The sequence below is a fragment of the Myotis nattereri genome, assembly GCF_964212035.1.
Source record: "Myotis nattereri genome assembly, chromosome: 18".
NCBI classification, from domain to species: Eukaryota; Metazoa; Chordata; class Mammalia; order Chiroptera; family Vespertilionidae; genus Myotis; species Myotis nattereri.
The window spans coordinates 25070543-25214721 of record NC_138093.1 but is presented as its reverse complement, the minus strand read 5'-3'; the positions used below and the strand labels follow the sequence as shown (position 1 = coordinate 25214721).

The 144179-nt window shown below is 43.0% G+C and overlaps 2 protein-coding genes across 4 annotated transcripts; one reads left to right on the top strand and one right to left on the bottom strand.

Annotated features, from left to right (window-relative positions):
• Positions 1-47409: 47409 nt before the first annotated feature.
• On the bottom strand, positions 47410-61821 carry TSEN15 (tRNA splicing endonuclease subunit 15). Of its 3 annotated transcripts, none has more exons than XM_081112130.1 (5): positions 61652-61796; positions 58169-58250; positions 57722-57857; positions 49658-49799; positions 47410-49148 (listed from the first exon to the last, which is right to left on the bottom strand). In XM_081112130.1, exons 1-5 carry the CDS (start codon positions 61772-61774, stop codon positions 49128-49130), a joined length of 504 nt encoding a protein of 167 aa, XP_080968256.1. In that variant the 5' UTR covers positions 61775-61796; the 3' UTR covers positions 47410-49127. The 3 variants fall into 3 exon arrangements, with proteins under 3 accessions (XP_080968256.1, XP_080968257.1, XP_080968255.1); XM_081112131.1 differs by lacking the exon at positions 47410-49148 and adding an exon at positions 52142-52272 and having other exon boundaries at positions 49341-49799; positions 61652-61794; XM_081112129.1 differs by lacking the exon at positions 47410-49148 and having other exon boundaries at positions 49341-49799; positions 61652-61821.
• Positions 61822-69231: 7410 nt separating this feature from the next.
• On the top strand, positions 69232-142841 carry COLGALT2 (collagen beta(1-O)galactosyltransferase 2; the record flags this gene model as incomplete). The annotated part of the gene is made up of 12 exons (XM_081112128.1): positions 69232-69494; positions 110801-110911; positions 113647-113764; positions 114689-114823; positions 118449-118653; positions 123036-123155; positions 130263-130339; positions 133868-133974; positions 135068-135200; positions 136526-136653; positions 138339-138545; positions 140037-142841. The coding sequence occupies 12 exons, from the start codon at positions 69232-69234 to the stop codon at positions 140311-140313; spliced, it is 1881 nt and encodes a 626-aa protein (XP_080968254.1). The 3' UTR covers positions 140314-142841.
• Positions 142842-144179: the final 1338 nt, after the last annotated feature.

Below are 144179 nucleotides of genomic sequence, written 5' to 3'. Positions count from 1 at the left end.
CCCATGAGATCCTTCACAAAAGTCTATGACAGCACATGTCCTCCTGTTACTCTTATGGCTGTTTCATTGTTAGACTATATAGTCCTTGAATGTTGAATTCACTTGGGTCTTCCCAGCATCCAGGCATGGTATAAAGTAGTTCACAGTAAATAAATTCATTATTTTGATAAGAAAACTAATGTTCAAAGGAGTGTTGAGCTTACTCAAGGTCACAAGCTATTTATTACTAGGGTCAGACAGGCGTGTGCTGTTTTTCTAGTTAAGATATTAATCTTCTCTTCTTAAAAAAGACACTAACTCTATAGTCATGAAGGAAATGTTTGTCTATGTGACAAAAGATACCATAGAGTTAATACAGATGTGATGCATTGAGAGAAAAATATTTGCAACACATATAATAGGCGCATCTCTCTATATAAATGTATAGAAATGGGACTCATAACAATTATTATCCTTGAGACTGGGAGTGGGATGGAGGACTGGTGGTGAAAGGAGCTTTCATTTTTACTTAATTTCAATCATTTGAATCTCTTTCAATGAGGAAGTATATATGAATTATTTGTGTGATCTTTAAAAACTATGGCAATCAACACTCAGATTCATTTGACCAGTGGTCGGCAAACTCATTAGTCAACAGAGCCAAATATCAACAGTACAACGATTGAAATTTCTTTTGAGAGCCAAATTTTTTAAACTTAAACTATATAGGTAGGTATATTGTTATTAACTTAATTAGGGTACTCCTAAGGCTTAGGAAGAGCCACACTCAAGGGGCCAAAGAGCCACATGTGGCTTGTGAGTCGCAGTTTGCTGACCACGGCATTTGACCATATTCAGAGAAATTTCCCCAACTAACCAAGTGTAAAAGAAACTAGCTTAAAAGCTGCCATATTAGCATATGCATTTATAAGGAGGAAGGGTTCTTTCTAGAGACTGGAATACCCAGACCCACTCTCAAGAGAATATTTCCCTAATAAAAAAATATGTAAGAAACCAAATTAGTGAACAGAAGAGGTGTGTTAAGCATGAAATCAGAGCACAGGAAGTCAGATGTCCTTGAGCGATGTTTTATCTGAGCTGAGGTTTTAACTCCAATGAATTATCCACTTGACCCCACCACTTGGGCCTCGAGGCACAGGCTCTCTTTCTGATAATAGCTGTCTCTCTCTGCTCAAGAGTCACTTGAGAATAACGAGCAAATTCTCCCTCTGCCACTGTACTTCTAAGTTAGATTTCCTATTTGCACACTGCCCCGTGTCCACTCTCTTTTTTAATGGACTCTATCAGACTATCCTCCTTCTCTTGGTGTTTTTAGTTTCCTGGCAGTGGACAGAGCTCCCTACATTCCCCTAGTAAACAAAGAATAGAGTGGGTAACGTGAGGCAATTTCTGCTAAACAATTGAATCCATTCATGCTAGGGCTTTTTCTCAGTCTCCTCAACCTTGTCCCTAGATCTAGAATTTCAACTAACTTTGGAGAATTGAACTTCTTCTTTTAAAAAGAAATTTTTAAAATTGATTTCAGAGAGGAAGGAATAGAAACATCAGTGATGAGAAAGAACCATTGATCAGCTGCCTCCTGCACCCCACCCTACTGGGGATAGAGCCCACAACCCAGGCATGTACCCTGACCCAGAGTCAAACCGTGCCCTCCTGGTTCATAGGTCAACGCTCAACCACTGAACAACATGGGCCGGGTGGAACTGAACTTCTGTTGACTATTCTGAATTATCTTCCTGGCTGTGTGACCTTGGGTAATGTTTGTTTCTTTTTACCTAAGACAAATAAGAACTCAACTTCTGCCACCTCACAGGAAATATCTACCCATTTAATAAATGTTTGTTGAGGTCCTTTACTCTGCCCAGACCCATGCTTGTTCTAGAAATACAAAATATATAAGACAGTCCCTGCCTTCATAGCACACCCAGTCTTGTGGGAACAACATACTAATGAATAATTTCAATACAGAATAATAAAGGCTAACATAGGATCTTATGTTACACCCTGATGGGGAATATGAGTAAGCAAGATTTGGGGAGTTAACTCTTGAGCAGAATTTTGAAGAAAGAGCAAGAAATAGGACAAGGTGAGGAAAGGTGTTTAAAACCAAAAAAACAGCATGTGAAATTGCGGCGGGGAGAGGGGAGCAAGGAGAAAACTGCAAGAGTGACCATTGCACATGCATCTTTGCAACTCTGGTCCGGGAATAGAGACAAAATACTAGTAAACGTTAGTGGAATGAGCACATCTGGATGAGAGAGGAGGAAAGTCTGGACAGAAGTGCGCATTCATTTCCTGCGGCCAGATGTGGGAATGGCTGCATGAGACTCTTGTACCTGAAGAGGACATTAAACATACAAAGACTAGCACTCACAGTGGGGGTTCAACTCGGGACCCAAGTGCCTCTCTAGATCTTTTACACCTCCGTCCCCTCCCTAATCATACCACCGCCCATCACTACCACCACCCCAGTCTCATCACTAGCCAGCCATTCTGGAGCGGCATTTACTACACTGGCTAGATATTCGGGGTCACCTGGAGATACTTATTAAAAAAACACACCCTCAGGCTTCTCCACTGAAAATTCTGGGACGGGGCCCAGGAACATCTATTTTTATTAAGAATCCCAGGCGAGTGTATAATTGGGGAAGCTTAAGGACCACATTGGAGCCGTTCTAAAATATTATTTATTAGCATCAGAATAATCTGGGTGCTTATTACAATAAAGATTCCTACCCCCAAACCCACAAAAGATTCTACCTCAAAAGCCTAAAGCTTCAACTTAACCAACACTCCTAAGAGATTCTGAGAGAGGCTATGCTGTAAGAAACATTATTTTAGAGAGAAAATAGCTTCCTATTCTCTGCCTACAGCCAGTAGGATGTGGGAGTAGCCTTTTTTCTACCCATTCTGTGATGGGTAGGCCAGGGAAGGACTTCGGCCCTTGAGGGAGCCCCAGCAGCCTTAAAACCAAAACCACTGGACTGGAGGGGCAAAGAGATAGGAACGGTCACAGCCATAAAGGTAGATCTCTCACTTGAAAAAATGAAACACACTACGTTTAAATAAAATGCAGTAAACCAACCTTTATATATAAACTAGATGCCTGATGCACGAAATTCATACAAGAGTGGGCCTTCCTTTCCCCACCTGCTGGCACCCGCTTCCCTCTGGCACCTGGGACCCGGGTTTCCTTTGCAGCCCCGGCTTCATCTGGAAGGTCATCTGGAAGGACGTCTGGTCTAATTAGCATATTATGCTTTTATTATTATAGATAATAACAAGACAAAGAATTGCTTACTGACATCCTGAGCTCTTACTATGCTCTAAGTGCCTAAATGATGCTATCTCATTTAATCATTGCAAACTTTTCCATTTGTATTTTGGAGAGGATAAGAAACATATCCAGACACATAGAGGGTTAAGTGGCAGAGCCTGGCCTCAAATCTAGGTCTTGGTGAAGTCAAAGAATATAGTTTTAACCACCATGTGTATATGGCTAGAAACATGGATTACTTCTAAAGGCTGGACAAAGAAATCCATAAATGTAATGTTATATACACTAGGAGAATTAAGGACTATTAAAAGTGACGCTGAATTTGATCACAAAATCTCTTTGTTGTAAAAAATAACCCATCCCCATAATTTACTAATTTTGTGAACTCAGATTTTAATAACTTGTGTTTTATTAAAATTAGACACCTGTATGGTCTATGAGGATCCTAGAGCTCCCCAGATGTGCAAATAATCAAAAGACACAGAAATGGTGTAAAAGGAAATCAGCTAAGGATCTGAGACTAAATAATTTCCCATTCCTGTGGAAACAGCTGCCCCTGAAATAAATCAGACAGCTGTTGGCACTGTGACAGTCCTCTGCCTTAGTCAGTGCCATGTTCAAGGAGCCTGCTCGGTCCTTGTTCAGGGTAGCACCTGCTGCATCCACACTGCAGACATGGCCACTCACCCAGGTGTGATTGTCACCCAAAGCTGGCAGGGCTCAGGGCTCTGATCCTCATGCCTTGTCCGGTCCCCAGGCGCTCATTCAGGCATCCATTCGAGCAGGCTGGCCCACTCCATCTGACCTGGCTGCTCCGGTCCCTCTGAGAAGCAAGAAGAGGCGGGCCTGACTGACCTCTCATTTTCTGCAAACATGTGTTGAAAACAAATACCTATAATCAAAATGCTCCCTGGGAACTTTGCAAAGCTTTGGAGGAGGCCTTTACAAAGGCTAAACACATGTTTCCAAGTGCTTGTCTTTGAAGCAGTCCTTTAAGATACTAAAAAATGAAATAAACGAACAAACAAAATGGAAACAAACTCATCGCTACAGAGAACATTTTGACGGTTGCCAGATGGGAGGGAGATTGGGGGCTGGGTGAAAAGGGGGAAAGGGATTAAGAAGTACAAATTGGAAGTTATAAAAACAGTCACGGGGATGTAGAGTACAGCACGGGGAATATAGTCAATGATATTGTTATAACTATGTATGGTGTCAGATGGACACTAGATTTATTGGGGGATCACTTAGTAATCTTATAAATGTCTAACCATTATAGTGTACACCTAAAACTAATATAATACGGTATGTCAAAACTAATTAAAAAAATTTTTCTAACTACTATAAAAAGAAATAGAAACATACAGGGGGCTGTGGTGGGGAATAAACGGGCAAACAGTGTAGCAAAGTGTGGTGGCTGAGGCCTGGGGGAGAACTGAAACATCTCGGTGTGTCTCCAGCCCTGCTCCCTGCTCTGCCGCCCTCCTCCATCACTAGAGAGACCTTCGTTCTGCTTTTGATCTAATCCGATCACAGATAAGAAAGGAGTGTTCTCCGAAGCACTAAGTATGCTTCCCAAAGCTCTTTGGAGATGGATGACATACAAGTAATCCCCAAACCACAGGTGACCTCAAACCTCCCTACTGTCAGGGAGCAGCCTGAATAAGGGGTTCCTGAATATTTGAACTCTCTGATTCTTTCATTAGTCATTTTATTAGCAAGAATTTATAGGTTACCATTTGTAAATCCATCACTGAATTGAGCAAGAGTCAAAAATATAAGGCCTGGGCCTTTGAGCTGACTGCTTAGAGGAGGAGGTCAGATTGGTAACTAGAGGACAATGCAAGGCAGTACGATTCGAGTGCTACCTTGAGAACCAGAGAGATGGGCTTTCCGTTCAGGAAAGAAAAAAAGATTCAGGGGGACCGGATACCAAGGAAAGCTTCCTGGAGGAGGCAGTAAACTTACTGGGCTTTGCAGAGCAAGAGAAAAAAGTGCCTAGGGCATCCCAGCTAGTGGAGAAGATGGTGAGAGGCATCTCTTCTTTCCTTTTCGAAATTTTCTCAGGCCAGCTCAAATCTAGCTTGCCTCTTCAGTCTCCCACCATGAGGACTGTGATTAACACTGGCAGATTCCCGAGTCTTCAGTGAAAACAAGCCTGCTATATGCAGAGTTACATAAAGCATCAATGGATTACATAACATCAATTGCAATTAAAACATTACAGACTTTACTCTGGCCAGGTGGTTCAGTTGGTTGGAACGTTGTCCCATATACCAAAAGGTTGCAGGTTTGATCCCTGGTCAGGGTTCATATACAGGAGACAACTGATTGTTTCTCTTTCATATCACTCATTCTCATATTCTCTCTCTCTCTCTCTCTTTCTCTCTCTCTTTCTCTCTCTCTCTCGTCAATAAACATATCCTTGGGTGAGTATTAAACAAATATATTATGAACTTTTATAAAGGTAACATTCTACATTCTAAACAGCATGAAATTAGAAAACTAACCACCAAATACCTTTCACCTTCTGTTTGCTTGGACACATTAGAGGATAAAATTCATTGGATTGATAAGTGGTGATTTATTTCCTCTGTACTGTATAAACAGAACAGCTGCATTTAAAGCGGATCCCGAGATTCCATTATAATTGAGGCCATTCCTAACCTGCCATTTTTCTGAAACACTGAAACTGTAGTTGAAAAGATAGTTTGCATCATGTTTGATTATGAAGAGGCAGCATTCTGTGATGTTAAGTGAAAGCTATATTGAAACCCTACACCTGCTTGCAAATAGAATTTTAACGGGCAATTTGGCTTCTAGGTAGTGTATTATGACTTATAAAATAAATTAATCTTCTTTCTTTCATAAAGAACACAAGGCCACAATCAGCGCCAAGCCTGCTCCCCAGAACTGCTTGGCCGTGTTCCCAGCTGTTTCAATAGCCTTGTGGCAGAAGCCTGCCAACCTATTTGCTAGGTGGTGCTTTTATGGTTTTTCCAGTTTAAATAGCTTGTAGTATGTTGCCCCATTCTTCCTGGTATCCTTGGACAACAATATTTTAAACTCTCCCTTAATGTCTTATTTTCCCAAACCTGAGATCTTTCTAAGATTCACATTATTTGAGTCTGTTATTCTTTTCAAACCCACATTGTTATATTATTCCCTTAAACAGGCAAATCAAACTCTAGTAGATTCAGATTTGGGTTGAAAGGCGTTCCCCAAACACTCAAACTTCTCAAGGTGTTAATAGATATCCAATGAAATAAAGATTTTGGCCGAAACCAGTTTGGCTCAGTGGATAGAGCGTCGGCCTGCGGACTGAAAGGTCCCAGGTTCGATTCCGGTCAAGGGCATGTACCTGGGTTGCGGGCACATCCCCAGGAAGAGATGTGCAGGAGGCAGCTGATCGATGTTTCTTTCTCATCGATGTTTCTAACTCTCTATCTCTCTCCCTTTCTCTCTGTAAAAAATCAATAAAAAAAAAAGAAAAAAAGATTTTGATGTCAAATAAACAAAGGAAATGCTTAAAACCTTCCACAGTCTCTATTTAGGGATTTATAACTCACATTAGCTGAGAAAAAACTTAGAGAAATCAAGTAGGAAATATGTTTAATTTGGTTAAGTAAAACTGATTTGATTATAGAATCCTTTCCTTCTCTCTTTCTCTTTCTCCTTCTTTTTTCTATAAGGTCCCTGGAATGTAATAATTATCTATATATCTTTATGTATATAAAAGCCCAAGTGACCATTCGACCGTCTGACTGGTAGCTATGATGCACACTGACCACCAGGGGGCAGATGCTCAATACACAGGCATGGAAACATGGAACAGACTGATGAATCTCAGAAGGAAGAGGGGGGAAGGGCGGGAAGAGATTAACCAAAGATCTTATATGCATACTAGAGGCCCAGTAAATGGATTTGTGCACCGGTGGGGTCCCTTGGCCTGGCCTGCAGGGATCGGGCCAAAATGAGCAGTCTGACATCCCCCGAGGGGTGCTGGATTGCGAGAGGTTGCAGGCCAGGCCGAGGGACCTCACGGGTGCACAAATCCATTATTATTAATAATAATAATAATGATAAAAGCTAACATATATAGCTAGTTCTATTCCTTTAATGATCATCTCAGAAATCTTAGAATGCATAATTAAGAATTTAATATTAATAGTTTTACTTCTTCTGAATCATAGAATGTTGGTATGCCAATCATTTCCCTCCCTAAGTTATATGCTATCTTCTCTTGATATGCAGCCTCATACGTTAGACATTAATTTTTCTATTATACAGTCAATATTTATGCTTTCCATTTTTATGTATCACAAATCTTCCTTCTGACATGAAGTTCCTTCATTAGAAGTTCCTTTTGTGAAGATGTGTTGGTGGTAACTTTCTTGGTCTTTATTTTGCCTTTATTTTTGAGAGATTGTCATACTAAGTATAGAATTCTAGGTTGAAAGTTACATTTTCACAGTACTTTGAGAATGTTTTTAAAATTTAATAAATGAAATTCATAATGACTCTTATTTCTTAAAAAGTACCCTATAACAAACACCTAATGTGATAATCATCTAAATGCTAACATTATGTTATTCGTACTGATAATTTATGTCTATATAGTATTTACGTCAACAAAGTAAATGAAGAAATGAGTAGCATTACTTTGGTACTTACTAAGCAAGTAATTTTATTATGATCCAAGTGATGAAATACTTCACCAGCCTCAGCCCTGCCACATCGCTTCATGCAGCTCAGCTGCAAGTTCAGACATGCTGGAGATCCAAGTGCTTGCTTCTAGAGCATGCTTAGCCCCAGTGAGACAGGGCAAAATATGCCCCGATCTCACTTTGTAGTCCCTACAATAGGACTCTGAGAAAAGAACTTCAGTACAAGTAATTTATTTGAGAGGTGAAGTCTAGGAAGGACATTGAAGGAATCAGAAAATAAGACAGAAAAGGGGAAAAGCCAATAAATTGTAAGTTAATGAATTGTGGGTTAATGGGATTTCATACTTCTGGGACATTTTAAGAAAATGGAAGGAATGCACCTGAGAACTGTCCCTCTGAGAAAATAGAAAGCTGAATTTTTTATTCAATATTCCCACCTCCTTGGTAGAGGCCTGCTCTGGGAGCATTGGCTCCAGCATGGTTGGCCTGCTCTACTCCTTAGAGAAGCGGTTCTCAACCTGTGGGTCGCGACCCCTTTGGGGGTTGAATGACCCTCTCACAGGGGTCGCCTTAGACCATCGGAAAACACGTATATGATTACATATTGTTTTTGTGATTAATCACTATGCTTTAATTGTGATCAACTTGTAATAATGAAATTGGGGGTCACCACAACATGAGGAACTGTATTAAAGGGGCGCGGCATTAGGAAGGTTGAGAACCACTACCTTAGAGCATAGGGCGTGTGGCCAGGCTTAGGCCTATAGTTGACTACACCTTCAGGCACAGTCACAGGAATCCGTCAGAGTGTGGGAACCATTGGCAGCTGACCTCCAGGGCAAGTGAGGGGAAATGAGTGGGGCATCAACAGGGGTCCCCCTTTCCCTGGAAACAGGGACTCATTCAAATCTCCTTCTCTGTTTACCCTAATCAAGCCCAAACATCAAAAAAGAAGAAGGGAAATATGTCAGACACTCACTCATGGAACCTGACCCTGTATAATATTGTGGGGTGAGGAGACAGACAAAACAGTTCCGAACAGTTGCTGAATGGGCAAAGGTTAACAAAACAGTCCGTTAGCAAACCAAACCCCTGGCCCCTTCAGCAGATTCCTTCCTTTAACCTTCTGTGCATCTGGCATGAGGCCGGGGGTGCAGCTGGGTCTCCATGGCACTCAGACTCATGGCTGTTGTATTTGTATTAGGAGTTGATACGTGAAGTGCGCTTTGTTAAGGAAGAGACACTGCCCTAAGTCTGTTCCCAGAGGACAGTCATGGCCATTTTACTCTCTATTCTTTCGGTTTTTCTCCAAGGGATGTGAAAGGGGAGGGGCAAGGCTTCTCACAACATACAGGTGGCCACAATGATCAATATTTTAATGCTCCAAGGAACCTTGCTCAAACCAAAGCAACACAGTCACCCTTTTATCATTAACTTTCATCTCTAAGTGAATCCTTAGAGCAGTGGTTCTCAACCTTCCTAATGCCGCGACCCTTTAATACAGTTCCTCATGTTGTGGTGACCCCCAACCATAAAATTATTTTCGTTGCCACTTCATAACTGTAATTTTGCTACTGTTATGAATCGTAATGTAAATATCTGATATGCAGGATGTATTTTCATTGTTACAAACTGAACATCATTAAAGCATAGTGATTAATCACAAAAACAATATGTAATTATATATGTGTTTTCCGATGGTCTTAGGCGACCCCTGTGAAAGGGTAGTTCGACCCCCAAAGGAGCCACAATCCACAGGTTGAGAACCACTGAGTTATTGATTTCTAGTTGAACTCCGCTGTGGTCTGAGAGCATACCCTTTTCTTCTGGCTATGGGGCACAGGGAGGCAGAGAGGCCGGCTGCCAGCTCTCTGACCTTGGGCCCTGTGGCTCAGGACCCTGACTTTGTACCCAGGTCATAAGGCCAGCCCTCTCTTCCACAGGCAGGCCCTAAAAGGCAGAGACAAGTCACCTTTTCCATTCTTTCATCACACACAGGAAGGGAAAACCATTAGCACTAAACACAAGGACCAAGATGAAGGACAAAGCAAAAGAACATAAAGGAAACAGGTAATTCAAGTTAGAGACGAGAACCTTAAGTAATTAAAAGATTGCATCCATAAAGCAAGAAAAGGCTGCTATTTGAGAATATAAGAGAATTTCCAGAAATTAAAAATATCTTTGTCAAAATAAAAAGTTAAATAGAAAGATTGGCATTGAGGATGGCTACAGAGGGTTATTAAATCTCTCACTGTCTTAGAGGGAAATTAAGAGATACGGTTTAATATTTATGGATCAAGAAATGGCAGGTTGAATATATTGTCAAAGCTACAGAAATATCTAACAGAATAATAAAAATAAAATATAATAGGCAGTTGTCAAAAGGAAGTGTATATGAGCCAAGATCCTCATCTTTCATAGGAGGCCCATCACATATACTTTGAAGTTGGTAGTCAAGAATAAAGAGATAATAAGTTATTACTGTGGAGGTTGGCCTCAGGAAGATTAAACACAAACAAATTTTAAGCTGTTACCTCTAGGGAATGCCATGGAGAAAGACCTTTGCATTTTTTTTCTAATTACTCTCCGTTACCACCTGAATTTTTATTGCCATGTGCCCATATTTTAAAAGTGGTATTTTTAATTTAAAAAAATAGTTTCTAGAAAACAGCAGAGTTTTTAGGACAGAAAAAAAAAAAAAAAGTAATCCAACAGTTTGCAATTACATGCTGTCTACCAGCAAGGCCCGTCAAACGTTTTGCAAACATTATCTGATGCTGAGTGTCAGAATCTACATTCGCCAGATGGAGAAATTCAGACAAAGATGGAAGTGACTTGCCCATTTTCAGCGCATCTGTGACCAAGCCAGTGTTGAAACCCAGGCTTCCCGGATTCTGAGTCCAAAGACACATTTGGATTGATTTCTTCTTAGAAAACCACCACATATTGGTATGACGATGGTTACGGCAAAAATCCAAACGAATAGATAGCACGCTCTGTGTTTAGGGCCTGGAAAAACGCCTATATTTTTCCATCCAATAATCTGGTGCCAAAATGCACATCGCCTGTCAAGAAAAAGGCCAGTGCTCCTCTGAAGCACCTGATAGGAATATATATTATTTCAAGGAGTTGTGTCTGCAAAGATTTAAAAAAAAATAGCAATTACTGTAACAACCACGATGAATTTTTAAGTCTTGCTCTATGAGTAAAGGTTTCTGCTATGTTGTGGCCACTTTGGAAACTACATATAGTTAATGAAGTTCATAAGTAATTCTGATTATTCTGCCATATGCCTCTATTATTAATTCAGACTATTGGCACAGGTGGAAAGGAGAAAAAAATTCTCAATCTGGCATTATTTTACTTATTGGTTTCATTCTTAATGTGGACTTTTAAATATATATTTGCCTGACTTCCTGTATTGAAAACTTTGGAGGGAAGAGAAGTGGGAGTCATTAAATGATTATAGAAGATTCTTCTTGTTTTGTCAGTAAAGTTTCCTCTTCCTTCAATCCTAGTCCCCAAACTACACACGAACACTTGGAGACAGGTCAGATTATTGTAGAACAGATAACATACGTCCCCTTGCCCATTCCTCTCCAGCCATCATCACCTTCTGGAAAACCAGTCACACCCCCACTTCAGGGTCTTTGTACCATTATCTGCTGTTCCCTCTAATTAGAATACCCTTCCCTGACCCACTCCACTCCCAATAGTTGTAATGCCTTGATCCCTAAGCTCCTTCAGACCTTTCCTCAAATGCCACCTTCTTAGTGAGATCCTGTCTGGACATATATAACGCAACCCTCTAACATTTCCTCGTCCCCTTTTTCATCTTTATCTTTCTCCCTAGCATTTGTTGCTTTCAATTATTATATATATTTCTTATCTTCTTATTTATTGTTTAACTCCCTTGCAGGCTGCTTGGGAGCAGGGATTTTTGCCTGTTTTATTCACTACTATATTCTCATGCCAAAGTAACACAATACATATTTATCGAATAAGTGAATGAATATAAATTCTTCAAGAATGGTAGAGCTTATGGGAAAATGCTTTCTTAATATTTTAATGGGCAAAGTTAAAACTCCCCAAATAATATTTATTTTATCTAACTTCTCCACAACTAGACTCCTGGTCATAGCCTGAGAGCCTGTCTAGATGACTGCAGTTGCCTCCTAACAAGCATTTCTGCACCTGTCCCTGCTCCTTACAATCCTTTTTGTCCATCACAGCCAGGGTGGACTTTTAAAAAGGAAAACCTCTTTCACCCAGTCCCCCAAGCACCCTCTCCTCTGGATTAAGAAGCACAAAGTGGCAGTTACAAAACAGTCACGGGGATGTAAAGTACAGCATAGGAAATACAGTCAATAGTAAGGCAGTGACTATGTGTGGTGCCAGGTGGGTACTAGAATTACAGGGGGGAACATTTTATAAAGTATATGATTATCTGACTACTATGCTATACACCTGACACCAATACAAAATAATATTTAAAGAAAAACTGTAATGGAAACATTTTTAAAAAATTTAAAGGAAAACCTGATTGCGACCAAAGGCAGCGGTTCTCAACCTGTGGGTCGTGACCATCAGAAAACACATATAGCATATCAGATATTTACATTACGATTCATAACAGTAGCAAAATTATGGTTATGAAGTAGCAACGAAAATAATTTTATGGTTGGGGGTCACCACAACATGAGGAACTGTATTAAAGGGTCGCGGCGTTAGGAAGGTTGACTACCACTGGGACTCTAACAGGACCTGCAGGTCCATCTCCCCACTTCCTCTCCATCGTCACACCCTCATACTGGCCTCCTCATTCTCCTTGCTAGCTCCTCAGTCTTGCATTTCCTTAAATGGCCACGATTCTTCCTGCCTCGGAGCCTTTCACAAACTGTTCCCTTTATCATCTCTTGGCCTTGTCAACTCCTCCTCTTCCTCCTGATCTCATGGCCAGGATCACTTCCTCAGGAAAGCCTTCCCCAAATCCTCGGGCTCAGGTTTCTCTGACATGCAGTGCTTTTCCTTGAAGGCACACAGTACAGTTTATAATCTTATGTTTGCGTACATGGTTGCCTTTCCCAACATTCAGCAGCTTCAGGAAGGACATAAATTTCCTAAAATAACTCAACAGATCACTGGGCTAAGCTTGGCCTCAGGTTCAGATGAGCCCTTTGTGGTTGAGTGGGTTGTAGTGTCAGACAGGAACCCCTGAAGGAAAGGGCTTTGCATAATGAGTTGAGTCTTCCAGGAAAGATGGGTTTCCATAATATTTCTTTGTCTTTCTAAAGCCACAAAGGTCTATAAACCACTCCTCCCTGGTGACCATCACCAGCCCATTAGCTGAAGAGAGAGATTATTCACAGTCTAAGGAGGGTGGATTGAAGAACAGCACTCTTGTTCTTGCATCGTCATGGTTTCTGCAATCAAGCATTGCTTGAGCTGCAGCAATTAGGAACAGAAGTGGACCGGCAAGAACAGAGCAGTGTTGATTAACTCGGGAAGATTAGCCTCCTATCGCTGTGAACAAATGACCACAAACTAAGTGGATTAAAGCAAAACAAATTTGTTAGCTTACGTTTTCCATGGATCAGGAGCCTGAGCACAGCTCGCTGGGTCCCTCTCAGGGTCTGACGAGGCAGCAACCAGGCCATGCTGCATGCCTCATCAGAGGCCGGGGGTCCCTTCCCAGCTCATTCAGGTTGTTGGCAGAATCCAGTCCCTTGTGATCTAGCAGGAATGAGTTTCCCATGTTCTTGCTAGCTGTCAGGTGGGGATCACACTCAGCTCACAGAGGCCACTGGCCTTGCTAACCAGATGGTCCCCATAGGCCACTACAACACGGAGGTCAACTTTTTTCCAGGCCAGCAGGAGTGCACCCCTCTGACTTACCCCCTTAACCAGTGGAGAAAGCTCTCTGCCTTTAAAGGGCTCAGCTAACTAGGTCAGGTCCACCCCAGTAACCTCCCTTTTGCCACATAACGTAACACAGTGTAAGGTAACATAACATATAACATAACCACGGGAGTGATATCACACCCTAGTCACCAGTTCTCTCCGGCATCCCAGCTGCTATTAACAAATATAATTCTGCATTGTAAATGTCATCACAGTACCCCACCTTGTGTTTTGGCAACAGGAGCCCAAATTCACCTAAAAGTGGTACCCCCCCCCTTGTTTGTCTTGAATATGATTCTCAGTGAATGGCTAACTTGGTGCAGAAACAGCCATTAAAAAAGGCATAGTTGACCTTGGCTGGCATAGCTCAGTGGTTGAGCATCGACCTATGAACCAGGAGGTCATGGTTCAATTCCCAGTCAGAGCACATGCCCGAGTTGTCAGCTTGATCCCCTGTGTGGGGTGTGCAAGAGGCAGCCGATGAAATGATTCTCTCTCTCCCTCTCCCTTCCTCTCTGAAATCAATAAAAAAAAAAATTTTTTTAAAGGAATAGTTGTTTCCACTATCCCAAGTCTAACCCCTCTGTCCTGCAACTGTGCTTCAGGCAAGAATCAGAAAACAAAGTTATTAAAAGAGTTTCATTTCATTTGAGTGCCCTGCCTGGTCAAGGTTTGGGTTGTAAATGTGTTCCTCTGTTAGCAGCCACAGCTGCAGCTGACCCAGGCACTGGGCCCCACTCCTTCCTCCTGCCCTTCAGGCTTAGCTCCCACTGCTTCTCCTCCCTGCTTCTACACCATCCCTTGATGGCTCTTGCAGCCTGCCCACACCTCAATGACTAGCTCCCTCATAAAAATATTCTTTGTTACCCTTTAATTAATTAAAGCGCACCATCCATATCCTACCAAGAACCCTGACTGATAATCATTTAAACTCTTAATGGATTAGTGACTTCAACAATGAGTATAAACTGTTGTTAAAAGCATTAGGCATATGGTTGATGGGACACTGGACATTTGTATACTGCCAAAAATAACACCACGCCGTTTACTTTCAGCCACAACAGGGAAAAACATAAGGCTACAACAGGATAAGACTGCTACTTGCTTTCATTAATTGGTCAATGCTAGGATGCCTAATGGTGGGTCAACACACACACACACACACACACACACACACACACACATATACGTATATATAAGGCAAAATGCAATATGAAGTCCTCATCTCCTATCATATAATCTAGCTAACAAGGATTAACTTAAATTCATCATGCTTTTCCATCTTCCATTACTTCCAGTTTGTAAGAAATAACTGGGTTAGTGAAACAAGTTAAATGATATTGCAAAGAAGCAACCAGTCAAATTCAGAAAATGAAATGTTCTCTGGGTAACTGGCCAAATGCATTTAACAAGCATGATGGGATACCTATGCTTGGTAAATAAGCTTAGGAAATACCCATACGATACACATGCCTGAATTGGTCCCTAATTGGACAAACCTGCTAGAAAGGACATTTGGGGGATGATTCAGGTAATCAAATATATGGACTGGGTACTAGATAAGATGTATTGACATGGAAAGTTTCCAATTATTAACTTGAAAAAAAATTACAAAAACAGTATGTAACAATTTACGGAGTAGTATTTTTCTCATTTGGTAGAAAGATACATATACATGCATTAAAATTCTGGAAGGATATGCAACAAGATACTAAGAGTGGTAAGTGGGAACAGTGTATTTTCATTTTCATATTTTTGTTTACCTGTACATATGCTGCTTTGTAATCATAAGAGGTTTTTAATTTAATAAGAAAGTCATCAGAATATAAGTCATAACCAAAGCCATGGGAGTAAATTAGATTGCCCAAGGAAGAGACTCTGGAAGGGGCTGAGGACACAGCCTTCAGGAACACCAAGACTTCGGAGAGAAGAGTGGGCAAGGAGACTGGTCAGGAACTGGGGAGGGGCCCCGAGGGAAGAGAAGTGGGGAAGCCATAGGAGAGTGCCTCCAGGTACAACAAATGCTACCGATGGGCAAGCAGGGTGAGGACTGAAAGGAGGCTACTGATTTGGCAGCAGCAAGTCCATGTGGAGGGGTAAGGAAGAGAGGTGGCGCTTGGAAGAAGTTGGTAATAGAGGGAAGCAGAGGTGCCCATGCTTGTACAAGGAGAAGGGTGAGGTGGAGTTGCTCTCCAGGTTGTGTTCTAGATAAATGAAACTACTCCTTTACCCAGAATATGGTATGTGGGTACCTAAGAGAAGGCTCTGTGAAGCAGGCAGAAGAAAGCACGGTTTCCAAATGGAGAGTTAAACAATTCATAGAAGAACTGGAAAAGTCCAGTGGGAATGGAGAGATTGAAAATCTGAGAGGAAGGAGGACCATTCATGGCACACAACTCACAGGATGCAGAAGTTCACAGAGGAGGGACCGAGGTGGAGAGCAGAGGGGGCTGATCAGCCCTGTGAAGAGGGAGACAGGGTCCTCCGAATCAGCAGGGAAGGAGCCAGGACAACCTTCAGATGAAGTCACCGACCTGGGGATGCATACTTTGAAAACAGGTTTTCAAGTGGCAGTGAATTGGTTTTGGAGTTCTGCAAAGCCACATTGGCAGTCACGAGTTCACCAGGGCCTCACATTATTGGGGCAAGTGACTGCCAACACGATGGTATTTGAGGGGAAGGCAAAAGATGGTCACCCCAGGAATACCTCTGAAAGTCTTTTTATAATGACAGACAGTGCGATAATGTGAATAGACAACGCAAGGTTTTGAGACAACAGATGAATTTGTGGGCCATCCCTTTGGTCACATAGTTTTTGAGAGCTTGTTTGGAGGTTCTAGCAGGGGAGCGCAGCTACTCGTATACCCTTGACCGAAGACCGGTCCTCTCCTCGGGGGGGGGGGGGGGGGTCGTCCTCTTCGACCGAGCGCGCAGCTTCGGGAGGGACGCACATGGATCCATGGATCGGTGAGGGCGGAGGGGGACACCCGCCTAGCCAGCCAGATCAGCCGAATCAACCCTGGTAATCAATGGGGTGACAGATGTCGCAGCCAGATCACCCTCACATCCATAGTTTTTGAACTTCAGTTTGACTTGCTTCAATGAACATTTACTAAATACCCTCATGACAAAAAGTCCACTGTTCTCGGTACAGCTCAGAACATTTCATCTGACGAAGAATCTGCTTGGAGAAGGGGCTGGACTATTCTGGGGCTGTGCCTGCAATGGGAATAGATGACAGTTCTCCATGTGCCTGAACAGAGAGCTGCCACCCTACCAAACATCTGACAGAGCTATGGTCCAGTGCTGACTACGGTCATTTCCTTTCTCTTTCTACACTCTTTCCTTCACCCATCAATGAACCAGAAAGCCCCAATGTCTTCTGGCCTCTTCTGCCCCACGGAGTCCTGCCTGCCTATTGCTACTGACCACACAGCAAACCGTCCTGGGTCAGCAGGTCTCAGATGTACACACAGCACTCCAAGCTAGGGCTTCCAGGAGACCACAGCTGGCTCCCGGGGGAGTCAGCAGCTGCTGCGGGTCAAGCAGCTCAGAGTGCATTAGTCAAAGGTTATTATTCCCAACCGCTCAACTTGCTCTGTCAGACCGATCTGGGACTGGCTCCTGGCTTCGGAGGGGCGGAGGGGGGGCGCAGAGGGGTGTTCTTCCTGGTGCCTGTTTGTAGACACTCATCTTCCCAATGTATCCTTCAAGCAATCCCTTGCAGGAGCAGCAGTATCCCTGATTTCCTGCATGGCTTTAGGATACCAGGGGCTTTGCAGAAATGTGTACAAAATGTGCAGACTGCAGTCCAGAGAAGAGAGTGGGAAGGAGCAGTGCAGTGGGAGGGGCTGGAAGGTGCTGGGCAATTAATTACAGCACAGTGGGGATGGGGAAGGAAACAGCGACTCAGAAGGGAGCTCCTGAGCTAAAGCAAACAGGAAGGTTGAATGAGAAAGTCCCTGAGAGGAAATGACTCAGTGGTTTGGAAAGAGTGGGCTCCAGCAGGGCCCTCTTTGGGAAAGGAGGGGAGCCAGCCAGGGGGCCCACTGGGGAGGTGTAGGACTGTCTCTTTGGTGCCAAGACATGGAGACCAGCCTCATCCTTCACATTTCCCCGGAGTGGGATTGGGGAGGTGATAGAGAAAAGCCTCTTGACTCCCAGGATGGGGGTGGGGAAGTGGGGTGCTGAGACCATGTGGTCAATCATCTGTTTGGCGAAGGTGCTGGACTATTTGGGGCTGTGCCTGCAATGAGGGTTACACAGTGGTCCTTCCAGTGGCCGGAACAGAGAACTTTCTCCCTAAAAATAAATGCTGCTGATGAAAGCACACAGGCGCCGCGATTCCCACGGTCCCTTACAGACTTGGCGTGCACATCAGAAAGGGGGTGTACTTTCTGATTCAAAAATCAGAGCATGGCATCTGACCCAAAAAAGAAAAAGTTCTGGTTTCTGAATTCTGGTACATGAAATGCCTTAAAGTGGTGTGAAATGAAATCATGCTTAGTCATAAATGTAACAAAACTTATGACTGTATTAACAATCAGAGTGTGACATGAAATTGGCAGTGTCTTGGGAAGTCCAACATGAGTGAACACTGTGTTCTGAACTGAAGCACATCTGAGAAGAGAGGGGACAAAACTCTTTACAAATCATGAGTTTGCTCATTTCTTCATGAATCAACAGGGGCAGGGGCAAGGGGGGAGCAGGTTCCCTCTGTGGGGTGGCAGTGGGAGAAGCTGAATTCCCTCCCTAAAGCCGCTGAAGGGACAAGGCTTTGTACGCTGGGACAGGGACCTGCAATTGAGCCCTGGCTCTTCAAGTCCAGGCTGTGACTCAGCAGAGCTGGGTTCCTTGATCTGCAAAGGGAGGTCAGCGCTGAGCCCGCCCGGTGGCTGTGAAGATTCCAGCTGACGCCCATGGGGCACCTCGTCCAATATCCGAAGGGGTGAGTGTGCGTTCACGCCAGTTCTTTCCCCACCTCCCCCAGCTCAGGTATATGCGAGAGAGGCTCAGTCACTGGTAAAAACCTTGCAGATGTCTGGGGACACCTTCAGAAGCACGAGGAGGCCTGTCCCTTCTCTCTCAGGCAAGTGGGCGAGAAGAGAACACCAGCATGTCAGGCTGCCTGCTGCTCAGAGCCCACCGCCGACCAGTATGGCCACCCAGTATGGGCCGGCCCTTCTACTGGCTGGAAAGGGCACTGAGAGGGAGCTGTACTGGGAGGAAAGGGCCTGTCTGGGAGGAAAGAAAGTTTCCCGTCTTCAAATGAGGGGCAAGCAAGAACCTGGCCATTCTGGAAGAGCGAAAGAACGGGACAGTGAGGGGGATGTAAACACAACGAAGTGGAGCCCCCGGTGCATTCTGTCTGACCCAGGAGCAGCGTTGGCAGGGAGACTGCCACTCGCCAACGCCGCCAGGGAAACAGGGAAAATGTGTCTTTTCCACCCAAACCCAGCTTTCAATGCGGTCACTTCATACCCTGGCTTTCTCTAAAAAAGGTCTCTGTCTTTTCAATGTCATCATTTACACCATTTGCTTCAGTGACTCTGAACTTGGCGTGCAGCTCCGTGGCTTGCTGCCCTCCAATCACAGGCTTTGGCCTGTACTGCGTAGTGGGGCTTGGAGTCCTGCTGCAGAAGGAGGTTGCCAAAGCTTCCATCCCCTTACCACAGCTGGCTGGTGGCTTTACTGTCAGAAACACACTCCCTCGCCCAAGGCCTCTTTTCTAACTCTAAATTGGCTGTGAAAATAGTCCTCAGTCTGGGCCATGACCAGCTGAGAGTCAAGTCATTTCAGATGAATACATATTTGGGCACTAACTACGTGTCAGGCAGAAAGAGGATTCCTAGGTGAGGACCCCTCCTTTCTATTCTCCGGGCCTTGCTGTCTATAGGGGAGCACTATTTAGGTCTACAGAGAGTCTAGAGGGGAGACTGGGCTAGAGGTAGACTAGCACAATGGGAACAGTTCACTGTCCTTGTATCATCCTAAAGATATTTATTGAGCACCTAATATGCACTTTTCAATACTCTGGGAACATGATCTGAGGTCAGAGAGAAGTCTGTGGTCAGTCTTCTCAGTCCCAGCTCCAGGCCAGTCCTGCTGGCAATTCCTATTCAATAGCCCTGGTCATCTAGGCAGCCAGGTTCTGTTCATCTCTAGTCAAACTCACCTCGCAGCTAGGGCAACCTCCCATGAGGCTGCTCAAATGCTCCACCCAATAGTTCTTACTCAAGGGTGAAGGGCAAACCTGGGAATCCCACTACCCCAGTGGGCTGTTGCTGAGCCCACTGTGGGAGGTCAACATAGTTATAGTGGGGCTCGATAGTATACCTCTGGTCAGACCCATCAAATGCAGTCAAGCATCAAGTCTGGAAAATAAGCTGGAGATGGAAATATGTGTAAAACATACGCCTATCGTGGGGGAAGAACAGAGACTGGATGGGTAGGGTAGATACAATTGGTCACTATGGTACTGATGGTCAAGTTCATGAGGTCTGGCTGTAGGTGGGCCTGAACCCTGCCTCTGTAAGTCCCCCACCTCTCTCAGCTTCAGTTTCCTTAGCTCTAACATGGAACTCAGAATAGAACCACCTCATAGGGATGTTATATGGACAAAATGAACGGATATGTGTAAATGCCAGCACTGAAAACGGGCACAAGGGAAGCCCTCAGTAAATGGGAGGCCCTGTCTTTTCCTGATATGGATCAAGAAGGAAGTATAGGGGGCTGCTTAAGGCTGGAAACGTCTACATGTGAGGCAGTTGTGAAATGGGCAAGGCATCACATTGCCTCCGGGGTGCTGTGTCAGAGCCCTTTATATTCCTCCTCCCTTTCCCCAGAACCTCAACCGCCTCCTCTGCAGCTACCACCCCTGGATTGTTTTTGAGCCACTGAAAGTGTGGGCCCCTGGGACTAACACCCTGGGAAAACCCTGCCTCCTTCTCCACCATCTCCTTTGAAGGTTGGCTGAAGGGCCAGCTCGCAGCACTTAACATAACAACCAGAAAAGCCACTTAATGCCCTTGGCTTCCCACGAACCAGTGGTGGAGCAGCCGCATTTGCACAAAACGGCATGTACGAAAATAGGCAGTTTGAAATATTCCTGGCAGATGGTGCTAAATATAGCTGCAGTGACAGATCGGCCGGTCAGCACAGCTCTTCGCCTGAGTGTTAAGAACGTGCAGGAGCCAAGAGGCTTCTCTTTGCTGGAAGACCGTGGCAACGGCCCCAGCTCCTCACCATGCCAGTGAGCTGCTAAGACCTAGGGAAGGGAGGCACCTTGGAGAGTGTGCATCATGATAAGAAGCGCCGGAGTTCCACAAGTGCTGGAAAGAAAAAGCCAGTGCAGAGGTGAGGTTCTGATGAACTGGAGTCATCTGTTGAACATCTGAAGGATCAGCCACTCTCCCAAGACGTGTCTTCCATGAGCAAAAATTGGCTGATGGAAGTTGAGGCCGTGTAGTACAATGGTTAGGGTACAGAACTCTGGTTTTGCTGTATGACATCGTTGTTGGCCAAGTTACTTTTGGTGCCTCCGTTTTCTCACCTGCGGAATGGGATGATAATACCTATCTCTTGTGAAGATTAAATAACACAGTATCTAAAGGCCGTGCACCGTGCCTGGTACAGAACTACCGTGGCTTGGATGGCAGCTATTTTATTTCATAAACTAGGGAGGACAGACCGGTACTGAACATGGCTAAAGGGTTTTAAAGCTTGGGGGTAATATTTTGGATAAAAACAAAGCCAAAATTAAAAATAAAGTCAGGTTGCAAATTTTTAAATAGTTTCTATATCCATAGAGTTGTACTTAGAATGGTACAACTCTATGGATATAGAGCTACCCAGTGAAAGGGATTGTGCAGTGGGTAGGGTGTTGGCCTGGGAGAGGGTGGCTGGCTTCAGTGGGCAGGAGAAGACCTTTTGGAGGGGCTCAGTCATCTTAAAGGAGAAGGAAACTTTATCTCTCCATAACTGATAAGGACGGGGACTTTGAACACTGTGAAATTTGCTATCTGACTTCCATACAGTAAAGCATTCCTCCAACCAGGAGGATTGTCTCTTAAATTTTAAAGACAGCCCCTGTCAATCTGTGCCAAATGCAATAAGGGGCCTATGAGGTGGACCTGGGTTCTGGTTCTGTCTGTAGTACAGGCTGTGCTCAGTGTGGCTGTGCCCCTGGTTTCCTTCTACCTGATTCTGCTCTCTCTGAATTTTATGCCCTGTGTGCTGCTAGGACCACGTGCAACAGGCATGTCCCTACAGCCTGAATTTCCTTGTGAATGGCGTGGTGAATGAGTGCCTCCTTTTAAGAAGGAAACACCAATTACTCTTTAAAAGAAAACTTGTTTTCCTCCATATAAAACTCATAGTTTTGCACTGCATCGGTGCTGGGGATTTAGTAGAAACTGCTATGAATACTCCTCCAAAGCTGTCTGAATCTGTTGTATCAACAGGGTGCAAAAGAGTCTCATAGGCAAAGGGTGAAAAAAGGGAAGAACACTTTCACTTATGAGACGCCCAGTCTTGCAATGACCACAGAACAGGCACCCAGTGTTTAAGTAGGAATCACCAGATGCTTTTCTCATTCATACTGACGTGAGCTATATGCATGAACATGATGGTATTTATAAGTTTACAGCATTCTCTTACCTTTGTTATAATTTATAAGGACATTATAAAAATTTCTACACTATTAATGACAGTAAAACATCTTGCTAGGGCTTTAAAGCCCTAACAAAAAATTCCATTATAGTTGAAAATTGCAACAATGCTGTTCTATGTACAGTCTAATGTTATAGTAAGATATGAATGTAACACAATTTAATATACCCTCTACACTGTGCATACTTCTATCTGACATATCTTATAATCTATAACATTTAAATTTTTCAGTAAATGTTTTCACATAGATCAATAGTTCTAATACTTTGTTGTAAATCAAAATCAGACACAGCTTATGAAATATAGTTCCTGGAAACTACCCTGTACCTACTGAATATGAGGGTTGAGACTGGGTTATATGTATTTTTAACAAGTTTTCCGGGCAGTTTTGATGCATACCAAAGTGTGAAAACCATGCCCAATGCGACTTAACACTCACAGTGTTTGGCATACAGTAGGCACTTAATATATAGGGATGGGCAAAAGTAGGTCTACAGTTGTGAGTAGGTGAAACAGAATTTATTCTTGCATTATTTATTTATCATTTGTTCATACAAACAACTGTAAACCTACTTTTGCCCCACCCTTTATATTTGATGGATGAATGAGTGAATGAACCAAATAAAATATATACTCATATAAATAAATCTGTTACTGAGTCTAAAGCAATAAAATAAAAATTCACTGGGAATTTATTGCTACAAACATTAAACACAAAAATAATAAAGAATTTCATTCCCAGGAAAGTAGTTATAATAATTCAACTTGTTTGTATAATGCTTATTATCATGTTTCCCTGACATCAGATATTCAAATTACTACTGGAATGACAAGAAGAGATAGATGGGTATCAGGGGCATCAGGAAAGGGTACATCACACTTAGAGGGGAACGCAAGAATGACAGCATAGCGTCTTAACACAAAAATTCCATCTTCCCAGTGTCCTAGGTACCTCCGGCCGAGAGCTATTTATCTATCCTCAAGCACAATTTCAGGTTCATCCACTTAATGAGCTTTTATAAGTAAAGGACAGGGTCTTGACTAGGAGTTAGACTCCCCCAGAGCACGGTCTGCCCTGAGAACTGCAAGTTTCCAGGAAGCTGGCACATCCCTTCTTGGATGGACTACCCTCCCAGCTTTCCTGCTGCTCTAAAAGAGCAGCTTTTTCTGGCCTTTTCAGACCTATTATCCTCTACTCAGCCACTACAGGTTAAATTCCTCAAAGTTTTGACCTAGGCTCTCTCCTCAGTCTCTAGAGCACATGATCTATCCCTACAGCTTTAATTATATATTTATACATGGTGCCCAAACTGTTGTCTCCAGCCCATACCGCTCCTCTGAGCTCCAATTGGTTGTGCAGACCCTATAGGAAAGTTTCTAAAACTTAGACCTCACTTTAATGAATAAAAGAAAAATATCAGTCAGTGTTTTCTTTTTATAACTGATTAAGCATACAAATAATCAATTTATCTAATATGCTAGATACATGTAAATATCTTGATATCTTATGCCCAGCATTGAATAAATATTACATGCTTTTTTTCTGATATTTTTATATAATATAGCCCTCCAAAGCGGGATAATGATAAATTTTTAAAGCTACCCGTAGCATCAATTATGCTAGGATGGAATGATATTTGGCTGGGATCCTGAACATCCATTCTTAGACCAGCCATCTATGGCTACCTCTCTCTTGGGGTCAGGAGGGAAAATATATATATGCAGGGGAAACTGCTCTGTTTATTACTCTGAAATTTTAACCCCTCATTGCCCGCTCCACTTGGGAATTAACCCCCACTGAGCTGCACAGGGCTGCTTGACGCCACAGGGATTCCTTTGCCTGGAGAAGGCAGCCTAGTAGCCTGGAACAAAATGAAGCACAGTGGCCTATTTCCTCAAACCTACATCCAGTCCTGGTCCTCAAGTGTCTACCACTTTGATGACAAGAAAATGCAAGAAAGATAAACCCAAAGGGAAAACATGAAGGGAAAGGTAGAATTTCTACCTTTGGCCCAAAGCATAGGTAACTTTTATATCTCCCACCCCTGGTATCTAAGTATTTCACCAATATTGACCCATTTCAGATCTCTTCCAGACAATGAAGATGAGGAGTTTTGCCCTCACCTAAGAGAATAGTGGGTGCCATTTGTTTGGCGAAGTATTTGTTCTCTGACAAACATTTGTCAGTGACTAATATGTGTCAGGCACTGTTATGGGTGGCTAGGGACACAGCAGTGATGAAAAATGACAAAAATCCCTGCCATCTTGGGACATATATAGTCTAGTGAATAAGTAAAATATTTGCTGGATCAGATAATGATAAATCTTACGGGAGAATAATAAATAATAAAGCAAGGAAGGTGGACAGGGATGGCAAAGCTATTTCAACAATCTAAGCAAGAGATGACAGGTGTTAAAAATGACAGGTGGAGATTTTAATACTCCAGTCTCAATAACTGATAGAACAAGTAGATAGCAAGCATACAGAAGATTTAAATAACACTTTATCTCACTGATAATAATAATGCATTCCACCCAGTGACAGCAGAATAAACTTAAAAAAAAAATACACATGGATCATTCTCCAGAATAGACCATATGTTAGGCCATAAAACAAGTTTCAATAAATTTAAAAGTTTTGAAATCATACAAAGCATGTTCTCTAACTATAATTTAATTAAATTAGAAATCAACAACAGAAGGAAATTTGGGGAATTACAAAATAGTTGGAAATTTAAAAAACAACAACACTTCTAAATAATGCATTTGTCAAATAAAAACACCAGACGGAAAACTTTTAAATATTCTGAGCTGAGCAAAAAAGAAAATTTAACGTATCCAAATTTATTGAATGCAGCTAAAGCAGTGATTAAAGGGAAATATATAGCCATAAATGCCCACATTAGAACAGAAGAAAGGTCTTAAATCAGTAACTTAAATATCCACCATAAGAAATTAGAATTATAAGAGCTAACTAAATCCAAAGCAAGCAAGAGAAAGAAAATAATATTCAAGTAGAAAACAATGAAGTAGGAAACAGGAGAACAACGGAGAAAAATCAATGAAATCAAAGTTGGTTCCTTGAAAAGATCAGCAAAATTAATAAATCTTTACTGAAACTAACCAAGAAATAAAAAAAGATGACACAAATTACCAAAGTCAGAAAGAGGAGCAATCCTTACATCTTCACAAAAATTAAAAGATTACAAGTGAATATTATTAACCACTTTGTACCAAATCAGACAATTTATATGAATTGAACAAATTTCTAGAAAGACACAAATTACCTAAACAGACTCAAGAAGTATAGAAAATCTGATGGATATAAAATATGTAAAAAAAATTTTTTTTTAATTAGTAACTTAAAATCTTCCAAAAAAATACATGTCAAAATGAATTCACTGCTGATTTCTACCAAATATATTTTTAAAAAACTCTAATTCTTTACAAACACTGAAAGCAGAGGATAAGGAAACACTTTCAAACACATTCCATGAGTCCAGTATCACAGTGATACAAAAATGAAAGATATCTAAGAAAAAAAACCCCACAGGCCAACATCCCTCATTAAAATAGATTAAAAAAAAAAAACTCCTTAAAATTTTAACAAACTGAATTCAGCAACATATAAAAAGAATTATATGTCATCAATAAATGGAATTTATACAAGTTTGGTTTAACGTTCAGAAACCAATTAATGCAATACACCGTATTAATAGATAAAAAGGACAAAACCTACATGATCACCTGAGTAGGCACAGAAAAAGCATTTCACAAAACCCAATAACTCTTCATGGTAAAAATATGAATAAACTACTAATACAAGATTACCTGATAAAAGTAATCTACAAACAATATATAGCTAACATATCTAACGATGAAAGATTAGAAATAAACTACGCTTATTCCTTCTATTAAACACTGTACCAAGTTCCAGTCAGTTTACTAAGTCAAGAAAAAAATAAAGGCATCTCATTCAATTGGAAGAAATAAAACTGCCTTTACTCACAGACAACATGGTCTTGTGTGTAGAAAATCCTAATAATCCACACATAAAAAGACCTATTAGAACTAATAAACAAGTTTAGCAAGATTACAGGATACAGGATCAATGTACACAAATCAATAGTATTTCTACATATTAGCAAGGAACAATTCCAAAATGAAATTACGAAATGAATTCCACTTTCAAAAGCATCAAAAAATAAGCTATTAAGGAATCTATATAACAGCAGAAGTGCAAGACAGGGCTTGTACTCTAAATCCACAAAGCATAGCTAAATAAACAAAGACACATTTTATTTTCATAAATTAGAGACTCAATATTAGTAAGGTAACAATTCTCCCTAGAATGACCTACAGATTCAACACAATTCCTATAAAACTGCCATAAAATTTTTTTATAGAAATTGACAAATTTATTCTAAAATGCATATGAAATACAAAGCACCTAGAATAGCTGAAACAATTTTGAAAAAGAAGAAAAAAAACTTTTATATTATAATACCCAATTTAAAACTCACCATAAAGCCCCAGTAATTGAGACAATGTGGTATTGGTGTAGGATAGCCACATAGATCAATGGAACAGAATTGAGAGGCCAGAATATACTCTTAAAATTTATGGTCAATTGATTTTTGCCAATTGTGCTAAGGGAATTTAATGGGGGAAAGGACAGTCTTTCCAACTAATAGTGCTGAGACAACTGGTATTCACATGCAAAAAAAAAAAAAATTTAAATAAGAACAAAGACACTAACCTCACACTATACACAAAAATTAACTAAAAATGTATCATAGACTTATTGTAGAAGTAAAATTATAAAACTTCTAGAAAAAAACATAGAAAAAAAACATAGTGACATTTGACTAGGCAAAGAGTTCTTATACATGACAGCAAAAGTATGATCTATAAAATAAAAAAATGATAAAATGGACTTTATCAAAATAAAAACTTTTGCTCTCCTAAAGATACCATTAGGAAAATGAAAGGGCAATGCACAAACTGCGAGAAAAGGTTGGTAAATCACATATCTAATAAAGGAATTGTACTCAGAATATATAAATAACTCATACAACTCAATAAGAAGACAAACAATCCAATGTACAAATGGCCAAAAGATTTGGATAGACATTCACCCAAGAAAATATAGGAATAGCTAATGAGCATATGAAAAGATGTTCAACATTGTTAAGTCACTAGGACAGCGATTTTCAACCTTTTTCATCTCATGGCACACATAAACTAATTAATAAAATTCTATGGCACATCAGAACAAATATAAAATTTTTTAATAATCTGACAAAAATAGGTATAATTTTGATTTACAAAAAATAATAATAGTAGTAATTACCTACCCTTTTTGCTAAAAGTGACTTTTTTAAAAAAATCAGATGCCTATACTTGATATAAGGATTTCTGGTACTGAGAATTAACCAGTCATGCAACCCTATTATGCAACATAATCAATAAGATGCAACTCTATTATATGACCTATATAATTATTGTTCAAACAGGGCATTCACATTGGACAGTTAATGTTGTGTTGGCTGTTGTCATTTTTTTTATTTGCGGGTCTAAGGGAAAAGAGGTCAGATATTGCAGGTTTTAAATATTATTGCAGCACACCCGTTGAAAATCACTGCAGTAGGGAGATGCAATTTAAAACCAAAAGGATATACTGGTTGACTATGATCACAAAGACAGACAATAACGAGAGTTGGTAGTGATGTGGAGAAATTAAAACCCTCCTACTGTGGTAATGGAAAGGGGTAGAACGACCTTGGAAAATATTATGGTGGCTTCCCATGAAGTGAAACATATTTACAACCCAGCAATTCCACAACTAGGTACCTATATAAGAGAGATACAAACATGTACAGAAAGACTTATACATTAAGGTTTACAGCAGTTTCATAATAGCCCCAAACTGGAAATAATCTAAATATCCACTATCTTTTGAGAGGATAAACAAATGTGGTATGTCCAGGCAATGGAACACTATTCAGCAATAAAAAGGAGCAAACTACCAATACATGCTACAACATAGATGAACCTCAAAAATATTATGCTAAGTGAAAGAAGCCACACACAGACATATTGTGTGGTTCCACTTATATGAACTATCCAGGAAAGACAAACCTATAGATAAAATAGAGCAGTGGCTGCCTGGAATTGAAAGTGGGAGCAGAATCTACTACAAATTGGCACAAAGACATATTTTAGAGATGTTCTAAATGTAACGGAGATGTTCTAAAACTGGATTACGATGATGGTTACACATTTCTATACATTACTAAAAATCAATGAATTGTACACTTAAAATAGGTGGGTTTTATAGTATGTAAACGCACTAAAGCCGTTTAAAGAAAAAAGGGAGGTGATAGTGGTTTAGACCATGGGGTCTCTGAGGGGAGGTGGTGAGAAGGGATATCACAGATGGGAGACAACATTACACTAATGGGGAGATTGGGGTCTTGATCCAGGGTCACCATATTAGCTATTTCTCCAGAGAAGCAGAACCAGTAGAATATATACAGATATAGTTAAGAGGGAAATTATTATAGGAATTGGCTTAATCAATTATGGAAGATGAGTTCTACAATCTGCCATCGGCACCAGCCTGACGGTTCACTCCAAGGGCTCTGATTTCAATCTGTGGCTTGTTGGGGGACCACCTATACTGTTAAGCTCTAAATCTTACCCATGGACTCCCACCCACTGTGTAAAAATCTTTGGGGACTGCTTGCCCATTAAATTTCTTTTTAAATACAAGAAAAAGAAAAACAGAGCAGTCATAATGTAAAACCTCCTGTCCCATCAGCAACATGTAGCTTTTTATCTTTTTAAAAACTGCATATGCCCCTCCCCTCTCCTCTTCCCATACATTCATTATTCTTGCCTTTTTGTAGTTTCCAATCCTAAATATCAGAGCTGGTATTGGAGACTCAGTATTACATTTATTAATGTCATTGCAGAAGCCACCACGTCTTCCTGAGCTCATTCATCATCTCTCCTCCTCTTAGCTCATTTTAAATATGCAAGGTCTCATCACCTGCCTTGTGGTCCAGCTGCAATCACAGCCATCCTGGTCTGCAAGCGAAAATAAAGGCAAGGTTGCAGGAATACAATGTTAAGACGTGGTCTGCCTTGGAATCATTCATTCATTTTTTTATGTGTGCAGACTATTTGTACTGTTATTAATATGTGAAAGCCACTGTGGAGGTGCTTCAAGGAATGCTAAGATATAAAGCAGTCTTTACCTTCAAATAATTTCCCAGCAAGGAGTGCAAATAAGAGAGATATGAAAGAAAGGCAGCAGATGCTAAGCAGCTGAGCGAGCTGGCATTTCACAGAAGCACCAGATCCCCAGCTGGTGTAGCCAGAGGAGGACTCCTGGAGGCAGTGGCTTGAAGGTGGCATTTAAATGGGTCTTGGAGAATGAGTATGGCTTTGAAAAACAGAGAGAGGGGAGCAGGGGAGAAGGAATTCTAGGAGGAGGGAGCAGTAGGCACAAAACCATGGAAATAGGAGAGCTTAAATTATGTTTGAGGATGATAAAGGTAATCCATACATCAGGAGGCTGCCCCAGTGCCCCGCCCACAAATCTAAACCAAGGGCAGCTGGCACTTACTGGAAATGCCTCACTGTCAAGAAGCCTAATACCAGTCACAAGCCTCCAACTCAGTTTTAACTAGCTTACCTTAGAAGACAGGACTGCTGGCCTTCTCAGGAAGTCCCTGACCTTCGATCCTGCCCTGTTTCTGCATGGCCTCTGCTAATGCCCCATAAAACTCAGCGCTCGTTCATGTGCCCTCGGGAGGAGTGCTCCACCGTGGTGAGGCATGTACTCCCCCATCCATGGATTGTTTTCCCTGGACACCAAACTCATTACTGAAGGGTTTTAGTTTTGTCACCTGACAAGGACCTCATCAAGATCAGGGGCTCCTTCGTTAGAAGCACCCAGAAAAGAGAGCAACAACAGATTCCCAAGTCTCACCCAGAGGTGCTGCTGTAACTCTGAGGTTACATGTGACCTCAAAAAACAAACAAACAAACAAACAAACAAACAAAAAACCACTTCTCTGACCACTGTGTCTACAATAAGATTCCTTCCTGCCAATGTTATTTCTCTAAGTTCCTCTGTTTTAAATCATATATGCATTACAGTATAGAATTACTTTGTTAATATGTTTGTTTACCTGTCTGTCCCTGGCAGTAGTATCTAAAGTCTCTGATAGCTGTTGGCTTGTGGTCCCCATTCGCAGTATTTGTGAAGACAGATTCTATGCTGGGCGATTCCTCCCCTGAGTAACCAAGTTGGCATGCATTTTGAACATTAGCATCAAGCCATACTGTTAGAGCAACAGGAGCACTGGCTCTCTGGGTGGGATTTAAACAACCCCACTTTCTCTTTTCCCAGAAAGTTCTTCTTAGACATTAGCATTTTTACATTTTACTATGAAGCCAGGATGTGATATGACAGGTGCCAGTGTCCTCTTCAGCAACCTGTGCCTCCGTTACCCTATTTGTAACATGGAGGAAATATCGCTGTCTCTCTCATGGCATTGTGGTAAGAATTAAATGACTTGACGTCTATATGGAAGAGTGCCTGGTTCATAGTTAGCGATCAGTAAATGTTAGCTTTTCAATTTTTATCATAGTAGCTCTCTTTCAGAGCAACTGCATTTTCTCCTGGAAATAGAAATTGTACATTATCTGCAGCAAAGTCTCTTAAAGAGCTGTATGAATGCAGAGTCCTGGGCCCCATGCTAGACCAATGGAATAGTGCTCACTGGGAATGGAGCCCAGGAATCTGCCTTTGGACAAATTTTCTAAGAGGTTTTAGTCTCCCTGGAATTGGAGATCCACTGGTCTACTGGGTTTATATAAAGTATGAATGAAATTTCTAGCTTGGCCTCCTAGAAACCCAGGACCTGAGATGTGCTCATTGCTCAAGGTATGGGGGAGCCTGGGTCAGGATAATGTCCACAAGAGCACTCTGGAAAACACCCGACTCCAGCTCCAGCCCTCAGACCTTGTTCTAGAAATCTACCTCAGGATCTTTATGATCCATTCCAGGCTTGCATCACTGAAGGGAGTGTCCCACAGCCATCAGTGTTCCTGGAAGGAGATCTGTTTAGGGAGCCTGGTGATGCTTTCAATACATCTGTCACCACATCAATCAAGTCACATACACAACATACATGATTCCTGCTGCCTCCTGGCTGGGAATTATCTGGTTCCCTGCCATGTCAGCATATCAAGTGATTCATTTTGAACCACAACTCCCCAGGATGTGACATTCTAATTTACCCCCCCTCCCCTGAACAACCTTACCCTAGAGCACCTATTGCATATCTCCAACTTTTAAGTATGAGAACTTATCACATCATCGTAGCAATCACAATACAAAACAATAAGTCCTTTTACTTCCATAGAACTTCATGGATGGTTGTCAAAGAATGTTCTCAGCTATTATCCAGCATGCCCGCACAATGGGAGTTGGAAAGAACAGGACTGCCTTCTGCTTTATAGGAAGCTAAACCTTGAGGAGTTTATGTGACTTACCCAAATTCACCCAAAAGATTATGGAGGCTAACATGACAGGTGACGGTTTATGTACAGACCCCGGTCAGGTGGGGTTGGAGCAGGGAGGGAGTGGACAGTGAGCCTTAGACGTGGCTCTCATGTCACTCTTTGACATGCAACCCTGTTGTTGAGTGCTTTGTTCAGTGTTCCTCTGGCAATCATGCAACAGTCATATCAGACCATGGATTAATGATAATTCCACAGGTGGCTCCAGAGTCACCAAACTCAGATATAACACAACAGAGTGGATAGAGCATGGGCTCAGGGTCCCAGTTCCCAGGTGGAACTCCAAATGTGTAGTCAGAAAAGTCAAATGACACAGAGAAGTCAAGGAGAGCCAACATGCATATTTCAACACTGAATGACACTCTGGCAAAGCTATGACCTTACTTACCATATCATTTGTCCTATTTGACTATTTACAAAAATATAAGCTCAAAGGGCAGAGGAGTGGTGGGGGAGGGCGTACAATATAAAAAGACGAGCAACCAAATGAAGGCAGAGAACACTTTCTTTCGCCATATGTTTGTAGTTCACCCTTTCATCATGTCAACATTCACATCTGCTAAAGAATTCATCTCCTTTCCAGCCCGTCGACAGCAGCTTCCCATAAAAAGCTGGATGACAGTGTGTCTATTGGGAAAACCACAGCCTCAGTTTCTCTCTTCCTAAGTAAGTTAGGACTATGTTACTTGCCACTACTTAACAAGCTGGGTTTGCAAGGCCAGCAATGCAGAGGCTGGTTATTTCTGTAACCCTGTAAACTGCTGGTCTGAATTCTAGTCCTTCCTCTCCATCCCTTCTGTGATTGCTCACCTGGGTCTTGTAACAGCCCAGTGAGTGGTGTGCCAGTAACCTCCTCCCTTGTTAGCCCATTCTCCACTCTGCCTGGTTCATTTAGTTCATTTATTTACGCAGCAAATGTTTAAGAAGGACCTTCTACATGCCAGGTCTTCACAGGAGATGGAGCAGGGCACAAATCCAACCTGGTCCTGACTCAATGAACTTGCAAGCTGGAGCAAGTTTGTATATGTCATTCCCATGTTTAAAAACATGGGTCCTCTTTACCAAAGTACCTTAGTGTTTCCAGAGGGCTGGGCTAATGGGAAATATAGCAGAGAAAGTCAACTGCTCTAAGGAGGGGGTTATCTGAAAGAACAGCTCATGTGCGTGTGTGTGTGTGTGTGTGTGTGTGTGTGATGGCAGGAGGGACTTTTTAGTAATTTACTGGTAAACTACTGTCTGATTTTAGAAATGATCCAGTTGTGATCAACACTGTATAAAGGGTGTCGGGTGTATGTATGCCTATATGCGTGTGTGTGTGTGTGTGTGTGTGTGTGTGTGTGTGTGTGTTATCCTCAGGGTTTCAGTAGATATTAAACTACAGCAAGGTGAAGGAGTTTTTGCAATAAACAAATGCCTGCCAAAGGCTCAGGACTTCCCAACTCTGAATTTTTTTACAAAAGAGGAATTCCTTCCCAGACTGTGAAACTTTTGACTTTTAATTACTGAAAAGAACTGATCTTAATGTGAGGAAAATGTTATGGCTTTCTCAGGAAAAAGGTGTTGTGTAAATATAGTGGTTCTGCCTCATTATCTTGGCTCAACCGGGAAAAGCAGAAGCTACAGGTGACACGTTAACCTTCCTCAAGTACAGATACAGGTATAAGGAGGACATCTGTTCTCTATTGCAGCGAAGATAAAGTAAAAAAAAAAAGACTTAAGTTTCAACAACCAGAGAGAGCAGCATGATCAGGCTGAAGTGCAAGCTTCTGGATTATACAGCTGGTTTAGGCAGCTTTTCTAAAGAGTGCAGGGGATTTGACAAGTATTTCCTGAGTGACTATTGTGGAGGATAGAAAAAAAGGTAAGGCACATACAGTCTCTGCTCTCCAGGAAGTTACAATCCAGTTGGAGATAAGACAATAACTCACAGAATGACAGCTAGTATCGAATATTAACTCCAGATATGTCCTGAGACAATCTTCACAGGAATCACATGGCTGGGAGCATCCAGTACTCTGAGCACTCCAAGTCCAGAATAGGGAGAGATGCCCACAGGCTGAAGCAAGTGGAAAATCTTGGTTCAGAGCCTTGAAGGATGGAATGGGTTTTGAGAAGAAGAGAGGAGGAGCTGGAGCAGAAGGGCATTTCAAGAGAGGTTAGTGAATGTTTTAAAAGTGAATTTAAAGGACAGATATGTCTCCACTTACATGAAGTGCCCAGAATAGTCAAATTTAAAGAAACAGAAAATAGAACGATAGTTGCCTAGGGGGAGGGGAAGAGGGGATTATTTGTTAATAGGTAGAGTTTCAATATGAAAAGATGAATAGTTCTGGAGATGGATGATGGTGAATCCACATTCTGCTGGATTAAAAATAAAAGGTGTTGATTATCCTTTTCTTTCTTATATGGCAGGCAACAGAAAGAATACAAAGAACAGGGTACCAAGGCAAAAAGAACACCAAGCTGGCTTTGGAAAGATACTGGACCGTCAGCAAAAATGCTGATAGTAAACAAAGTCAGTAAGCAGTATTTTGGCATGTTTTAGAAAGAATCAGATTCTCCTTTGTAACTGAGAAAGGCTGTATTTCAAGCGAACACTGGGTGAGAGCATAAACAAAGACTGGGGACTCTCTGTAGACGGTAAGGGTCCAGAAGCAAGAAAGCAATAGCCCGGTGGAGACCAGAGTGGGAGACACTGTAGGCTAAGATGAGGATCAGTGGAATCCAGAGAAAGAGAACCACTGTCTTCTCTTAACTCTGTGTGTGGGTGTCAGTAATTCTCAACTAAGCTTCCTGCCGAGTTAAGTGCCCCTCAATATATTGCCATAGATAAATACCAAGTCTGTGTGGGACTTCTTGATTGCAGAAATAAAGATTCTGGTGCTCTTTTATCATATTTTTCTATCAAGGTGACCATCTTTCTGGGGTATTACTATTGGATATGAAGCACTTTTGTTAGGTGGTGGCATGATAGCTACCTCCAAAGTTGATTAAACAGACACCACCAAGGAAGGCAGATGGCTCCATCTGCCCATTGGTGATGCTGCTGCCCTGGTCCAGGCATGGGGAAATCTGTTACATCCCAACTATGAGAGTCCTCTGGTGCTTTCAACAGGACTCAAGGTGCTGAGCTAGGCAGTTGTCCCCTATGAATGGGACTCTTTGACAGAGGCAACTAGAGTTAAGCTACTTCTCTAGAAAACAGATGGATTCCTTGATAAGTCCTACCCCCTTAGGAAGCTGATCCTAATGCTTTACAAAGAACCATGTTAAAACAAAGCAAACAAACAAAGCCCCACCCCCTGTGAATGAATGCATACAGAGGTCCTCATAAACTGAAGCCTATGTGAACTATGGCTGATCCAACTCATCGGGGATTAGTGAGACTTCCCACAAGGCCGTTTGCCTTAGGGATAACAATGGAATTAAAAATTCCAATTCATAGCATCTGGTTCCAATCAAATGCAGTCTTTGGGCTACTCTAAACATTCAGAGAACGCGGTATATTCCCCAGATAGCATACAAGCTCTCCATGGCTCAGGGTCCCAGTGGAGATGTGTTTTGCCTTGGGTGAAAATGAATTTCTGTGGAAAATGTGACACAAACACGACCTTTTGAGTCTCAATTGAATCTGGTTTTATACTAGAAAGACTTTTCTCATTAAAAATGCGCTTTGGGGACATGGCTCTTAAAGGGCTTGTGAGGCTTCTTCTAGCGCCTTCTGGGGCCCCGTGGCCTTCCTTTCTTCGTTCCATTCTGTAACAAATGATTGCAGAGTGCAGCCCAAGGTGAGAATGGCTTTTCCATTCAGTCTTTCACCTATGAGGCTACTTCTTGGTGCCCGAGCTAAAGTTGCCTGCAGTCTGCACCATCACCAGCTGCTTTCAGCAGGTGGGTACATCAAAAAGACTGACTCTCACCCTGACTGGTTTGGCTCAGTGGATAGAGCATCAGCCTGTGGACTGAAGGGTCCCGGGTTCTATTACAGTCAAGGGCATGTACCTTGGTTGCGGGCATATCCCCAGTGGGGGGTGTGCAGGAGGCAGCTGATCGATGTTCCTCTCTCATCGATGTTTCTAACTCTCTATCCCTATCCCTTCCTCGCTGTAAAAAATCAATAAAATATATTTAAAAAAAAAAAAAAAGATTGACTCTCTGACTGGCTGCTTCTTTTCCCCCCATTACATCTGCACACCCACTAATGCTCCTCTTTTTCTTCCCTCCTGGAAAGTCACCTCCACATCCCTGCGTACTCTCTTCAAAGCCTTTCTCCATGCTCTGTCCTGTGACCATGTGTTAGTAACTGTTTCTCTGCCCGCACTAAACTGCAGCTCTTTGAAGGCAGGATCTGTGTCTGCTTTGCTTTAGCATCCCGTGCCTTCAAGGGGGCCTGGCACATGGTGAGCGCTGAGTAAATGTTTGGATTTAATGAACACATTAAATCAATGTTGAATCTGAGAACAAACAGTTAGCCACTGGGAGATACAAAAAGAAGTGGGCTTAATGATTCATATTTGAGCACTTCATCCAACTGTGACAGAGGAATAATGGGCAAGGGATCCTACAGTCTACACCACCCTGCCCTATGAAGCCAGGATCAGTAGGGAGGAAGTAACAGGAAAGGACAACAGAAATTTCAACTGTGCCTTATGTAGTCTCTGGGGACAGGTGAACAACACAGATTTAAAGAAAATTTTGAGGAAAAAGAAACAGACAACAAAACAGCAACAACCCCTTCAACTGGTTGCAATTAAACCAATGCAACCCCCTTTCCATTGGTCAGGAGTCAGCACATTTTTTTCCTCTTTCAACACCATTTAGAAATCTGACCAATGATCACAGATGGTTCTGTTTTTGCAAAGAGATTTTAGTACCAACTCTAATGCATTCATTTGGATTGAAAATGAAGCCAAACGGAACTGGTCTCTTCTGCCTCCTTTCCTATTTGTCCGTTGGAGGTCTGCAGCCCAAAAGTCCACTAGGAGAGGCCTGATGGAGGTGTCCTGAGGAATATGTACAACATTATGAAACCAGAATAGAGTTTTTGGAGGACCTTTCCCTGATGTGCTCATGATGGGGGGGTGGGGGTGGGAGTAAGAGATCAACCGAAGGACTTGTATGCATGCATATAAGCACAACCAATAGACGCAAGACACTGGGGGGGGGGGGGTGCGGGGGCGGGGGGGGGGGAATGAAGGCAAGTGCTGGAGGGTAGCGGAGGTGGGGGGAGAGGTCAATGGGGAAAATATAAAGGAGACATATGTACTACTATTTGTAATACCTTAAACAAAATAAAGTAAAATAAATGTAACTGGACAAAAAAAAGAGAAACTTAAAGAAAGTCTTGAACCACGCCCCCAACGCCCGCCTCCCCCTCCCACAAAGAGATGGAACAGCCATTAGTCAAGGCCAACCTGAAGTAAAATCTCTTGTACTGTAAACTCAACCCTGCAATTCCTAAAATCTACCAGCCTGGCCTGCTTTCAGACGGCAGGGCCTACACTACAGAGAGGATGGAACAAATATGATCATCATATTTTATTAGTGCCCCTCTGTACACAGTCCTGGCCTCAGGCATCTGGCTGACTAAGATGTTCTCTTAGCTCATCCTCATGATGCAAACATTTGCCTGATGAACGAGTGGTTGGCATAGCAAGTTAATTCCTCAGAGGAAAGATGCAGTCACATTACGTGACACCATCGTTATGCCTTTTATACAGAAATAGGACTGGAAAGTTTCAGGGAGTGCAGTTTGCTGTCTTTCTGACATTCCCGATTTCTCATGAGAAGCTTAGCATAGATTTGCCGACTGGTTAGTATCAGGATTCCCAGAATTCTCTTTCTCTCCTGGAAAGGTAGCCATTTTATTAGAAGTAGTAATATAGGCGATAGCTACACGTAATAACCCTCTGCCTTGTGTCATGGTGCTGTAGCAAAGTCCTCTGGGAATTAGCTCTGTACTGGGCTGCTAGGGCTCTCAGAAAACCCTCAGCCTGGGGGCTTGACAACAGACATTTATTTTCTCACCGTTCTGGAGGCTGGAAGTCTGAGACCTAGATGCCAGAAAATCTGGGTTTTGGTGAGGATTCTCTTCCTGGCTTGTGGATGGCCACCTTCTCACCATGTCCTTACATGGCCTTCCCTCTGTGCACATGAGGAGAGAGACCTCTGGTGTCTCTTCCTCTCTTATAAAGACACCAGTTCCATCAGATTAAGACTCCACCCTAAGACCTCATTTTCACTTGATGGCCTCCTTATAGGTTTTAACTCCAAATTCAGTCACACTGTGGGGTTAGAACTTGGACATATAAATTTGTGGTAGGCACAATTCAGTTCATAGTAACCCCACGAAGTCCTCACTACAAGCTCAGGAAGTCAAGGGCCTTCTCAACTGTTATTCACTGAGTAAACTGAAGGTTCAGTAATTTGCCCAAAGTCTCACTGCCAATAAATAAGGTGTTGGTGGTATTGCTTGTTTCTAGAAGTGAAGCTACGGAGAGCGTCTTGGTATGAATGTGGGGTTGCTAACAGAAAAGTGGAAGGATTGGCAGGTGAAAAAGAGAGCAGAGCACTGAATTCATGGCAGTTCTGCTCAGTCAGAGGAGTCACTGGTCATTGTGCTGAGCTCTGAGGACAGAGAGACAGACAACGTGATCACTGTCTTCCAGGAGCTCAGTCTCAGCAGCAGGGAGGGAAGTCTTCCTTCTTCCTCCCCCGGCCTTTGGTCTGGATCACATTGGGAAAGAGAAAAATGGTCCTTTGGGTCCCTGCCACACTCCTCAGAGGCCGTCTCCTTCATGTCCACCTCCAACCTTGTTATTCTTCTCTTACCCTCACCCCTGTCCAGAACTTTCTTGATATTTCTTCCATTAAAGCATCTTTGTTCCAAGTCCCAGTCCCTTGAGGCAAGACTCTCATAGCTCATTCCTTGCTTCTCAGGGCAATGTACTGACATTTTGTTGATGGCCTCCGGAGACTAGTGACTTATGCCACATATTTCCGACACCACGGCAAGCAGTACAGTGGGGGTTTTTTGAGGGTAGGCGGGTCTGTCAGTGGACATCAAACTCACGGACAGTGAGACGTCATCCATCCTAGGCTTTTCACAAATAAGGGTGTTCCTGCTGCTGTCGGAGCTGTGCTAAAGGGCGTGTCAATGCTTCGCTCATTTCTGTAGACCTCACTTTTCAGAACAGGAAGGTCCTGCTGCTTCTGATTGCCTGCCAAGGACATCCCTGGGAGTGGCTCTCAACCAATGACTCTCCAGAGATGTATCATAAATACCCCAGTCCCTCCTCCCTTGGTGGCATCATTCCGTGGCATAGGTTTCACACGTAAACTCATGCTTCCCCATGGAGTTACAGCCACTCACTGTGGAAAAATGGCATGATAACACACCTATCACTGGCTGCCTCCCTTCCCTCTGTCCCTTCCCCATCACCAAATGGCAAATGACTATGACTCACAAGTCGACTACTTGCACTACAGGATGGCCATCGAGGACATGGGCAGAGGTGTGCAACCAGACAGTGTGCAGGCTTTCTCTTCATGCCATGTGGTTGGCAATCCCCCATGGGAAGCCTTACCAGCACTTCCTCTGTGCGGCCAGTGTGGCTCAGTGGTTGAGCATCGACCTATGAATCAGGAGGTCATATGCCTGTATTGCAGGCTCAATCCCCAGTACAGGGCATGTGGGAGACTGCTGATCCATGATTCTCTCTCATCACTGATGTCTTTCTCTCTCTCACCCTCTCCCTTCTTCCCTGAAATCAATATATATAAAAGAAAGAGGGTGGGGAGCCCACACCAGAGCAGGTCTGCCTGTAGAGATGTCCAAAGGGAGCAGCCCTCGCTGATGGTGTTTAACTATATATCCTAACCTCTCTAAGTGGAATCTTAATTGGGGGTGAGCATGTACAGGGCCCTAGAAATTAATCTGTTTCAGTAGAATGCATAGGCTTTGAGTCAGAAATTCCTACTTGGATTCCAGCTCTACCACATATGAACTATGTGGCAATTTCACTTCTCTGTGCTTGATTTTCTTCATCCGTAAATCGGGATCATAATTGCTGCCTCAAAGGATTTTTCCAAGGATGACAATAATAGCTAATAAGGTTTCAAAAGGCTTACATGAAGTTGATGTAACTCAAGATAATCCTATGAGGGTGTATCACATATTCTGTACCAAAACCCTTGGAGCCAGATAAGTTTTGAAATTCATAATTCAGATTTAATAAACAGGGTACATGTAACATGTATTGCAAAACCCCCATCAGAGTCCGGGGAGTCCAGTATTTCAGTACCAAATAGGAAGACTAAGTGGCGTAGTCTTATTTTGGAATTGCAGACAAAGGATTGTGTCTCAGAGAAGTTAATTAACTTGCTCAAGATCACACATCAAGATTTGAGCCCAAAAGACTATAGTGCCAAAGCCCCTGCTCTAACCATTAGCCGGCACTGCCTCCAATAATAAAACCCTCCCACCAGAATAAATGAAGGTAATAAAGATTTGTATCTGATTCACAAGGTATGTGAGAGCTGCTTTTTGTTAATATTATAAATGAATTAACATAAATAACTTCCCGCAGAAACAAAACTAAAAATATGGTCATATTTGAAACATTAATGCTATAAAATATCAGCTACAAAAAATAATAGCTACCATTTCTTGAAAGTTTGCCAAATAATTTATACATATTCATCTCGTTTAACCCGCATGAGGGCTCTAAGAGCCAGGTTTTATTAGTACCACCCATTTTGTAGATGAGGTTAAACAACTTATCCAAGGTCACCCTTAACTGTGTGGCACAGCAGGAGATCCAATCAGGGCTGTTGAAGCCTGCACCCCTTTCGCTACCTGCCCTGCCTCCAAAGGGCAGGTATGTGCTGCTGCCCAACACCCCATCACCGTGTGGCTCACCTGAGGTCACAGGAGAGCCAGCCCCAAAGCATCGGCCACCTTGGCCTCGCTGTCTCCTCAGAGGGCTTTGCAGTGATGGACTTCTGCTTTAGAAAGCGCCACCACTCCATATCACTCCCTTCTGCTGCCCACCCTTGCCACTCTGAGAAAAGAACAGTACCTAGTGCTCACTAGAAGATGCATGGGAATTGATTGAAAAGAAAATTTTATCTTATTCCAGCCTTGTCCATAGCATGCACCATTCTATATTTAGAGAAATGTTCTGTGCAGCCAGAAGAAGAAAAAAAACAAACAAGCTAAAAAGGTACTAGGTTCATGCCAGGAAACAATTAGAAGCTGCAAATTCTCATTCCTTGCCTAAAGAATGACTACTAAAAAAATATGAGGTAATAAAAAATAAGCAATGTCGGCAAACACACAGTGTTTTAAGGTCTGGGGCATCGCAAAATCTTCAGGCCATTGAAGGATGAGGAGAGCACAGGTCCTCTCCTGCCTTTACAGAAGTGAAGCCCTCATGGATTTCATAGCATAAGCATGTTCAAAGAAGCATTTGTCATGGGATAAGCTCTCTCACTGCCCAAGAAACACAGCTCCTCCTTCGCTACACGGTTGATAGAACAAGGACAGCTGATCCTTGCCCTGATCTTATAGTGGCAGAGAGAGCACTGGGCGAAAAGTAGTCCACTTGTGGACATTTAAATGCAATCAAATAAAATACTATGGAGCTCTTACTCTGGGCCAAGTACTATATCACCAATAGGTCAGATGCCGCCTGATATGCCTAAAAAAATTCTTATGAGAGAAATATGCACGTTAATGATAATTAACATGGTTGCGAATGGAGCCGGAAAATATTTGATATATGAACTGCTATGTTTTCCCCTCAGTAATTCTTGTTACCTGAGAACCTTTTCCCATACAGGCTTCCTGGCACAGTGCCTGGGCATGGGATTATACTATAGAGCAAAAGAGGCAAATTCTTGCCTTTTGAATTTCAAAACCTGAAATCTTGGCAAAAACAGTATGTTTGGAAGAAATTCGATCAGAAATGGTCATAGATTTTTTTTCTAGCCCTAAGATAAAACTAGAGGGAGAAACCTGGCAGGGACAGGTGAGAGCAAACATGGAAAAATTAGGCCCTTGCATGGGTCACCGAGCAGAGGCCCGGTTCCCTTCCCTTTGCCCTGACCCCAAATTCCTGGAGCAGAGGAGAGACAATAGGAAATTGGGAGATCCCCCTCATGCACGTGCGGGTTTTTGTGGCCAGCACCCGTGCCCAAACTCCCGCTGCTGCCTCCAGGCTCAGATAAAGTCTCTGACACTCACCCACACAGCCTTTTGTGGTGACAACAGGGAAAGCAAATCGAGAGGGAGAGGACCTGAGACAGCCTGAAAGTTCCCTCACACGCCTGTTGAGTTGAGGCACAGAACCAAGTATCTTCCACGTCCCAAGTGGAATAGCCGAGAGATTCAGATCTGAAGGAGCACTTGGCCGGGGATTAGGAGGACATGGTAGTGACTTGTGTGGAACACGGGCACTGCAGGAGGACGCTCAAGTCAGCCAATGCCAGCATGGGCTGATGTCTGCCCCCCACCCATGTTAATGTACCAAGTGCCCCTAGGTCTACAAATACTCCAGGTCATGATCCGACTAGATAGTTATCCACCCCAGGTTCCTCACAAATCCAGCACCACCCGAGAGTCCATGTTTTAACAGCTTGTTTCAAAAGATTCTCGCAGGACCCAACCAAATCCCCTACACGGTAGGCACAAATGCTTTCTTTTCCCCATTCTTAGGAAGTTAAGACTAGGACAACATACTCTGCGTACAGCCCAGATGCATCAGAAGAGGGAGGGAAGGGAGGTCTACAGTGGTCCTACGCTCTTGACTCATAAAAGATTTTCCTTCTGAGATGCTAACCCATAGTCTAAGCAGGAAAGTCGGGGAAAGTTTGTCTTCCAAACTCTCCTCTCCTCCTAGCCCCTAGGTTGGCCCTTTTCACACCTTGGTGGTTTAGCGCTGTCCTTCTTGCAACGTCCTCTCACTATCTTCCCATTGCAATATGAAACTTAAAGTGACTCAGTATAGGTTGAGCTTTAACTCCTCTATTCCCACAGCTAATCAGTTGTTAAATCTACCTCCGTGCTGTCTCTCCTTTCCTTTCCATTACCTGGAAATGCTGTTCTCTGACTATTCCTCCTACTTGTCCAGGAACATGGTAGAATTCACATCCTCTCCTTCCGGAAGTTGATCATGGCCGGCCATGTGACTTGCTTTGGCCAACAAAATGTGGGCAGGGGTGCCATGTGCTGCTTCTGCTGGAAGCATTTTATTGCAGACACTACAGTCCTTTCTTCTTCCTGACACTGGAACCAACATTCCAGAAGGTGGAGGCTCTGTTGACCTGATTCCCAGAATAAGGACTCCAAGTCTATGTGAGCAAGAAATAAATATCTGTTAAACTAATTCACGGGTGGTTACTGCATCAGATCTCGCCCATCCTGACTAACATACCTGGGCTACTGTTGGAGTGCAGGTTCTCAGCGCTTGTCATCTGATCTCTAATACATGCTACTCAAAGTGTGGTCTACACACAAATGTCAATCCACAAAACATCACCAGTCTGCAATGAGGCAGGTATAGAGATTGAGAATAAACATTTAGAAAATCTTATAACAACTTAACTAATTTTTATCTGTTGAATCTATTAATAAAATATTTGGGCTTATGTTTCCCCCAAATATTAGCATTGTGTCTTGCCCATGGGATGCTACAAAAATGCTTGTCATTAATTTGGATCAAAGCTTCATGAGTAAGAATTACGGTAAGATTTCAAGCAATAGCAAGCAGATCTGGGGGGTATTTAGGGTTTAAGACCCTTCCTCGCTCAGGGTGAAATCATTTAAAATTACAAGTCTACTCTTTGTGCCAGCACAGAGTTTAGCTTTAACAAGCAGAAAACCTTTCTGAGCTCTTTCTCATTTAATATTAAACATTGCTTTAGGTTTCCCTACATAAGAGCATAGACATTAATGTATTTATTCTTTGTAATAAAACTTTGTAAGTATATTGCTTATGAATATGGTTTTCAGATTACCTACAGACAGCTTGACAATTTGATACATTTGTTCAAGAGTATAAGAGAATAATACAATTAACCCCTAAATCACATCCTAACTCCCTCCAGCACTAAACAGAGGTATGCTTTTGTTTCCAAAGTCTCTTTGACACACATTAATATATTTCTGTGCACCATACAGGAAAGAGGCAGCATGGTATTCTGGAAAGCACAGCAGACTAGGTGACAGAACTGCTTCTAGTCCTCATTACCTACTCCCTCGCTACTACACGAAGCCACTGCTTAACCACCCGGTACCCTAATTTCTCCATCTATTAAGTGGTGAAAATAAGTTAATAAGGACAAATAGCATCAGCTCTTTTGTGAGAATCAAAATAGAGCGAAGCACTTGGTAGTGAATAAAGTGCTACGGAACTATAATTTAGCATTTATATAGAATACTGCCTTAGAATGCTCTCCAGTTGTCTCGTATACATAGATTTTCTCCACGCTACCTAGATAGTAAGTCCGTGAGAGGCGCATTGCATAATATTTCTTTGGGTCCTACTCAAAGTTCAGTCCTCTGGGACAAATAATACACATACAACAATTGTTTGAAAAGTATTTAATATGCCAAAAATTGAACCCCTTCACAGACCACATGACAGGTATGCCTCATTCACCCTGACATAGTTTTGTATTTTGGCTGAGAGTTGTCATTGGCTACCTGAGTCTCTTGAGGGCAGAGGTCATATCCCAGTAATCTTTGTATCCCCAGCACTTACCAGTCATCTAAGCACACAGAAGAAGCCCAATTGATATAAAGATAAATAAATGAAGTGAACTTTAATTACAAACTTCCTAATATTACCTCCACTCAATACCCTGAAACCTAAAAAGCCAATTTTGATTTTGGTTAAAATGGTTTGGGGGAAGTTTTCCAGAATCATCTGGAAAACGCACCATTTTTAAAGCACATCCATGCAATAAGTCAGGTGATTTTCCCAACCTCTTTCCTTACTGAGCACAAGCAGTTCTTATTCAAAGATCTTTAGAGGCTTAGGCTGCGGGAGACGGGGGAAGGAACAGAACAGCTATTGGTCTGAGGGAAGGGGAAATTGTACTGTTCATTGTTCAGAGGCTATGACATTATTCTGCACATGTAAACAGTCAAGGTGAAAACGCAGCAAATAGATAAAGAGCTTCTGTATGGAATATAAACTTTGGCAGGAGCCACTGTGCTGTGGTAGCAAAAGGCCTCCTGCTGGGGCTGCAATGGAAAAAATGACCTCAAGAGGAGTTCAGAGCAGAAAGGCTCAGAAAAAGAAGATGAAATACCATGCAGTTTGGGTGAAGTCCTTTGGTCCTGGGCATATTAAAGTATAAAGCTGTTTCGGTTTAAAAAATACAGATTACACGAATTGGTTGGAGTTTACTATTTTTTCCTAATTATAGCTTAGAATTACGGAGTGCCACTCACTGCCCTCATGTTTCTCACAAGAGATCCATAGTGTTTAGGCCGGGAGCGAAAACTGCATTAATCTGGACTCACTGGACCCACATCACCCAATGTTCCGCTGAGCGGTCTCAGTAGAGGGTGCCCTCCTATGGAACAGGGCATGTGTATTCCAGCAGCAATTTGCGTCTTTCACCAGTGGTAAGCAGCCAGTTCAGCAAGTGTTTCAGGATGGGAGTCTCTGGCTATGTAACCTGAGCCTGAAATTTCTTTAATAAATTTGACATGTGCAAGGAAGAGAAATGAAATGAATAATTTCATATGGATATGAACAAAGCCATAATCTAGAAAAAATACCCACCCCACCCACCCCTGCCCCAAACAACCTTTATTTTTAGACAGAGCTGCATTTTGAGAAAGCGTGAATCAAGTCACAAACTCAATGACAATTGAGTGTAATTTTAGAGGCACGCCAGAAAGAAAAAGGGGGTGGAAGCACATAAAACTCATTTGTATTTTTATTTATGCTATTTCCCACAGGCTGAAAATAAACTTTTAAGAGCACCATTTCTCAAGCGGATCAGCTCCTAGAGTCTGACAACTTTGTGCTTATTTAGCAGTGCCCTCTGGTGTCCAAACGGATTTTACTTTTGCCTTGAGGTAAAAAATAAGCCACTATACAATTCAACAAGTCTACCAGCAGCATTCATCCAGTCACCAAATATTTATTAAGAGCTTAGTAGCTATGCCAGTTACTGTGGAAGGTGGTGGGATACACAGGTGTTTAAAAGAAGACATGAATGTAAATGCAATTACAACATTCCTTGATCATACACAAAAAGTCGCTTTACCTAGCTATCCACTAAAATGAGACAGATACAGCTGGGTTGTCTCCTTTCCAAACTGTTCTGGACCTTTATTCACATTAGCGGGTATCTGGCTGGCTGTGGACAGAACAACTTTGGTCAAGTACACTGGGAACATTCTGAAACAGGGTAAACATTCCCGGACATCCAGTTTTAACAATTTCTGCAAAAAAGCTTTCACGGTCAACCTGAAGGACACTTCTGTCTTGTAGTATTCCGGGGAACCACTGGGCATCAGACAGGACACACAAATCTAACACTAAGCTTTACATTTCTTTCTGAAAATGCACCATTTTCCTAGCACTATGATGAAAAGCCTCAAAAGGAATGAAGTGGGCCCTCGCCGACTTGGCTCAGTGGATAAAGCGTCAGCCTGCGGACTGAAGGGTCCCAGGTTCGATTCCGGCCAAGGGCGCATGCCTGGGTTGCGGGCTCGATCCCCAGTGGGAGGCAAGCAGGAGGCAGCTGATCAATGATTCTCTCTCATCATTGATGTTTCTATCTCTCTCTCCTCCCTTTCTCTCTGAAATCAATCAATAAATATATATATATTTTTTAAAAAGGAATGAAGTGTGAGAAACCCTAAGAATTAATCATTACTGTTTGAGAATTCTTAGATCTGAAAATTGACAACTAGAGCTTCAGAAACACACATTGTTCTGAACTGGTACATCTTCAGACTTTCTGGAGGAGCAGGGGGAATCTAAAAGAGTTGCCAAGACCTTCCACCGAGAGATTAACCAAAGAACATATATACATATATGTATAACCCATGGACACAGACAACAGTGTGGGGAAGGCCTGGGTCTTCTTGAGAGGGTAAAGTCGAGGGGAAATGGGAGACATCTGCAACACTGTCAATAAAAATAAAAATAAAAAACACATGAAATTCAAATGTCCTCAAAGAAGAACTACGACAGACCAGGAATGACGCTTTTATATCATTTTGTAATATTCCTACTTTTGCCATTTTCCATTCTTGTTATTTTTGGTTTTCTACAGTAATCAGCCATGGCTTGATTCTAACCACCCAACTTACGGCAAAGGTGAGAGGATTATGTCATTTAAGATGAAGAGGTCTGTCTTGCTGAGAATCTCCTTGCTGGCATTGAGGAACCAACCAGTTGTGCAGGCAAGGCCCACGTGGCAGAAATGAGCAGCCTCTTGCCAACAGCCCACTAGGAACTGAGACCCTCAGTCCAACAGCCAGCAGGGAACTAAAAGCTGCTATTAATGAGCAGGGAACAGACTCTTCCCCCTCCAAGCCCCAGATGAGACTGCAGCCCTGCCACACCTTGACTGCACCCTTGTAAAGGACCAACTCTGAGATCTTAAATGGGTGCCATTTTAAGTTTGTTATGCAATGATAGATAACTAATATAAATCTCAAGATACTTTTTAGAAACATTTTTATTATAAAAGTAACACAAATAAAGAAATACTGAAGACCAACTCATCCTTTGACTACCCTGCCATTCTATTACAACCACAGCTAGTAATGTATTTTGTCATCTTTTTACTATATTCTGGGTGTGTTATTTATAGCCATGATCATACCCATTCATGCACTTTTATATCGTGTTTTATTTAATATTTTCTCATGTTCATTATATCCTTTACTAATTTTTAATGAGCACATAATGTACCATTCATTGGGGGGATACATATATATATGGCAAACTATGGTCCTGCATAAAACTTTGTAAATAAAGTTTTATTAGAACACAGTCATCCATGCTCATTTGTTTACCTATTGTCTATTGTTATTTTTGTGCTACAAACTACAGAGTTGAGAAGTTGTGACAGAGACTACATGGACTGTAAAGCCTAAATTATTTACTTCCTGTTTCTTTACCGGAAAAGTTTATTAACCACTGCCCTAAACTTTTAAGTGGTTTATAATTTGGGCAATTACAAGTAATGCAATTTAGAACATCTTTGTGCGTATAATTTTTATACTTTAGGCAACTTGTTTGCAATATATTATAACAAAAGTGGAATAAATGGGTCTACTTCATAAAGATGTTTTTAAGGCGGACCCTGTCCCCCACTATTTCTCTTGTAACAGTCTACTATGACATAGGGTTGTGGTAATAAGAAGGGAAAGGAAGGCTCAGTGCTCATGTGGGTAGCACTTCTCTGGTCCTTATTTATCTAGACATGCAAGGTCACACTCTGGATGAGCTTATTTATAGTTTTGATTTAAAGTAAACCAAAGAGGAATGTAACAGTAATCGCAACATTAAAAACAACTACAGAAATGTTTTACTTTCTATTAGGATTAAAAAGCAAACTAAAGTAAACTCTCCAGGTATCAAGGTGTATATGAAAGGTATTCCAAGCTAGGTAGTGGCCCAAGGCCTGAGAGGGCTGAGTTAGGGAAAGGGAGGCAGTCTCGACGATGAGCTGGCAGTAACAGCAGTGAACGATGAGGCAGCACTGAGTGGAGGATAACACTTACAACACCCTAGGCATAAACTTGTATAAACTGTAACTAAACTGTCTCAGGTAAGAACGTTTCAGAGCAACTACCCCATATTTTTGAACAATAACAAAAAATTCTCTATCTGGGAAAGTTTTCTACTTTAGAAAAATACTTATGGAATGGGACCAGCTAAGTCAACCCTGACTGTCTCTGAGATAAGAGAGTAAGCAGCTTGAGGGGTCTCAAGTCCAATCTTGTATGAAAAAGTAAGCACCGGGAAGTATAAGTGTCATCTTCTAAGGGAAATATTCTGCAACATAAAAAACAAAGATCAGGATGGACCTTTGCCCCAATAACGTAATTTAAAAGCAAAACTAGAAAGATATCTAATGTAATAATTCTAATTATGCCAACAAGTATGTGAAGACATCACAGGCAACACATTTATTTTATTAAACTATTCCTTTCAAAATGTCCACCAATTTAACATATCATAAAGAAGTTTTCTTTTGGTTAAAGCTATCATTAGCCTTTACTTTCCACCTCAGTTACTTGTCAAATAATAAAATGCACTATAACTTCATGAAGTACTCTGGGAAACCATTAAATTCTCTATAGAAAAAGGAAATCATTCTTATGAAAACCAAGAACATGTCACTATGAACAAAATATAGCAGGAATGAAAATAAAGCCATTATTTTTCATGAATTTTCATACTGCAGAGAAAGAGGCAGTTCTGTGAAAGGCTTGATTCACAATTAAAATTATGTCACAATTTTTCTTTTTTCACTGTTTACCATTAGTTGCCTCAAAACTGACCTGAGGGTCTGGCAGCATAAATCCATCAGTAAGTTTATAATAGACTATTGTGGAATCGGACTCCACTATGGCCAAAGTAAAAGACATCGGCAAATCTGGATCACCTTGCAATTTTCGAGATGCCTTCAAGATCTCCCTTATCCTGAAAAGCAAGCCACAATGCATTTAGGATTCACAGTCATTCATTAATAAGATCAAATACAGTAAAATCTTGGGCAAGAGGCAGGCAATCATCACATTATATCTGTAATGCTGACTTGGGAAATGTCTGAAGGCTCAAATATAAACATTGAAAGTTGTCTTCTCACACAGAAAATCCTGCAGGGAAGGGCTATCCCGACTTTCAACCCTTCTCTTTTTCATTCGCCCATCTCTCCTGATCATCAGACCTGAAAGTCAAACTATATTTAGGAACCTACCGAACAGGACTCCAATAGTGAGTGTTTAGTGCATCTGAACTGACGAAGGATCATGAGTGTTCATCATCCAATTTTCCTCTTAAGAGTGAAATAATTTTGTATTGAGGCTTATTTTTTTTTAAAAAAAAAACAGACTATAATAAATATTTCCCTCATTGTGTTCATAATTACTATTTTTAAATGGCTATGTAATATTTTATTGACTTGTAATCTGCCCAATCATTCCCTTATTGGTATAAAGTTCTTCCAGGTTTTGTGGGGTGAAGGTGCTAATAAAAATGAGCTGTGAAGATCATCTTTCTGAAGGTAGTTGTTTCTTTTTAAATACTTGTTGGGTCTTTCCAAGTATGGGAATTATTAGATCTGAATATAGATATTTTTATGGTTCTCAATATGTGTTCTGATACTTCATAAAAGCCAAGAGAAAAATAGAGAGAGAAATAAAACTTTTGGGGTAACATTATATATCAAGCAATCAATGTTATAACATTTCAGTTTGCTTACTGTGGAAAATAATTTATCTGATAATAAATCTGATATTTAGGTATTCAAAGCACTATTACCTTTTGTTTATCACCAACTGAAAATCCTTATTATCTACTCAAAAAAGCCCATGTTCAACAATTCAGTAAAGGTAACCTCCAAAGGTGCTTCTTTAAAAGGCAAATAAAAAGTGATCAGTTGTTTTTTCACTAAGCTAACCAAGTCTGCAGAGATTGGAAAAATATTTACTAGCATATTAACATGCTAAATATTGTACTGTATTTAGTAAAAGTGTAATTTGTCCCCTTAATTTCTACTTCCCATCCGTAAGTAAAAATTCTTATGGTCACTCTTCCCCCATCCTATTAGCTATTGAAACTATAAAAAAAATCTTAAAAGAAAAGTTTCTGCTTTGAAATAGTCTTACTATAATAATTATAATGCTTTTTTAAAAAATCTGTAGTAATGACTGGAGATTTTAAGTGATTTAAAATAGCAGTAAACTTCTGGAAAAGCTGAAGTTCTAACTGGTTTGTTAGAACATCAGTCACAAAAGGCTGCTTACCTGCTACCTATCATTTAAGTTTACAAAGGCATGAAGTGAGATGAGAAGATGAGTTTCTAAGTTTGTTTCCTCATAGTCAAACCTTTTCTAAAATGGCCCTGAAAGAGGTAAATCAGCAATATAGTAACACTCCAGTTACCAAACATAACTCACTAGATAAATAAAATATGTCTACCTGGCAAAATTTTAGTTCCTTTCCACGAGTCAACAAAGCAAAGCATCATCTTCTCTCGAGTCTTTCCTGTCACATTTCCCCAACCTCAAGGCAAAGTTACATGTCTTATCCTACAGAGGCACACTGGGTAGCCCTACCTTACTGTAATCACGACTTTGTATGTATACAGCTCAGTGCCTGTTTCTCACTGGGCTGTACTCATTTTGAAGGCCAAAGCTTTTTAAGAAATGGTGCTGTAACATGAAGACAATATACCTGTACATCTACACATAGGACTATTGAGGTGGCATACATAAAAAGGCATTGCAAACTGTCAAGTAGTCAGGAAGTACAAGTATTACTATATGGTACCTATACCAGCTTTGCTACCTTGAAAATTGGGACATAATGTTTTTATCCATACCCTCCTTAAAAAATAATTTCTACCTATGTTAAATTACATGAACATCAATTAGATTCCACTTCATATCAGAATTTTTCTTTAGAGATACTCAGATGAAGCAACCATAGATATTAACTAGCAACCTCAACATTTAGCACTGATGGAAAATGACAGTCTTAAGACACTGCAGTACACACAAGTTAAAAATAAGTTTCTTTAAACATCCCTAACTGGCAGAGTATGACGAGGATGGGACACAGATGGAAGGGAAAAAACCTATTAAGAAAACTGTTCCATATCTTATGATACTTAAATCAGAATATATGTGTATGTGTTTTGTAAGGTAAACTGTGTGGAAATTCTAGCCCATATATTGAAATTTAGAATAGAAATTTCCATCTCATTCATATTTGTTTTCATAGTTCTTTGATTATAAACAGCAAAACATTTTCTGACTTACTCAGAACACCCACGGGGGAAACCCTAACATCTGAAAATTAGCTCAGAGTTGTAAAGCCTGGTTTGTCTTCAGAGCTGAGGAGAATCACTGTTAAAAATGAAGTGGAAGTTCCCATCTCTGAGCTGTTTATCCTGTTTGGTTGTATGAGGAGGAAGAAGGAAATTACAGTTTGAAATCATAATTTAGAAACCATAGAATGAAGTTTCCTCTTAGGCACATTTTTTAAAAGCTCAGTTCTTTAAAAAGTATTGTAAAGATGTTTCACCACACAAATCTAAAATAATAATTTGGATAACAAAATTGCTTATAGTTCATATTTTATATAAATCCACATATGAAAAACATAACTTATATAATGAGAATTTCATATTTTTGAGTTAATTATATCTCAAGGGAAAACCCCACCTGAAGAAATAGAAAAGTCAATAATAATTATAATTGTTGTTCAACAGTAACAGAATTTGATGCTTGCAACAGCTATGATGTTCTCATAACTGTTCAGAGGGGAGCTCAGCATACTGTAAACAGAGTGATCCCAAAGTGTACTAAAGTTAACGTGAAAACAAGTCTGAGGCAAACAGACAGGCAACACCATTTGGCTACTGCCCTTCCTCCAAACTAAAGTAAATGCCTTCCAGAAATCTTAGCATTCATCTTTCTGTAAGATCCTCCAATAGAGACTAAGTAAGCTCCAGATATTTACACAGAGGACAGAGAGTTGAAGGCAACATTACTTATTACTTTTAACTTCAAATGTTGAAACAGAATGCATCATGGGTTAAAGTTATTAATTTCAACCCACAGAAAGCGATATCTTCTTCTGTCCTCTTCAATGGGACCAAACTGGCACATGTTGTAGCCTCATCAATTAAAGGCATTAACTGCTTAATCTGTCTCATTATGATATTTTAGAACGACACTCCACAATCCAACTCTAGAATACAATGCAAATTTAAATTAGTGCCCAAGAAGCTGTATTCATCCACAGGCTCAATCCTGAAGACAAGTTCAAGAATAACAGACCACCTCCTTGGGAATCATACCAAGGACTGCCTGGTAAAAAAGCAAGGTGGCTAAAATCCCAAGGTGGCAGGGTTACTGAACAATTAAGTGCCTGTGTGACTATCCACCCCAGTGGGGGGCCATTCTGTTAATATAAACTGCAAGTTTTTGTGTGTGTTTGTGGAGGGTAAGAGAAAAAATGCTGTGACTGTTCAAAGAAGCTGCCAGAATTGGGGTTCACCAGTAACAGATTTCCAACAGAGGTAATATGAGGACACACATCAGATACGCAGGGAAGTCAAATGACAGAAATCATTTTACTAGCTATTAAACTTTAGGCCTCACATAAAGTAATGTCCATTAAATGAATCTGTAATAAAGAACATACTTTTGGAGAGTGGACATATTTTTCAATTACATGGAAATAATAGAGTATCCTTCAAGAATATTGTAGCATTGTCCTGGGGGGTGGGAGTGGCTGGGGAGGGGTCAATGGGGGAAAAAGGAGACATATGCAATACTTTAAACAATTATACACACACACACACATATACTGTGTGTATGTATGTGTGTATGTGTGTGTGTGTGTATATATATATATATATATATATATATATTAGCATTTCAGGATTAAATCTCATAATTAAGAACATCTGTTAAAAAGTTCTAAATATAGTTAATACTATATTACATAATTGAAAGTTGCTAAGTGAGTATTAAAAGTTCTTATCACAAAAAAACCTTTTTTTTTGTAATTATGTAAGGTGATGATGTTAACTAGGCTTATTGTGTTGATCATTTTGCAATGTATACAAACAATGACTTACTATTTTACACCAGCAACTAATATGCTATATGTCAATTAAATGTTTTTAAATGTTCTAAAGAAGGAACTCAGTTCCAGTAACCCTTCACTCCACCGTTAATAAGTCCTTTTCCCAGGACACTAAGGAAAAAGAAGGGATCAAAGGCAGGGGGGTGGACATGATGGAAAAGAGTTTCACTAAAAGGTTAGGAGGCATTGTGATTGTTTTCTATCCTGAGATGCGTATTATAGTTACAGTATAAAGTGTGGAAAGTGGTGCCAAATCTGAAAGCAAATGGATTTTGCAGACATTCTAATTTTTAGAAACTCTTGGAAGGTTACTTAAGCATATTCTATGTTCTTTAAGATTTTATTTAGCAAATCTCCACTGCAGGAACTTAGTAGTCTAAGGGAGCTCATTCAGTCATTCAACAAACATTGATTTAATACCAAGTACCAGATACCAGGCTATGCACCGAGGAAAAAGCAATGAGCAGAACAAAATTCCTGCTTTCATGGAGGTTATTTTCTAAAAGGGAAAGGAAAACAGTAAACAAAGAAAACTAAATCTATATCAAGTAGCAATAAATGTGGTAAGTGTTATAAAGGAGGGCCACACAGTTGCATTACTATGGCCAAGAGTCCTTATCAAACCAAATGACAAAAGTTCTTAGACTCTTAGCCTAATAGCTGCTGAATTAGCAGACGACCAATTTGGTATATGGCATATTGGAGTCTTTTTCTAAATTTCTAGACTAATATTCAAATAGGAAGATGCTAAGAAACAGTACATTTGGGAAAGTTTTCTCTCAGGTAAAATGGCTGAGGGTACCCATTTATCACCACAAATCAAGAGAAATGCCACTAATTTGTGGGGTTGGAGGATAAAGTGGTCACTGGAGAGGCTCCACCCTTGCATAAGCTATCCATTATCCTTTGCTGGCACTGGGGTGAAAGAGCCCTTTATAATCCAGTCAGTTTTAACAGGATGAATGATTCATTGATATTACTAAGCAAAGAGAGAGAGAGAGAGAGAGAGAGAGAGAGAGAGAGAGAGAGAGAGAGATTGATTTACAGATCATTTCAAAAACAATATATTAACTGTCTCTGGATTTTGTAATTTACAAAACACTTCACTTGGCTTTTTTAAAATTTTTATTGATTTCAGAGAGGGAGAGGGAGAGAGAGAGACAAACATCAATGATGAGAGAGAATCACTGACTGGCTGCCTCCTGCACACCCCTATTAGGAATCGAGCCTGCAACCCAGGCATGTGCCCTTGACCGAATCAAACCCAGGATCCTTCAGTCCTCAGGCCAATGCTCTATCCACTGTTACAAACTGGCTAGGGCTTCATTCGGCTTTTAAAAAATTAACTTATGTACAAACATAGATAAGCTTAAAATACAGCTACTGTGGTTTTAGTTTTCAGCATTTCATATTTTACCGAAGAAACTGAATTGGCATTGAAATTGGGAGACAATATAGATTCTATCAGAGGAAAAGTAGTGAAAAACAAAAACATTTTTTTTCATTATTTGATATGTCATTGTGTAAGTTACTTAAGATATTTCCCATTTATAACTATCCACAATATTAATATTATTACAGAAACCTGAAATTCTATTATCCTAACTTTGTTGTAACACACTTCTCAACAAATATCAGTGGCAAAGTGGTCCAGAAGAAGCTCATCAAGCCCTCTGATATTCATGTGGCTTCATTTGCTATCTTAGCACTGAAAAAGGCCCTGGCTTTCCTTAGGATTCCTCCAATTACCTCATCTTTAAACAGATCGTCTTTAGCAGATCTCTTTGACCTCTATGAAATTATGAATATGATTTTTATAGCATTGCTGGGTCTGGGGAGTATTCATAACCTCTACAGTGATTTAACAAAAGTGCTACATGATTCTCACATTCACTTTAGTAAGAAACAATCTATAGAGTACTTTCCATATGCATATATCATCCAAATATATAACCTAATATAGTATTTTAAAATGTAAACTAAAAATTATTTTACATTAGCATTCAGTAGTATTTTTATTTTTAAAAAATATATTTTATTGATTTCAGAGAGAAAGGGAGAAGGAAAGATAGAAACATCAATGAGAGCGAATCATCAATTAGCTGCCTCCTGCATGCCCCCTACTGGGTATTGAGCCTGCAACCCAGGCATGTGCCCCAACCAGGAATGAAACTGTTGAACTGTGACTTCCTAGTTCATAGGTCGACACTCAACCACTGAGCCACACTGGTCGGGCTAAGTAGTAGTTTTAGATGAGAGAAAAAGATGTGTCCTGTCCTTTGAGAAACAAAAACAACCTCATACTCCATCAGCACAATTTTCCCACTAGATAATCAGATATGGGTACTTTACCAATTCTGTTTTCCTTCTAGAGATCAGCAATTAGTATTCAATCAATATTTTCACAAGGGGAGCACTGATGGGTGTAGGTACCAGAATCTCTAACCCTTCTCCTATCTCAGTACTGGCAAGGCAGATGAGCTGGGGATCTGGTAATCCCACTCATTTTACTTCACACCAATTTTTACAGTACTTGAAAGACCTTCTGAAACTTTGAAAATATGCCAACGTGTTTTAACTATGAGCATATATTATGTATAAGAAAATACCAGTCACAAACCACTTCTGCTCAGAGTGCATTCACTCACTGCCACTGTACTGCAGATTCTCTCTGTAATGGAATCTGTCTGCACTCTTGCCAAAACTATGTAAATAAGATCACTAGGTCCAAAGGCTGGAAAACTAAGTGGGAAATGGATACAAAAACTGTGTAGGAGAGCCTAGACATTTAGACAGATATGACATCAAATGTTATCTAGAATTGCTACCTTTTAAGGAGTTGGCAAATACACATACACCATAAAATAAATAATGGAAATAATAAGCCAATGCAAATACATATATGTTATTCTGTCTCTCAATAGTCAAAATAGCTACTGAAGTGGTTTTAAAGGATGCAGTGAGATTATGTACTGTGATGACTGGGGAACTATTTTATGACTAAGTTGTAGTTAACTATGTAAATGATAGTTTAGTCCAGCTTTACAAAGTTGAGACTTTAATAAAGGGGACAGCTTTTATGCCTTATATGCTATATGCCCTCTGTAAATAACATGGATTACACCTCCAGCAAAATGCCAACTCCTCTGGCTCTCAGGCTTTGTATATCACCCAGATTCCCTAGTCATAAAAATGCTATTTAAAGTTTTTGAGGAATAAAGAACATTAAAAAATTCCCACTATACTCAGACAGCTAAGCAGGATAGTCTAGGATAGCAATTTACAACTAGTGTGCTCAGACTAGTTGTGCAGTGTATAATAATGAAGTATCAAAGTTGGCATGTTATTTCTAATATAATTTAATATTCCCTGTTACATATCATCGTCATCCACTCACATTCCATCATGCTTTATTAAACTGAGATGAAACTGACATACAACAATGTGTAAGTTTAAAGTGTACAATGTGCTCTGACCAGTTTGGCTCAGTGGATAGAGCGTCGGCCTGCGGACCGAAGGGTCCTGGGTTCGATTCCAGTCAAGGGCATGCACCTTAGTTGCGGGCATATCCCCAGTGGGGGGTGTGCAGGAGGCAGCTGACCGATGTTCCTCTCTCATCGATGTTTCTAAATCTCTATCCCTCTCCCTTCCTCGCTGTAAAAAATCAATAAAATATATTTTTAAAAAAAGTGTACGATGTGATGAACTAACCTCTTAAACAAAGAGCAAAATCACCTGCCCACCTGTTATGGCTGAGGGAAGCATTGATGGATGTAGGCACCACAGTCTGTAGCCCTTCTCCTTCTATCTCAGTACCAACCAGGCAGATGAGCTGGAGGTCCGGCAATCCCACACAGTTTACCTCATGCCAACTTTTACCTGAAAGAGCATCATTAAATGGATAATGTTTATCAAAAACCAAAGATAAAAATTCTAAACTCCTACTTAATATTCAGCTGAGCAAATATCAGTTACAACGCTATCTTCTCTTTACATTTTTATTTATCTTCTCTTTTACTTATTTTTTTACCCAGTAATTCCCACTATAAATGAAGAAATTATAAAATGGATGGATAACAGCAAATACATAAACAATGGCTTATTATAATGTCAGTAATTCTATATCCAAACCCAACTCCCCAACCCTCCACCATGGCCCCAATAATAAAGCAATATAAACAAAAACTTACTCTCCATGAGGTCCAGGTAAACCAAGAATGCTATATAAACTTGAGTAGCATCTCCTATATCTAATTCCATCATTTCTAAATACTGAAAATCAAAATATAATTGTTAAACAGAGAAGGAAGAATCTCTTAATATTTTATTTCACTCCAGCAACAACTATTTATTAAATATATAGAAAGCATCAAACTCAATTCTAGGTATAGTGGGAGTTATAAGGCAATGTAAGACCTGATCCTGCCTCTAAAAAAACCTGCAATTATTAGGATAAACACACTGCAACTGTTAGGGAAATAACAATACATGACAGAAAGTGGTTAAAAACCAAGTGAGTGGAATTAAAGAACCATGACACCACAGGTCAGAGGAGCTATACTCCGGTGAATTGGTTGGTGAATGTTTTATGATAGAGGGGAGATACAAGTTGGGCCCTGAAGGACATGCATGATTTGACTAAACTGAGAAGGCAGTGCAACAGTATAACTAATCACACAGAGGTGGGAATAAGCCACACATATTCAAGGGCCTATAAAGAAACCTATCTGCCAGGAGTAGACTTTTTTTTAATAAGAGTTGTGTTGGGGCATGTAGTGGGGGCCTCTATTCTCCTGGTCTCTTACTGCACGTGGAAAAAGTCTAGTAGAATACCACTCCCAGCCTCTCTCTCCTTCTCACTCAAGAGCAGCGAGTTATTTAAATGCTAGATTTTAGCCGAAACCGGTTTGGCTCAGTGGATAGAGCGTCGGCCTGCGGACTGAAAGGTCCCAGGTTCGATTCCGGTCAAGGGCATGTACCTGGGTTGCGGGCACATCCCCAGTGGGGAGTGTGCAGGAGGCAGCTGGTCGATGTTTCTCTCTCATCGATGTTTCTAACTCTCTATCTCTCTCCTTTCCTCTCTGTAAAAACTCAATAAAATATATTTAAAAAAAATAAAAATAAAAATAAACGCTAGATTTTAAAGAAACGACCAAGCAAGCTGCTGCTGCTTTCAGACTTACTAGTCAGCACTGTGGGAACGTTCTTCAGGGGTCTCCTCCTGCAGGGGAAGCCTGAGGTTCTCCAGCTACGTCAGTGACGAGGTGGGTAAGCAAGACTAATGCAAAAGTGAGGGATTAGCAGACCTGCACGGGTGCATATCTGATATCACCTTCTCCCTTTGGCTTCATCGTAGGTGTTACTAGTTCTCCTCCTCAAACCTTAAACGTGCTTGGACATAGCACTGACAAAGTAACTGGGGACCAGCTTGCAAGGACTGCACGGCCAAGCTAAAAGTCTGAATCTTACCCATAAGGAAACACTGAAGACTTCTAAGCATGAGGGTATGATGAATGTGGTGTTTGAGGACAAGAAATCTGATACCATGTTACTAGATGGACCCAAGTAATTTTCAAATTGAATAATAAAAAGGCAGAAGTAGAAAAATCAAACACCCAATATCTTTTCTTTCTTTAAAAAAAAAATCAATTAGACCCTTAAGAGGAAAAATCGAAAGGGAAGATTTGATGGTGAAGGCTAGGGCCTATACAGCCATTAACTTCAAAGAGAAAAAAATCTGCAAGTATAAAAACTGAGTCGCACCACCAAACTAGAGGAGGTTTTTCAAACTTGTTACCGGCGTTTCACTTCTTAAATTCTTACATAGTGCTTGCTTACTACATGTCAAGTACTTTCCAAATAGTAACTGATTTAATCCTCTAAGTACCCTTATTACCCCCATTTTACAGATGAGAAAACCTAAGTGCCATGAGATTAAACAATTTGCCCCAAAACACAAAGCTGGTGACAGAACCAGGATTCAAACTCAGGCGATGCGTCTTTGAGTTCATGCTCCTAACCACTGTGCTGCCTCTCCCTGTCACGGTGTTTCCTTTTATGGCACTGAATAACATCTCCATGTTAGTGCTTCTTTTTCTCATCTTGAAGGGGAATAAGGGGACAGAGCAGCAGGATAAAAACTAAGCAAGATAAAATGAGAAGAGGTTAACGCTTCAGACTTTTATCTTCAAAAATTTTCTTTTCTTGACTGTTTTTATTTTAATGTTTTAAAAATATTTTTTTTTATTGATTTCAGAGAGGAAGGGAGAGGGAGAGAGAGAAACAGCAATGACCAGAGAATCATTGATGGGCTGCCTCTTGCAAGGCCCACACTGGGGATCGAGCCCCAAACCCAGGCATGTGCCTTGACTGGGAATGGAACCATGTCCTCCTGGTTCATGGGTCAACACTGAACCACTGAGCCACAGGGGCCAGGCTCTTGACTGTTTTTAGATGGTTACTTATAAAATACTAGAGGCCGAGGGCACGAAATTCGTGCACGGATATAAGGTCCCTAGCGGCTGCTGGCTGGGGCCTTCCTTCCTTACACGCCGCCCCCTGGTGGTCAGTGCACGTCATAGCAAGCAATTGAACTCGCCATCTATCGCACTCTAGAGGGGACACTTTGCATCTTAGGCTTTTATATAGAGCAGCGGTTCTCAACCAGTGGGTCGCGACCCCTTTGGGGGTTGAATCACCCATTCACAGGGGTTGCCTAAGACCATTGGAAAACATATATAATTACATATTGTTTTTGTGATTAATCACTATGCTTAAATGGTGTTCAATTTGTAACAATGAAAATACATCCTGCATATCAGATATTTACATGACGATTCATAACAGTAGCAAAATTACAGTTATGAAGTGGCAACGAAAATAATTTTATGGTTGGGGGTCACCACAACATGAGGAACTGTATTAAAGGGTCGCGGCATTAGGAAGGTTGAGAACCACTGATATAGAGAGATTACAACTCAGCAGAAGACTGCAATTCTACCGGTGACTAGACCAGTCCCTGAGATGCCTACCGCCCTCCCCCCCACCCCCACCCCCACCCCCAACTCCATTCACCGTTTACTCACTGCTTGGGACATGGCTGGCACAAGGCAGCAATTTGCCAAGCAGAAGCAAGCAAGGAATTACCTTTCTCCTCCTTACCGCTATACTGAACAATACAACCACGAAGTGAGCAGTTCTGCTTTAAGGAAGAACCTATCCAACTTTCCAAGAAACTCGAGACATTTCGGAATCTGCGCTGCGGCAAAATAGACTTGGTGCCTACACCTTTGCCATGACCGGCTCCCGGGTCTTACCCGCCGCCCGCGTGGCTCGTGTGAGGTTAAGTGAGACCCTCTCCAGTGGAGCCACGAGTGTTGGCGTCCGGCGTGGGAGGGGCCGGGTTTGTCTACACCTCGGGCTTAGAACGGCGAAGTGGGGTGGGGGTGGGGGTTAGTGTCAGGGCAAGAGTTCAGAGTTGAACTCATTGAAACAAATGAAAACAAAACTGCTGCGGTTGGCCGTGTGCACACGGGTCCCCTTCCCGGAGGGTCGTGCGTGAACTCAGCGATCCGGCCCCGCAGGGGCGGAGGGTTCGGAGGGGAGCGCGGCCTGGGGGTTCCGCCTGGGCTGGGGGCCTGGACCGGCGCCCCGCTCCTTTCGCGCCTCCTGACCTTTGGGTGGGTGCCCATCCAGGCGTCCTCCGGAGCCCATGGATGGGCGCCGCCGCCGCGAGCGCCGGCCGGGCCCTGGCCGCTGCAGCCCGGGGAGGGCTCGGAGTCGCCGCGCTCTTCCATGCCGGGCAGTGGTGCGCGCAAGCTGTGCGCCGCGCCCGCGCCCGGCCGGAAGCAAGGACGCGCGCACGAGGGTTCCGCCTCCCCGCCGCCCGCCGCCTCCCCGCGGGAGGGCTCCACACTAGGAGCAAAGTTAGATCAGCCCCGCCTTCTCACAAAGGGAGCTGGAACCTGCGGGAGGCTCTCTAGTTCTGCTCTGCGTTTATTCGCATCTGGGCAGACACCAGGGTGAAGAAGTTGCCTTGCGTCAGTGCTGTTTGCAGCTCTGTTGAGAAAGTAGGGAGCACAGAGAAGGCCTCCTTGCCTTCGGCATGGGGTCCAGGTCTCCAGCTCCTGGCAACAGGGAAAGCCTCGTTCAGCGTCGTGTTAGCTTAAAGTGTGGAAGTGGGTGAAATCTCTAGAGACGAGAGTGGAAAGAAGAAAAACCAGAGTACCAAGGACCGTATTTTGAGGGTGGACTCGACTTTTGGGATCAGAGGAGCAAGGGAAAACAGGGTTTGTGGAATGGGTGATCAGTTAGGAAAGTCAGATGCAAACCAGCGCAGACACGTGACCGGGAAGCCAAGGATGAGGAGTTTCAAACAGGCAGGGTGGGGCATTGAAAGCATTCATGGATTTGCTCTGCGGGAAATGGGGAGACACTGGAAGTTGCTCTTAACGGTTCATGGTATCCCTCTGGCTGATTGATGTGTTGAGAATAGACCTTCGGGGGCAAGGGTAGACTCAGGGAATGGTTAGGAAGATATTGCACTGACCTAGGCAAGAAAGGACGCTCCCAAGATTGAAAGTCCCAGGCAGCGATAGAACTTCTGAGTCCAAATATGACCAAGATCCTACTGGACTATCCCCCAGTAGAAAACATCTGTAAAACTTGGACATCAGACAACTGAATATGCTGGAATGCAAACAGAAACGGGCTGACTTTGTTCGGAAGGGCACCTTGCTTGGAGGTGGGCTGGTGAGGAGCTACATCGTAAAGTTCCCTTTTCCTTGGCGTTTAGGTTAAAGCTGAGTGCAGTCCAGGAGGCAGGCTCAGCCCAGGGTTCCCGTGGAAAACCTCTCCAGTTTTCTTATCTGGGGAGCCAGGAAAATGAAGGCAGGAGATTTGAATGCCTAAGAAATGAAGAAATCCTAGAAGAAGCCAGAGAGGGTATCCCCAAACTCTTCCTGCTCAGTTTCCTGACAGATCCTGAACCCCTCGAAACAGAATCACAGTAGTTCAGTTAAAAACAGATGATCTGAACTGCCACCAGAGCTGTCCCCCAAGAAATAGAGTTTGCAGTTCGAATCCAGCCAAGAAAGTTACCTACCAACACATAGGAAATAATGTTTATCATAGAAAAACAATAGAATCCAAAACCTCCACAATTTATCATTGATAAAGTCCAAGATATGATTCAAAACTACTGACATATGAAAATAAAGAAAATGGACCGCATTTTCTAGAGTCCCACCCTGAGCTGAATCAGATGTTGAAAATGACAGGTAAAGATTTGAAATTAACTATTAGAACTATCCTAAATGAACTAAAATAAAATGTGTTTTCAGTGAATGAAAACCTCAGGAGACAAATAGAAGAACTCAGCAGAGGAAAAGGAAAAATATAGAAGTTCTAGAACTGAAAATTAAAATTTCAGAAATAAAAAATTTCACTGGATGGATTTAACAGCCATATTACAGAAGGGATACAAGTGAACTTGAAGTAGAACAATAGAAATTATCCAAAGTGAACAACACAGAAAAATGTCTTAAAAGATTAACAGAGCCTCAGAGCCTAGTACATGATACCTAACAACCCAACATACATATCAGTAGAATACCAGATGGAGAAAAGAAAGGGAATGGGGCAAGAAAAAACTGAAGAAAAAAAATTTCCCCAAATTTGACGAAAGAAATTTCCAGGTACAGAGTGCTAAATGAACACCAAGGAAAATGAACACAACCAAGTCCACCCTGAAGTTAAATTGTTGAAAGTCAGATGTAATTTTAAATGCGTCTAAAGAAATGCAGTATATTACATGCAGGGAGAAGAAGTGCGTCTACTCCTGAATGTGATGTAAAGCTGTCGAGTAACACTCCCTCCACGTTCTGCGTGGAGTAGGGTTTGGTATCTGAAAGAGGAGCCACACACAAATGAGAGAGAAATGACACGAGATAATTTTGCAATATTGGGGGACCTGGCGGGCAAGTCCTGAAGGACTTCCACCCATGCTCAGGCTACTCGAATCTTTTATTGATCTGGAGTAGCCCTTAGGGTAAGGAGGTTTCAATGACACACAGATCAGCAGACAATTTCCAGGAATAGACAAAGTATCTGATTAGCTCACCAATAGATTTCCGAGAGTATCTGATTAACAATAATCAACAAGGATCTACATAAGTATCTAAGGAATTAAGTGAACTAAGGTGGGGATGCTTCAACTATTATTACCTAAATTAACTGGGTGGTTCCTAGATTAACTGGGTGGTGCACAGTTCTGGCCTTTGCTAGGACTTCAAAGGTTACTAGCTTTTGGGGGTCTCTGTCTAAACTCAGGTAGTGAAGACAATGAATGGACTCCGGCATAAAGCCACACATGAAGATTCGTAAGTTTCCCTAGAAAGTATTGCATTTGAATCATCATTAACCTTTGTCTCCACAAAGCAGCTGCTAAGCCCCAAAGAAGCAAATGGCACTGAAATTAGTAGGCTCTTTGAAGCACTGACATTGATGTTAATTCAAGTAATTAGAAGTGAATACATGTTTCTCTCTGACCTCTGAAGATCCCAATCAATTCATATGATGGTATTTATAGAAGTATTAAGGGCACTTTGTTCCTAATGTGAATTGAGGGGAAATTTTATAAATTAGTAAGGAGATCCAGTCAAATTAAGTACTATGTGAACACAGCTCAACCATCTTCAGGGGAAGATTTTTCAGCTCAAGCTTAAGCAAAAAAACAAAAGGGGGGGGAGGGGAGGTGTTGGGGAATCCCAGAAGGACCCAGAAAGAACCGTAAACTGAAAAAACAACAGGCATTGAGCATGTTTTCATATGTCTTTTGGCTTTCTGAATGTCCTCTTTTAAAAGGTGTCTATTTAGGTCCTTTGCTCATTTTTTGATTGGATTGTTTATCTTCCTTTTGTTGAGTTGTATGAGTTCCCTATAAATGTTGGAGGTTAAACCCTTATCAGTGATAGCATTGGCAAATATGTTCTCCCATGTAGTGGGCTTTCTTGTTGTTTTGTTGATGGTTTCTTTTGCTGTGCAGAAACTCTTTATTTTGATGTAGTCCCATTTGTTTATTTTCTCTTTAGTTTCCAATGCCCTAGGATCTGTATCGGTGAAGAAATTGCTTCGGCATATGTCTGAGATTTTGTTGCCTTTGGATTCTTCTAGTATTTTTATGGTTTCCCGTCGTATATTTGAGAGATGCAAATCAAAACAACAATGAGGTACCATCTCACACCTGTCAGAATGGCTATCATCAACAATTCAACAAATGACAAGTGCTGGAGAGGATGTGGAGAAAAAGGAACACTTGTGCACTGCTGGTGGGAATGCAGACTGGTGCAGCCACTATGGAAGACAGTATGGAATTTCCTCAAAAAACTAAAAATGGAACTCCCATTTGACCCTGTGATCCCACTTCTAGAAATATATCCCAAGAAACCAGAAACACCAGTCAGAAAGGATATATGCACCCCTATGTTCATATCAGCACAATTCACCATAGCTAAGATCTGGAAACAGCCTAAGTGCCCATCTGTAGATGAATGGATTAGAAAACTGTGGTACATCTACACGATGGAATACTATGCTGCTGTAAAAAAGAAGGAACTCTTACCATTTGCAACGGCATGGATGGAAATGGAGAGCATTATGCTAAGTGAAATAAGCCAGTCAATGAAGGAAAAATATCACCTGATCTCACTCATTTCTGGATAATAAAGACCATTATAAACTTATGAACAAAAATAGATACAGAGGCAGAGCTGCCTCGAACAGATTGTCAAACTACAGCAGGAAGGCCAGGGAGGGTGGGAGGGCAGGAGGGGGGTGGGTAAGAGATCAACTGAAGGACTTGTATGCATGCATATAAGCATAACCAATGGACATAAGACACTGGGGGGTAGGGGAGGCCAGATGATTGTCAAGGGCGGGGGAAGAAAAAAAAAGGGAGACATATGTAATACTCTTTGTATTACTTTAAGCAATAAAAAAAACAACAACAGGCAAATGGTACTTTTTGGCATATAGATGATATTCTATTGCTTACAAAAAAAGCATGCTATATTTAAGCTTGCATATTAAATGCTTCTGACTTTTCATGTCTATTAAAAAGAGTTGAAGAATGAAATGGAGTGTCTCTTAACTTTCATATTAAGTAATGGACATTTATAAATAAGACTTGATGATTGGGAATAGCTAAGAAAGAAAGTATTTAGGGACACAAACACAACCTAGTATTTAAAGTACCAGAATCAAAATGACTATTGTGGCAATCTAGGGTGAAATCCACAGAGAACAGGTTAGAGTTTCAGCTTTTGACAGACTGTAGGGTTTCTCCTTTTATAACTGCTTCAGTAGTTCACTATATTAGAGAGTCAAAGTGGTTAGGGAAAAATCTAGGTAAGTTATAACAGTAAAATCCCCCTGAGTATACTGGTGTGATCAAATTCTATGTAATCTGGCACTTGCTCTACTGATTTCCCATTTTGATGTCTGAGCCAGACCACTTTACACCCACCAAAAATAATCTCTATTGTCTAGGCAGAGACACATTAATTCAGTGAGAGTCTCAAGAGGAAAAAAATAAACTTTGAATTGTAATGTGAATATTTAGTGTATGAAAAAGAAATGTCTTTCCATTTCAAACAAATGTGTACAAACTTAAAATATATCCCCATATCTCATTTAGAAGACTAGATGCTTCAAATTGTATTCACTCCTTCGTTCCAACATAAACTCAGTGTCTGCCCTGTGCCAAGACACAGGGGAGGGAAATGCATGGATAATTAAGATGTATCATATGAACAAATAAATATAATAAAGTGGTATGTGTTATGGTAGAACAGGAGGATAAGGAAGGGTGTGAAGACAGTTAGGAAATGCTCATTAAATAAATGCCTTTTAATTTAGTAGTATGTTTTACAACAAGAACAGAAGTCACAAGAGAATGGAGAGGTTGGTTAGGGTTATAAAGAGGCACAAATTTGAAGAAAAAAAAAAAGGAAAGCTAGGAAAGGACTGACTTGAGTTTACATCTTGAGGGAAAGGATAGAGAGAATCAGTTGAAGATCCAATAGAGAGTGAAACTAAATGGAAAAAAACAGTATGGAGTTTTCTCAAAATTTAAAAACAGGCCCATCTGGTGTGGCTCAATGGTTGTGCATCTACCTATGAACCAGGAGGTCATGGTTTGATTCCTGGTCAGGGCACATTCCCGGGTTGCAGGCTTGATCCCCAGTAGGGAGCATGCAGGAGGCAGCCAATCAATGATTCTCTCTCATCACTGATGTTTCTCTCTCTCTCTCTCCTTCTTCCTTCTTCTCTGAAGTCAATAAAAATATATTTTAAAACCCCAGTGATCCCACTTCTGGGCAATATATCCTAAGAATCCCAAAACACCAATCAGAAAGAATATATGCACCCCTATGTTCATAGGAGCATTATTTACAATAGCTAAGATCTGGAAACAGCCCAAGTGTCCATCAGTAGATGAATGGACAAAAAAGCTGTGGTACATTTACACAATTGAATACTATGCAGCTGTAAAAAAGAAGGATCTCTTACCCTTTGTGACAGCATGGAGGGACCTGGAAGGTATTGTGCTAAGTGAAATAAACCAGTCAGAGGAAGACAAATATCACATGATCTCACTTATATGCAGAATCTAATGAACAAAATAAACTGATGAACAAAATAGGCCCAGAGACATGGGTGCATAGAACAGACTGACAGAGCTCAGCGGGGAGAAGGGTGGTAGGGACCAAAAGAGATTAACCAAAGAACCTATTTGTATAGATGCATAGCCCATGAACACAGACAATAGTGTGATGAAGGCCTGCGGTAGAGTGGGGATTGGATGGAGGGGTTCAAAGGGGAAAAAATGGGGGACATATGTAAACTGTCAACTAATAAAAAAATAATCTTTTTAAAAACTCATGGACTAGAAGGGAGGAGATGGGATCAAAGGCTCTGTCATGATAGGTGCATGCAAGGCAGAAGTGTGTTGGCGGAGAGATGTTAGAGACAGGGGTGTTGAGGAAGTTCAATGAAGAAGGTAAATTCTTCCGAGGGAGTGAGGGGGTCACAGTTAAGTGGTGAAGTCTTCTCATACCTGCAGAGAAGGATGGATAAAACTAGTGGAAAGACAGTGGGATAGGGGTTCATGAATGTGTGGTGGTACCAACCCACCCCGAACACCATTGATCAAAGCCTTCAGAGCCCCACAAAGGAAGAACTTCGGATTTCATTATTGGCGTCTCTGTGTTGTTCCTTAACACTGCAGCAGTGCATCCTAGCAATTCCATTTTACCTGCTAATTGTGTTCTTTCTTCTTCCTCATATCTCCTGTCCTCCAAAGTGTATGGATTTTCCCTCTTTGGGTTAGTTTAGATTATTGGGGAAGAAGAAAGCCATCTAATGGAATCCCCTCTCCTGGGCTCTGGGGTCCCTGGGGTTGGCAGGTAGAGTCAGGCAGGCTTCAGAACAGGTCCCACGGCCTTTCCTTTCACTCCAGAGGTGGGGGGGTGGGTGGGGGGGAGTCCATCTGTCTGTAAAATTCTGCAAGTCTTCAAACTTGGTCTACTGGTCTACTCAGACCTGAGGTCTACTCAGTGAAGAATGGACTTCAGGAGAAATTGAGCATAGACGTGAACTGAGCATATAAGCATCCTGCCTTTGTGGAAGTTAAAGGATTCTTTATCATAGTCACGAAGCGTTGGGTGACTTTCCATTTTAGAACTCTACCCACTTAGTCAATAGGTGCATTATGAAAAACTGGACACATTGCATCACTCTGAAGGACTTTAGACTGCGGTTTGCGAAAGCAGAATAAATTTTCTTGTAGTTGTACCGTTATGTACACACACACACACACACACACGCACACGCACACACACTCACACACACTCTCACACGCCCATTGGCAGACAAGGCCACACCTCACGGCTCTGGGGGAAGCCACAGACCTCAGCTGTACGGGCTGAGCCTGGCCTGGAGGAACTTTCCGCGGGACGGAGGACAAACAGCGCCCAGACCCGACCGCCTGCGAGCCCGAGCCCTGGGCGAGCGCTGGCGGCGGCAGGTACCCGGTGCGCCCCCGCGCCAGGGCCTGGGCGGTGCCGCGGCGGCGGCGGGAGGGTCCGGGGCCGCGGAGGTCGGTGCCAGCGTGCGCGCACCCCCCGCCCCGCGAGCCGCATCCCCGGGCTCGGCGCTCGCCGCAGGTCCCCCGCCGCCCGCCCCAGCCTGGAACATGGCTGCGCGCCCCGCCGCCAGCCTCGCCTGCTCGCTGCTGCTCCTCTCCTGGGCGCTGCTCCGCGGCGGCTGCCGGGCGCGCTTCGCCGCCGAGCCCGACTCCGAGGACGACGAAGAGGAGGCGAGGCTTTTCCCCGAGTCGCCGCTGCAGAGACCCACCGTGCTGGTGGCCCTCCTGGCCCGCAACGCGGCGCACGCGCTGCCTCCCTTCCTGGGCTGCCTGGAGCGGCTGGACTACCCCAAGAGCAGGATGGCCATCTGGTGAGCCGCGGGGCCCTGGCCGCCTGCGGGGACCTGGGCGGGGGCCGGCGGGGAACCGCGGGAAACGGGGTGCGCACACCCCCTCGCTGCGGGCGAGGTCCCGGGCGGACCGCGCGGCCGGACTGGGAAAGGACGCGCGGGTCACTGTGCGCCAGGGGCGCTCCTGGGATAACCAGCCGCCCGGAGCTCCGGTGGTGGGGGGTGTGTGTGGGGGTGTGGGTCCGGGCAGCCTCGTCCTCCCCCCCGTCAAGATTCTGGGGACACCCCACAGTAGTGCTAGTTTCTCCCCCTTTCCGCTCTCGAGGTTTCCTCTTTCCCCACCTCACACCCCGCTCCCTGGAGTGAGGGGATAAGGGTGTCCTCCCCTCCAACTCCAGACGCGGCTGGGAAGGTAACTGAGGCTGGCAGGGGGGCTCCGGAATGGCTGGGGTGGTGGAGGGTGCGCCGCCCTGGCTCCCCGGTGCCGGCCGCTGCGCCCTCCTCGGAGGCTCCTGGTTCTCGGGGGTTGGGAGGGGGCAAAGAGGAGATCTGGACCCAGAGTGTGAGCCTGGTGGGACCGCTGTGCTTCCGCACCCACGCCAGCATCCTGGGTCCTGTCTCCTTTGAGGCTCCAGACTGTCCCTGCCTGTGCATCCTCTGGGGACTCATTCCCCGCCGCAGAAGCCAACCGCGTGGGGCGCCCTGGAGGAGGCAGACAGCCAAGTTTTGTAACCCTTAGCGTAGAGCTGCGGGCCTGGTTCCTGGGTTTGCTGCGGGGAGGGCCGGGGCAGCCGTGGAGCTGCCTGTCCGCTCCACCTTTAGGAATGGGTCCAGTCCCACATCTTTGAAAAACGCAGGTATCAGAGGCCGGGACATTGGCGGCCAGGTGAGCCGCTAAGGAGCCTGTGGGCGAGGGGATGCACGCGGACCAGGGCAGATAGGCAGCCGGGTACACGGACAAAAGGGACAAGAGGACTTCCCTGAGGAAGACAAAGCCCAGTTCACTCGGGAGCAGTTTCTGTCTGGTGTTGATAAAGGGAGCTGTCCGCAGACAGAACTTATCCTCGGAGCAGCGGTCTGGCAGGAAGAAAGAAGGATGGATAACGCAGTGGCAGGAATTGGCAGCCCGAGGGTACCTGGTGGGAGAGGTGCAGAGGTGAGAAAGCAAACACGAAGTATAGAGCGGCACTGTGCTGTACACTGCTTTACTATACGCCCGCTAGACGTGACCACCGCCACGGAGAAGAGCATGCTGTGTGGCCAGTGGGAACGCTGGTGCAGCCAGGTTTTAAACCAGAAGGAAGGATTTTTTTTTAACCACTTCAACCCCAAAAGAAAATTTCACAGACGTCCGTTCCCAGATGCCCTTTTCAAAAGAGATGCTTTACAATAGGGTCTTTATGCATTGCTTAGTTTTAAAGAGCCTTCCAATAGTCACTATTTAGAAGAGATACCGTGACCCTGTGTTACAAACGAAGAAAGTGAGACTTGAATCAGTTCAGAGACTCAAAGTTGCAGAATCAATAAATGGCAGAGCTGGAATTTGAACCCAAGTGTGTCCCTAAACACACTAGAAGCAATAGTTATACAAACCTATCGGCTGCAAATTAGGAAATGTGAGTTGTTTGTCACCAACTTGATATGTGACTTTGGGGCAGTTTCGTGGGAGCCATAGGCTTTAGTTTCCTCAGTAAAATGATGGAATGGGACTACATTTGAAATTAGAGTTCCAGAAGTTCTTTCCGGCTCTTGAATTACATAGATTTTATGATGTGATCAGAATTACTAACCAACAACGATTGTACTTCCTAGGTCCCGCATACTCCAGGTTCTACTGACTTTGGTGTTCTGTTTAGGCGGGTAGTTTCCCAGCTTTGCATAGATCTTTGGGATCTATATTCCTAACCCTCATTCATGGTCCATGTAACCACTTTGTCCTTTACGGCCAGTGCTGGAAAGTTAAGGAAGAAACCCGAGGCTTGGGTAAGGCCTTGGGCAAATCCGCGGATTAGCCACTAAAAACTCTCCTTTGAGTTCTAGCTTAGAAACCTTATATCATTTATTAGATAACAGTCACCAGAATTGGCAGTTCTAAGGAGAGCTTTACAGCTCTCAAAGTGCTTTCATCAGCTATGTTATCTTATTTGATCCTGACTGTCATTCTGTAAAGAAATGAAATTATCTGCATGTTATAGAACTCGTCTGTTAAAAGTAACTGATTTAGGATTACATTTATTTGTTAATGGCACAAACACTTAATGCTAAGAGCACACAGTTCTGCTAAGCACCTTACATTCACTTCCTAGTTTACTAGTAATGGTCATTAAAACCCTATCAGGTGTGTACTGTAGTATATACCCTTTTACAGATGAGAAAACTGAGGTTGTACAAGCACATGCTCCTAATGACATTTTGTGTGTGTGTGTGTGTGTGTGCGCGCGCGCGCGTGTGTGTTTTGTGACAAGACTTTGTCTTCCTCGGGGAAGTCCTCTTGTCCACTATGCCAGATTTGGGCCATTTGGGCTGAGAAAAGTTGAATTAGATGTGGCTCCTTAAAGACAAATATTGCTTCCCCCCCCTCTTTCTTTTTTAAATATATTTTTTATTGATTTCAGAGAGGAAGGGAAAGGGAAAGAGAGATAGAAGCATCAATGATGAGAGAGAATCATTGATTGGCTGCCTCTTGCATGCCCCCTACTGGGGACTGAGCCTGTAGCCCTGGCATGTGCCCTTGACCAGAATCGAACCTGGGACTCTTCAGTCTGCAGGCTGACACTCTATCCACTGAGCCAAACCAGCTAGGGCTTTTCTTTCTTTCTTCTTCCTTTTTTTTTTGCTGGGCAGTGTAAGGTCATCTGAATGGCATTTACAGGATGTAGTGACAAAGGACTTCTAAACCAGATTGGGACAGATGGCTGGACATGGAAGTCTTCTTGAGGAGTTGACACTTTGTTTGAGCTCAATTAAACCTGGGGTGGAAGGGAAGGAGGGTTCCAGAAAGAGGGAATAGCGAGACAAAAAACAAAAGGCGCTGGGACATTAACCAGAGTTTACTGTCAGGGGAAATAACATGGGTGGCAGGTCTACTGACTGTAAACCTCCCAACTCATCGCATTGTACCACCGGAACTGCTCCCTTTGCGAATGGCCCTTAAATAGTATTTGGCTGGGAAGGTTATGGGAGAACCCTCTAGGAGGAGGTGGTACCTAAGTTTAGGATGCTACATCTTTGAGGGGCTTCCGCCACTTGCTTACCTCTAGTCTCTCTGTCCTAACTCTACTCAGCATTCTCAGATGCCAAGCTGGTTAGTGCTCACTCTGCAAAGCCAGCGCACGCTGCTGTCAAAAGCAGTCAGTGTCAAAAATGGCTGTGAGCTACCCAGAACCTTACAAAATAGAACCCTGTTGAGTATAGAGTCTGGGTGCCAGCTTCCAAGTAGTCCTACTTCAATAACTGTGCAGACTTGGTCTTCTCATTCATCTGCTTACCTCTCACCATGGCCGGAGAGCACCTGATAAGACATCTTTCCTGTATGGGTAACTGAGACGCCTGGCTCACTGATCACATTCAGACGTCCCAGTGATAGGATTTTTCCCCCCCACCTAAAGTGGCTGCACTGCACATCCAGGTGGAATGAGGGTCAACTCATTGACCTGAAAACTTTTGCTGTCAGAGAATGAGTATAGATATCTCAGCATCAGGTTTATTCAGATTAGGTTGAAGGAAGGCAAGTTTATATGTTAGAGATACTTTTTACCAGCAAAAGGAAAATGTGTCCCATGTACCCATCTGATCTGAAAACCCCAACAAGCTAATGGTTTTCCTTTAAATTAGCACAGCTTTGTGGTATGGAACTAAGGAAAGTAATCCTTGTGTTCTGATTCCATCCTGCACTGAGTTCGTGGGAATCACTGCTGTGCTGAGATGAAGGGAGCTGGAGGCATTGTGACATGTGGCAGTGGCTTCGGTGGCTTCTCTGTAATTCAGTGGAGCCATGGACAGTGGCCTTAGCCATGGAGGGAAGGCTGAATTCATCCCTCTTCCAAACCTATGATTAAGGGGAGCAGCGCCAAGTACCATGATAATGAAAAGTGGATTGGGACACAAGGAAAAACATTTGGCCCAAAGATACATTAAGTTTGTCTTTTGGAGAGCCTGCTATTGGCCTTAGGAAGACGGTTGGGGTTTGCTGAGTCTGTACAATCACAAGGCAGTAACTGCCATGTAATTACAGAACCATTTGGGCATTTCACTTGGTAGAGTGTTGAAAAGTAATATCCTCCATTGGGGGCCATTGTATGGCTTTCTAAATAAAGAGATGAGTTTCTATTGATGTGCACATAAACAGTGGTGAGCTATACTTGGTCTGGGTACTGATCCCAATATTTTTATACACTACTTACTCTGTGCAGTGTTTGGGGATTAGCTTGGATTGACCTCCACAGTTTAATGCCCAACCAGGAGCATTTGGGTGGATATTTAACTAGATTCACTAATATATGTATGTGTGTAAAATGTTCCCAAACTACTATTAACGATCGCTTTCAGCACCAGCAGTGAGAATGATGTCACATTTCATCTTGACATTAAATGTTTTCATTACCTTTATGGAGAGAAGTTTCAGCTCAAGGCTGAAAAAGTGGATGATACTTTAGTCCCCTTCTCTCCATTAGTCTTTTTTCCTCACCTTTAGTATTCATAGCTGGTGGTTTAGTACTGAAGTTGGAGTGTGTGAGCTTAGAGTCAGACAGACTAAGGGCCCATCAGCAAACCTACGAGCATAGCTTCCCCATTTGGAAGTGACTATTAATAACACCTACCATGAAGATTTCTTTTACCAGCAAATGAGATAATATGTGGACATTGTCTTTTACATAAATGCTAATAAGTAGTAGTTGCCATTTTCAATTCATCTCTTCGTTTTTGTCCCATCTCCTTTATCTTTATCTTCCAAATGAAAATTAATATATATATATATATGATCAAAAGGAACTCTATTTTCTTCCTTTGAATAATAAATGATCAGCATGATGCAAACTAATATTAAAAAAAAAAGATGTGCTATTATAAACATTTTTGTTTGATAATGGATTTACTCCTGACAACAACCCTGGGTGAGAGGTGCCAACACTCTCCTCATTTTGCACAGGAGGAAACTGAGGCACAGAGCATTTAAATGACTTTCCTGAGGTCACCAGGCTAGTGCATGTTGGAGCCAGGATCTGACCCAGGCAGCTAATGGCACAGACTGAGTACAGATGGTCTGTTTAAGATTTAAAAAGGACCAATTAGTTCTAGTTTTTGCTTCTGTCAGTTCACCCAGTTTGGGAAGATAGGAGTGCCAGTGTTTCTTTCAAACAAGAACGGCCCCTTCTACTTAAATGACATAAGGACTCAGTGGTTCCATTCCGCTGTCTTGATAATTTTGTCACTTAGCTTAGACATTTCTAATTACTGAACTCTTTCTATGGTAGATTTCATAGAAACAGAATGAGACAAACTATGTGGGTTGCCCATAAATTCTCAGGTCACTTGCTATGATCACAGCTACATAGAAACAGAAAGAAATGTACCAAGTATTGTTAGCGGCAAATGAATCCAGCGGCACTATTCATACACGAGTGGCTCTAGCATTATAGGTTCATATTGGCAAAACTGCAAATACCAGGTTTCAGCCTTTTTAATTAGTGGCCTTAGATTTGGTTGACCCCTAAAATCAACTTTTTTCCAAATGATTGGAGAAGATTATCAATCCTTCCCCACCCCACCCCCACCCCCACCCCCAATTTCAACACACGGTTGACTCTCCGAATTACATATTTCCTTTGGGTAAAACCTGAAGTGACTACCACAGGTCACCAATCCTCTTGTTCTAGTTATGACAGATTGCCTGCAGGGTTAGGAAGGATGCCTACATAGTCCTGGTTCTGTGTGGCTAATTACCTTCCATGGGTGGGGAAAGTAAAGCACAGTTCAAGGATTCGACCCACGTATATTATCTACCCAGTGAATGAGCATCCAGATGAGACACCAGATCTTTAGATTTTAAGCCCTGTGTGGCTCTGTTCTTTTATAACAAATGTCGCTCACAGGGTAAAGGAGCATGCCAGGTACCCTAAGCTGGGTTCAGTTTTACAGGCTTGTCTTCAGCTCTTTCTCCAGGTGGCTCCATCACCGAGTTTCTCCGTGACTCCAGGCACATAAGCATGCTCCCGGTGACCCTCTCCCTCCACTGTATCTGGTGGTGGTAGGAATGAACAGTGAAGGCTTTGTAACCAGAAGGGCTGCTGGTTGTGTGCCTGAGTCCTTTTTCCAACCCTTAAACATACACCAGGGTCATATCACTGTGCGGCACTGTCTTCCAGTCAATGGCACAGTATAGTAGGACATTATAAGGCTCATATGGGGACTAAAGTAGGACTATTATAAGGCTGGTTTCTACGCATTTCTTCAAATAACAATGTACAGTCAAGTTAAAGTCTCAGAGAAAATGATCAGCCTGTAGTAAGGTTGTGAGTCCCATTCTCCAGGTGCCATATTATGACGAGCTTTCACTACATGGGTTTAAGTCATATTTATTATTCATCAGGAACTTAAAAATAACGTGTATTGTATATGTCTTGACATAGGTATTGGCAAAGGACTGACTTTTCATTTCATTGTACTTATGTTGTTAGAATACCACATAGTACTGATTTGGAAAAAAGAAAAGTAAATCTCTTAGAGTCCCTGTAGATTTACTTAATAGTAATTTAAGTATTTTATTAATATTTTTTCTCCTGACATTTTTAAAAATGAAATAGTAACATAACATAAAAATTCAAACAGTATGAATAGGAATACAATAAAAAGTAAGCCTCTCTTCTACTTCATTCCACCTGCCAGAGGCAACCAATGTTACCAGTTTCTTGTATATCCTTCTAGAAACTTTCTGGGCACATGCACGTACCCTATTGATGTCAACCCAAATATGAGTATTTTATGTAGCCTGTTCTGCATAAGTGTGATTTAAAAAAAACCAAACCAAAACACAACTTCTGTTAACCTCTGTTCAACTCTGCCAGCCCACCTACATTCATACCTCTTCCTGGTAGCGACTCTGAACCTAGACCTGTTCTGCTCTCTTGTCCTGTGTCTCTGGCCCTTAGAAAATCTGGTCCTAAGCTCACTGAAAAAAAAACACCCTCTTTTATGAAGTGTAATATGCATCCAAAAAGTGCCTATAATATAAATACATAACTGAATAACTTTTCACAAACCGAACATGTCCGTGTGACCAGCACCTGCCTCACCATTGTGTTTGCACACAGCAATGACTGTTGGGGCCGAGTAGCTGCAGTCCCCTGCAGTGTTTCTAGACCGTCACATCCCTGTGGGGACCACTCTGTGTGCACAGTCTGACTCTTTGCTGTGGCTTGCCTGGCCCCCGTTGGCATTGGGGTGTGACCCTTGTATTTTCTTCTGGGGCTCTAGGACTCAAGCAGTAACTGCGTTCTAGAACCAGCAGGCGTGGCCTGTTGCTAGCGAGATCTAGAGGTCAAGGGCCCAGGATCCTATTTCTTTCCCCTCAGCTCTCCATTCCTCTGGTAGGAAAGCCGTGTGTTAATGTTCATGAAAGTACAAAGGGATCTCGTTATAGGTAATCATTGACAAGTCATGCGAAATATAAATAGAGCGGCTGTAATTCATTCACTGGGACTTGCTGCCATTCGGATCCGTGAAAACGCAGTGTTTGTGGTTGGTGGCGTCAGCCAAGGCTCTTGCATGAATCAAACCTTAGCTCTGGCTGGAGGGCATTTCCTTTCCTCTCTAGGAGCACCGTACAGAAATCATTTCAGGCTTGGGCTCCCAAGAGTAGCTTTACGACATCCTGCCAAGGCTGGACTGGGGACTTTGTAACACGTTTCATGTCATGGAGGCTGTGTCTGTTACTCTAGTTGTTTATCAAACTTGGCAAGCGGAGGCCTGTCCCTGACTTGATGGTTTAGCTCAGTGGTTCTCAACCTTCTGGCCCTTTAAATACAGTTCCTCATGTTGTGACCCAACCATAGAATTATTTTCGTTGCTACTTCATAACTGTAATGTTGCTACTGTATGAATCATAATGTAAATATCTGATATGCAGGATGGTCTTAGGCGACTGCTGTGAAAGGGTTGTTCGACCGCCAAAGGGGTCGCAACCCACAGGTTGAAAACTGCTGGTTTAGCTGATGAGATTTTGTTCCTCTGCAAATGTAATGCAAAACAATCCCCCTCCCCCAATGTTTTCTGATTAATGTTTCAAGACCCCTTGGAGGATATGCATTTCAGAAACATTCATGTTAAGTAACCAATGATCTTGGGTTATGTGCTCCTCAGAGTAGGTGTGGGGCCGGCTGCTGCTGGGAAGCACTCTGGAGCATACTGGGTTTCATTGATAAATGGGCTGTTTTGGAAGAGTTCTTTACCTTCTAGGTGGAATCACTTCAAAGTCTACTGAGGGATGTGTCAGGCTGGAAAGAGGAGTTTCCTTAAATGAATCTTCCCGCATTTTGGCTGTTGCTGTGGTCTGAATGTGTACCCCCCAAATTCATATGTTGAACTCTTAACCCCCAAAGATGATGGTATTAGGAGGGGGGGCCTCCCAGAGGGTTCCACCCTCCTGAATGGGCTAACTGTTTAAAAAAGGCTCCAGAGAGATCCTTCAACCCTTCTACCATGTGAGGTGGACACGAAGAGGGTCTTCACCTGACCTGGCCATGCTGGTGCTTTGACCTTGGACTTCTAGCGTCCAGAACTTTCGAGAGAAACAAATTTCTGCTGTTTATAAGCCACCCAGTCTGTGTGTTTGTTCTAGCAGTCTGAACAGATTAAGCAGCTGTCAAGCTCAAGAAAACCATGAAGGGCCCAGTTGGCATGGCTCAATGGTTGAGTGTTGACTTATGAACCAGGAGGTCACAGTTTGATTCCTGGTCAGGGCATATGCCCAGGTTGTGGGCTCAGTCCCCAATGTGGGGTATGCAGAAGGCAGCCGATCAATGATTCTCTCTCATCATTGATGTTTCTATCTCCCTCTCCCTCTCCTGTCCTCTCTGGAATCAATACATACATACATATATATATATATATATATATATATATATATATATATATATATAAAATAAAAAATTTTTTTTAAAGAAAGAAAACCATGAAGTTAGCTTAAAGTGCCTGCATTTTATACAATAGGGAAGTAGAATTCTTTCTTTTCTCTCTGAAAGTGATTGTATATGGTTTGGAGGTTGGGGCGAGCTTTCTGTTCTCACAGGATGAGAGCTGATTCTGAGTAAGAGGAATGTATAGAGGTACCTTGGCATTCTCCCTAAATGTCATCAAGTGAGAAATTGCTGCTTTTCAGGGTCTTGGGAAAGGTAGAATTTTCTGGAGACTAACGGCAGAACTTAAATTCCTGGGCCATCTGTGAGAAATGTGGTTGTGGACAATTGGTCTGGCATTTCCAACACGGAGTTTCTTTCTGGACCGCAGGACTGCTTTTTAGTTTCTTGGTTTCCAGCCAGCCGCATAATCTGTTCAGGCTCCACACACCACAGCGGTTATGGTTTAGACCCGCCAAGATAGTGGGAAGTTGCTGCCAAATGGAATCAGGGTTTTTCATATCATGGCCGCACAGTTGCACAGTAAGTGTGTATGAAGCTCCAACATTCTGTCTGCTGGAACAGATTGGGGCCGAAGCGCATTCAGACCCTGTCTTGTGTTTCCGATGGATTTTGTTGAAACAACCAGCATACTAAAATATTTTAGAAAATTACACATCTCCTCCCTGGCCTTCCTCAGTTTTGTTAGACTTTATGATTTCCTAGGCACATTGATTTCCGTCCGAGAAAATTCTCTTTCATACCATAAACCATGAATTTCTAAAGCAACAGACTAAAAAAATGTTATGTGCATTCCTTTATTCATTTGGCCATTGCAGATAGTCTAGGTGGATGAATCCAGGTCATCATGTTGAAATTAGTAGTTGGGGTGGCCTACAAGCGACTCACTCTCCCCCTTGGTCAAGTTCATTGGCCATGAATGGACATTGGTTCTCCATCACTGTTCTGCCCACCTTTTGGTATAAGACCGCTGGACTTCAACTCGTGGTTACTAAACACTGGCTCAGGGGCCAACTGTATCACAACACCTAAGATGTTTATTAGTTACACAGATTTCTGGGCCCCGTTTCAGCCACATTCAATCAGATAGCCCATGGGAGGAGCCTGGGAAGCTGGTCTTAAACGTGGACACAAATGATATGGATGTACCTCTGGGTTTGGGAACTGCAAGATGGGCTCTCAGAAGGCCCCCTGAGGAATAGGGGACAAGGACCGAAGGCTGTGTATGTATATAAAATACAGGCCCTGGGATTTTCAGAGCTTGCAAAGTTGGCATAATGTGGAATCTTCTAAACTCCGGGTTCCAGGTACTGAAGAATGAAGGCCAACAGGTTTTCTTATCAAGTGAAGTAGGAAGGAACAGGGTCATAAAGGAGAGGCTGTGCCAGGTGGGCACCATTTGTGTTTTTTATTGAGTCAAGCACTTATGTTCTCCCTCCTTCCAACAGTAACTATTTAAAAAAAATTTTTTTTTAAGGCAGTGCCCCAAACTGCCCACTGGATGAAGTGGTCGGTATAACATGACACTTCCTGAAACCTTTTTCTTTGCTCAGTGGATATCACACCATGAGCTCATTAAGCATTTAGTTCTAGAGAAGAAAGGACAGCTATTGATAAACATCTCATAATACAGGCAAGGGAAATCAAACCCGTGCATTTCCTTCAAGTAGGTCGTCGTCATTTGAACCACTTTGGTCCTCATCTTGGTCCCTTTGTTGCTTGTATTTCATTTTCCTACCTTTGGTTTTCTCTTTGGTGTGCCATTAAAAACCTGCCCCCTCATTTGTGAAAAAACAAAACAAAACCGTCTATTAAATTAGCCTGCATTTAGTAGCTGGCACTTCAGCCCTAATTATATGATACTACAAAGTCCCTACATCGTGTGTCTTCTTTAGTCATGAAATAAAAATATAAACTTTTGGAAATTCTCACTGTTCTGGTCGGCTGCATAAAGGATTGTTCTGAATTTGTCACTGCTGCGCAATGGCATGTCCTGAGTTGATATAGTAGCATTGTTACAATCTCACTTACAGGCTGCCTTCCCTGGGGCAGAGCACAACTCAGTCGCTAAATCTTGTACTGGTCTTTTGTTGTTATTGTTAATCCGCACCCGAGGATATTTTTCCATTGCCTTTTACAGAGAATAGAAGGGATGGGGGGTAGGGGTCAGGAGAGAGAGAGGAGAGAGACACAGTGATTGGTTGCCTCCCACAGGATTCCCAACCAGGGCTGGGGATCAAACCTGCACATGGACTCCTTGACTGGACTCAAACCCGGGACCCTTCAGCCTGTGGGCCGACATTCTATCCACGGAGCCAAACCAGGAAGGGCTTGTACTGTTCTTGTACCTTAGTTTCCTTGTGTCCTTTAGGTGACAGGTCTGTCCAAAATTCCACAGCCCAGATTCTCAAGGTTATGTGTCTGTTTTCCTTTTTTAAGTCCTTTTTCTTCTCAAAAAATGTGAGCTGCAATCTGTAGCTTAATGTGTCCCACACAGAAGATAATAGTCGTCTGGGGAGGGAGGTGAGCCCTGGCTTGCACACCTGGAGTTGCTTCTCGCCAAGAGCAGCCTTGGGCCCTGTGTGCAAATATCATTGTTTTGTCGCTTACGTTGTCTTGTGAAGGACTAGGAGGCGCTGCTCAGGGGTGACGCTTCAAACAAGCCACGTATTCTTCCTGGGCCTCAATTTCCTCTCCTGTAACATGAAGGACACATGCTCGAGTAGTGATTGTCAATGCGGCTGCTATTTAAAATCACTTGATGAGGTTTTAAAAAAATCCAATGCCGGGCCCCACCCCCAGACCATTTACGTCTGAATCTCTGGGGTAGGGCCAAGGCAAGGGGCAGACAGCTCTTGAAAACTTCCCAGGCACGGGTAACGCACAGCCAGGCTTGAGAACCTCTGGATCAGACATTCTCTGGGGTCCCTCCCCGATCTGACGGTAGTGCCCCCTCCGTGGATGTGACCGTATGGGAGGAATCTTCATGAATCATAACTCTGCATGGCTGACGTTTCCTGGGTGCTCAGGCCAACTCTAGATCTTTTGGGAATGTCCTAAAAATAAAATCTAAGTTTTCTCAAAGCTCGTGGTATTTCATCCTGTTGTACATAGACTGTGCTCAGAGGTGTTCACTCCGACGGTGGCGTCCTGCAAGAAGGTGGCGCCACACAATGAGCTGCCAAGCGCTGTGGCAGCCAGAGGGCTGGCCTTGCAGGGGCACCTCTGGAACCTCTCAGGGAGGGCCGTGTGCGCCAGATGCAGAGGCAGCAGCTGCGCAGGGCTTGCTTCCTGCGGCGCCCAGATGCTGCGCCTTGGCTAAGGGAGCTGCGTGTACCCAGCCTTCTAAGGGCACCATCCAGCCAGGCTCCGGCGCGCAGGATTCCTTCCCGCTGTGTGTGTTTTGGTGCGTTGCCCAGCTTTGCTTTGCCGCATCTGTTTCATACTGGTGCAGGGCCTCTAATCATCTCTGGGTATTGGATTTCTGGTGTTACTTTTAATGGCTTCGGATGTTAGCTTCTTTTGTTTCTAGATTTGCATAAACAGTGCTGCCTTTGTCCTGTGGTCTTGACAGGGCTTCAAAGCTGGACTGGGCATCAAAGACGCCCTGGATCCTCATTCCTTAGGCATCGGATTGCAGCAATGCCAGCAGGTGACTGGAGGTTACAGCTCCACTTCGGGGCCAGTTTTCTGTCTCCCAAAGATTAGATTCTGCCATGGCCCCTTTGATAATGACCCTGAATCTTAATAGCTTTTCCTAAGGCCTGTGCCAATGCTGGTGGGTGAAATGGGCACTGCTGGTGTTTGTCTGCAGAGCAAAGGACAGCAACTTGCTCTTAGTGGACTATCCCCGCCCCACCAGAGACCCATGATCAAGGGTCGCTCTGGGAAGCATGGAAGCCCCAGGCTCATTGGCCAGTCTTTGCTGATGTTGGCACGCTGGGGGCCACACCCTCATTTCTCTGTATCTTTTCAAAGTAAAGGCAGTAATTGAACTCTGTTATCCACAGCTGGATTGTCTGTATTTCGGATACAGAAAGGCCAGCTTTTGATCAGCCTGTATGGTCCGATCATCCAGCACAGCCTTGTGCTGTGTCTCTATGCTGCCCAATAGTTGTGTGTTTAGACAACAGAGAGTAATTTTTATCTCAGCTCAGAGGAAAGCTGGAAGGTGTTCAGCAACATTCCACAGAGGGCATTCCGGTGCCAGTGACATTTGGTTTTGTAGCTCTTGCCCTTTTGCATCATCTGTGCCATGTACCATGTTTTCAGATTTTCTTGAATCTCTGCCTTGACTTGGTCTTCTCATGTGTACAATGAGTGTTGGACAGACTGATCTTTAAAGACTTTTTTTTAAATGCACAGTATGCTATGTATTTGCAGTTCCACCACTGATACCATGAAACATGAAACAACCTACTCTGTTGCCACATTATTTAAGATGGCATTTGGGTCTTGATTTCTCTATTGGTGTGTAGATCTCATTTCTTTGGTACTTTTGACTTCTCCATGTCTCATATCTTTGCTAAATAGTTTGATGGTTCATATCTATATAAAATTATAAACACTTAATACATATTCCCTTTTTGTGATGGTTAATTTTATGTGTCAACTTTCCTGGGCCCTGGTGCCTGGATATGTGGCCAGATATTATTCTGGGATGTTTCTATGAAAGTGTTTGTAGATGAGGTTTATATTTAAATCAGTGGACTTTGAGGAAAGCTGATTGCCTTCCATAATGTGGATGGGCCTCATCTACTCAGTTGAAGGACCGGACAGAACAAAAGGCTGACCTCCTTTAGCAAGAGGGAATTGTGCCACCAGACTACCTTTGAACTTGAACTACAATATCGGCTCGTCCTTGAGTCTCCAGCCTGCTGGCCTGCTCTATAAACTGAACTTGCCAACCTGCATAATTGCATGAGCCAATTCCTTAAACTCTCTCTTTCTCTTGCTCTATTCATCTATGAAGTAAACATATTGTATATTTGATGCCCAGTCCAGGCTTTGAAGCCCTGCTATAGAGAGAGATGTTATTATATATTATCCTCTCTCTCTCTCTCTCTCTCTCTCTCTCTATATATATATATATATATATATATATATATATATATATATCCTATTGGTTTCATTTCTCTGGAGAACTCTAACTAATATAACCTCTAACTTGAAATAAAATACCATCTCTTTCATGAGCAACAACAACCAAAAGAAGGGCTGTGATGAGAAGAAGAAGAACCCAGAGAATTATATCAGAAGAGATAGTTACAGATCTGAAAACTGGACTTATTGCTGCGGCCACCTGGGGAGGGATCTTTGCAGATGAGTGTATGTAGTGCAGGTCTTTTGTTAGAGTTGGCTTTTCTCATGCCTGCAAAGTAAGTGCAAGTATTCCCTAGAACAGTGGTTCTAAACCTTCCTAATGCCGTGACCCTTTAATACAGTTCCTCATGTTGTGGTGACCCCCAACCATAAAATTATTTTCGTTGCTACTTCATAACTGTAATTTTGCTGTTAGGAATCGTAATGTAAATATCTGATACATAGGATGTATTTTCATTGTTACAAATTGAACATAATTAAAGCATAGTGATTAATCACAAAAACAATATGTAATTATAAATGTGTTTTCCGATGGTCTTAGGCGACCCCTGTGAAAGGGTCGTTCGACCCCCAAAGGGATCGCGACCCACAGGTTGAGAACCGCTGCCCTAGAAGGCTGCAGGAGGAGCTTGACACCTGCTGTTGTGATGGGAAACAATATGTACGTGTGTTCTTGCAAAGGCTGCTGGCCAGACTGCAGGCTGTGCACTTTGCTCAGTGCACTGAGTGAGGAAAGTAGCTTGCATGTGCACTTTGGGGGTTGGGGAAACGTGGCTGTTAGAAGTCAAGTTTCACCAGGCTAATGGGTTATTGCACCCATGTGGTAAGTCCCCATCCCCCAGAGGTCTTGCTACTCAGATGACCCTCTCACACTGTAAGCCAGCTGCTTCCTTCCCCTATGGCCCAAGCATCATGTGCCCACTGCTCTGAGTTTCTGAAGGCGCTTGTAGGACGCCTTAGTCACACTGCGGCTCGGGCATGATAGTGTAAAATGCCCTAGTGAGTTTTTCTCCTGCTAGAACAGTAAATGTGATTTAAGGGACTTGGGGAGGTCAAACTGTTTTGCCCTGCTGTAAAGTGGATTTTGAAGCTTTTCCTCTCTTCTTTATAACAAGGATCTGAGATTTGTTGTTGCTTTCTCTGGTCTTTATTTCAGCTGTCAAGTTTTAGATAATAAATTGCATTGGCATTCTGCTCCTGTGAGTTAGAAAGCAAATAGTTCCCCTAAATAATTTGTCTTTGTGATGTCAGAGGGTCACAGGACAAATAAACCATAGTCTGTGTTTTACCCTCTGAAATCATTTCTCCATAGTAGATCTTTTAAAGTTCTTATTCTAATGAACTTTTACTGCTTTTATTTACATCACAGATTTGGGGCCATTTTCTCTTTCCTTTTTATTTATTTATTTTTTTTAAAAAAAATATATTTTTATTGATTTCAGAGAGGGAAGGAGAGGGAGAGAGAGATAGAATGATAGAAATATCAATGATGAGAGAGAAGCATTGATTAACTGCCTCCTGCACGTCCCCCACTGGGGATAAAGCCCGCAACCCAGGCATGTGCCCTGATCGAGAATCAAACAGTGACCTCTTGGTTCATAGGACGACGCTCAACTGCTGAGCCATTCTGGCTGGGCATACTTTTTATTTTTTCAAAGAAGTATTTTTCTAGGTAGGTTTTGGTTTATTTATTGGTGGATTGATCTCTTTATTATCAGTAGGTTTGGCAGTACTGGAAACACAGGTGTCTTATCCAAAAAAAATTAGGACAAGCTGTTTTGCGCATCACCTTATAAAAAAAAAATGATTATGACTTTTAAAACTCCAGACAGGTAATTCTTACTTTCAGCCACTTAAAAAAATATTTGCTTTCCTTGGCCTTTGATCCCTGAGAAGACCAAGGTTACACATGGCTTCAGGCTGTAGTCCATTTCATCCTGGGTGGTAAAATAATATGCCGTGCTGTCCAGACCCCCTGAAAAATCAGCTGTTAACAAGTGAGATCATTTTTGGTAGGAGAATTGCATATGTCATTGTCTCAACAGAGACATGGGCTGCAGAGCCTGTCTGGGGGCCAGCTTCCAAGTACTTGTTGAAAATCCTTCCAGCTTACTTCGGCCTTGGCCTTCATCTCACGTTCACATTTCAAAGCACTTGAGTGCTGCACGCATCCAATTAAGTCTCGAGTAAAACAAAACCAGTAACCTGTTGTTGTTCAACAAAAAGTGGAAGTGAGAACAGTAGTCATTTTATGATTCTTTTCGTGTAATTCTGTCACTAAGAAGACATGTGTACTTTTCCTAGTCTCCATAGAAAAGCAGAACACATTCTTTCTTTAAGAGGGTTTTAAGTATTGAACGAATGCATACAAGTACGAGGTTGCGTGGATCGTTTCCTCATCTCAAAGGCCTGCTTTCTAAATAGTGAACTGTAGCCACGGGGTGGCAACTGATCGCCACGATGGCCCCCAAAGAGCCTTGTCTGCTGGTGTCCACTCCTTCCCTAGGCTGCTCCCCTCCTGACTCGTGTGAACAGTAGAGCAGGTGGAAGTGAGAGTGCATGACCTCCGAGGCCAGATCAGAGAAGGCATTGCATTTTCGGTCATGGTCTGTGGATTGCTGGCCTCGGGAGATGTCCCCGCTGCTACAGGGACATGGAATCAGTCCCAAGGAAAGGCCCACATGGAGAGGAACTAAGATCTGCACCCAACAGCCAGCGCCAACTTGCCGCCATGTGAGCGAGCCACCTGGGAAGTGGGTCTGCCAGCCCAGCCAGGCTTTCAGATGGCATCTCAGTGCAACCCGAGAGACTCCAAGTGAGAATGTCCTAAACGCTCGTGGAGCTCATGCTGCACCGCACGGGGAGACAGTGATGAGAAGCAAGGAAATCAATGAACAAGATGATTTTAAAAGCTAGGTGCTACTGGGCCAGAGTGGCTCAGTGGGTTGAATGTCAGTCACCCTGTGCACTGAAAGGTTGCCGGTTGATTCCCGGTCAGGGTGCATACCTGGGTAGCAGGTTTGGTCCCCTGTTGGGGTGTGTACAGGAGGTCACCAATGGATGTTTCTCTCTCACGTCGAAATTTCTCTCCCTCTCCCTTCTTCTCTTTCTATAATCAATAAAAACATATTTTAAAAATGAAATAAAGATAGGTGCTAAGGAGAAAACAAAACAGGATGATGAGGTAGATTTTCCTGGAGAGCACTTCGTATAGAAGGTGGGTGGAGAAGGGCTCTGAGGAGGTGATAGTTGAGGAAGCCATGCCTGTGAGAAGGAGCTGTCTTGTCAGCATGGTGGAGAGGGAAGAGGTGGGGAGAGGAGGAGAGAGGAGGGGAGGGGAGGGGAGGGGCAGAGAAGAATAGGAAGCAAGGTTCCTAAGTCAGGGAAAGGCTTTGCTGGTTGGAAGAAAGCAAAGAAGGTTGGGGTGCCTAGTCCCCTTGGGACTTATGTCAGATTTGCCTTCTGAATGGCTCTGCATTCTTCTTTGGGCTTCCTCTTGGGGAAAATAGGGTCAGTTTTCAATATCATCAACCACAGTATAATATTTTTAAAAAATTAAATGTGTGCCACTCAGACACACATTTAATAGTTGAAGAAAGAAGCTCAGCATCAAATCGCGAGGTCATGAGTGAGCAGCCCTCAGTGGGTTGACTTTCCTGGGCTGGACGGGCCCCAGCCTTCCTTTGACCCAGTGGGGCTGCCTCCACCAGCCAGGGAACAGGGGTCTGAGTACAATGCCAACTTCTGTGTTCCCCCAATCGTATTTTATGTGCTATGTGTTTAGTGTGGATAAAGCATTTGTACCAATGGCTCCGGAGCTTGGAGGAACACTAAAGGAATGCAGAGTGGTTCTGAGTAAGGTGTGAGCCTACACAGCAGACCTACCCTTGGGGGAGAAAAGTCATTTCTCCCAGTGTCAGGACAGTCCCAAGTGGCAGTCTTATCCAATTAGGTCACTATGGCTAAAAGGCTGGATGATATGTTTACATTTTCATTCTTATCAATCTGTGTAACTATACAAAGGAACGCCCACCGGTGAGTGGAAATAAATATTATTTGTGCTAGTAACCTTTGAGTATTGTCAAAGGTCAATAAATTCAAATGTCAGGAAGTTCTCTACTTTAGCATCTTCTGTAGCCTGATTTTTACAGTGGAATGTTCTCAAAATACTTGTTTCTCGATTGTCATCAGTGGCAATGCCAGCGCTAACAGGATTCAGGGGGACACTACTCGTTAAAAAAATTATGTTTTCTTTGAAAATAACAAAATGAAACCGAACAAAACATACAACGCCGGCAATAAAGACTTTCTGCATAGCCATCCAAAGAACCTAAAAAAACAAGAGAGTGAAGGACATGATCAGATCTGTATGTATTTCTTCCTTGAAGCACAGGTTGGGAGTGTTGAAAAGACCTACTGCACTTGCAGCTAAAAATCACCGAGTTTTAGGTGAATTATTTCCTGTAATTTAATATGTTTTCTTTAGCCATGAAGCTACATTTTCAAAACCATACATCAGTGTTTTAGATCCTGCTCTGCATCTCCCCACAGAAATCATTTCAACACAGTCCACTTTTGATGTCCCTGGTTCCCCGGTTGACATCACAGCACATATTATCTTGATTAAAAAGAACATTTCTCAGATTGGCTCTGGGCTAACAGAGCAGTTTGTTTTGGACTTGCGTCAGTTTGTGCTTAATTTCTGAGTTTCGACTGTGGAGTATTATACCCCATAAAAACTCTTCTATCATTTTCAATTGTTTGAAGCTTTGATTTCTTTATCTCCAAAAATAGGAATGAGAATCACCAAACGTAACGAATGTGAATTAAAAACAATCTGATTTGGTGGAATAGTTCTTTTCATTTTAAACTCCTACTTTGTCAGCAGATGTAACCCAGAGCTTTGTCAGGCCCAAGTACAGGCAAAGGGTACTGATTATTGATCTAAAAAGAAAAATCTTGTAAATCAGTATGCGAGTTCTGTTTCCTGCATAAGCCCAATAGTTCCATCCTGGGGAAAAGTCTCAACGAGTAATTATTTCAGACCAGTGAGCTCATGGCTGTCTGCTTGGCAAAGCTCAGCTCTGGTTTCTTCATGAAAAATAAGACAACCGCCAGCATTTTTCTGTCTCTTGCCTGAGCTCTCACAAGAGCTGCTTTTCACCCCTTATGATTTAGATTCTTTAGGTCAATGACGTTTCCCCTGCCTCCCATGTGTAGTGCTACCAAGAAGTGAGTTAATATTGAGAAGGGAAAAATCAGAGTAGAGAGCAATGTTTCATCTATTTCAGAAGGGAGAGGCACATTTATAGGGACTGAAAAGGGGCCTCAGCCATTCAAATCAAGTGCTCGAATTCAAGATGTTTCGAAACCTAATCTCTAATAAAATAATAAGTGTAATCTGATTTGCGTTAAGCAGATGTATGGTTTCACAATGATCTCTATTTTTTTAAAAAAGCTTCCCTCACTTCCTGACATTTGGCATTCTTACTGCTTGCTACAGGCAGAAACTATTTATTTTTTCTCAATTTATTCTGATCCAGGCTGTCGGGAGCATCTCTCAGCATATGAATTCCTGACTTAGGAAGATCACATATTCATGTTTGTAGGGCCTCGGTGTCAAAGTTGGCTCTGAAATATCTTGTGCCCTTTCACGTAGAGATTTTGTGCAGTTTCTATGTATATATTATTCAATATCTAGGGACAGTGAAGGTATGTGTGTAAAGTGAAGAATGTGTGCAGTCTGAAAAGGGTTTTTACTGTCCCTTGATTTTATGAGCAAAGAAAAGTTTCCTATGAATGAAATCATTGTTAGGGTTTGTTTTCCACTTTGTTCACTTTGCATCTGAAGATGTTTTGAAACCTTGATTTCTGGGAATGGAATTCTTTATATGCTTCCTAGGAAAGGAACTATAACACACCATTTAGAATAATTAATACGAGAAAAGACACATTCTTCTCTCCCCTGTAATACTATAATCGAACAAATCTGCCCCCCCTCCTTAGTTCAAACATAGTGAGATGTGAAGGAAGATGTGTAATTGGTTAAATTTCTGAAATATACGTTTAAAGAGTAGTTTCATTATTTTTAAATGCATCTGTAATTTGAGGCAATGCTACTGCTCTCCTCAGAGAATCATTTTAATTAATATATACAACTGTGTCTTTATTGTCGGTATAGGAATTATTTTTCTAGTATTCTGCAGTGTAAATCTGTCACTTAATAAGAATTAATAGTCATTGCACACTTACTGTGTACCAAGCATTGTGATAACATGTTCTATGAATTAACTTGTTCAGAGCGCACCACAAGCCCATGAAACACAGATTGTTATTAGTAGCCTCATCTGACAAAGCAGAAACTGAAGTTGAGACCAATTAAAATTTTTTCCAGAGCCCCATGCGTAGTGGCAGAGCAGTGGCCTGACCCAGGCCCAGAGACGCTTGATTGTGAAGTTAATGAAGCCTGAGCTTCAGACCCCCTGCCAGGGCCCATGGCTGTGTGTTCACAGCTACTTGGATAAAATGTGCAAAAGGAAAATATTTTATCAGCGATTGGCTCAGGACACTTAGCCAACTTCCACTTAATCACATTTCCTCTTATTTCGGGGGGTGGCAGAATGGCAATGGGTATATATGGGATCTGGTTAAGGGGAAGCTGACTTGGGGAATGCATTTAGCTTGCGGTTAGCCGAATAATGTGGCTCATTGTCACTTCTATGTACATTTATTATTCTTAGGTCCACTTGACACACAGGGGAAGGACCAACAGCCCTGTTGTACAGCTGGTGTCAGAAGTGAGATATAGAGGAGAAACAATGATCGCAACTTGTCTCTGGAAACTATCTTCAACCGTTAGCTGTGCAAAATTTTAAGTGATTGATTTAGTTCTCATTAATTCCTGGTAAAAGCAAGGCTTCTCTTCGACCAGAAGCATACCTCATAACGCAGTAAATACACCTGAATATCAGTATAAACCTACAGGACACTTTTTTTCCTATGGGAATCCCATGGGATAGACTCTATCAGAATCACTGTGTCTGCAGAGCACAAACCACAGTGGCCATAGGTCTGAGCACATACCTGTTTTCTGCACTGCGACACCGCGGGCTGTGTAGTAGCAGATCTAGTGCATCTTGGCCTGGCAAAGTCTGGCAGCTGCACTGCAAGTGGCACACAACACTGTCACCGGCACAGGGAGACGGCTGGAAACGCTCTAATCTAAGAATAATAATAAGCAAGTTTCAGTCAACCTTGGTTGGGGGAGGGCAATTATATTTCTATTCTCTCTACCCAAAGAGATATTGTGAAATAATTATCCCATGAGGAAGTGATCAGAGAGTATGTAAACAAACATCTAGAAAGTAAATTTTTAGAAGTATGTCAGGTGGTAAATTAATAAACTAATTTCTTGGGTGGTGGATGTTTATGGCATGTCTCAGCTTTGGGAAACTTGTTATAATTATTTCACTATCACGTCACTATAAAACACATTTGTTAATTGGTTATAATTACTTAGATGGTTATTTTCTTATTCTAAATAAATATTCACTTTCATGCCTCATGAAAGTGAATATTTCTTTTTTTAGATTGGGTTCTCCCAGGTTATATAAGCTTCAAGCCCTTGATTCGATCCCACCCAAGTCCTTGGCTTTCAAACCCATTTCCTGCCCTTCTGCAGACCGCCCTGGAGTGGCCCCAATCGTCCCTTTCAAGCCTTGTTTTTAACTTTTGATTGTCTCACAAACCAGCTGCTCTTTCCATTAAAGTTTCATGTTAGCACTTTCTGAACTAACAACATTTATCCTTATTTAACACAATGAAGTCTCACTACTGGAAAAAAAAAAAGGCATCCTCAAATTTGTAGTTGGAAATAGTATGTTAACACCCACACTCGTTTCCCACAATAAAACGCGTTGAAAACATGCTATGTGGTTGCTTTGCCACACTGAAGGGCAATTCTCAGCACAAAGTGCCCCGCTCCAGGCCTGCTGTGTAATTCCTCCTGAATCCTTCATGTAATGCAGTGAATGATAAAAACGGTAGTGACGGGTAATTTAGGACCCCAGTGGAAATTTCTAAATCATTTTAACTCTGAAACAAATTTGATAATTGAGTGTCCTTTCGTCCACAAAACACTCATGTTGTCACATTTTATTAACTGCCGATGGCCTCAAAAACCACCCCGTGCCTATAAATGAAGCCACCCATGACAGCTGGAGGCTTGGAGGAAGAATTCATTTTCAGAACATCACCTATGACACTTGAGGTTCTTCAGCATAGTCACTAAGGTTGATAGTGACTGTCTAGAAATCATAATGAGTTAGAATTCCCCGAGTGTTTGAATGGCACACACATCTTGTGACATCCACAGCTGCGACTTAAGATCTTTCCTACTTTCACATGCATAGCCTTTTGTTTCATTGACCCAATCCTCCGCGTTGCTCGGAAGGTGCCCTGTGAACTCTGTGGCTTGTCACCTGCCACTGAACTTCAGTTCTTCACATCAGCCCCCCGGTTCCCTCTGTGGTTGCTTTTCTAACTTTCAGTGTGATGATTCCATGGCCCAGAGCCAAGGATGTGCCGTGTGGACCTCAGAACTAAGATTGTTCCCTGTGCACCTGTGCAAGGAAGGTGAGCCACACAGTCCGAGTGTCACCAAATTGGGAGTTAGGCAAACATATGGGGGATTCTCTTATTTCTTCTTGCACCACAGATATCAAGTGTCTTTCTAATGGCGGGCCTTGGGCTCTAAGAAAGTGAGTAAAATACCACCTCACTCGCCACCCTGGAAGCCCAGCATCACAGAAGCATGGCGGGTTCAGGAACAAGGTGACAAGGTTGGCAAGGTCACGGATGCCTCCACTGTCAGGGCCATACAGAAAAAGAATAGGATTCGATGTGTATTTACCTTATATCTACCTAAGATTTTCCTTGGGAACAAGGCCTGTCTTATGGTAATCCCAGATTCTGGCACTGAGGTGCCCAGCAGGAAGGGGCTCAATAAATATTTGGGAAAAGGTAAATAAATTATTTTCATAGAGTTTCACATCAATATCCTTTTATGAGAAAACGGAGCTCCCCAAAGACAACGAGTGGTTTCCTCCCAGTTCCTCAGGGGCCTGTCTGGTTACAAAGTTAGAACCAGAAGCAGGGAGTAGGAATTCTCTTCTGTGGGATCCTTTCTCTTACTTTGCTTATCTGGTGATGGAATAAAGTACACATTTTGAAATGCACCATGGGGTTGAATGTCATGTTTATTAGAATCCCGTACCCACACTGAAAATACACAGTTTCTTTATCATGATGCTAAAGCAATAAAAACAAACTCTGCTTGTTTCAAAGAGTGATTGATCCACACTCATTATGAAAATTAGATGCAGTCTTCTTTCCTCTTAAGAAAAGGGATTTCAAAATGTGACCCCTCATCATGTTTTCATTTGGTTTGGTAGGAAATAGTTTTCTCCTCCAGTAATCCCAGATGCTACAGGATACCTCACACACGTTTTGATGTAAATTCCATGACTACCCAAATATCTAAGTTTCTTTTCCATAGAGGATAACATTTCACAATGGTTTTAAACACTTAGAAAGACATTTGCACAAAAAGGCTGGTAAGGATAGTGGATTTAAAAAAAAAAAATCCTTCGCCCTCAGCATCCTAAATAAGGAGGTGGGAGAAATGCTATAGGGCTGTGGGCTGTGGACACGTGATGGGCTGATTCAGGAGAGATCCTGGGGAGTCTCTACTCTCCTTTTTTCATTATTTTATTTTCTTTCTTTTGGGAGAAGACAGGTATGAGTAATGTATATGCAGCAGGCAAGAAGGACAAAGAAATGTCATTCTTTTTCTGCCTTTTTCCTTTTCACCTATTCTTCTTGGAGAGAACAATATTCTGAATTATAATAGAGTATTTTATAATAAGGGCTAGTGTCAATGCAGGAAATTTGTAAAACTTACATTTCCTGCCAAATCATACTGGTCAGGTCACATTTATTACTGGTTCGTAGGACAATAATAAATATTCTGGGAGCGTACTGACCAACACCAATCAGATGGCGGCCTACCCGGGCCTCACATGTAGTGTTTACATACCCCGAAAGTGAGACAAGACAGGCAACCGAACAAACTGCATCATGATCATAACTCCAGTCACATTGACAACAAAAGGGAAGTCTCAGGTTGCTGAGAGCATGGTCCCCGACCTTACGTCAAATAGCAGGACAGCTGTCTGGAACAAAGAAGTTGGTTTTGCACATCCTGGCTGGTACCTTATAGAAGAGTCGGTCGTAGAGATGAAGGCTGCCTGGGTTTCTCTGTAGCAGGGGGCAGCAGACAAGGGGGTGGGGGGAAAGGTTTCTGCAGACAGCTTTGAAGGGAACTGGAGGCTGGAATTATCCTGGAGTTGGACAGAGACGGGGGAGTGCACATAGACCAATAGTCTCCAGTTTGACTTCTCTTTCTGGATAGTTTCTCTCCCCCAGTTGTCAGCTGTGTTGGAGAAGGCAGTGGGGCGGAGTGAACGCTTTCCTGGTCCCGATTCCAGCTTGCATTAAATAGGCTCCGCAAACAAACCGTGTGGCCGGCACTTGCAGAGCTAACATCCACTGAGAAGCGTTCACAGAGACTCGTGTGTTCAACTCCAGATCGGGACGTGCACTGAGGAGGGAGATGGACTGTGGATGTTACTGTTTTTACAGGGTTTTAAATTGTTGCTTAAAACGGCTGCTACAGCCCTTGGGACTTCACTAGCGTCCTTGGTAGGCTGCTACTCCTGGTAATTACATGTCAAGCAATGACCTTGTCCCAACACACAGCTCTTCCCTGAGCCTGCAGCACGGTGCCACTGAAAATTGAAAACAGACCTTCCTCCCCACCAGCCTGTGGTATCTGCTGCCTTTGGCTGGAGGGCACCGCTGGCTTCCTGCTCAGTGGCTGGGATTGGTCTCCTGGGAGCTGCTGATCATTTGTCTCAATTGCCTCAAACCTGGCCAGGAGCTCTGTTAGTGCAGCTGCGACAGGTAGCCAGCTCTTTGGGAGCAAAGCCTGGCCCGAGTCCAAAGGAGCCTTGAAGTTCTTGCCTCTAGGAGTTGGTCAAAAGCAGAGTGTTTAGCAACTCTAGGCTCAGATTTTCAGCTGCTCTGTCATTTTCCTTCCCATCCTAACAATAACCTCTGTTCTTATGGACTAAAGAACATGAGCAGGACTGGAGTGAATACAAGTTATGTCCAAAAAGTAGGGAGAGAAGTGGTATTTTTAAAAATACCATCATAATCAGATTTTAATTGTAAGTCAGCATCATTTTTGTTGTTTTACTCTCTCTCTCTGTTGACTTCTTGTGCTGTCACTGCCCGTGTTCTGGCTGTTCTGTGATTTGAAAAAAAGCAGCATCGTCTTCTGCTAACAATATGAATATAGTCTTCAAAATGATCTACTCACAACTCTCCATGTAAAATCTGAAATGGCATTTAAAAAGTGTACAGTGAAAACTCTTTTCCACACTATCTCCTGCCTCACTGTCCATAAACAATCAAGGTTAATGGCTTTATGATATAGTCTTCCTGAAAATTTTTATGTATATAAAAATATGCTATCACTGTGCAACAAACCACCCCAAACTTCGTGACAGAAAAGCACAACCATTTTATTACACTCATCAATTCTGTCACTCAGAGATTCAGATAGGGCAGTGGTTCTCAACCTTCTGGCCCTTTAAATACAGTTCCTCATGTTGTGACCCAACCATAACATTATTTTCGTGGCTACTTCATAACTGTAATGTTGCTACTGCTATGAATCGTCATGTAAATATCTGATATGCAGGATGGTCTTAGGCGACCCCTCTGAAAGGGTCGTTCAACCGCCAAAGGGGTCGCAACCCACAGGTTGAGAACCCCTGATAGAGGGCATGGCAGGGATGACTTTTCTCTGCCCCCTGAGACCTGGATCCTCAGCTCAAAAGGCTCGAAGACTGGGGGCTGGAATCATCTGAAGTCTCATGCGCTCCCAGGAGTGGTCCCTGGACTGGGTGGACTGGAAGACGGAGACTGCTGAGCACAGCACGTGGCCTCTCCATGCGGCTCCCTCAGCATGGCGGCCTCTTGCTGATACTGGACTCTGGCTTGAGATCAACAAGTCTCCTTTCAGACTTAGCCTTGAAAGGCACTTCTGCCACTCAGATGCCAGAGGAAGAGACCTGGCCCCCATCTTTATTGCAACTATCTTTGGAAAAATACATATATATAATCTCCCCCTGCCCCAGTGGGAATTTATTCCACTTGGAGATTATCTGTATAGATCTCTCAGGCTAATTTACTGCCTGAGACCAATCATTTATTTAACCAGCCACCTGCTATTGAACATTCCATTTGTTTCCAGTCTTTTGCTATTATAAACAAGGGTGCAATACATTCTTATTGTATCTTTTAAACATATATCTCCGCACGTAGGCTATATTTTTAGAAGTGGGATTGTTGGGTCAAAAAAAATGTGAAATTTTAATAGATATTAAGCCTAGTTCTTTGCATCAGGATTAAGTTTGATTGTGAAAATGAAACTTCAAACTTAATGGATATCTGTGTAATATTTTTTTATATATCATTTGCCCAAACATACATGCAGAGGTATGTGATTTTAGGGAGTGAAGCCTTTTAGCTGAGTGGTTATGTGCCCAGACAAAATCATAGTTCTTATTACCAGGAAAGAAGAGAGAACTGGATACCGGTAGATAACTAGCAATTGCTGTATCATTTCTTTATGTGTGTCATCTCTGATTCTCCCAAAGATGTAGTTATTATCCCCATTTTTTCAGATAAGGGAACTGAAGCTCAGAAACGGTAAGAAGCTTGCCCTTGGTCCCAAAAATAGAAAGTATGGAACAGAAATTCAGACTAAGACCTATTCCGATCTGGAATAGGTCTTGAGGTTACAGATTCAGCCTTTACTCAGCCTGTCCTGACATCCTGCTTTTCTTTGAGATCCCTGGAAGGGGACTTGATCCTGTTCTGCTTCTGTGCTGTTTGCATTGTGCACACAAAGGCGAACTTTCCCACGAGGATTATTCTTTAAGTGGAAAATCCTCTTCCTGCCACAACAAAGCAGCAGCAGCCCAGAACAGCTGCTTTTGCACCTTGAGTCCAGTGACCTAAGAGTCTCCCCAGTTTCCTCTGTCGTTTCTCCTTTCCGATCTTCTAGCCTCCAGCTCGTCACACAGTGGATCCTTTCATAAAGACCGGCTGAGTCATGAAAGGGAATATAGACGGCCACGCGTTTATTTGCAGGCCCGGAGTCCAACCCAGGTTTCTTCTCGCAGCCTGGGGCAGCAGTCACCTGACCACGGTCCACTCCAGGCCGAGGGGACCCTGTTTGGGACGGGGGCCCAGGCTGTCGGGAGCACCATCTGTGAAACCTAGACCAGCGTCCAGTGAGAACTGGGCTTCCATCCCAAACTCCCCGTAGACTAGTGTTTGCTTTCTGCAGCCGTGAAATGGGAAAATCATCGTCTTCAAACTAGAGTGGGGAGAAAAAAAGGAGTATGGGGTAGCGTGGCTAGAGGGTTTATACTTTGTCATTCAGAATATCTCACTGGAGGAAGCTTATAACGACATGGAATTTTGTGCCAGAGAAGCATACGGTCAAAACCTGCAGACCCGTGGAATATTCTCAACCATAACGAAGGGTTTGAATTCTGACTTGACCTAAAAAGATTGCGATGACTTTGAGATTCAGGGAGAGGAAGGCACTGGAGCAGGGCTTGTAAAGGGGTTTTATAAATAAGGCAGAATATGTGTGTGTGATTCCAGCTGACTTTACTAATAACAAAAAAACTCAGATGCTAGTTTTTTAAAACTATGCAGTTGGCCTGTAATGCAAGTGCTTTGGAAAAGTAATTCTCTACATATATGAAGATGTGAAGTAGGATGCGTGAATCATTCCTAGAAAAGAAAAACAATGTAATACTTTAAGTTATAAATGTGAACTAAGTACAATATAAGAGTGAATTCGTAAACTGGAAAATAGAGTTAAAGAATTATCCTGCCCTAACCGGTTTGGCTCAGTGGATGGAGCGTCGGCCTGCAGACTGAAGGGTCCCAGGTTCGATTCTGGTCAAGGGCATGTGCCTTGGTTGCGGGCACATCCCCAGTGGGGGGGGGGGGGGGGGGTGCAGGAGGCAGCTGATTGATGTTTCTCTCTCATAGATGTTTCTAACTCTCTATCCCTTTCCCTTCCTCTCTGTAAAAAATCAATACAACATATTTTTTTTTTAAAAAAAATTATCCTGAATTCAGTGTAGAAAGTCAAAGAGAGGTTTGGACATACCAAGGAAAAGAGGATAAGATTTAATATATGCTTGTTGGAATTCCAGAAGTCAACTGTAAAGAGAATAAGGGAGAGGCAGTATTTGGACAGAATATGGCTGAGAATTTTCCAGAACCTGTAAAAGACACCAATCTTCAGATGCAGATTCCAGTGAATCCCAACCAGGGTAGGTAGATAAAAAGAAACCCTCAACTTGATAAATTATAGTTAAATTGCAAAATGCATTTCCAAAAAAGATGAGACCTTAAAAACAGCGGAGAGAAGACAGATTACTGAAAAAGAACAACATACTAAAGCTGACTTTTCAAGAACAAAATCAAAGCCAGAATTACATCTTTTAAAGTGTTGCCATATAACTGACATCCTGGAAATCTATACCTAGAAAATCTCTCTTTAAACAAGGAGGGTCAATGGAGACATTTTCAGACAAAGAAAAAATGAGAGTATTTGCTACCCACAGATGCTGACTAAAGAAGCATCTAAATGCATGTGCTTCAGAAAGAAGGAAGGAATACCAGAAAGAAGATTTAAGATGCAGAAAGCAATGGCGAATAAGGAAAATGGTAGACATGTGGGTGAATCTTAACAAATTATTGACTTTATAAAATAACAATAAGTTCTAATTTAAAGTATTAAAAAATCAAGGGAGAACTAAAATATAGGATAACAATAACATTTATTTGGGGATGAGGAGTGACGAGTTAAATCATTTAAGATTCTTACGTTGGTTGGCAGAAAGTAAAAATGTTTATTAAATTTAAACTGTGTTGTTAGATACATATATTCTAGTTTCTATGCTAATCACTAACTATCGGAGGGGAAAACAATGAAATGAGAGGAAAATATCTCAACCTAAAATAAGTCAAGACAGGAAATATTAAAAAAAAAAAAAAGGACTAGTCATGAGGATGTCAAGTACAGCATAGGGAATATAGTCAGTAACATTGTAATAACTATGTATGGTATGAGATGGGTATTAGCCTTATGGGATGATCACCTCATACGTTACATAAATATTTAATATTAAAAAAAACACTACTATACCTGCAAAACACATATTCTTCCTCAGACACACATAGAATTTCTACAAAAATTAAACACATAAAGGCTAAAGAGCAATAACTTATAATTTCTTATCGTTATATACTACTATCCAGTGAAAACTTTTTATTTCTTATTTATCTTCAGAACACCTGTGTTTAGCAAAGGTAGTTTTATTTTGCAGAAAATAAGTTTGAGATGTAAATTTACTTGCTTGAAATTCCACACTAGGTTGGCTGGGGCAGGATCCCAAGTCTCATGTTCTATGGAAATATTTCTGCAGATTACCAGTCTCATGCCATGAATTCATTTGTGCATTTATTTTTCTGTCCACCTATTCCTTCACTCAATATGGACGCCGCCCCCCCCCCTTGTTGACTGTACTATACAGTTGAAACTCTTTCAAAGATTAAAAGCTCAACAATGTAGGATTAAAAGCTCAATCAAAGGATTTAGTAGCTAATATTTTCACTGCCTTAGTGGCAGTGACCTCTGGGTGCATTCACCCTATTTTTGACAGGTCACCCCTTCTGCCTGCATTATACAGTTGGTCCCCCACTTATGATGGTTCGACTTGTGATTCTTTTTACTTGATGATGATGCAAGAGCAACACACATTCAGTAGAAACATACTTCAGATTTTTGAATTTTGGTCTTTTTCTGATCTAATGATATGTGGTATGATACTCTCTTGTGATGCTGGGCAGTAGCAAGTGAGCCCAGCTCCTGGTCAGCTACTGCTCTCAAGGGAAAACAACCCACACTATACAGGGTACCCATTGTGTGAGATGACTTTGCCCAACTGTAAGCTAATGTAAGTGTTCTGAGTATGTTTAATGTAGGCTAAGTAAGCTATGCTCTTCAGTGTGTTCGGTGTATTGAATGCATTTTGATTTACAACAGTTTCAACTTCGGATGAGTTTATCTGTAGGTAAACCCCAGAGAAGTGGAGAAGCCTGTGTGTTTGCTTTCTTCAGGATCCCTGATAACCTGCTGCCCATCTTCTCCAAGAACAACTGTTGCCTGTGTTTAAAGAAAGCCAGTGCCCTGAGGGTATAAGGCCGATAGATAAGCAGCTCACCAGCTGACAGGCCCTCACCTCTAGGCAGGCAGGCTTTGTTCACAGGCAGAGAACTCACCGAGCCTGAGCCTGTGGGAATGGCAAAGCATTTATTTTGGTCTAAGGAGAGATAACTTGGCAGAAAATAGCCTTTCCTTCCCAGAGCTGCGAGTGCAATGTTTCAGGCTGGGTCTCCTTATTGCATCTTCATCGAGTTTTCTCTCCAATGTGTCTCACTGGTCCTGATTTGGGGGTCTCTGTATTGAGCACTGAACCCAGGATTTTGAGTGGCTTAATCCTGGGTTCATCTTTTACTAGCTTTGTGACTTCTTTCTCATTCATAAGATGGGGAGAATACCTACTTCCTAGAATGCTGTGGGTTTTAAAGGAGAAAACACACATGATTCATTTGACCAAATCCTCCTTCTTGAGTATAACTGCATTGTACCAAAGGGCTCTGTCAGGTCTTCCTGCCACCAGCTGTTCTGCTGAAAATGTTCATCTGAAACTGTGCTCTGATCCTCTGCGGAAGAAACTGGGGTCGGTGAGTTTGAATCTGGCTCTGGCAGTGCCCAAATCCCTCCCCAAATGCCGGCTATGCGGGAATGAAAGTGAGAATTTCATCAGCGACATGCATGATATCATTTACAGAAAACGTGAACTGAAACATTGGGAGATTCTGGGGACGTGAACTTGCAATGTTGGGCATCATTGGCTTTGTTCCCACGGTGCCTCTAGAAGAACGTGGCGGCCGCTGAAGACTGAAGCGTGCCTTCGACGTGGCCTGGCTTGCGACTGGGGAGGGCAGAGCAGGAAGTCCTGCTGGGACCTGGGGAAGCCATCGTACCCTCTGCTCGGTCTGAAAAGGAAGTTGCAGCTTTCTCCCTTTGTTGGCTGGATCTGGACTCTGTTTATAATGACGAGTGCCAAGGCCTGTTGCTGGATTTCTAATTTGGCTCAGAGGACACACCCTAATGAAAGCCGGGAAGAAGAATGACTCACCTGTTGCCATGTTTACCATCGACCACAATGACATTTACTTGAACTCTGCCCTGGCCAAGTGTCTTCTGGATGCTGCCTTCAGAGCGATCGATCATGTTCCCCACTTCCCCCCAGACAGACGATTGGGCTCCATCAGAGCCTTCCAACAGCTCAATACCGAGCAGCACCTGCCCCCATGTTCGTGCCCAGGGTCTGCTTAAACTCACTCTTGCCACATATGGATTAGGAAACAGAATGGAATTGCCCCAAAGGATATTTCCCCACACTTGTATCATTATGTGTTTTGTTTTTATGGATATCATATCCACACTTTAAGTAGTCAGTGCTTAGAAAGAAGGATGGGGACAGCAATCTTGCACTCAGTGTATTCATTGAACAACACTTTTACTCCGTACCCATGCCAGACACTGTCCTGGGCTTGAAGCTACAATGATGAGCAAAGACAATCACATCCCTGCCTTCACAAACCTCATTGACAGGAGGGAGAAATAGATTACGCAATACCATAGAACTAAGGATCGACTTGCAACTGTGATGAGTACTAGAGGGAAGAGGTGTGTGGCACCGAAAGAACTGACCACCAGGGGATTTGACCCACGTGGGGAGGTCAGGGAAGGCTTCAGTACCTTGGAAGTCTAGGACCCAGGATCCTACCTCCCACAGTCACCAGGTGACATTCGTGCCAGGCTTTTGAAAAGTTTGTCTCTCCGATATTTTTCCCCTAAACCTTATTTCTCCTTTTACAGCAAAAGCAAAGATCCTTAAACCTCTCTGCTAGAGAGGAGATAACCAAGATCACAGAAAGCTTGGGAAACAGCAAAGAGTGAAATCAACCAGTTATTGATAAGAGCCATTTGCTGATCAAGGCATTATTGAAAAGTAGGAGGGCTTGGTAGGGTCTGTCTGTTCCTGAGGCAGGAAGAGGGCCGGTGACCCCTGGGGGCTCAGAAATAACTGAAATGCCCTGCGGCTGCAGCAGTTTTACTAAACGCACAAGCCTGTGCTAGATCTAGCACTTTGAAGACACAACTGCAATTTACTCTCTGCCTTCTTTAAAATATTTCTCTCTGTTTCAAACCTCACTCCAAAGTACAATTGCAAAATAAGCCTCGGGAGTGGTTAACGAGACAGTCCTCTGAGCCCTGGTCTCTGACTCCATTGCTTCTGAGGTTTGGATGTGAGGTGTCACCTCTCTGGACCTGCTTTTCCTCATCTTTCTAATGGGATTAATGAGAATACACAGCAGGGCTGTGATGAAACAAGAGGTTACAAGTCAAGGGTTCCAGCTCAGTGCCTGACCAGTAGTGAGCGCTCGGCTGTTTGCTCCTGCTCCTCTGCTGCCTGCAGAAGCGGAGTGAGTGATAAAGAAGGAAAACTGCTCTGTGCTGTGGATTTGTGCATGGTTCCCTCCCCGGCAACACGTGACAAACACACGTGGACCCTGGAAATGTTCGGAGCACAAACTGTTCCTCCCTTCTGACAGCAGTTTTCCATAATAGAGATGGAGGGAAAAATACCATCAGAATAGCCTGACACCATGGACAAGAGTAAATAACTCGAACCTCCTCACCAATATGTCTCGGTGTCTGCAGTCTGCCTGAGTGTGATTATAGAAAATGAACAGGAGCTAACATCTGCGAAACAGTATCCCCCGCCACCCCCCAGTGAAAAAAATCTCAAATGAAGTGATGTGGGAAGGCCAGACTTAAAACTTTTTACAGCAGGTAAACTCAAGGCAAACATTTTCTCTCTCCCTCCGGAGCTGGCCAGGCCTGTTATTATTGGAACCAAGACAACAGGTTTGAGCTACAGCAATGCACTGAACTGAAATGTTTCGTTAGCTGGAGCCAAGTTCTCATTGTAGGTGACTCTGTGGCAAATTGGACATTTTCTGGTCTTTGCTCATGTGTCTAGCCCGCCTTTTTCAGGGGGGGAGATGGGCGATAGCAGAAGAAGTCTGATGGCTTCTTAATAAGTCAAAATGCTTTAGCGGGGTTAGCATTTTTCTCTTAGATTTGCTGCTGCTTTTGCTTATGTGGCAGGCCCTTAGCAAATATGGAGAGTATATTTTTATTTTGTCATTCATTTATGCGAGCATTTACTGACTCATTCAATAAGCCTGTGCTAAATGTTTACTATACACCAGACATAGTTTTTGAGTGAGAAATTTGGACACATGATACATGCAGACCCCATGGACATGGACAATAATTTGGTAAAGGCCAAGGAAGGGGTAGGAGGTGTGGGGTGGGCAAAGGGGAGAAAGAGGGGAACTCCTACAATAATGTCAACATTTAAAAATATTTAATAATAATAATAATAAATTGGACACATTTGTCTGAGAAATATAAATGAAATTTGCCAGCAAATGGGTCAGGATGTTAGAAATCACACCTTTCCCAGAAAACCTATCCTTTGTGGCAGCTGAACCTGTGCATGAATATGGAATAAAGTATGCCAACACTTCATAGTATTTTCAGCATTTCCTTCCTTTGAGGAATTACAAGGATAGGTTCATGCTAAAGGCAATACCTGCCACGATCTGGCAAAATATATTATTTCGTAGAATTATTCACCAGTTTGTTTTTCTCAAATGGAGCATGACTCCAGGGTTCCAGGGTGTGAGCAACAATCCCAAGGGAAATGACAATAAATGTGCACTCAACAATTTGCATATGAAGGTTCATAGCAGCAATACTCATAAAAGTAAAAAGTGAAAACAACCCAAATGTCCGCTGAGTGATCAATGGATAAATGAATGTGGCATATCCATACAGTGGAGTAGTATGCAGCCATAAAAAGGAATGAGGTACTGGTATATACTGCAACATGGACGAACCTTGCAAACATTATGCTCACACTGTTAGCTCATACATAGCACATTTGTTATCTATGCTCAGCCTTTGTAGCCATTGGGTTGGATTGGTTCTCCCTGAAATTATTCGTACTGAGATTTTCATATTGGTCGTGTTTGTTAATGTCCTTGACAAGGCAGATAATTTCTTCTAATCTGACAGGTGGACATTCACTCTTTGTGGGTGAGTGTGGTGGGGGGAGTTTGAGATAAAAGTTGGAATAGAGTATCAAAGGCCTGAAGAAAAAGTCCAAATCTAATACCCACCATTTGCATGACTTGTGCAAGTAATAACCTCTCATCCCCAGCCTTCTCTTCTATAAAATAAGGAGATCAAAATAATGCCTAAATGAAGCTTAAAATGGGATACTACATGTTATAAAGGTAAGGGGGTTTAACACCAAGAGAGGAAAACTATAGCTTAGAATCAAAGGTATCAATAAAAGGCTCATTTGTAATATGTTTAATTAAGTTCATCTTGATGTTGAATTAACTATTACACGGTCAATCGGCAGATTTTACCATTCCTCTTTCTGGCCCTTAGGAATAAAATGCATTTGCTGTTTGACTGCCTTTCCAGAATCAAACATTTTTTTTTACATCACTCTTACCCAACCTTTAGGTGTGGGAAGTCTGTGATTATTTCTGGGATTAAGCAGGACACACCAAAAAGGGATGTTGAGGGAGTATAAACATTTATTTTATTGGTGAGGAGAGTTCATGAGAAGTGAGTTTTACAGATTTCTTCATTCATTAGAAAGAATTGCTACTAATGGACTTGGTAGGACTCAGGAAAAGGCTGTTTGGGGGAGAAATCTCTGGCCTCCACAATCCATATTTGTATCCTTAACCATATCCATATCAACTTTCCACCCAGCAGATGGATTCTAGATTTTCAACAACTCTATACCGTTCCCAAGAAGCAAGTATCCATCATCATATTTTGCCAAGCGGCCAAGCGTATCTCTTCCCGTTGGCAGCACAGCTGCTAGTGAGGCTGTCCCTGAGGACAGAAACAGAAGTGGTGGGACTTGATGACATGACCTTTCTTAAAAATGGATTTTACTAGTTGCTTCCAAAAGTGGAGTTTTATTTGAAGGTGGAGCTCTTTATTTTCTACATCTACACCAATGAGCCTTCCTTACTGAATGAAACCAAGAGACAGTAAAGAGGACAGTCTTTGAAGTCTCAAGTTGGAACATTCATTTTTGCCAACTCACTAGTCATGGTATGAATCCATGGTATTAGTCCAGGTGGTGACTAATTTTGTTGTTCATCTCACCGCTCTTCCCTTGAGCTTCTGCGGGACGTATTTTGACACTTCAGGCAGCAAAGATCAACTACTACACAGCGTTGCCTCCATCCTGCCCACCCGATGGCAGTCCTGTTGCTCTGTAGTGTCAGAAGTCTAGACTTTCTGGGGTGGCAGGGAGGCTGAGGACATTCCCCAAGGGTCAGTGCAGATGTGATCAAGAGTACTGTTTCCTCAATATCTCTGTTCCACCTGCTGGGAGACCTGAACCACGTGTTTATATGGCTCCCATGGTCCTACAATTACCAATGTGAGTTTAACCCTCACACCTTAGTAGGCCTTGTAAAAATAAATGAGTCAGTGCTAATTATTTCAAGTTGGCTATTAGTTTAAGAGCCAAGACTGAGGAATGAAAACTGTCCTGGAATAGGGAGAAATGTCAGGGTGTTTAGATATTACCAGAGAAATATCCACTCATTTGGGGGATGTGGAGGGTACAGCCACAGTAGGAAGGCCCAATCATCTTGCAGACATGTTTATTCACTAGTCCACTCTAGGAGCTCTTGCTTTTCCCTGTAACAGTGACCATGCACTTGCTGGCCAGGGAACTCTATGAGTCAAGGAGATCCCTGCACATCCTATTGATTGTGTGTGGTATGTGTTTCCCTTTGTCCTAATTTGACTTTGAATTTGAGACTAATGGGCTTTTGCTGACATGCAGAGCTAGAGAAATGGAAGAAGAAGCAGAATCAGAGAGAGAGTGGATGGGAAGCATTATGATGAGAAATGGCTTTGACTTCCCTCTGAGGCCAACTGGATTTTGCACCTGTTTCTACCAGCTCTTCCATTTCAGGCACTAGTTCCAAAGGAAGCCAGCAAGACTGATGGACAGAGAGGGGACCGACTGTAAGCTCTGCAGCTGAATCAGGACCACAGCTCTCCTAGATGTGGAGGAGAGAGATCTTTTAGTGATGGCAGGTCCTGGTGCTCCTTAACAGATCGAGGGAAGTCAAAGTTCCAACATGGCCTTCAAAGAAAAGGAATGATGTGAGGACTGGCAGTCTCAAGAGCTGAGCTGTCCTTACCATCTTATCCTGAGCCAGAGAGTCCCGGGGAAGAGAGAGGGAGGGAGTTGTTGATTGAAATGTGACTTCACTCCGGTTGGGGAATTGAGGCAAAGATTGAACGGTCTTGGACTCCCAAGAGCATGGTCTTCCAGCCAGTGCACGCTTGTGCGCTCAAACAGTGGGTTTCCAGTTTGACGAGGAATGGAAATCACTTGCAGATCACCTTTGCCGACGTCTCTTCCCATCAAGGAATCCTTTAGCCATGTCTCTTCCCTGGGTGCCTTTCCTGGTCTGACTGGTGGGAGGATGGCTGGCCTGAGACAGCGCCCATTTCCCACGGGCCTGGAAGGAGCTTTCAGGTGATGGAAGAGATGCCTGGGCTTCTGAGCGGTTCACATATTCCGTGTCCTCCACTTCCCGGCTTGATGGAAAAATCCATCTCAGCCTCACAGTGCTTTGTGTCCAGTGCTCGTGAAGTCTCACAGCAGGACAGGCACCGCACGGCTGCATTCTTCTCCAGGGCGCTGGAAATGGAGCTTTTAACTGAAGCCTCGTGTTTCCTCCAGGGAGTTCGCATCTGGCCCTTTGCTATCTCTCTCCCCAGTTCTCTGAATGGACCAGAGCCTGCGTGCTTTCATGATTATGTATTTGAACAGAAACACATTTGTGTCCGAGGGAGTACAAGGCGGCAGTGAGAACTGTCTGCCTGGATTTTTGTGGATCTGCCTTCGCTGGGACTGGAGGGGCAGGGCAGGGAGTGGGGAGTGAGGGTGCAGGCCTTTCTCGGTGGGCTGCTGTGGTCAGCGCTGCCCTTCCTCTGGGATAGTGGTTGGCCCTGCACATCAAAGACTAGTGTGGATGGGCCTCCAACCACAGCCAGAAGGCCTCTTCTTTTCCTCAGAAGCCCGAGAACAAAGAGAAGCTTAATAATTCCGGGAAGTTACTATATAGGAAAATTTTTCAACTCAATAAAAAGAGTATTTAAAATCTACGCTTCTGTTTTGAATTAGACGCATTTATCTTTGCCTAGTCCAAGCCACTAATATCTAAGGAGGTTTGTCAGTAGTGGATACTTAGAGTTTGAAGTTTTCTAGTATGTATACCAGGAGAATAAATTTCATACATTAAGGCCAACTTTGCCCCCCTGATTAGGAAATGCATCAATGTGTAGGGAGGGCAGAGAGCATTTAAGTCCTGGGTAATGGAGACACCATAATCGAGGGAAGAAGTAGATGCTGTATAAACGCTCCTACACTATTTATAGGTAATTTGGGAATAATACAGAATTCTCCTAACATTTGGCTGACCTTGTAGTCAAGATATTTTTTGTTTTGTTTTAACACGCTCATAATATTTTGAGTGAAGGATCACGTGCGTTAGAGCCGATTCCCAGTTTCAGGAATTTCCCTGGACAGCCTTCACACTGGGAGACCCATGGCCCGACTCTCTCAGAGCCCTTCATGGCTGTTTCGCTGGACATCAGTGGCATGTAGCTGCGTGTCACTGTGCATGGGATTCTCGCTGCCGTGTACATCTCAGCACAATCGAAAACCACATGGAGCTCGGGGCCCACTCCCACGCTGCTTTCTCTCCCACTTTCCCACCTCCTCGGATTACCCCATCTTTGTCCAAGGGGCTCCCCTGGTGACCCTCGGCACTGTCAGCTGCACACACACACCGCTCTCCCGCTCCAGCTGGTGGGATGCCAGGCGGGCCTGTGGTCTTCCGCCCTCTCAGACCTTGTTCTGAAGAGAGGAGCTGGTTCTGGTCTGGTTCCCAGGAGAGGCTTGAAAGCAGATACGTTAGCCTTGGTTTTTAGTAAGACTGGCTTCAGTTCAAATATCCATCTTACAAAATTGGACTTTTCAAATATAGTCGCACACCTCTTATCCCATTTTTTTCTACTTTACGACTTACGAGTGACTTGAATTCTGTATCTATTTCAGGTTACTTGGTGTTTTACAGAAATCTATCCCCTGTCTAGCATTGGGTTCCACTCTGCTTTGCTTAACAAATTTTTTTTTTCTCTTGAACATTCCTGAATATCCTATTAAAGATTTTCATTTGTTACTTTTGGAGCTGCAGTGACTTCCCAAAGCTCAAGTAGAAAGAAGGAAAGCCATTATGGATTGGGTTGAACAAAGTCCTCTTTACTGAAATTGCCATCTCTTCATTTGCTCTTATCAAGGCCTTGTTTCCAGGGAACCACTGCTGCTGATCATGCCCAGGGCTTTCTCTCCCAGAAGGACCTGCTGAATTGCCAATAAAATCCAAGCACTTTTCGTCCCTTTAATGAATCTCAGACATCTCTTTCTTCTATGACTCTTTCTTCGTTAGGTTTAGGTATCCATAGTACCTGACTTACGAAAAGAACTTGGATTTCCCTCGCTGATACTCTAGAGGACAGGCCGCATAGCATTGGAAATATCTAATCTGTTAAGATATCTGGTAAAATTCCCTTGGGAAACCATTTGGCCCTAATATTGTTGTTTTTCTGTCTTTATTTCTTCCATGGAAATGGTTCTGTTCAAGTTCTGTATTTCTACTGGAGTCAATTGTGCTAACACGCATCTTCCTAGGAAATCTCCCAATATATTGAGTTTTAAATTTTATTTTTCATTGATGTGTACAAAGTAATTGCTTATGATTTTCAAATGTTCCTCCATATCAATCACAATCCCCTTATCCTTGTCATTTCTTATTTTTATATTTGTGTTGTCTTGATTAGCTTAACGAGTGGTTGTCTTTTGTTAATTTTTCTCAAACATTTTTTTAGAATTTTTATTTATTTACTTCTTTTTCTGTTTTCTACCTCGTGACTTTCTACCTGTATCTTTATTATTTATTTCTTTATGCTTGTTTGTTTTCTTGTTCTATCTCTAGCTTTTTGAGTAGGAATTCAACTTCTTTATTTGGATTGATTTAAGGAGATAAAACTACCATTTTCTCTGATCACTGCTATAATTGTCTCCCAAAATTTTGATATATAGTATTTTCATTATTCATTTGTATAAGTTCTGAAATTTATTTGTATTTATTCTTTTACTTGACAGTTGTTTAAAAGGGACTTTTTTAATGGAATGCTTTTGGTTTTTATTTTATTGCTAATCTTTAGTTTTATTGCACTGTGACCAGAGAATGCTGTTGATATTATTTCAATATCATCGTATTTCTTTGTCATATAATTGTTGATCAATTTTTGTGCCTGTTCCATGTGTATGTGAGAAGACGATAGAGTCTCTATAATGTTTTCTATAAATCCTCTCTGTATATTTACTTCATTTCCATTTGCACCATTTTCCACTGAAAGAGAATTCCTTGCAATTTCTATATTTCCACTATATCAGGATTTCACAAACTACAGCCTGCAGACTAGCTGCCTGCTTCTATAAATAAAGTTTTGGTTGGCATACAAGAATGCTCATTCCTTTTTGTGTGTTTATGATTGCTCTACTGCTACAATGGCAGAGGAAGTAGCTGGGACAGAGTGTATGGCCTGCAAGCCTAAATATTTACTCTGTAGCTCTTAAAGAAAAATCTTTGCCATCCCCTGTACTATATCAAGGTACAAACATACTCACATTCATTATATCTCTGATGTGAATTATATCCTTTAAAATTATAATTTTTTGGCCTGAATTCTACCTTATATGATGTCCAGATTATAACCCCTGCTTTCCCGCTTTCTTTTCCAAGACTGGTATATCTCTTCATTTCTACCTGTTCTGACTTTGTTTTAGATGTGTATCTGATACACAGTATGAGTTTGCTTTGTGATACAATATGAAAATATTTTTGTTTGAATAGGCGAGCTAAGCACCTTTATAAGTGGATCAGTTTGTTACACTTTTCAAGGCAGAACAGAAATAAGCTTTGTATGCATTATTTGAAGGCTTTCGATGGTACTCTTATAAGTGAAGTTAATCTAAAATGGATCTGTGAGGATACCTTAGATTTTGAGCTTTATACTGGGAACTGTTATTGTGGCTTTTCCTTCTGTTGTATGCGATTAAAGAAGCACTGGCTAGAAATTTTGTTGTGGCCCTGCAAATGAACTTGAAATGAAAATGCAACTGAATTACTGCTTAAATTAAGGGTAATTGTTCGTGAAGTTAAAAGGCAGAGTTTATATCGTGGATAAAGGAAAATTAAAGCCAACAGGAAGATTTCCAAGAAGAGTAATGAATATACTGTAGCTTCTTAATTCATTTCAAGCATTTACCGTTTTAGTACAACCATTTACTCTGCTGTTGGCCGAGCCTTGTTTAAGAATCTAATGACACAGGATGATTTGAAGCAGTCTCTCTCTCTCTCTTTAGAAATATATTGTTCCTTTTGGACTGTGAGAGGATCGTTTTCTTATGTACAGTTTTTAGGACTGGTCATTCTCCTGCCACTTAATCTGGGGTCTTCCGCCCCCCCCCCCCCCCCCCCCCCCCCCCCGCTTCCTTCGCATGGCGTACCTGACCTCTGTTTGTGCTTTCGCTCCTGCAGGGCAGCCACTGACCACAACGTGGATAACACAACAGAAATCCTCAGGGAGTGGCTGAAGAATGTACAGAGGCTCTATCACTACGTGGAATGGAGGCCCATGGATGAGCCTGAGTGAGTAGCAAGAGGACATTCTGTGAACTCACTACGGGCCCTTCTTCCCTTAACCAGTTATCCAGCCCTCCGGGCTTCTAGCCTTGGAGGCGCCTGTGACCTTCCTTTGTTTTTCATCTGCATCTCTAGTAAGTTTCTTCCTTTGGCAGATCTTTATCTTTCTCCCTTCCTCTTTACTCCAGCAGGTCCCAGCCAAGTTCCAGTTCTCATGAGTTCACAAGTAAATCACTGTGGCGGTCCGTGTTTTAAAATAGTGATAATATTGATTCACATTTTGAGTGTAAACCTTTTCTGCTTGAGGGATCATAGTGAAAAGTGTGTATACTTTTTATAGACACCTTGCTTTTTCACTTACCATATCTTGGTAATCATTCTATAGTTAGGTAGCTTCTTCGTTATCTTTATGACTGCAGAGTATCCATTGTATGGAAATACCATAATTATATAATCAGTCTCTTACTGGTGGGCATTTAGGTTATTTCTAATCTTAACCAGACCAATTAGGTGCTTCCATCTTCATGTCATTATACATATCTTGCTATCAAATCAATCTACCTAAAATACTAATGGGTTAGTTTTTCTGTTAAAAAGACTCCAGTGACTCTCACGCTTAGCAACCATACCTATGCACTCACATTTCCTGATTCTTCCTCCCAGAAATGACTGCTTTTCTAGAATGTTCCTTTTATTTTCAACCCCAAGCTTTTGCTGCTGTAGGTTTCTTCTCCTAGAAGATCCTTCTTTCTTTATAACCAATTCTTATCCCAAATCTCACCTCCTACCGAAAGTTGTTGCCAGTCATTTCAATTACAGAGCTCTCTCTCTCTCTCAGCATGTGTGTTGCTTATTTTTTCCATCATTCTTTTAGATACAACCGTACACTTCACGAACATAAACTATGTAACCTGTGCATTTTTCCAAGTTTCTGAGTTCTTTGTCGGGGGCTAAAGTACACAGATTATATTTCCCCCAATGCAGTTTTTGGCAGGCACAAAATTAATACTTGTTGAACAAATGAGTGAATGAGTAAATATATTACTGTTGTACATATTCCCAAGGCTACTACAATTCCAGCTTACGGAACTGTATAAGTAGAATGAATTGAGTTGCCTGAATTTTTGCCCAGGATAAGTCATTTATTGAAAGCCAAATTTGTATGATAAGTGCAAATTTTTGTCCTTCTAGTCTCTCTGTATATAATTCTTTTATTATATGTGTATTCATGTATATACATATCTCAAATCCCAGCTTGTGATCCATATATCAAGCAACATTTAACTACAAAATTTGAACACTATAAAAATTCTTGAACACCCTTTTGGAGTCCCTTATAATGGAATTTGGCATCATTAGAATGGCCCTGAAAGACTTTATGTTCCTACCTTGTATCCTGGTAATTTTCTCTATAGCCAGTTTTTGACTAAATATGTTGTATGCCAAGGCCAGTGTGAAAAATATTAGGAGAGGCATTTGGGAGGGGGGTGATATATTCAGCAAAACAGGAATTGCACTGCTTTTCCTTGAAGCAATAATAGGGGAAGGCATCCCAAAGAATTCCTGTGCAGTACATAGTTTTATTCATCCTATTTGTATAGTTTTTTGCGATTTTTCATTCTCCAAGGCTCGTGTACTACCAGCACAGCTCTAAGAACTTGAAGTGGTGGCCAGTTTGGGCCACTGTGGCAATGTCAATGCCCATGCCAATGAGGAGTTTTCAGAAGGGTTCTTGAGGGCACAGCACCCATCGGCCTATGTGGCCATGCGAGAGCCTGGGGCCGGCCTTCCTGAGGATGCTAATGGAGATCCCATGACCTCCCTTCACCCGGGATACAGCCATGTGTTCGCTTCTGTGGCATCCTTTCCTGAGACTTGCCCAAGTAAATTAAACCTTTCTTTCCCCTGGGAAACTCACATTTTTATGCTACAAATTTCCAAATGTACCTGATGGCAAAAATGTATTTTAAGAAGTATCTAGGAACATGAGCTTTGGGGTTATGCCTGGGTTTAAATCCTGACTGTGCCCTTTATTAACTACATAGCATTAAGCAAATGGCTCGAACTGCTCTACACCAATTTCTTCATCTGTGAAACGGGGAGAATAGTAATACAGTTGGTGGGTCCCATATCTGCAATTCAACTGTGTATCAAAAGTATTCAGAAAAAAATTTATCATTTTTTGCTGGTGTGTGTACAGTGTAGTTAGGCCTACAATGCATCTATACTGATCATGTACTGACTTTTTCTAGTCATTATTCCCGAAACAATAAAGGATAACAACTATTTACATAGCATTTATATTGTTCTGTGCATTCAAAATAATCTTTAGAGAACATTTAAAATATACGGGACAATGTGTGCAGGTTATATGCAAATGCTTCACCATTTTATAGAAGGGACTTGAGCATCCACAGATGCTGGTAACCACGGGGGTCCTGAAACCAATACCTCTCGGATACTCAGAGACAATTCTACTTACCTAGTAGGGACTCGGCAGGTTCCCTTTAGAACCCACTGAACTATTTCACATGAAGATTCTTGTGTACGGAAAGCAGAAGTCCTTGCTCTCTCCTTGCTCCAGTTTCTTTATGTGTATGTGGGGATGGTACTAACAAGAACAGTATCTACTTCAAGTGAGGGTGAGTGGAAGATTCAATGAGTTTCTACATGGTGCCTGGAATATATAGGCACTCAGTAATTAAAGCTACTACTACTACTATTATTTATTATTATTTTAGGTCTTATCCTGATGAAATTGGTCCAAAGCACTGGCCGGCCTCCCGGTTTGCTCACGTGATGAAACTACGACAGGCAGCCCTTCGAACTGCGAGGGAAAAATGGTCAGACTACATTCTGGTAAAATCAGATGTTTGATTTCTTGACAACTGTTATCTAGAATATGTCCACATCAGTTGTCCGAAAACTAGGACTGTGGGATCAAGTAAAACAATCTTATGTTTAGGCCCTACCTTCTCCACTTTTTAATAAAGGCAGGGAGGAAATGTTGGGAATTTAATATTGAGATACCCGGATTTCATCTCAGACCCACTTCGGACATGCATTTTCAGTAAGCAAACAAGCTCTTGAATTATTCACTCTCTTTCATAGAACAGGCATAAAAATCCAAATCTTTGTAGCTCATGGGAGATGCTATAGGTAAAATAATATAGTCTTAATAACTTTTCAGAGGAATTAATTGTATAAAAAGAGATGCAAATGAACAGCTCTGAAATGCCATTCCCTTTCACTCCTGAGTGAGTTGGGGAATTGGCACCTCTTTCTTGGCTTCCTGGTTGCTCCCCATGATGCTGGGCTCTGGTGGTGAATTTCCATCACTTCCGTTAGAAGTTCCATCACTTCCGTTAGAACTGTGAGGTGGTCCAGAACGTGCTGGACTTGATGATCAGGAATCAATATGTTGTTCCATCCTCGTCCTCCATGAACCTCTCTCCACTGGAAAGGACATCTTCTTAAGCAGCTACAGTTCCCATTTCCCTTTTGAATATTGTGGGTTGGGTCCTGGTTGCGTGTGTCCCCAGCGTGGTAACACCAGTTCATTGCCTGGTGCCTTTTGCAGAGCTGAACATGTAGAAGTTAGACTAAGTGTGTTTAGTCTGAATGAAAGCCATCCTGTTGCAGTGAGCTCCCGTAAGGAGAACATAGATAACTGGTGCCATATCTCATGAGCCAGCCTCTGTGATCCTCGGGAGGTGTTGGGTTACTCCTGAACCCATGACGACAAGTGTCTTTTCACCTGACTTTATCTTTTTCTTTTCCTAGTTCATAGATGTTGACAACTTCCTGACTAATCCACAGACCCTCAATCTACTGATTGCCGAAAACAAAACCATCGTGGCCCCCATGCTGGAGTCTCGGGGCCTGTACTCCAATTTCTGGTGCGGAATCACACCTCAGGCAAGTCTTTGGCTAAGGAGTGAAAACTATGAGTTTTAACAAGGCGGCCCCGAGTCACCAATAGCCCTATTAACCTTTTCCTCATTTCCTCCTTTGAAAGATGCATGCCACTTCAGAGCAAGCATTTTCAGGAAAGGAGATAGATCCAGGTCCAATGCCACAACCCAGTGAGTGCTTCTGAATTAATGAATTATGAAGAAAACATTCTAGTGACTTTAGCATTAGAAGCTTAAATGAACCAATAAAGCTTGCTGGGATTTGTACTTTTTTTCTTTCTGACTCAGAGATTTTTTAAAAAAATTTAATAGGTGGTGTGTTTGATGTTTTTGTTTTTGTTTGTGTGTTTTTTTTTGTCATTAACACTATCATAAGAATACTATAGAAAAATTTAAAAATGAAAAAGATAAAAATATCATGTTAACCCCCACCACTCTAACATCATAGATAACAGTTTGCATTTCCTTAATAACTATATCAAGTGGCTATAGTGCAACTTAACCTTTCTCTTAGTTTAAAAACATTTAAGTTGTTTTGCAACTTTTAACTATTATAAGGATCGTCATGATTAAGATAATTTTTTGTATTTAATATTATTTCTTTAGGATAGCTCTTAGAAGTGGAATTACTTAGTCAAAGAGTATAAATATTTTTATGACCTTTGATATATGTTGCCAAATTTATTTCTAAAGAGATCCAATAATTAGAACTCCTATGGTAACTTGTTTTTACAAAATTCATGTTAAAATCAGAATTCTTTTATTTCCATCACCTCTCTTTTCCACTGTAAAATCTTTAAAGTCTAGAGATCTGTTATAGTGGATGCTTACGGCTGGTTTTAGTTTTACTCTTTAGTTAATAAATGCGAGAGATAAACTGATCAATGTTGTATATATTAATATAGAATAAAGATGTGCTTAAGGAAAAAAATATATATGTTAGATGTGGTCTCAGACCCAAAATTGTGAGTCCCTCTTTTATATTTTGTTTGGTTTGGGGCCAAATGATAAATGTTTAATAACTGGCTCCCTGTGGGAGGAAAATCCTGATTGGTAACATTTGCCAGTTTTCATGGTGTAAATTACTCCCACCATGCAGACTACTTAAATGTTGTTTAAGCTAAGGGAAAGGTTAAGTAAATTGCAGTGTAGCTACTTGATGAGATAATTATTAAAAATATGCATAGCTGACATCTGCGGTTCTGTTAGATGGCGGCATTAACTTGATTTTTATTTTTACAGCTGTCAACATGTCAACTGGCTTGCACAGTTCCTGAAAACATGATAGTCAGTGGCTCTAGCACACTACTGGACGAGGCATTCCTCTCTCACTACAGTATTTCCCGCAGTCCCAAGAGGTTTCAAATGCATGTTATTAGCCACATCTCTTCTAGGGAAGCATTAAGTTCATATTTGTACAAGTCATTCAGTTCTTGGTCCGGAACGTTATTTAGGTGCATTTGAATCCACACACGCTTAGTTAATGATCTGCAGTGTCTCGCGTGGCAGAATCACTCGGTTGTTTTTAATGAGTTATGCTGTGACATCAGCCATAAGGGTGGATTATTCTAGGCACTGCAGCCTCCAGGTTTCAATTATCTTCTTGTTTGCTTTCATCATGAAAAGCAAATAGGAGAAATTGCTCACTTATTTTGCACAGTAAGAGTAAAAAACCTGGCCCCGGCTAGTGTGACTCAGTTGGAGCATCATCCTGTACACCAAAATGGTTTGGGGTTTGATTTCCAGTCAGGGCACATACCTAGGTTATGGGTTGGATCCCCTGGTCGAGTGCATGTAGGAGGCAAACATCGATGTTTTTCACATTGATGTTTCTCTCCCTCCCTCCCTCCCTTCCTCTCGCTTTAAAATCAATAACCATATTCTCAGGTGAGGATTTTTTTAAAGTAAAAATTTGAACACTTTAGGGGCAATTCCAATTTTTACCCCTCTACTCTTGGCTCCATCCCATCAGGCTTCTGTTAGGGCAGTCAATGATGCCATGTGCTTCAGGCAGGCCCTGGTCTCCAGAGCATCCAAAACAAAGTGGCCCTGGTGTTATTGTCTGGCCAGTGAACAAGAATTATTACCAACAACATTCAACTTACGTGGGGGAAAAAGACACAGTTTTCACCTCTGCCTGTCTGCAGGAGGCATGTTAACTCCCTTTCTCTGCTCCCTTCCTCCCTGCCGCCGGGATATTCAGTGATTCATCATCATGATGACATTTCCAATCTTCTCATTCTGAGAATATTGTGCCTAAGTTGTCCAGAACTTTATATTTGACATGCGTTCTTAAAGACCAGCCTTCCCTTTATCCCTTGGGGAAAAAATGTTTTTTAAGTTGAAGTATTGGGAGAACCCATGTTCTAACTTAAGGATATTAAGTGATCCTTCATTTAAAAGCTAATAAAAAATTATACTACTAATAATACTCCCTAGAATGAACCACAGTTTCCAAAGCATCTTCATAGACCTTAGTGCTTGTGATCCATTCTACGCCGTGTGAGAAGAAACTCAAGGAGATCAAACATGGGCTGAGATCAAACAGCTGGAAGATGGTTCCAGCAACTCTAAGCCTCACATCCTCTAAGTTTCAATTTGCACGGCTTCAACCTTGCCACGTGGTCAGGGTTAGGGTTAGCTCAGCTGGAACACTCATCTAGACACTAAAGCAGAGGTTCTCAACCTGTGGGTTGCGAACAATGAAAATACATCCTGCATATCAGATATTTACATTACGATTCATAACGGTAGCAACATTACAGTTATGAAGTAGCAACGAAAATAATTTTATGGTTGGAGGTCACCACAACATGAGGGTCGCGGCATTAGGAAGATTGAGAACTACTGCAAGGGATTGCCCAAGGCGTGAAAGAGGCTGCAATGCCTTGTGTGTGGGCCCTGACATCACAACAGAAAATGTGACCACAAAGTCAAGGGATTGGTTGCCCTGTGTGCTTGCCCACAAGGAACCTTCCAAAGGGGAATTCTTTTGAGCAGTGACAGCTCCACCAGAATATTGAATAAATAACTTCATAGAAAGAAGACCCTATTTCTATGTCTCAGTACTGCATGTTGAGTTAAAAACATTAACCAATGTAATATAGCCATTTTAATAATAGCCAATGATGCTTTCTCAGTGCCAACACTATTATAAGCACTCTCAATTGTTAAGGCATCCATCCCCATGGAGTGGATAGGGCCGTCACTTCTGTTTTACAGATGAGGAACTAGGTTGAGTACTCTAACCAATACCTGCAGACAATAAGTAGCAGAGGTGGGATTTGAACTCAGGCCGGCAGACACTTCCATTGCTTGGCTTTGCCACCTCTTCATACTCATGCTTTAACCATAAGTCAACATAAATGTACTTCTATGAAATTATTAAATCAAGAGATAGGCTGAAACCAAAATTATTTCTGACAACAGGACGCTTTTAGTATTGTTTAATATGTAAATAGCAATTCCTGAGCTCAATCCAAATTCTTAGGCCAAGATTAAAAGAGTGAAGGTGACTTTGCTTGGGGACTTCTAACTGGTGCTGACTTAGAAGGAATCGGCTGGCAGATGACCATGAGAGATGAAGTCTCAGATGAGAGAACATAGCCTCCCTGCTTGCTCTTTTGCAGGGCTTCTATAAACGGACCCCGGACTACCTTCAGATCAGAGAATGGAAGAGGATGGGCTGCTTTCCCGTCCCCATGGTCCACTCCACACTCCTGATTGACCTCAGGAAGGAAGCCTCTGACAAGCTCATGTTCTATCCCCCGCACCAGGACTACACCTGGACCTTCGATGACATCATCGTCTTCGCCTTCTCCAGCAGGCAAGCAGGTACTGTTGGTATTGGGTGGCACCGCCCCCAGGGAAACACTGCAAATAACCAGCCTCTTTGTTTTGTGTCTAAGGAAATGGGCTTCCTCTGCAGGTAGTGTTAGAGGCAACTGATTGCTGCAGTTCTCACCCCAGCACCCTCTGTGTTGCTGTCCCTGTGAGCACCAATGACTAAGAGCCCTTACCCAGAATCCACTCTTGTTACTGAGCAGTGGGAGGAGGGTGTTAGTGGTGGGAGCCAGGGGAAGTTATTGGTTCTCTGTGGTGCTACTGCATTGCTTTGTCCATTGTAGGAGCCCTTTTATTAATCAGAAACTGTGACAGACCCAAAACAACACTGGCAAAAAATAAAGAAACCCAGACTTTAAAAAGGGAAGATTATTTCTTCTTTAAAAAGTCTGAGCTGGTGCAGTGGCTCTATTCTACACATTTGCAGGGACCCAGGATCCTTCTCCATTGCTTCTCCACCCTCCATGAAGCATCATCCTTAATTGTATGATCCAAGATGTCTCATTACTAGGGATGCGTTCCAGCCATCGAGTGAAAACCAGAGAGGGACGGCAGTGTCTTCCCCTTGAAGGGTACTCATGAAAGTTGAACACATCACTTCCTTGCATAACCCATTAACCAGCACTTAGTCACAGGACAACACCTAGGGGGCTCAGAATGTTGTCTGTGCAGTCAAGAGCCCCATTCTCCTGCTCTAGAAGGAGAGAGTAGATTTGGGGTGTCAACCACAGTCCCCATTGAAGGTCAGGCAAAGCCAGACTTAAGTTTTTCATGAACCACTAGGAAAGCATTTCCAGAGGCGAGTGTAAGTCTTCTAAAGGAGACAAGTCAGTAGGAATGAAAGTTATTTCTCTTCTGTCACCTACACATGCCGACAGGGAGGGCGTAATTCACCAAAGCAGTGAGGATACCCACGTTCCTAAAGCAAAGGTTTATTCTCAGGACGGAAGCCAGGTCCCATGACCAATGAGCCAGAAATGTGTCGCTTAGCCACTAGCCAAAGCGAGTTTAGAAACCAGGCGGATGGTGAATAAACTCGACCGTGTTGTAGACTTGGTAGGAATGAGAATATTTGGTGGGAATGTGGAAGGCTGGTTTTTTCCCCCTTGGCTGACAAGGCCACTGGGACTCCTTGGCCAGATGCAGGCATTTTTAGGCCTGTGTCAAGGCAAAAGCAAGGATCTCGTTCTCCTGTGGGTTGGACGTTTTCCTGAAGGTTCTATGTCAATGTTAATGAAACCGCTTCTTTCCTCCTGGTCTGTGATTGGCTCTGACCTCCCCAGGATGAGAAGCAGATGCAGGGCCTTCTCATTCCTTCTATTTGTGCCAGGCCCTTTGCTTCAGAGCTGGAAGGAAGGACATTCCAAGAAAGTGAACTGTGAACAGTTACAGTAACGATCCTCGCCTAACAGAGTCCCCTTTACAGCACTGCACAAGGCATGATGGTGACCCGGGCGCTAAATGATGATGATAATTCTTTTAAACCAAGAACTGGATTTGTGGCTAGGAGAGCGACACAGGCTGGGAAGGAAGTTGTCAGCTCTGCCCTTCGCTTTTCCTATTCACTCGGCCTTCATTCATTATTGGCCAGACTTCCCAAGGGTCCTCCCGGGACACTGAAAGCAGGTGCAGAGGCCCAAAAGCTGCTTGGTGATTCCCCTCTTTGGGGAGACGAGAGGGAGAAAAGGAAGGCGAGGGGATCAGGGCTCTAGGCCTTCCTCTTGTGCCTACCATCGTGTTAGTCTCCGTGTTTGGGGAGATACTACCTTTCCATGTGGAAACGTAAATATAGTTATGAAACAGTGAAAGCTGAGGGTCAGATGGGTGGTTCAAACTGTGAGCAGGCCAGGAGACAAGACAGAAAGAACGACTGCCTTTGGAGGAATGGAAAAGCTTCCCAGATGGTGGCGTGGTCCTAAGGTAGCCCTTTCACTTTCTTGAAGTCTTTTCAGGAGAGACGTGAATGCAGCCGTCGAGTATTTCTGGGCTCTTCCATGTTTAGGTCCAAAGCAAAGCACTTCCCTTCCCCCCTGAAAGGGTCTTGATGAAGGATGATATGGTTCTTTTGTCCTCACTCTTGCGAAGCTCCCTGGCTGTGCTTCATCCGCTGGAGCGTCATTTTTTAACCGTCGAGGAGGAAATAAAGGGCCTGTGTGTCCCAGTTAGGACACTCTAGCCACAAACCTTGACCCTCACTCTTCAAGCTTGGACTTCAGGCATCCCCACATCTGGGCGATGAGTGAAAGGGTCAGACCACGTGCGCCTGGGCACTGGGGTGCGGCTGCCCATCTAGCCCACGAAGGGAGCACAGGGGTCACAGGCCAGTCTCTGTGGCTGTAGTGAGGGCGGGGTCAGGAGTTCACTTCCCACTGTGGCCAGTGATCTGGGTCTGTATCGTGGCCACGGGGACCATCTTTGGCGCCAGCCAGTCATCTTTCAGCGTCAGAAGAGGCAAGATGTGGGTGACCTGCCTCCTGCACGTCACTGGTAGTGACCAAAAGTGCCCCCATATGCAGGGATGGCAGTCCTGTGTGGTTACTGGTTCTGAGGCTCGGCTTCCAAATTCTGGGTGGATCAAGAGGCTCGGCATTGGCCTTTCGGGACAGAGGTTTGGCACTAATGACTTACTGTGTGACCTTGGGCCAATCATGACCTCTCTGAATTTTCATCAGAATAAAGATACGTGTATCAATTTACAATATTAAGGTACTATGTGAGTATAAGAAAATGATGGATATCTTCCTAAGGTAAGTAGGTACAGTCCTTTAAGGTGCAGTATCAAAGAGAATTTTGTTTTCCCAGAAGCAGCTTTCACTGAGAGTACCAGATTCCTTCATAGACTTTATCTAGTTATCAACACATTTCCTTTTAAAATTTAACCCTTAATTGTCTAAAACTCATGTTAGAATGGTGACATTTTTTTTCCATAGCTAAGTATGTCTGCATTCATTTCTTGGTGAGACCGTGTGATGGAAAGTAAACATTTATGACTTTGCATGTTTGAACATGCCTCTCTTGTTTCCTCACTCGATGGATAGCTCAGCTGGGTCTCATGTCCTCTTTTTACCGAAGCTTTGGAAAGCTGAATGGCAACTTTGGAAAGTTGAAGGGCTGAGAGGCAACCTAAACCTGAAATCACTTCTCCTTTCTGAATTCATCATGACTTGAAAGAAGGTAGCTTTGGGTTTGAAGTTCCCCAGAAGCCTTCGTGCGGGCGCACAGCAGAGCTAATGACTTCACTTGGTGAAGGCAAAAGAAGTGACAGTGATTGGTGGGCCAGCCCTGACTCAGCCAGAGTCAGCAAAGGAGAGGATAGAAGCTCTTTTCTTCCCCGTTCTTTTCAGTTAATGCCGTGAGACAGCTGATTTGGCAGGTGATCCAGCTGACCGGAGGAAATCTCATCTGCACAAAATAGAGAAGGCTCTGTGCAGGTAGTTCTCTCTCTGGAAAACATAGATGATTCTAGCAATTAACAAGTCAGAAGCTTGGACATATGGACCAGAGCTTGGCAGACTCATTCATTTAATGAAGCAGTCTTCTCATTAGTCAAAACTGTGTCTGCTGCTGCGTCCCTAGGAGACCATCTTGATCCCTACATTCCTAGCTATCTGGTTGAACACAGATGCTGTGTAATATAACTCTCAGAACTAGCCAGCTGGGGCTATAAGACCAGTGTTGAATATGAGAGGGCTATGGCATATTTCTGGCAGGTTCTTCACAGAGAACCTCTTGAGATGCAGACTTTCTTTTGTTCCTTTATGAATTTGTTCTACAAGTTTCATGTCCATTGGTTGACGCCAACTCCAGGAAACTTGCTCTCAGGGAGCTTGCTCAGAGAAGAAATAAAACTAAAGAGAGTCATAGAGAATTTAAATTTCCTTGCTTTTTATTTTTTGTTCTACATATGCCTAGATTTAGCTCTCATAATCTGTCAGCCTTACAGGATTTTCCTGTTTGCTTTCATATCAAATATGGATTTTATTCCTCATTCTCTCGTTATTTCCTGTTGGTGGATTGCAGTGTTCTATTCTGTTCTCTGGAACGGGAATTCCTTGCCTCCTTTTTGATCCCTTCATGCCTCTAGTGTTTATTTCAGACCACAACTATGCTTGTTCTTTAGAGAGAAAAAAATCAATTTCCTCTGAGCTGAAGAATGGCCCAGGCTTTTTATTAGACCCCAATGCTGTGTTATAGTTTCTTAATAAAGGAGCATTTTTGAGGTCTGCAGACAGTGCCTGAAACAGCTACTTGTTCAATATCAGAGCCAAACCCAGCACCAGCCACAGCCAGCCTCCTTCCCCATAGTTATCACGACAGAACTAACAAGCGTTGTTTTCTGATTGGCCGGCTTTGTCCCTCTCTTGGGTCCTCAGGCATCCAGATGTACCTCTGCAACAGAGAGCACTACGGCTACCTGCCCATCCCCCTGAAGCCCCATCAGACCCTGCAGGACGACGTGGAAACCCTCGTCCATGTGCAGACAGAAGCAATGAGTGAGTGCCCAGAGCCTGTGGTGGCTCTTGTTCCACTGCCGCCGTGAGCGCCACAGACACACCTCCGCTGCCCCAGGACTGGAGCCTCACAGCCATCAGGCTGCCTCGGCTGAAACGTGGCTATTCATTTGCTCCTTTGTTCTTAAACTTTCCCTCACGTGAAATGTGAACATGACGAAGTCTTTTCCCTCAGGGAGCATCCGTCCAGGTGGAGAGCTGGGTACACAGTAAATGCATTTCACACAATGTCATCAGGGCTATAAGGGAGCTTTGTATTGGGTTTTAAACTCGAACGCTGCTGCTTTCTAATTATATGACCTTGGGCAAGTAATCTAACTGTTTAGTTGTACAATGGAGATGATGAAAAGTTGTAGACTTTGGGGGAAGATGTTCAATGATATATATAAAAAGTCTAATAACTACAACAATAATTATGACTTCATCTTACTAATAGTTTATGATGTATCAGATACCATACTAAGCATTTTTTTCAATATATTTTAATTGAGTTCAGAGAGGAAGGGAGAGGGAGAGAGAGATAGAAACATCAATGATGAGAGAGAATCATTGATTGGCTACTTCCTGCACACCCCCTACTGGGGATCAAGCCTGCAACCCGGGCATGTGCCTTTGACCGGAATCAAACATGGGACTCTTCAGTCTGCAGGCTGATGCTCTCTATCCACTAAGTCAAACCAGCTAAGGCTACTTTATACATTGTCTCATTAATCCTTACAACAGAGCAGTGAAAGGGGTTTTATTATCTCCATATTAAAGATGAAAAACTTGAGGCATAGAGAGTTTAAGTAACTTGCCCCAGATCATCCTGCTAAGGAAATGACAGATTGGGTTTTGAACCAATCTTGTTGTCTCCAAAACTTGTATCCTTACACACTGTGCTGTTATTGCCTACAGGTCTACATGATGTCAGGATTAGTAGAGGCTCAGTAATCAGTAGCTACACTAACTATTATGTATAATGTACAGGTCGCTAAGGAGAAAGCTACAGATCCACCCGGCGTAGGGAAGGATGTTGGAAATGGCTTCCCAAAGGAGGGCATATTTGCACTGTATTGTCACACAGGATCTAAGAAATTCAGTTGTTCATCACTAGAGCACAGGATGTGTGCATGTGGGCAGGATGTGAGCCCAGTCAGAATGACCTCTAATGTATAAGAAAGGTCACTCGAACTATGGTATGGACACTACAGTATAGGGCAGTGATGGCGAACCTATGACACGCGTGTCAGAGGTGACACGCGAACTCATTTTTTTGGTTGATTTTTCTTTGTTAAATGGCATTTAAATATATAAAATAAATATCAAAAATATAAGTCTTTGTTTTACTATGGTTGCAAATATTTAAAAAAATTTCTATATGTGACACGGCATCAGAGTTAAGTTAGGGTTTTTCAAAATGCTGACACGCCGAGCTCAAAAGGTTCGCTATCACTGGTATAGGGGGTCCAGTATATCTCTCTTGGTGAGGGCAGATGGTGTTTGGGATGTAAGCTGTAGCAGGGAGGAGATGAAAAGCAAGCAGATTTAGGATATGTTTTGGTGGTGGAGCCAACAGGACTTACAGAGACGTGGATGCAGCCCATGAGGAAAGAAAGGAATCAAGGATGGCTCCAGGATTTTGGCCTGGTTTACCATTTAATGAAGTGGGAAAGGCTTCATGGGAAAAGATTTGGGAGAGAAGTTTGGGTGATGTAAGTTTAAGATATTTATTGAACATCTGAATGGAAAGATTAGGAGATACTTGGCTCTATGAATCTGGAGTTCAGGAAGAGACTCCAGCTGGAGACAGACATTTGAGGTCATTCGAAATTAAAAGGATATTTGGAGCCATGGAACAGAGTGACCTTGTTTAGTAAGAGAACATCGAAAGAGAAGAGGAGAGGGAGGAGGACAGATCCCTGGGGGAGACGAACAGCCAGAAAGCTGGAAGGAAAAAATGAGAACTGTTCAAGAAGGAGCCAGATGCTGCTGAGAAGTCAAGGAAAGTGAGGACAGAGAACTGATTATTTGTTCTGTCGAGATAGACATCTGTGGTGACCTTGATAAGAGCCACTTCAGTGAAACGATGGGGACACAAGCCCATTGGAGTGGGCTGAAGAGAGAACAATGGGGAGATGAGAGAATGGGATCTTGCTGGGATGGAGAATTAGAGGAATAAGATGGTGACTGGAAGGCAGTGAGAGATCAAGGCAGAGGCTGTTATGTTTTGTGTGTTATTTTTTAAGATAGGATTTTAGCATATTTGTGTGCTGAGAAGGAGAACAGATAAGGAGAACTTGATGGTGTAGAAGAGAGGAAGATGACTGTTAAGGCTAAAGACCTTGAGAAAACAAAAGGCGTTGTAAGCCAGGGCAACATTAGAGAGGTTGTCCTAGATAAGAACAGGGATGCTTCTCCCACGGTAGCCAATGGGTAGAAGTCAGAACGTGTGGGTACAGATGCTTCTGAGTTTGTAAACTTGAGGTCAAAGGAAAAGGCAGGATTAATTTGACTTTGAATATTTTCTCTATGACATATGTACTCCAATCAACAGCTTGAGAGAGATGTTGGAGATTTCAGAAGAAAGAAAAAGGCATAAAATATATCTTTCAGAAAACAGAAAGTAAATTTACTATGGAAGTATATAGTTGCATATTTGGCAGTGTTGAGTGCCAATTTGACATCTGTGGTTATAGTTTTGAAATGACTCAGTCAGAACAACTATGTGAATTTCTCTTGCGGTATTTTTCTCGGTGCTGTGTAAATGGACAATTGAATCTAACCAAGATTGGGGTTTTGCTAAACAAGATCAATGGAAGAGATTTAAGAGTGTTTACTAGGAATGGTTAGAGTACTGGACCATGAGGTCTGGGTTGGGTACTGGTGGAAGCAAGGCATGAAGGGCATGATGGGTGCAGGCATGGTAGTGGGTCACTGAAGGAATGCTTGCTGGTACTAAGGTCTAGGACCTGGGAGTCACTAGGCTGTTAGACAGATCCACATGGATGCTGAGGTTTCTACGAATGATAACAGTGAGACCATGAGCCAGAAGCCATAGTCATCAGTGGCTGAAGGGGCCTGATGAGGATGGTATGAAAATAAGCATCAAAGAGGCTGGGAGTTTTGAAGGATGAAGGATGAACAGTTTGGAATGAGTGGTGGGAGCTGCACAGAAATTTGTGGATATGCTTCCTGTACAGCAAATTTGGGGATGAATTACAGGAAGCTAGAGCTTATGAAAGTGTTAGAAGTAAATAGGTATGAGGTATGAGAAGTTTGCTCTTGCAAGTCAGAGCATGAGATGATGGAAATCTTAGGTGCCCATTTTCTTTTTTTTTTCTTTTTTCTTTTTTTTATTTTATTGCTTAAAGTATTACAAAGGGTATTACATATGTGTCCATTTTCCCCCCCTCCCCCCCGCCCTAGACAGTCCCCTAGCAGGTGCCCATTTTCAGCAATGACATTTTGAGGCAAGAGAATGTCATGTAGATTATTAAGAATACTGGATCTGCCCTGGCCAGTGTGGCTCAGTTGGTTGGGCATCATCCCGTGCAACAGAAGGTTGCTGGTTTAATTCGTAGTCAGAGCACATGCCCAGATTGCGGGCTTGACCCCAGTTGAGGGGGGCAGGGGAGAGCTGATCAATGTTTCGCTCTCACTTCGATGTTTGTCTCCTTCTTTCCCTCTCCCTTCTTCTCTCTCTAAAAATCAATAAAAATATTAAAAAGAATATTGGATCTGAAGTCATGAGGTCTAAAACTGAGTTCTAGCTCCTCCCATCACTCACTATTTGACCTTGGGCAAGTCTATATCTAGGTTGGTCTGAATTTCTTCATCTCTACAAAAGAACAACAATAAAAAAAGAAGCTATAAAATGATGTGGTGAATATGAAAGCACTTAAATTATAAAACACTTGAGTGTCACGGTCAAGAACAGAGCTCTTTTTGTGGAAGAAAATCATATTTTCAACAGTGTGCACAATGAGTTAGAATGAGGCAAGAGTAAGAGCACGTGACTGTTTAAAAAAATATTAAAACACCCCAAGCATGGTGAATGAGCACCTGAGCTAGTGGTGGCTAGAGCAATGGAAGTTCAGAAGAAGTTATAGAGAAGTGTTAGGATTTGGTGCAAGCATAATTTCTCAAATACTTTTCCAAGGGTGACTTGGCTGGTATGTTGTATGCTGGATGGTGGGTGCTCCAGAAGCAAGGACTTAGCTAACTGAGCTACTATGAACCCAGACCCATTGCCCAATGCCAGCCTGGCTCCAAGGACTACCAAGGAATAGCTTTGGTGGCAGGGTAGAGCTTGGTTCAGATATCAGTTCTATCAGACCTGTGACCTTGGGCAAGTCATTTAAGCCTTTGTTTCCCTATCTGTAAAATAAGGACACCCATAGCTATCCCACAGTACATGTTGTAAAGATTAAATAAATGTGAGTGCATATGCCAAGAGTGTGTAGCCCAGAATCCAGTAAGTGATAAGAACTCTGTCACAATAGCTATTATTATTCCTAGATCTTTTTTTTTTAAATATATTTTATTGATTTTTTACAGAGAGGAAGGGAGAGAGATAGAGAGTTAGAAACATCGATGAGAGAGAAGCATCGATCAGCTGCCTCCTGCACATCTCCCACTGGGGATGTGCCCGCAACCCAGATACATGCCCTTAACCGGAATCGAACCTGGGACCCTTCAGTCCGCAGGCCGACACTCTATCCACTGAGCCAAACCGGTTTTGGCTATTCCTAGATCTTTATTGAACCTATCCAGGAGCCAAAGAAACACGTTGCACCAAATGTTGGTATAGGGAGGGAATATGTATCGAGAGGGATTCAATGAGGGTCTAGATCAATTATGAATGATGGAGTCAGAAATGACCCCAAACAACCTGGGATATACCTAAGAGTCAAGTAAGTTTCTTAGGTCTAGCTCACATCATTTCCTGTTTTTCCTATGGCTTAGTTCTCTGTCTTCAGTGGTAAAACCCAGGCTTATTTATCTAATTTTTGCTCAATGGTGGTTTTCAGGAGCCAGCCACTTTGGGCTTTTGGGGGGGCACTTCTCCTATGAATGCAATGGCCTCCCATGTTTGATGGAAACAGAGTGGCTAAAAGCAGTCTGTTTGGCTGACATGTGAAAGCCACACAGGCCATGTGAGTGCCAAACAGAGACCAAGAGTGTGGGAAGGGTGACTGAAAAAATAACCCCCCTCCCAAGTATCAGAAGGCTCGAGGAGGGAGAGCTAGACGGCTTCTCAAACAACGGTATAAACAAGGAGGAGTTTATAAGTTACGTTTCTTTCTCTTAGAAATCTAAGTCTGTACATGGTGGATCCTCAATAAATATTTGTTGATGTGAAAAACAACTAGTGAGGAGTGAGGTGGAACAGAAAGGACCCAAACATTCGGGGTTGCTAATGGCAACAGAAACATGTGCTCTATGTTCGCACAGAAATTGGACGGATAGGTCAGGGCTGATGTAAGAGCCCAACTCTAAAGTTTGGCTTAGGAAACCTGTCTCGCTGTCTTCTAGAACTTCACATTACTTGGTCATTAATATCCCAGTGAGGAGACAGTATCTCAGTCAGGATGAGGCAAGTTATGCTTGTATATCAAACGGTGCCCAAATCTCCTCAGCTCAATCCAGCAATGGCTTATGCCTGGCTGTCCAAAGTCTGCTGCTGTCTGATGTCTTCCCTGGGCGGTTGCCCTCCATATGTGGGTACATCACGCTGGGCTGCTCCAAATGAGTGGCTTCTCCATATCGCTGTGGGGGCTGGGTTTGGTGAGAGAGGGAGGGTTTGGAGAGGGGAGCAATGGGAATTCACGTGGTCGTGACTAACTTCAAGGGTGAGGAACTGTTTTCCTCTCGCGTCCCTGGAACGGAGGAGTATGGATGCTGCTGAACCATCCATTAAGGACCATCACCCATAGGTCTTCAAACAACCCACGTACCAGCTTTCACTTTAAATTCTGTGTTATTTCTTTAAGAAAAACAAAATGTGTGCTTTGAATATGTGCAATACCAAAAGTCTCCAAGACTCTCAGGTTTTCCAACACCATGGCTATCCATCTTTAACATATATTGCTTGCGAAGAGAGTTGTTTCGTTTTGTTTTTTAGTTTCAAATAATTAAAACTTTTGTGAGTTAAGATACGATGTTCTTTCTATGTGGAAACTTCCTCCTTAGCCCTGTTCCAGGTTCTGGGACGTGGGCTGGCCCTCGGAGCTGAGCTTGTATTGAAATAAAGGACCTTTTGTGTACCTGTAGCTAACCCTGCCTGGCTGGTATAAAAATAGTCCTAGGCTTTGACCATTTTAACTGTATAGGAAAAGCATTATTCCGAGAGGGTCTGGCCTATTTCTGAGCCCTTTCATCATTGGCCACAGTAAGTTATCCTGGGCTAAGAGTTATTGAGTATTTATTATGTTAATTTACTGTGCCTGCCTGGCATGCCGGTAACATTTAAATTTTATAACATCCTAAAAGATACACATTTATTATCTTGATTTTACACACAAAGAAAGGGGCTAAGAGAAGTCACCTAACTATTCCAGACTTTCACAAACCTAACTCTGGACCCAGGTCATCTGACTACAGAGACCTCACCCTTATCCGTTGCCCTAAATGCTCTGACAAGTCTTTGTTTAAAAATATTTTTTTTACTGATTTCAGAAAGGAAGGCAGAGGGAGGGAGAGAGAGAAACATCAATGATGAGAGAGAATCATTGATCAGCTGCCTCTTGCATGCCCCCTACTGGGAATCAAGCCCACAACCCAGCATGTACCCTGATCGGGAATTGAACCATGACCTCCTGGTTCATAGGTCAACACTCAACCACTGAGCCACACTGGCAGGGCATCTGACAAGAAGTCTTATGGGAAATGGAGCAAATACTACAATCAGCCTATAAACAAGTGCTCTCAAAGCCAGGCTCCTGGCTGGCAGGGCTCTTGCGTAGCCACTCAGTCCTGGGGAGGTGCTGAGTGCTTGTCCCTGCCCTGGACACGCAGGTTGCGTTCCTAGAGATCAGGCATGTGGATGCATTTCTGTTCTCGGACCTGCACTAACAAAGCCCTCTGCGTGTTTCTTGTGTCTTCCAGTTGACCGTCCTCCAATGGAACCCTCCCAGTTTGTCTCAGTTGTCCCTAAATACCCAGACAAGATGGGATTTGATGAGGTAGGAAAGGTGTCTATGTGTGTGTGCACGTATGTGCAAGGGTTTAACATGCTTGTATGTTTATATCGATGCACAGGCCTGAGCATAGGTCTGGGAGCCAACAAGATGGGCGTGGCTACTGAAAAGAAACTGAGCTCTTGGGAAAAATTACTCACTTTTTGTTGTGCCTGAGTTTTCTTAAAAAAGGAGCATCATGGCAAAAGTGAATTAACCATTCAGTCGGAAAGAAGCTACTGTTGCGTGGTGAAAGTGAATTTGATGGGTTTTTTTTCTAAAATATTGCCACAGTTTATCAACCTTTTTATCAAGACTCAAGGGTCAGGTAAAGAGGATATGTGTTTTCGGGATTAGAGAACTTGAACTTGACTCTGAGTGGGTGGAAACTGTGCTGGACCACTCTGAGCTTTATGTTCTCTCCGCTGTTCTCCCAAGGAAAAAGGTTGGAGGGTAGGGTTGAGAGGACAAAGGAAAAAGAGAACGAAGAAACTGTTCTAAAATTCTGCCTTTCCCCAGGCAGGAATTTCATAATAGCTCGCTCAGGGCCACGCTTGTCAGTAAGTTTCAATTGCATAAAGAATGAAGCGGAAATAAAGAGATGCCTCTCTTGGTAATATGCCCAACATATATGATCCTTGGCAGGGCCAAGTCACTGACTCCTCCATGGTTCCTCACGTCCTGTATTCAGGAACTTGGTGGTCTAGAGGCGAGTCAGGAATCCACACACCGGGTGCTTTCTCACGGAATCTGGGTAGGTTATAGGCCAAGCTTTGTGCTCTGTGCCCATTGCGGCTGTTCCATTGAGAGGAAAGTCCTTCTTTATCACCTGGTATCATATAACGCATGTTCCCTAAGTACAGCCATGTAAAGAGCTGCTGGCACTGGGAAATGGGCTTCTGTCTATTAAAGTGACTTGGGGGCTGAACTTCTGAGGTGGGAAGAAGTCTTTCATGACTATCAGGTGGGAAAGAGCGCTACTAAGCAATTTCCGCAGAGGGCTGAATGAGGAGAGATGATTGGAAGCGTGGGAGAGAGGACTTGAAGTATAAATGGCTTTAAAAGCCATCAGGCTGCAGAGAATGTTGGTCTGCACCGTGCATTGAATGGGCTCCCGTGTGTCACTGTAGCTTTCCTCCCCCGGAGCTCCTGGCTCTCCAGGTAAAAGAGCCTGTGTCTTCACATATGTCATCTTCCTTCTATAAACACATTCCCTTAAGGACCAAACAGAAGCAAATAAACGGGACAGGAACAGGATCTTAGCTCTGGTCTTGCATTTGTATGTGGGTGTGACGACTGGGTCACTCGTAGTTGCCTTCTGAAAAGGGCTCACTCTAGGAAGTGACACAGCCTCAGGGACTCAACTCCGGGGCCCAGGGTACTCTTCTCTCTGTCCTGAATAGGATGGTGGGAAAAAAAGATTTTCTGGGCCTTTCCAACCCCTCCCAGGACTCTCCGACCTAGGGTGGTGGTGGTGTCTGGGTTGCATTTGGCTGTGTGGCTCTTTCTCTGTTTACCGTGCACTAAGTATGAGCGAGCTGTCTGTGTTTTTCCTTCGTGGCTGCAGTTTTTATTGCACTTGTCCTGGTAGGAACTGGGACAGGCTTGTTATTTCCTAAAGTCATCCCAGGCCAGAGGTCTTTGGTGTGAGGGGACTTTTTTGTTGTGTTTCTGTTCAGTTTTTGTTTTGTGGTTTGCTCTCCTGGAGTGACCCCAGGTAGCTCCTTGTGTGCCACAAGCAATGCCCTTCCCATATCTGTAAAACGAAGGGGTGGAATATGGCCCATCGCAGTATGAGTCTACTACCCAGGAAGAAAATGAAATATGAAAGAGCACCACCCATCAAGTTGTAAAATCACCAGTAACAAGGCCATTGGTCACCATAGAAATTGTGTTTTTAAAAAATAATTACCCAGTTAGGTAAACAAAGGAGGTGATGAAATCATGACGTGCCTGACACACTTCGCCCTAAATCAAGTGGATGATTTTTTAAAGAGGTCATCTTGCCCCCCACCCTCACTTTCTTTGCCCAGAGCTTTATACATGGATGGAAATGAGAATATTTTGTAAGGAAGAGTTGCAGTTTTAGTTAGTGTAACTTTTTATCCCAATAAATCATATAACATCAATAAACACACTCAGAATGAACATATGAACCAAAGTTTTACCCAATCTAGTCTGAACTGCAGGCTGGTTATAGTTACTTCTTTATTCCAGACATAGCATAACGCAACCCTGTTATAAAGTGTGAATCATAGACATTTTCCTCTGTCCTGGACTTGAGAGATGAGTTTGTTCAACTCCCTCTTTTTACAAACAAGTGTCTGGACCCTGTAACATGAAACACCACCTCGATGGTTAAAGAGATAGCCACATCATCCGACTCACTCCTGTAGGTTTCTCCTTTTCCATGCCATGTGTCAATCATTTCTTGCTGGCAGCTGAAGTCTCCCTCACTTTGACGACTAAGTGGGTTTATTACTGCCCATAGGAGAGACCTTGTTAATATATTAATTTACCTATAATAGCATTCATGAGGCTTTAGGTCCTTCTGTGGCCCCTTAAACATGGGAATAGTTAGGACAGCGTCATTATCTGTAACTTCCTGTTATGTCCTGGTAATACGTATGTGTCTAGTGCAGCCATCAGGAATGTAGGGATAACGTGGGTGCACAGGTGGACCCAAGCCCTCGTGGGGGATGATCTGAGTGCACCTTCTTTGGGACCAGTAGGAGTCCTCTCTATACCTTTTCCCACAGATCCACATGGAAATTTAGTTTCACTTAAGCCTTCACTTAAGCCTTTCTTTCCATCTCTCCCTTCTCTCTTCCTCAAAGGGCTGCCCCTGAGGCCATGGCTCCTTCCTTTACCTCCTTCAGAAAAATGCCCTTATCTTTAGGGAAGTTGAATTTTGACACAGAAGCTACTAAAATTGAGACCTTGATCATTACGTTTGGAACCTTTGGAAATAAGAGGAATGTGTTAAAACTAGATTTTTCTTATTCTTTGACTTTAGACAGAGGATATACATTATAATAATAGCTGGTACTTAGTACCCATGAGACAGGACCATTATTATCCTAGTTTTACAGATGAGGAAACTGAGGCAGAGGAACTGATCTGAGGCAAACACTAGTAAATAACAGGATGGGAACTCAGGTCTGCTGACGAATTTAACCGCTTGCCAAGCTGCCTCCTGCCCCTTAGTGCCTATGCCTAGATTTAAGTCACCATTAGCCTCGCGGAGAGCAACTTTTTCAACTTTTCTGTCTCAAAAACAAGGTGGAGGTGTTCACCAATGAACATCAGAGAAACAGGGAGGGTTAAGTCACCACAAATGGCTCAGTTTTTAAAGTAAGTCCATCTGGATTCATGTCATTTGACCTGATATGAAACATAAACTCATCTCCAGTTTCCACTCCCTATCCCAACTGAAACTTTAAAATATTGATGCTACATTTACTTAAATTCTCAAACAGCCTAAAAGAAGACTTGAGTCATCTGTGTTTCCTTCTCCTTTTCTCCCCGCGTTAGATTTTCATGATAAATCTCAAACGCAGGAAGGACCGGCGGGACCGCATGCTACGCACCCTGTATGAGCAGGAGATTGAGGTCAAGATCGTGGAGGCTGTGGATGGAAAGTGAGTTGGGTTTCTCTTGAACCTTTGCAGCTGGGGTTGGAGTGGGGATGTGTCCTATCTGATGGAGTAGTTCTGGGTGAGGAGAATCTGTGGTCATTGGAATATAGACACATTTTTATAACAGCCCCGTGCAGCCTACCTGGGGAGACATTATGACTCATAGTAGCACAGAAGTTAATTTCACCATGTAGATCTGGACCACAGTCCACTCACCGTCCAGCTATCTCTGCTCTTCATGACGCTGAAGGCTCACGCCAGAAGTGGTGTTCCCGTCTCTGGGGTTCTTGCAGTGGTTGGGGTGGTTCCCAGCTTCCTGCAGAGTATTGAAAAGAATGCGTTCAGAGTTGCATTCAGAGCCTAATTTTGAGCAAAGTGTCTACTAGTAAACTTGGGCGACCCAGTGAAAATGAATGGAAAAAGTTCATAATGGTCTGTGTATGCTGTTGCATGAGATGCTGGCCACAGTCGGTCTGGGCTGATCGCTTTGCCGAGAATGGCAGGCAAGTCATATGGGGTACATGTTAGCTCCCTTCAGGGGGGTTTGTTATTGCTGTTGTTATTTTCTTTTGCTTTGCTTTGCTTTGACCTTTTATTTGACACTCTCCTTCAAGGCATGGATTTTTGCAAAAACTGCAGTTCCAATGTTATCTGCATGCCTCTAAGGAGGATGGCTAGAAGCTGTAGTGCGAGTTCTTATGACTCCTTCAGAGAATCCCATCAGTGTTTCTTGAAGTGTGGCCGGGACACCCACAGCAGAATCCCCAGGGCCTGGGAAGGGGACTTAATGTTCCTATTTGCCACTTTCCTTCATGAGGAAAATACTTTTTGAAGTTGTCAAAAAAGTGATGACACTTAGAGCTATGTTGGCCATTATGAGGGATACACCAACTACAAGACACCCTCTGCTCTCCACAAAGCTCATAAGACCCCGCAGGACACGTGACCACGGGAGCTCCTAAGGAGTTATGGGAAACCTGGGACGTTTTTCTCAGGGTGCGTGAAGGCTCTGGGGGACACACAGAACTCTCTTTCTGGCTTCCGTGGTGGGGAAATCTCGCCTTGTTCGTTTTCAGATGTGTTCTCTGTCACGCAGGGCACTCAACACCAGCCAGCTGAAGGCCCTGAACATTGACATGCTGCCTGGGTATCGAGACCCCTACTCCTCCAGGCCACTGACCAGGGGTGAAATCGGCTGCTTCCTTAGCCACTACTCTGTCTGGAAAGAGGTAAATGATGCTGTATGTACATGTGCATTTTGTAATGAGGAGGAGGGAGAGTGGGACTTGGTGGGTGAATGACAGCCAGGTGTAAAGTGAGCCCCTCCCTGTTCTGGAAGTACACTTGAAAGTTGCAGTTGCTCCGTATCTTCCTCTGATGCAAGGCCGGCCACAGACAAGGAGGGGTAACCTTGGGACCCTTGGGACAATGGCAGGGGAAGACGCCCATGTTCTTAGAGCCACACTCCTGCAGATGCATTCTCATCCTTAGTAGGGACGCCTTGCATGTGTCTAGCATGTCATCATTTTGTAAGTGACTTCATACAAGAAGACCCACAGGAGTCACATGTGGTGGGTCAGGAGGGATGGGCCCATTTTATCCAAGAGGAAATAAATATGTTGTCTAAGCAAGAAGTGGCAGAGCTAGGACTTGAACCCATATCTTACAGATGAGACAGTGGGGGTGGTATTAGAGTGTGGGGCTCTTGATCAAGGTTCAGTTCTCACAAGAAAAGGAAAAGGCTCTGAAGAAGGGCCCCTTGAATGCCTTCTCTCTTTGAATGATCCAGTCTAGGCCTGTCTTTTTTTTTCTTTAAACTTTAAATGAAACATAAGAGAAATGTATAAAAATATGTAGGTTGTAAAACACGAGCCAATGAAATTTCACAGACTGAACCAATGCACCCACGTTAACCAGCACCCAGATCCTGAACAGATTGCCAGTCCACAGATCCACCCCCTCTACATTTCCTTCTCATCACTGTCCCCCTGGTCATCACTGTCCTGACTTTTAACGACAGCAAGAGTAGTTTTGTCTTCTTTTGTACTTTTTTAAAAAAATAGATGAATAGAACCATAGGATATGTCCCATCTCTCAACCTTATGTTTGTGAGATTCATCTAGAACATTTAATTTGATTGTAGATCATACATTCTTATTGTTGTAAATATACCACAGTCTATTGATTCATTCTACTGTTGACTTAGAACCCAGTTAGGAGCTTTTACATATGCTACTAAACTCCTTATGTTTTAATACTGATTTGTCTAATCAAAAAATACATATCGCCCTAACTGGTTTGGCTCAGTGGCTAGAGCATTGGCCTGTGGACTGAAGGGTCCCAGGTTCGATTCCGGTCAAGGGCATGTACCTTGGTTGCGGGCACATCCCCAGTAGGAGTATGCAGGAGGCAGCTGATCAATGTTTCTCTCTCATCGATGTTTCTAACTCTCTGTCCCTCTCCCTTCTCTGTAAAAAAATCAATCAACTATATTTTTTAAAAAAATAAGTATTGATTATTTCATAGAGTGTCTTCCCACTGATGATCTTCGCAGGTAATTGACCGAGAGCTGGAGAAAACTCTTGTTATTGAGGATGATGTGCGTTTTGAACATCAGTTTAAGAAGAAGCTGATGAAACTGATGGATGACATTGACCAGGCTCAGCTGGATTGGGAACTGATGTGAGTGACAAGGCAGCCTTATCAGAGAGCTCCGAGAGGCACTGGGTCCTTTCCAGGGGCAACGAGCCCCACCTCCCCCCTGGTAGGAGATACACCCCAAGCTTCCACTGATTTTCTCTCCATAAACATTACCAGAAACCAAAGAAATGAGCAGAGGATAGCCACTGGTTCTGCATGTGTATATTCTGCAGGGTGAGGAAGAAACTGCGGGAGATTATTTATGAGACCTGGGTCAGCTTGCAGATCAGGGGCCTTCAGACAGAGCACTCACTCGGGAGCACAACAGACACCCCGCCCTCGAAGCACGTGGCCCATGGAGGGGGTTTATTCCAGGGCAAGAGTCCTGGGTCACATTGGACTTCGGCTCCCATAGAGCAGGTTCCCTCCATGCGTGTGGGAGACTGAGCAAGGGGAGGGCATCTCTGTTGAGAGAGGAAGCTGTGCAGCAGGGAGAACACTGGCAGCCAGGTTTGGTGGAGGGTCAGAGGCTGTTGCAGGAAAACCAGATTCACCAGGGGACTGGTGGCTGTGAACTGACATTGATGAGTTAACAATGGGTTAATGCTCATTGTCTGCCACCTCTTGGGAATGAGTGTTTTCTCTCTCTCTCTCTCTCTCTCTCTCTCTCTCTCTCTCTCTCTCTCTCTCTCTCTCTCTCCCCCCCCCCTCTCTCCTGCCTGCCCTCCCTTCCTTCCTCCCTCCCTCCCTCTCTACTTCCTCCTCCCCCTCTCTCTCTCATTTTCTTGTTAAACCCAACTGACACTTCTCTTTTCTCCATGAGGCAGAAAGTTCCCAAGCCCTGCGTTCTCCCCCCAGCTGTGTGTCACGGGCAATCCCATCCCATCAGAGCCTGTCCCTTTGGAGCACCTGCTTCAGACAGGCTGTCCTCCCCCCTCCCATCCTTGGAGGGAAAGCCAGCTATGGGCCCAGGCAGAATACTTGTTCTCTCAGAAAAGGCACCCTTCTGAGCTCAAGAGCAACCTAGCAATGGCTCCACTGACCCGTGGGAAATAGACCCAGCAGTCAGCACAGTGTAATTGAGAGACGGCTCCCTGTCAGACAGCAGCTGCTAAGATGCTCATGGAGAACAGGACCTGCTTGGGTGCCTTTCTCAGAGCAGAGCACGCAGGTGGAAGTGTGGGCAGAGCTAGGTGCCTGTGAGGCGCTGGCATCATCCTCCCCAGAAAGAGCCTTCCGGGGGCCACTCCTGCAGACTGCTTCTTTCCCACAGCCAGTTCTGTCCTGTGTTTACCACCAGCATTTGGAGCGCTTGCAGACAACACAGCAGGCTGAAACTCGGGGGACTTGAACATAACAAACTGGATTCTCACATCTGGCCTTTTGTGTCCCCTGCAACCCCTGTAAACACAGCTGGAAATCCCATACCACCTTTGGGAAATGATCTGAAAAGACCTTTCATCTCTTTACATCTTTACTTTCTGGCTTAAAACGGTCTCCTAGACAAGAGTAGATGGGATGCTGATAAATGGAGCCAGGGAAATGGCCCCACTGATGGCAGGTGACAGATACAGTTGGTGACAGATGTGACGTGCTATGCGGCCTGATGCATTTAATATACGACACAGTGAGTGCAAGCTTTCAAAAGTGTCTACAAAGTCGTGTCCCATTCTTATGGATGTCTGGCATTCCAATTGGAATTTTCTCCTCTGCCCACTTCCTTTTAGTTATATTGGTAGGAAGAGGATGCAAGTAAAAGAGCCGGAGAAGGCGGTGCCCAACGTGGTCAACCTGGTTGAAGCCGACTACTCCTACTGGACGCTGGGCTACGCACTCTCTCTGGAAGGAGCACAGAAGCTGGTTGGAGCTGATCCTTTTGGGAAGATGCTGCCAGTGGATGAGTTCCTGCCAATCATGTACAACAAGCATCCTGTGTGAGTTGCCCTGAACTCCCTGCCCGTCCCGTGAGCACAGTGCATTCGTGAGCCAGCCTACTCAGTTCCTGGGCAGTACTTGGTATTTTCTAACGGTACACTGCTTCCCTAGATGATCTTTCCATAATCACGACCCAGGGAGGTTGACTCGAGTGGTTATCCCCTTATGGGGAAGGTGAAGCAGAAATGGTGTCTTGCATAGGGGTCCCCTTTAATACCCAATGTGTAATTTAAATGGACATAATCTGCTCTGTCCTCTCCTTGTCTTTGATCTCCTTACTTCCATGAACTCATACACCTCAAGGTGAAGGTCATCTTCCTAAGCATCTCAAACTTTTCAACTCAGTTCTCAGTCTGTTGTGGGTCCTGTTGGCCAGGCAGTGGCTCACAGCCTCGTCGAGAGCACAGGCCCATGAACAATCATCGTGCTATACTGTGCTACCTGTGATCATGGAGGTGTGTTAGAGAACCAGGGAAAGGCAGGTGGCCTCTGGGGTGGAACCATGGGAGAAGGCAGCGTGATGCTCAGGGATTCTGTAGCCCAGGAGTTGGCTCTGACCAACACTTACCAAAGGGTTTGGTAATTGATGGTTTACTTGTCAGTCTCCCCAATAACCTGTGAGCCCCTCAGGTAGGCACAGTCTTATATCTCTGTGTCTTTAGAGCCAAACTCTATGCATATTTGCTGTTCTGTCAATAATTCCTAAATTCCTTAATGGAGCAGGAGACCAGGTTCTAACCTTGGCTCCTTCTCTCAGTTGCTGGGTTATCTCCTCACGGAGATGGTCTTCATTTTAGCGGTTAAGAGTTCCTGACCTCCATCCTCATTTTATCTCCTTGCCCTCTTTTACACAACGTGTTAGAGACTCACTTTATCTCTGAATCCTGAAGAAACAGGGAGGTCAGCCATCATCCCCTTAACAGAAAGGAAATGAACGCCTATGGGGCACGCACTGACGTAGGAGCCGAGCAGATGTCACCTCACATAATCTGCACCAGAGCCCTGGGAGGGAGGTCAAGTCATCTCTCGACTTCACACTCACAGGGATCTGCAATACAAAGCCACGTTGGCCTGCCTCCAAGCCTACACTAGTTCACCCACTCCTTCACTGCTGTCCAGATCCTGCTGCTAATGTATTAATCTAGCAACAGGGCATTTTCTACAGAGTGATCACATTTATGTATTCATATGGTCCCACACAGAGCTTAATTCTTAACTTTCAGAGTAAGAGCTGAAATTCATTCTAAACCACTCCATCCAAATACAACAGAAATATCCTGACTTTGTCTATGTATTTGCTTAGCTCATCCGAAAGCTTCTAAAGAACCTTTATTGTATTTATAGACTAAAGCTTTCCACAAAGGACACAACTTAAAAGATAATCAGATGAGTCCCTGACCATTGAAGAGGTAACAAGCAGGGCCCCTCTCCCTCTCCCCCTGTTACGTAAGCGCCCTGCCCCCTCATGCCTGTGCCCCTCTTGTTTTCAGAGCTGAGTACAAGGAGCATTACAAATCCAGGGACTTGAAAGCCTTCTCCGCAGAACCCTTGCTCATCTACCCCACACACTACACAGGCCAGCCGGGGTACCTGAGTGACACGGAGACCTCGACCATCTGGGACAATGAGACAGTGGCCACTGACTGGGACAGGACACATTCCTGGAAGGCCCAGAAGCAAGGCCACATCCACCACAACGCCAAGAACACAGATGCCCTGCCACCGCCGACCTCCCTGGACACCGCGCCTTCGAGGGACGAGCTATGAAGGCTCCACCCGGACGGCGTTCACCACCCTTTGGTTTCTCTGACGGGCTGTCCATCTGTTTGCCCCGGCTTCTTCCTATGGTCACAGTCATCCAACCCAAGTGATTGATCCAAATGAATACATTTTTGAGAGGGGAGGAGAAATTAGAAAATTAAAACCCAAATTTTCTAGGATGGCTAGAAGATAGGCTTTATTGCACCCATTAAGATAAACTTCAATGTAGATGCCTAGTCCTTCAGTTAATCACCCATTGATACTGGTTCTCACATTAAGGTTCAAAGTATGGCTAAGAGACTTGTCCAAGAGGAAGGTGATCACCACAGTGTCACATCAGTGAATGGGTGGGCAACCTTGCCACGCCCACTGAGGCCACGTCTATTGGTCTAGTGAGCCCATTTCGTGTCATAGATGGGACCTTAACAAGTTTTTTTTGGGGGGGGATCAAATAGTTTAAAATCAAATTGGGCTTTTTGTTGAAAGGAATTTTCATGAGCCTTATTGCAAAGTGAATTTTCTATCCGAGTCCTCGCTGTCCAACAGGGATGGGTGTTGGGTCTGTCTGAGCCTTGGCCTTTGACTATCGTGGCAGCCGGAGCTCTCGTAATGAGGCTCCAGTGGGCCATGTGGGTAGCTTAGTAGATATTTGGGGGTTTGTGTAACTATTTGAGGAAAAAAGAACTCAAACTTTGGCCTTTTTATTGTGGCCATTGGAATTAAGATGCTCTATTTATGAAGATAAATTTAATATATAAGGGGGGAGGGCTGGCTCTGACTTCTGTCCCAGGGTTTCAGCACGTCAGACGCTCCCCTCCGCCCCTGCATGGGAATGAATTGCAGGTGTGAGTTTCATGAGTTACTGTTAAGAGGCAGCAACTGTCCTTGCCCAAGTTTCAGTCTAGTTTGAATTATTTATTTTACAAAGTGGGCGGGGGGGGGAAGGGAGATATCTGTGTGCTAAGGCAGAGAAACAGATGTTTTGAACTTTATTGTGTTTGAAGACTAAACACAATGGCACCCTGGGGAGCGGTCAGTGTAGACACATCGAGTCAATCGTCCGGTTCTCCTGCACTTCCCAGACAGACTTATGCTGAGTGGGAGATTCTAACCGTCCGGAAACAAATGATCCAGGCGAGGGACACTGATCAGAAACAACGGACTGAGCAACTGATTGAGGCCAACCACCAGGGAAGCTTCAGGTGGAGTCAGGATCTGGACAGACAACCTCTGCTTTCTCCATAGATGGATTTTCTGTCGAAGGCGGAGTTGGACTGCATTAGCTCTTCCAGCTCCACCGTCTGTGATCCTCGGCTGTCCCTTGACGGTTTGCTTCAGGTTTATGTTCTGGTGCCACAAACAGTAGAGCTTCGCCTCTGGAATAGCCTCCCCAGCATTCTGTGCGCACACGCAGTGTCCTGATGTTCGAGCAGAACCCATGGGCGGGGCGTGTGACAGCTGAGTGCTCCCTGGTGAGGGCCCGGCTGCAGGACAAGGCAGCTCGCCTTCCACAGAATACCAGTCTTGGCCTCCCTTCTTGAATTACTGCTGATATTCCTCCACATAGACTAATAAGCCAGGAAACTGAGGCTGACTCCAGCTTTTACTGCTTAGACAAACCATCAGAGCTTGACTCTTTTATTCTAGAAACAAAACAGGAAGAGCACCTGGAGAGCTTGTGAAAACTCCTTAGGTGATCCTGAAGGTTCCTTGGGTGTCTTGTATTTTGTTTGTGTATTTTAGTGTGTGCGAGTGTGTGTAACGTTCATAATACTTTTTAATGGGGTGGGAGGTGGCTGGGGTATTGGGAGTGGAGGAGGACTGAGTTGTTTGTGTGGTTTTGTTTAATAGAGAACATTTTTTTTTTTTTTGCCTCCATCAGCTGGTCTGATGGGTTTCCGAATTCCCATTCTTAAAAGACATTGGTCTTAAATTCTAGAATTTTAGCTTAGGGCTGTTCTACTGTGAAGAAAGTTCTGGCTCTCTTAGCCCAGCCATTGCCTCTCCCTGCTCAGGTCTGGAATCCCAAGCGATGTTCTTTTGTTGTGAACATTGCGAACTGCAGACCCAGCATTCCTTTAAAAAGTTGCCTCTTCAGCAACCCAGGGCTTCCTTGACCTCATCATTCTTCCCGCCTCCCCTCTAGTCTTGAGTCAAGAATTCCGACCTTTGCAGTGTCAGAGGCTCTGCCTCCAGCCTCGGCACCTGTTCTCTGCCTCTGGCCATCAAACCCCACCTGGATTCCGGTCTGGATCTTGGGATCTGAGGTGGAATCTTCTGGACAGACGATGGTGACCTCAGGAGTGCTGTGCTGCTGAGTGTGGGCTGAGCGACCACGCTTGCAGAGGACACACCGCATGGCCTTGCTGTGGGGTCCCTGGGCCCCTGTGGGGACTCTGGACAATGATGAAGAGCCGGCATCGCAGCGCCCTACCCTGTATGTCATGCTGTGCCATTTCCAGAGAGGACGTGATAAACTACTACTTGCCTTCTAGAGCTCTTTGTGAAAAATTAAAAAAAAAATATTTTGGCTCAATGCTATGATTGTTCATTGGTTCTTCCAACATGATCAATGGCCAATATTGGGATGTTCAGGTTTGCTCTCAAACGAAGATGTCGGAGGCCAGAGATAACCATCACGGCTGCGTGATCCTCATGGCAAACGAAAGAGGGTGGCCCCTGACCTTCCTGCCCGGTAGGGGTGGTTTTAGATGGCTGGGTGGAGGTGGGCCAGCTAAAAAGGATTGGAGGCTACAGAAAGACTGGAGTCCCCAGTGGGAGGGTGTTGAGGGAGAGGGCATTCACATTTTTGCTCTATAGGTCAGTCTATTCACCGAAAGGTACTATGACGCTTGTCCAAAGCCAAAGAGCTTTATCCTGAGGCAAACAACAACAACAACAACAAAAGGAGAATCCATCTTAGCCTCAGCAGATCATACTGCCCCCAAAACTTCAAAAACCAGGCCTGAGCACTGCCCTGCTGAGGCCCTGGGCTGGGCACTGAGATGCTCAGAGGACAAGGAGAGGCCCCACTGCTGTGATCCTGGAGCATCCATGAGAGCAGAATGGCCTGACCTCAGAGGGTGGAACAAAGTGGGCCACAGGACCCAGAGTACCTGGTTCTGCTGGGAGGACTGGGAGGCAGCTCTGCGGGGAAGGTGACAGTTGTGTTGGCCTGGGGGGCATGAATGAGGCAGGAGGGTTGGGCAAGGTGGGTGGGAAAGCTCTCTAGGCACTGGGAGGCGTGGGCTGTGGCTGGGATGGGGAGCTGGGGAGGACTGGAGAGGCAGGTATGTGTTGGGGTTGATAACAAGAAACAAGGTTGAACCCAGATAATGACGGCAAGGCAAGTGGGCTCCCTCCGCTCAGGCTGCCTCGTCGGGAATGCAGAGGGCAGTGTTTCAGGGGGATCCTAGGCTTGGTTTCCTGACGGACAGCGCAGAGGTTTCCAGGAAAATGCTGGTGCCTGAAACAGAACGTTCCCACTCACCTACACACTGAGGTGGGAGTAAACCCCTCTAACAAGTAACTGTCAAATGCAGGCGCGTGTCTACCAGGTGCCTTTGAGACTTTCTCTCCAGGTGAACAGAGGGGGAGAGAAATGACCCAGAAGGAATTAATTGGCTGAGGAGTTAATGACAAAGGGAGAGTTGAAATGATAAGAGCATGGCATGGGTAGCACAGAACGCTAAGAGCAGGCAGCCATGGAAATCCTCACTACACTTCGTGCTGGTGTTCATTATTCGGAAAGAACCTTCCTCCCTCAGGACGTTCTGCTTCCATGTGGCCGGGGGAGGAGAGAGCAGGGAAGTGACGCTGTGAGCAGGTGACGGCGGCCCTGAGTCAGTGCAGGGCGGCTGAGAGGACAAAGA

Coding starts and splice junctions, on each gene's coding strand:
- TSEN15 (XM_081112129.1), bottom strand. CDS start 61,774: ATGGAAGAGCGCGGCGACTCCGAGCCCTCCCCGGGCTGCAGCGGCCAG. Junction 58,251..61,651: donor GGATGGGCACCCACCCAAAG/GTCAGGAGGCGC, acceptor TTTGATTTTCAG/TATTTAGAAATGATGGAATT. Junction 57,858..58,168: donor TTACCTGGACCTCATGGAGA/GTAAGTTTTTGT, acceptor ATGCTCTTTCAG/GTAAAAGTTGGCATGAGGTA.